This window comes from Schistocerca piceifrons, chromosome 1 (genome assembly GCF_021461385.2).
Source record: "Schistocerca piceifrons isolate TAMUIC-IGC-003096 chromosome 1, iqSchPice1.1, whole genome shotgun sequence".
In the NCBI taxonomy this organism is placed as follows: domain Eukaryota; kingdom Metazoa; phylum Arthropoda; class Insecta; order Orthoptera; family Acrididae; genus Schistocerca; species Schistocerca piceifrons.
In genome coordinates, this window is record NC_060138.1 from 854,928,371 (window position 1) to 855,072,549 (window position 144,179).

At 41.3% G+C, this 144,179-nt stretch overlaps 1 non-coding gene across 1 annotated transcript; it reads left to right on the plus strand.

The window, feature by feature from the left end:
* Positions 1 to 51,933: 51,933 nt before the first annotated feature.
* Positions 51,934 to 52,008, plus strand: Trnap-cgg. Its single transcript has one exon. It is a non-coding gene; the product is annotated as a tRNA-Pro (tRNA).
* Positions 52,009 to 144,179: the final 92,171 nt, after the last annotated feature.

A 144,179-nucleotide genomic window follows, 5' to 3' on the forward strand; every position in this document is an offset into this window, starting at 1 on the left:
CTAGGGAGCCACTTACCTCTTCGAGAAATATGGGGGAGACGATTGAAAATACCAACACGTGGTACACACCATTTTAAGTAAAACTGGGGAAGCCTCACAGTCTGTCCAACCGATTCTGTTCACACGCAAATTATTTTTGTAATACATTGATTGAACCAGATTAACATTCATACAAGTGGTTCTCTTTTCTCCAAAGGTCTCTTTAATTGTCCTGTAGGCAGTATCTATCTTACCCCTAGTGAGATAAGCCTCTACATCCTTACATTGGTCCTCTAGCCATGCCTGCTTAGCCATTTTGCACTTCCTGTCGATTTCATTTTTGAGACGTTTGTATTACTTTTTGCCTGCTTCATTTACTGATTTTTATATTTTCTACTTTCGTCAATATAATTCAATATTTCTTCTATCACCCAAGGATTTCTGTTAGCCCTCGTCTTCTTACCTACTTGATCCTCTGCTGCCTTCACTACTTCATCTCTCAAATCTACCCATTCTTCTTCTACTGTATTTCTTTTCCCCATTCCTGTCAATTGTTCCCTTATGCTCTCCCTGAAACTCTGTGCAACCTCTGGTTTAGTCAGTTTAACCATGTCCCATCTCCTTAAATTCCCACATTTTTGCAGTTTCTTCAGTTTTTGTCTACAGTTCATAACCAATAGATTGTGGTCAGAGTCCACATCTGCCCCTGGAAATGTCTTACAATTTAAAACTTGGTTCCTAAATCTCTGTCTTACCATTATATAATCTATCTGAAACCTGTCCAGGCTTCTCCCATGTATACAGTCTTCTTTTATGATTCTTGAACCAGGTGTTAGCTATGATTAAGTTGTGCTCTGTGCAAAATTATATCAGGCGGCTTCCTTTTTCATTTCTTAGCCCCAATCCATATTCACCTACTACGTTTCCTTCTCTCCCTTTTCCTACTACCGAATTCCAGTCACCCATGATTATTAAATTTTCGTCTCCCTTCACTATCTGAATAATTTCTTTTGTCCCATCATACATTTCTTGAATTTCTTCGTCAGCTGCAGAGCTAGTTGGCATATAAACTTGTACTACTGTAGTAGGCATGGGCTTCGTGTCTGTCTTGGCCATAATAATACGTTCACTATGCTGTTTGTAGTAGCTTACCCGCACTCCTATTGTTTTATTCATTATTAAACCGACTCTTGCATTATCCCTATTTGATTTTGTATTTATAACCCTGTATTCGCCTGACCAAAAGTCTTGTTCCTCCTGCCACCGAACTTCACTAATTTCTACTATATCTAACTTTAACCTATCCATTTCCCTTTTTAAATTTTCTAACCCACCTGCCCGATTAAGGGATCTGACATTCCACGCTCCGATCCGCAGAACGCCAGTTTCCTTTCTCCTGATAACGACGTCCTCGTGAGTAGTTCCCGCCCGGAGATCCGAATGGCGGACTATTTTACCTCCGGAATATTTTACCCAAGAGGGCGCCATCATCATTTAACCATTCAGTAAAGCTGCATGCCCTCGGGAAAAATTACGGCTTTAGTTTCCCCTTGCTTTCAGCCGTTCGCAGTACCAGGACAGCAAGGCCGTTTTGGTTAGTGTTACAAGGCCAGATCAGTCAATCATCCAGACTGTTGCCCCTGCAACTACTGAAAAGGCTGCTACCCTCTTCAGGAACCACACGTTTGTCTGGCCTCTCAACAGATATCCCTCTGTTGTGGTTGCACCTACGGTACGGCTATCTGTATCGCTGAGGCACGCAAGCCTCCACACCAACGGCAAGGTCCATGGTTCTTGGGGGAAAATCTGGTGTAAAGAAACACAAACGCGATGATTGGTCAGAAGCCGTAGCAAACGTACACTGGTGTTGTTACACTCTTGGATGTAGGTCCTACTTATGTACTAGATATCTTATTACTAAGTAACGTTAAATGAAACTTAAAGATATTCAAATGTACGAGGGCAGTTCAATAAGTAATGCAACACATTTTTTTTCTCGGCCAATTTTGGTTGAAAAACCGGAAATTTCTTATAGGCGCTTGCAGAATGTCTACGGTGATCTGGCAGTGGACAAAAGCACGGTGAGTCGTTGGGCAAAGCGCGTGTCATCATCGCCGCAAGGTCAAGCAAGACTGTCTGATCTCCCGCGTGCGGGCCGGCCGTGCACAGCTGTGACTCCTGCAATGGCGGAGCGTGCGAACACACTCGTTCGAGATGATCGACGGATCACCATCAAACAACTCAGTGCTCAACTTGACATCTCTGTTGGTAGTGCTGTCACAATTGTTCACCAGTTGGGATATTCAAAGGTTTGTTCCCGCTGGGTCCCTCGTTGTCTAACCGAACACCATAAAGAGCAAAGGAGAACCATCTGTGCGGAATTGCTTGCTCGTCATGTGGCTGAGGGTGACAATTTCTTGTCAAAGATTGTTACAGGCGATGAAACATGGGTTCATCACTTCGAACCTGAAACAAAACGGCAATCAATGGAGTGGCGCCACACCCACTCCCCTACCAAGAAAAAGTTTAAAGCCATACCCTCAGCCGGTAAAGTCATGGTTACAGTCTTCTGGGACGCTGAAGGGGTTATTCTGTTCGATGTCCTTCCCCATGGTCAAACGATCAACTCTGAAGTGTATTGTGCTACTCTTCAGAAATTGAATAAACGACTTCAGCGTGTTCGTAGGCACAAAAATCTGAACGAACTTCTCCTTCTTCATGACAACGCAAGACCTCACACAAGTCTTCGCAAACGAGAGGAGCTCACAAAACTTCAGTGGACTGTTCTTCCTCATGCACCCTACAGCCCCGATCTCGCACCGTCGGATTTCCATATGTTTGGCCCAATGAAGGACGCAATCCGTGGGAGGCACTACGCGGATGATGAAGAAGTTATTGATGCAGTACGACGTTGGCTCCGACATCGACCAGTGGAATGGTACCGTGCAGGCATACAGGCCCTCATTTCAAGGTGGCGTAAGGCCGTAGCATTGAATGGAGATTACGTTGAAAAATAGTGTTGTGTAGCTAAAAGATTGGGGAGTAACCTGGTGTATTTCAATGCTGAATAAAACAACCCCTGTTTCAGAAAAAAAATGTGTTGCATTACTTATTGAACTGCCCTCGTATTAACAGCCATCAACGTTTTTCTTAATCACACTTTAGCTACATAGTTTTTATTTCAAACATTGTGTACAGTCACAGCCTCTGTAGCTGATAATGCACACTATGAAAGTGGTTGAGGTTGCCTTCTGTTCCGCAGTGAAACACGTGACTGGAAAACAGTTAAAAAGTGCCGAGAAACAGGACATTGTTAATGTTTTTCATCAATTGTACGAAGATAATCGGCTTTGAAGTTTTCCCAAGTGCTGTATGTAATGCTGGTGAATAGCAAAACCACCTTGAAAGTGTAGCACAGTAGGTAGCGTAATGGCGTATGAACCAAATGTGGTTGTTCGCGCTGTGGTTCAAACTATCATTTTTTTTCTCGTTCAATTTGAAATACCTACATCTCGTAATTATAAAACTCATCACCATTTTTTATGAATTATGCACGACTTCTTGTTTCTAATTACATATTGGAAGCGAAATTCCTGTTTCCGTTTCCAATACAAATTCTTAATTATCGATGTTTTATGAAAGATTGTTCATAAAAGTTGTTGAAATTAAGAAAACATAACAATTTAATTTTTAAAGCGAAAATTAAATAAACCAACTCCTGTGTATCTGGACTGTGCCCATCGATTTACACCACGTATCGTAGAAACATGAAAAACAATCATTTTCACAGCATCGAATACATCGTACAAACGCTGCATTTTTACATTTGCTACTGCACCATTACAATATGATCCCAACAGAACTGACCTGGAGCCAAACTGCGGGACTGGGCCCGAGCAGTAACAAGACTGTTAAGCTGCCAGACGTACTGGAACTAAAGCACCCAGCTTTTTCACACGTCACTGCCGATTGCTGGCGGGATATAGAACAGCTCATCATAAAAGAAGAAAAGAAAATGCTGCGCCTGGTTGGCTTCGTGGATTCTGTTGTTGATAAACTCTTTAACAACGTAGCAAGTGACACTTGCAAACTGAAATGTATTTCTTTGTTTCGGATAAGGAAGGAGCTAAGGGATCACCAGACGACAGACTGTAAATAATACCTTCAGTGGCTTGAATATTTAACTGTACGGTGAAATCTCTTACGTTACCTACAGCTTATGCAGAAAAATTACCCTGTAGTTAAGTCAGGAATTTTCGTTATTCTTGTTTTAAATACAACAGTATGTTAGCTAAAAACGATAACGTGTTGCGATTTTCGTCTAGTCGTCTAAGGAGCGTTTTGTGGGTGATTTGCAGTGTATTATTTCATTCCGCTTAAAAATTAAATGACATTCGAAGCTGTATTTCTCCTCTGCGCCTCTCTTTTTACACGTGAACTGCAGCTGGCCACATCACTGCAGGCTAGCTGTACCAGCTGAACGGCCAGTGCTGTCCAACTTAAATGCGCCAGTATTATCGCTAAGTCAATGTGCGAGTAAAGCAGAGCACAAAACGTACCTTATTATCGTACTTGACAGTACTCGAGACAGCTTGTCTATAGTCCCACGTGAAATGCAAATACAATGAGGTTCCAGCAAATGCGCAAGAATACATAATGCAATGTTTACATCAGGTTTATTCTTATACTGAATGCACTATAGCTCTGGTATCTTTTGATCCGACCTTTACACGGAACAAAATTTTCACCCGTATTACTTTCTGCCAGATCGAATGAATAGGCTGCAGTAATATTTGATGCCCCATAGCAAAGACACATTCATCGTGATTAGCAATTCCGTAATTCATTCCGAGACTACCAAGACTTACACATATAAAAGCACAAAGAACGAACAACAACATATTGTGAAGATAACCATAATTAAGTTATTGAACAGCATAACGCCTTTCAAGAACACTGAAGGCTTTCCCGAGATTCCCCAGTCATATACCTGAGTGTTGCTTTGTGTAAACAATACATAGCACACAGCAGCACGGAAGCTGAGTGACTCACCGCCCATGCCGACTAAATTTGAACTTGTCTGGTTTCCACTTAGACTGTGAGACAGAGCTAGCTAATTTACGGTGTTTCAGAGTGCATATTTTTCACTTATAACTCAAATAGACGAATAACGACAGAGTACAGTAGCTTTAAACATTATCGCATCAGGATTGAGCAGCTCCGTCTGTAAAAAGCAGCACAACAATAGAACAAGCATCTTCCGCCTTCCACGACGAATCTTGCGCTGTTTTGAAGACTTTCTTCTTGGAATACTAATCAAGCACGGTGTGCAGGATAGCTTATGTGGTATTTGTAGGCTAGGAGACAGATACAATGGGGAAGAAAGGTGTGTGTGTGGCGGGGGGGGGGGGGAGGGGGGGAGGGAAGTTTCAAATATTTCAAATGGCTCTGAGCACTATGGGACTTAACTTCTCAGGTCATCAGTCCCCTAGAACTTAGAACTACTTAAACCTAACTAACCTAAGGACATCACACACATCCATGCGCGAGCAGGATTCGAACCTGCGACCGTAGCGGTGGCGCGTTTCCAGAGTGTAGCGCCTAGAACCGCTCGGCCACCCCGGCCGGCGGGGAGGGAAGGAGTCGTGAATTTATTGACATAACAAATTCCGTCTGGCAGTAACATACGGAGGCCCGGCCGGTTGGCCGTGCGGTCTAACGCACGGCTTCCCGGTCGGAAAGGAGCGCCGGTCTCCGGCACGAATCCGCCCGGCGGATTTGTGTCGAGGTACGGTGAGCTGGCCAGTCTATGGATGGTTTGTAGACGGTTTTCCATCTGCCTCAGCAAATGCGGGCTGGTTCCTCTTATTCCGCCTCAGCTACACTATGTCGGCGATTGCTGCGCAAATAAGTTCTCCACGTACGCGTACACTACCATTACTCTACCACGCAAACATAGGGGTTACACTCGGCTGGTGCAAAACTTTCTCTGGGGGTTCACCGGGAGCCGAACCGCACAATAACCCTGGGTTCAGTGTGGGGCGGCGGAGGGGTGAAGTGAACTGCGCTATTCGTCGTGGGGTTGTGGACCACTGCGGCTGCGGCGTGGACGGAGCCTCTCCGTCGTTTCTAGGTCCCCGGTTAACATAACATAACATACGGAACGTCAGAGGACAATTATTTGCGTGTGATTCTCGAGGCAGGTTAAGAACTGTAAGTGATGATGAAGAGTTCGGATTCTAGGTACTGAGATAATACGATGAAGAACTTGAATACAAGTTAGCAAGACAAATACTTGATGGAACACATTAATCGGGACAATCCTGTAAAGTTACAAAGAAAATAGGTTAAAATGCAGTTTATTTTGAGCCTACGTATTAGGTTACAAATGATACCTGTTATCGTGAGAGTGAGGAACATGATGTGCTTCATATTTTATGTTTATTTTACTGTGGGTGAAGTTACATTAACAAAAATTTGGACAAATCACTTTCATCTATAACAGATTCGAATAATTAATTCATACCGTCAACATAACTGTCACATGTCCACTTTCTTATAATACACATGAAATTCTTATTCTAGGAAATATATAAGGTGCCTGTAAAAGTTTACCCTGACAGCAAAACTGTGTAGCTCAATATTGGATACAGTAAATGAAACATGGGTTATACCACGTATGCCTTTCAAGACACTGAGGTGACAAAATTCATGGGATGCCTCCTAATATCGTGTCGGACGTGGCTGGGAATCACCATGTCGTTGGAAGTACCCCACAGAAAAACTGAACCATGCTGCCTCTACAACCGTTAATACTTGCGAAAGTATTGCGTTGCAGGATTTTGTAAACGAGATGACCCTCTATTAAGTCCCATAAATGTTCGATGGGATTTGTGTCGGGCGATTTGGGTGGCCATATCATTCGCTCGAATTGTCCTTAATATTCTTCAAACCAACTACGAAAAATTCGGCCCGGTGAAATGGCACATTGTCATTCATACAAATTCCATTTTTGTCTGCGAACATGTAGACTATAAATGGCTGAAAATGGCTTTCAGATAACCGAACATCATCATTTCCAGTCAATGATCAGTTCAGTTGAACCAGAGGACCCAGTTCATTACATCTACATCTACGAATATACTCCGCTATCCACCAAGCGGTGTGTGGAGGAGGGCACAATTCACGCCAAAGTCAAATTCCCCCCCCCCCCTCCCCCCTCTGTTCCACTCGCGGATCGCGCGAACGAAAAACGACTGTCTGAACGCCTCAGTACGAGCTCTTATTTCCCTTATCTTTGAATGGTGATCATTGCGCGATTTGAAAGCTGGTGGTAATAATATATGCTCTACATCCTCGGTGAAGATCGGATTTCGGAATTTAGTGAGCAGCCCCTTCCGTTTAGCGCGCCGTCTATATGCAAGTGTGTTCCACTTCAAACTTTCTATGTGATCTGTAACGCTCCCGCAATGGCTAAATGTACCAGTCACGAATCTTGCCGCTCTTCTTTAGACCTTCTCAATCTCTTGAATCTGACCCAACTGGTAAGGGTCCCATACAGACGAACAATATTCTAAGACTGGACGAACTAACGTACTGGAAGCTATTTCCTTTGTTGAAGGACTGCATCACTTCAGGATTCTACCAATAAACCGCAAGCTAGAGTTTGCCTTACCCGTTACCTTTGTAATCTGATCATTCCATTTGAGATCATTTCGAATAGTCACACCTAGATACTTCGCGGATGTTACCGCTTCCAGAGACCGGGCATTTATTTTGTACTCGTACATTAACGGGGATTTTCGCCTTGTTATACGCAGTAGGTTACACTTAATAATATTGAGAGATAACTGCCAGTCATTACGAGGTGCACTCAAGTTCTAAGGCCTCCGATTTTTTTTCTCCGGACTGGAAAGAGATAGAAACATGCGCATTGTCTTAAAATGAGGCCGCGTTCATTGTCAATACGTCCCAGAGATGTCAGCACCGTATGGCAGATGGAATTTTACTGCCAGCGGCGAGAATGAGAACTGTTTTAAATACTTAAAATGGCGACGTTTTTCCTTACTTGAACAGCGTGCAATCATTCGTTTTCTGAATTTGCGTGGTGTGAAACCAATTGAAATTCATCAACAGTTGAAGGAGACATGTGGTGATGGAGTTATGGATGTGTCGAAAGTGCGTTCGTGGGTGCGACAGTTTAATGAAGGCAAACATCGTGTGACAACAAACCGAAACAACCTCGGGCTCGCACAAGCCGGTCTGACAACACGATCGAGAAAGTTGAGAGAATTGTTTTGGGGGATCGCCGAATGACTGTTGAGCAGATCGCCTCCAGAGTTGGCATTTCTGTGGGTTCTGTGCACATAATCCTGCATGATGACCTGAAAATGCGAAAAGTGTCAGCCAGGTGGGTGCCACGAATGCTGACGGACGACCACATGGCTGCCCGTGTGGCATGTTGCCAAGAAATGTTGACGCGCAACGACAGCATGAATGGGACTTTCTTTTCGTCGGTTGTGACAATGGATGAGACGTGGATGCCATTTTTCAATCCAGAAACAAAGCGCCAGTCAGCTCAATGGAAGCACACAGATTCACTGCCACCAAAAAAATTTCGGGTAACCGCCAGTGCTGAAAAAATGATGGTGTCCATGTTCTGGGACAGCGAGGGCGTAATCCTTACCCATTGCATTCCAAAGGGCACTACGGTAACAGGTGCATCCTACGAAAATGTTTTGAAGAACAAATTCCTTCCTGCACTGCAACAAAAACGTCCGGGAAGGGCTGCGCGTGTGCTGTTTCACCAAAACAACGCACCAGCACATCGAGCTAACGTTACGCAACAGTTTCTTCGTGATAACAACTTTGAAGTGATCCCTCATGCTCCCTACTCACCTGACCTGGCTCCTAGTGACTTTTGGCTTTTTCCAACAATGAAAGACACTCTCCGTGGCCGCACATTCACCAGCCGTGCTGCTATTGCCTCAGCGATTTTCCAGTGGTCAAAACAGACTCCTAAAGAAGCCTTCGCCGCTGCCATGGAATCATGGCGTCAGCGTTGTGAAAAATGTGTACGTCTGCAGGGCGATTACGTCGAGAAGTAACGCCAGTTTCATAGATTTCGGGTGAGAAGTTAATTAGGAAAAAAATCGGAGGCCTTAGAACTTGAATGCACCTCGTACACCACTCATTAATTATATGTAAATACAACACACACAATTATGCAGCCACTACTAGCTTGCACAGTGCCCTGTTGACAACTTGACCCCATGGCTTCGTGGGGCCTGCCCCTCACTCCATCCCTACCTCTGATTTTTACTAACTTAAAGCCAGCCATAGTGGCCGAGAGGTTCTAGGCGCTACAGTCTGGAACCACGCGACCGCTACGGTCGCAGGTTCGAATCCTGCCTCGGGCATGGATGTGTGTGATGTCCTTAGGTTAGTTAGGTTTAAGTATTTCTAAGTTCTAGGGGGCTAATGACCTCAGAAGTTAGGTCCCATAGTGCTCAGAGCCATTTGAACCATCTGAACTAACTGAAAGCGCAGGCTATGTCATGCTGTTAGCTAGGACACTCGCGTCGCTCGTCTGCTGCCCTAGTCCATTAACGCCAAATTTCGCCGCACTGTCCTAGCGGATACGTTCGTAGCATGTCCCGCTTTGATTTCTGCGGTTATTTCGCGAGCGTTGCTTGTCTGTTAGCACTGACAATTCTCTACAAACGCCGCTGCCCTCGGTCGTTAAGTGTGGTCCGAGGTAATGCCTGAAATTTGGTATTCTCGGAACCCTCTTGACACTGGGGACCTCGGAATATTGAATTCCCAACGTTTTCCGGAATGGAATGGTCCGTCTGTCTAACTATAACTACCATTTCGCGTTGAAAGTCCGATAATTCCCGTCTTGTGGCCAAACTCACGCCGAATATCTTTTCAGAAAATGGTTCAAATGACTCTGAGCACTATGGGACTCAACTTCTGAGGTCATTAGTCTCCTAGAACTTAGAACTAGTTGAACCTAACTAACCTAAGGACATCACACACATCCATGGCCGAGGCAGGATTCGAAGGACATCTTTTCACATGAATCACGTGAGTACAAATAACAACTCTGCCAACGCAGTGCCCATTTATACCTTGTGTACGCGACACTGCCGCTATGTGTATTTGTGAATATCTATCCCACGACTTTTGTCACTTCAGTGTGTTACTGCTGAGTTCAAGTTTCAGTGCCATAGAGTGGGAACACAGTGCTGACTTGAAAGTAGTCAAGTAGAACTTATTTCGTGAAGTGCTAATACATGAGTGTGCTGAACCCTGTGAGGTTTCCTAGGCCCCCGGTAATTTTGTTCTCAGCTGTGCTCAGTTTCTAGGAAACGCACATGTCAACAACGTTTAACACAGTTCCGCGAATAGCCAGGGTTATCGGCTGCTGAACTCAGACTCCCGGAATGCTAAATAACGGCGCGACCCTCGACAGCTGCGACTCTGTGACTCACTTGGGCAACGCTGCTGACCTCCGGACCCGCGTTGCATCTGAGTCTGCGTGCACAACAGCCACAGCTGCCGAACCTAGTATTCCCCTTGTGCCTCTGCCAAAATACGAAATGGCTCTATCACAGTCAGTGAATACAACATGGCCGGCCGGAGCGGCCGAGCGGTTCTAGGCGCTACAGTCTGGAACCGCGCCACCGCTACGGTCGCAGGTCCGAATCCTGCCTCGGGCATGGATGTGGGTGATATCCTTAGGTTAGTTAGGTTTAAGTAGTTCTAAGTTCTAGGGGACTGATGACCACAGCAGTTAAGTCCCATAGTGCTCAGAGTCATTTGAAACATTTGAATACAACATGTGATCGCGAGAATAGTAGATTTTCAAGTAACATTAAAAACACAAAGTCTGTGTTATGCTCTTTTATTTCGACCTAACGAACGCTATCTCACCCGTTCTATTTGAGTAAATATTTCACAATTATCTTTGGAGTTACGTACCTGTATTCTGTAATTTAAAATGGAGTTGGAGTGTTGGCGGGAAGAGACCAAAGCCGGCCGCGGTGGCCGAGCGGTTCTAGGCACTTCAGCCCAGAACCGCGCGACTGCTACGGTCGCATGTTCGAATCCTGCCTCGGGCATGGATGAGGGTGATGTCCTTAGGTTAGTTAGGTTTAAGTAGTTCTAAGTTCTAGGGAACTGATGACCTCAGATGTTAAGTCCCATAGTGCTCAGAGCCATTTGAACCATTTTTTTGAAGAGACCAAACAGTGAGATCATCGGTCTCATCAGATTAGTGAACGACGGGGAAGGAAGTCGGCCGTGACCTTTCAAAGGAACCATTCCGGCATTTGCCTGGAGCGATTTAGCGCCGGACGTGGGATTGAACCGTCGTCCTCCCGAATGCGAGTCCAGTGTGTTAAACACTGCGCCAGTTCGCTCGGTATATTTAATATGTATGTGGTAACAGATGTACCATCAAAAAATCTAGGAATGTGTGAGAGGTACCTCTGTCCTAAGTCAGAAGAAAAAACGTCTTTGATTAGTCCGTCTGTACAGTCTTAAATTATATTGTCATGTTAAAGAAAAACCGGCCACGGCCCTATCGAAGACAGCATTGCTTTGCATTCCTCCCATCGTAAACCGGCGTACGCAGTTACTTTAACGTGGAACTCACAGCGCGGAGGAACATGACGTTTCTCGTGTACGCGAGGGGCGTTCAATATGTAATGCAATACTTTTTTTCTCGGCCGATTTCGGTCGAAAAAATGTGGAATTTGTTGTGGGACATCGTGGAATGTTTTAACTTCAGCCCATATTGTTTCATGAAGTTCCAATGGGTGGTGGCGCAACACGGATCCTTCAAAATGGCCTCTTAACGGATGTGCGTTCCAAGAAAACAGCTGTCATTAAATTTCTTTTGAAGGGAAAACCAGAGAGACCATCGCGGGTATTCAAAGGCACTTGTAGAATTCTACGAAGATCTATCAGTGAATACATGCACGGTGAGTCGCTTTTCATCATCACAACAAGGTCGCGCACAACTGTCTTAATGTTCCGCGTGGCGGCCGCTCACAGCTGTGAGTCCTGCAATGTTGGAACGTGCGGACACTCTCACTTCAGATGACAGAGAGATGCAAACGAACTTCTTCTTCTCCATGACAACGCAAGGACTCACGCGAGCCTGCATATCTGAGAGGAGCTCAAAAAACTTCATTGGACTGTTCTTCCCCCTCCACACTACAAACTGGATCCAGGACAAAACAAAATGAAACTAAGAACTCCAAAGGGTTGTAGAGAATGCCTAGAAGAATAAATTGAGGACAGAAACCCACGTCCTGAAACGTCAGCCAATAACGCTCCAGTGCGACGGGATAGTGAGAGGACTAACACCTACCACTAGGCCACCCGTTTGGCTTCTAATGTGTGTGTGTCTGGTGACTGTCCACAGATGTTGGGGGGACCGGAAAGTAATGTCGTTTTTATGAAGTTCCAACATGATGTAGGAGCGAGGTGCAGCAACTTGGATTACTAAATTTTATTGTTCCAGTTCCTGCCAATATATATTGAATTTTTTTTGAAAATACTCTGTATGCAATTGTGACAGAAACTGTAAAGAAAATAGACGTAATTTTTTACCTTAAATTCAAAAGGACAAATTATATTTAACTAACGATCTAATCATCTTACTCATCAACAATGTTTTGCAATGTAGTGTTCAAAAATGGTTCAAATGGCTCTGAGCACTATGGGACTTAACAGCTGTGGTCATCAGTCCCCTAGAACATAGAAATACTTAAACCTAACTAACCTAAGGACATCACACACATCCATGCCCGAGGCAGGATTCGAACCTGCGACCGTAGCAGTCGCGCGGTACCGGACTGCGCGCCTAGAACCGCGAGACCACCGCGGCCGGCTGTAGTGTTCAAATTTCCGATGCCAGATCGATAAAAATCAGTTGGTTCTGGAGCAAATTATCTAGAGATGGCATTTCGCACATCATCCACATTTTCACATTTTTTGCCAGGAAGATAATGTTCTAGCACCGGAAATTAACGGAAATCCGATGGTGCAATACATGACAAGTATGATGGGTGAGGCAATATCGCTCACCACAATTCGTTAAGTTTTTCCACGGCTGGTCTTCCGCATTGCGATCTTCCATCCTCCTGTTGCAGAATAACGGTTTTTCTGCTGACAATCGCTGGGCACTTTTCAATTAAAGATTGTTTTACTCGTTCCAGCTGTTCACAGTAGAGGTCTGGATTCTCAGTTTGTCCAGGTTTCAGTAATTCAAAATGAAAGACCCCGCGAACACTGCAATAAACACACAAAAGCGACTTTTTGGCGTGTAGACCTGGCTTAGCTGCACTTTGTGGCGAGCCATTCTGAGAAAGCCGCTGCCTTTCGCGTTTTGGCCCATTGTACATCTCCGGTGATCAAGCCATCAAAAAACGCTTCTGTATTGTGCTGCTGAAGCAATAAGTTGCATATGGTGGATCGGTTAGCTTTCTTTGTCTTTACTAATCTACTGCAAATGCGCTTGGATGGCCGCCCCTAATATGTCATTGTGTAAAGTCGTTGATATTTCTGAACGACAAGAGTCATAAAGATCAAAAGAACCATATTTGAACTTAGAAAACCATCTGCGGTGTTTACGAAGGTCTGATTCATTTGGATAAACATCGCCAATGTTTTTGATAGCAACTGTTGCGTTACGAACCCTGTGAAACTCATTACCGTACAATGCGTGTTTAACTGTCTCGTAAGTGCGGTGCTCTGTAGCTTCCAATATACACTTGGATCTGAAAGCACATCGCCACTGACTGTAATACATCATCCAAATTTAGATACTTGTCTTGTACACTAAGGTGACAAGTGTCATGGGATAGCTATAAGTACAAACACAGATGACTGTGATATCGTGCACACAAGGTATAAAAGGAGCAGTCATTTGTATCAGCTGATTTATGTGAAAAAGTTTCTGACGTTATTCTGGCCACACGATGGGAATTGAAAGCCTTTCAACGCGGAATGGTAGTTGGAGCTAGACGCATGAGATATTCCGTTTCAGAAATCGTTAGGGAATTCAGTATTCCGAGATCCACAATATCAAAAATGTGCCGAGAATACCAAATGTCAAGCATTACTTCTCACCACGGCCCTAATCTCTTGTTACTGCCGTCTAGTTTCTGTACAAGTTGTAAATAGACTTTCGCTCCCTATATTTTACTCCTGCCACCTTCAGAATTTCAAAGAGAGTATCCTAGTCAACATTGTCAAAAGCTTTAACTACATCTACAAATGCTATAAATGTAACTCTGCCTTTCCTTAACCTATCTTTTAAGATAAGTCTTAGGGTCTATACTGCCTCACGAGTTCCTACATGTTTCCAGACTCCAACTGATCTTCCCCGACGTCGGCTCCTATCAGTTTTTCCATTCTTCTATAAAAAATTGTTGTGAGTATCTTGCAACTATGACTTATGAAACTGATAGTTCGGTAATTTCCACAGTTGTCAGAAACTACCTTTCTTTGGAATTTCAATCACCACATTCTTCTTGAAGTTTGAGAGTATTTAGCCTGTCTGATAAATCTTGCGCACCAATGGAAGAATTTTGCCATGGCTGGCTCTCCCAAAGCTATCAGTAGTTCTGACGGAATACCGACTACTCCCGGGGTCTTGTTTCAACTTAGTTCTTTCAGAGATTTGTCAACTTCTCACAGTATCATATCTCCATCTCATCTTCACATATCTCCTCTTCCAGTTATATAATACTGCCTTTAGTTTCATCTCCCTTGTAGAGACCCTCTATATACCCCTCCCACCTTTCAGCTTTTCTTTCTTTGCTTAGGACTGGTTTCCCATTTGAGCTCCTGGTATTCATAGAGCTGCCCCTCTTTTCTCCAAAGGCCTCTTTAATTTTCCTGCAGGCGATATCTGTTTTTCCCCTAATGAAATATACTTCTAAATCATTACATTTGCCCTCTAGCCATTCCTGCTTAGCCATTTTGCACTTCCTGTCGATCTCATTTTTTCGACGTTCGTATTCCCTTTCGCCTGCTTTATTTATTGCATTTTTATATCTTGTCTTTTTGTCAGTTAAATTCAGTATCTCTTGTGTTATCCAATGATTCCTAGTAGACCTTGTCTTTTTACCTATTTGATCCTCTGCTGCCTTCACTATTTCATCTCTTAAAGCTGATTCGTTTTCAACTGTATTCCTTTCCCCTATTCTAGTCATCCATGGCCTAATTCTCCCTCTGACACTCTCAGAACCCTCTCGTTCTTTCAACTTATCCAGGTACCACCTTCTTAATTTCCTACCTTTTCCTATTTCTTCAGTTTTAATGTACAGAGTGGTCAGAGTCCATATCGGCCCCTGGAAATATCGTACAATTTAAAACCTGGTTTCTAAATCTTTGTATTAAAATTATATAGTCAGTTTGAAACCTTCCAATGTCTCCAAGTGTTTTCCATACACACAACATTCTTTCATGATGTTAGCAATGAAGAAATTATGCTCTGTGCAAAATTCTACTACCGAGCTTCCTCTTTAATTCCTTTCCCCTTGGCCTACTATTGAATTCCAGTACCCCTTCACTATTATATTTTCGTCTCCCTTAACTACCTGAATAATTTCTTTTATCTTGTCATATATTACTTCAATCTCTTCATGATCTGTGGAGCTTGATGGTCTTGCTGACAATCTTGTAAATCGTGACGACTTTCAACTGGATAAAAACTGGAATTCTATAATTAAAATTATCCAGTCACAGTGGAATCGATGGGGTCATTCGATACTCAATGATTAGAGCATCTCTTACTTCCACTGCTGAGGGCACCACACACAACTCAGCAGTCCTGTGCATGTTGTCACCTGATGCATGTGCCAAAAGACACTGGCACTATGCATGCACATGATTTGGGATAAACACTGTGAATGCACCTGGGACCCTATTCTATATCTTTCCGCCATTTTGACGGTCGGTTCGGTACTCTACCGCACCAAGCGGTCTTATTCTGTAAGCATTTCAGAAGCGATGCCGAACGGTCCTAGCGAACCAAAACGCTGTTGTCAGTTCTCCCCGGGCCAACCAATCAAAAGCAATCTGCCTCAGACACACGCATGCGCACTGCAGCGCCACAGCAGCATGACCCCCAAAGTGGCTAGCAGCCGACACAGGCATGCTATTCTTCACAGTGCTGAAAAGTATGGTTAGTGTACGCAATATTGTTCAACTTTTGCTGACCAATTGCTTCCGTGAATGTATGACAACGATAGAATATTGACTGTGTTCTGTAAGCTGTCATGAATGTCACATTATGTCATTTTATTCTCATTCACATCAACATCTTGTTTTGGATTTTGCGTTTCGGAATATGACTTAGGAATCCTCTGTTATGCCAGTGTTACCTGATCTCTGGATGTCCACCCCCTCTACCCCCCCCCCCCCCCGCTTTTATAAGGCCTTCCAAATCTACGTAGAACGCCACGCACTCCATCTTGCCTTCCGTATCCACCTTCTTTCCCCCACACAACTCCTGTATGACCTCATTTCCATTCACCACCTCCTCCTTTTGCTCCAATATATTCACATCCTGTACACTGTCCGCAGGCTTGATCACCCCTACCCCCTGGTGTCCTCCTTTCTTTCCACCTGCCGCCCCATTGCTGCCCCTCTGTATCCCTCCCTCTCTCCACCTCCATCTCCACACCCTCCATCTCCTTCATCAGGGCAATTTCCAGCACCTCCCCCTCCAGATGTTGAACTTTGTTGTGACATCTACCAGTCCTACCAACTGTAGCCTGGCCTTCTTCCCCTCACCCTACCCAGGGCCCCCCCATTTTCCTCTCCCCTCCTTCTCCCAGAGTGAATTTTCCTCCTTCAAACCCTGAGACTCTGCACCCCATCCTCGGCTGTTTCCCTTCCCCGTCCTTCCCTCCCTGGCCCCCTTCGGCACGCCCCCCACCTGTCTCCCTCTCTCTCCCACCCCTCTAGCACCGTCCCTCCTCCTTTCTTCCCTTCTCCTTTGTCTTTGTACCCCTGGCAGATCCTCTCGGTCTGTTCATCATCGGCGATGTGCTACGTCAGTGTAGTGTTTGGTGCTGTTCTCCCCTGACGTCAAGATGTGTGACTTTAATCTGTGCTGGACTTATCCATAGTGTTCCTGTCAGTGATTGTTCTGTGCTTCGCTGCCCATCGCAACTTTTATACTCCGGCTGTACTTCGCCTTGTGTTTCTTTTAATCACCACAGTGTGTGGCTTTTGTGTACAGTTTTTAGATTTTTATCACCCCATATTTACAGTCACCCTCTTTTTACGCTATCTTCCATTATGTGTCTCCTTTTATGTCTGTTTCGCCGTATTTGCTCCTTTACGTTGTTTTAACTGTCTCCACCGGCTGGGGTGGCCAAGCGGTTGTAGTCGCTTCAGTCTGGAAGCGCGGCGACCCCAACGGTCGCAGGTTCGAATCCTGCCTCGGGCATGAATGTGTGTGATGTCCTTAGGTTAGCTAGGTTTAAGTAGTTCTAAGTTCTACGAGACTGATGACCTCAGCAATTAAGTCCCATAGTGCTCATAGCCACTTGTTTAACTGTTTCCCTGTTATGTACTGTCTCTTGGCTGCAGAGCAGTGCCTATGCTGCTGCCAGCCCACCTCATATGTGGCATTGAAATACAATAAAAGAAAAAAAAAATTTCTCTGTTTTCCGTCGTTCCTTAGCTGCTTCAAAAATTCATAGAGGTACTTTCCGTCTATGCAACTAATTGATGGCAGTTTGTTTATTGCCATACCCGTTTCGCTTCTTTTATTTGTGAAGTTGCTTCACAAATAAAAGAAGCGAAACGTAAATGGCAACAAACGAACTGCCTTCAATTAGTTGCATAGACGGGACACAACCCTGTGAACCTGAAAAATTGTTTAAGAGAGTGTCAAAGAATAAGAACATGCATAGAATGTGGTTGTAACTCCTCCTAGAGATCTAAATCATAAAGCAGCCCACTTCCCTATATGAAATACCAATAATTTGGTTCATAAAAACAATTTTAAAAAAAAACTCCTTTTCGAGAGCGTGTAGCGAGTGCAGCTATAGACGCTCGTTGTAGTTTATAACATGCATCTGATGAATCAAAATGTTTCATATATGGTGGTAGGGCCTAAAAATATTGTGGTGGGAGTCTTTCATCTCTGTCTATTGTTGATCGGTGGGAGGCGGGGTGGAGGGGTTCCTTGGGGGGCAACGGGGTGGCGACAGGAATGGCATCCGGGCACCATCTGACACTAACATTGCCAAATCTATAGTAACAAGGCTGACCCCGCGTTGAAGTGGGACAAAGGCCCAAAGCAAATGATGCCCAACAATTTCATCAACATTTCTCAAACATACGGAAGTCACGAAATCGAAGATACTCATTATTGAGAAAGCGCGCTCTTATGTGTAAATAACAACGAATATCAGAAGAATGCTTAACTTTGACGTTTAACGAAGTCTCAGAATGTTTTACAAACACGAAGAGGAAAAAAAAAATATTTTGATAGCAGTGTGCGAACCTTTGATCTTTGGCACGGTAGATCGTTGACTTAGCCCCTGTGCTACTACAAGTAAATGGCTACTAGTTCTTTATGCCGTATAATTCCAGTCGAGAGAGACGCAAGCTGTAATAGTTGCCAAATGATGTGGGCGTAAGCCGTAAATGCGTCAAATTTAGGAAGGTTTGCTCTATCAGGCTTCGCAAAATTCCTTTGAATTGTTACTTAAAAGTTTTAAACACGTTTCGATAGTTAATAAGTAAACCATCTGAAAAAAAAATAAATGTACGCAAAGACACTAGCAATTTTAGCTCACACTCATGTGATATACATAAGCAGAGCCGATCTTTTGAAATTTAATGATTTTTTAAACTCTTAATTACTTAAAAACATCAGGTATTTTGCGAGAATATAATCATTCAGTAACAACAATACAAACTATATTTCTAACAAAGGAAAGCGGTTATTATGCCTCAGATGTTACGTCTCATAGTGCTCAGAGCCATTTGAACCATTTTTTTTTTTTGGTCTATGATGAACTCACTTTCCACCCAGGCGCGTCCTGGTGATTCTTCAGTAACACAATCACTAAATTCGAAGCTAAAACCGCTCAATATGTTTGAAATAACAATTTCTAGGTGTAAATAAACCACACCGAACTGAACGAGAGGGCCATACCGAAATCCAAAAGCTCTCGGTACAGTTGTCGAAAAATCGGAGGAGGACCGATAGATAACAGGTTTCAGAAGCTTTCAGAATAGTAACTTCGGACAAAGAACTGAAAATGACGTCACTACCAATGCACCAATCGGTATGAACGATACAGAATAGGATCCCTGGTCTCTTCGGTAGTTGCCACTCATCTGAAGAGGGCCGGACGCCTCAGGGACGAAATATCGTGCCAGAATGTCAATGCGATCCGGCTGCACACTTGAAAATTATTAGAAGAAGAAATACGCTGGGAAAATTTCAGAAGTTACAGTGAATATAATGCTTATACAATCTTCGGTGTGTTTAATCCATACTTCCGCCTCATTTGTTAAATAATGTACGCGATGTTTAACGAATAGCCACTTCAGCAGCACGATGCATAGGTACGTGATCCAGCCCATTCCCGTCTGTAAGCACTGCTCTTCAGCAGCGCTGCGCATGCTGAGGCATTGTGTGGATCCCGACTACCAAAAATTATGCGCCCGAGGGACGCGCATTTTTTTAATAATTTATTTATTTATGAATATAACATCGTTATAACAATACATGAACAGAAAAAATGTAATTGTGAATAGCTGGTCAATATTTCACATAGTCGAAATCCTGTAAGGACAGAACTAAATAAGAACAATTGAAACGTGTGACAAGTTATTCACAGAGAGCTTTTGCTAACAATTCTAAAAAAAAAATCAGTATGAGTTGTGAAATGTATACAAAAATTGAAATAAGTGTATCAAGTAAGAAACTAAGAGAAAATGGGTAACTCAAATGAGAAAGGAGAAACAAGGGCCAGCTTGGAAGGGGGGAGAAAAGCGCACACATCACGAGCTATGCTTACCCGAGTGGGCAGACAAGTAAGGGCACCTGATGTTATTGTACATACAGTAGCTTATTTACTCACCGTCACTCATCATAAGAAAACTAATGATATGGAAGCACAGCTGCGGGTAAGAGCTAATAAAAAAAATAAAGAATAGTAGGATTGTGGAGGTAGACTATCGTAACTAAGTCAAATGGATGTAAGATGCAGTGGTTATGTGAAGATGAAGAGTCTTTCACAGGATAGACTGCATCCAACCAGTCTTTGGAATAAAGTTCATAACAACAACAACAACATTCTTAGTCCCTTCAGTAGGTACATTTCTGTGGTAATGGAGCACATCGCAACTTCAGCAGTGGATACTAAGACCCATTTCTTATGGGCTGTGTGGCGAGTGTTTTTTGCACTAAAACGACACAATGTATTTTAAGCCCGACGTTGGAGTCTTCTGATACCTATTCTCTACAAGATTATACTACCAGCGTCTTCTTTTTTTAATTTCTTTATTCAATTATTATATTTATACATGTTAACCCACTACCTAAATGCATTATTGGGTCCTAATTTCATACTTTACATTTTTGCAGCTGTTATTTCTGCACTGCAGGTAAGTACTTAATTACTCTACCACTACAGGGATCTCTAGTCTTCTAGTTTTTAGTTTCTACTTATGTCTGAATTTTGGTTATTATTATATATCTTTCTCTAAATTCTGTTAGTATTAAGATACATCTACTTTATGCTACTAGCCTATGCTACCTGTAGCGTTACAGGTGTGCCAGTGATCTATAAACCCAATTGTTGTTGGCCTTGCCCACCGAGCTAATCCCCATGGCTGTGCCCCTGGCACTGGGCTGGCCGATAACTTCGTATCGTTCCAGCCTGTACTAAGAAGCGTCATCTTATCTTTCTACATTCTAACCTATTTCTTATATCTAGTGTCTCGATTGGTGCGTGTCTTATTCGGTGGTGATGCACACCCTCCCCCCTAATCCAAAGCAAGGCGGATCCCAACCATGAAGCAGCTGCCAAGTCCAGGAGCCCTACTCTGTATCTTTCCGCCATTGTGCCGATCGTTTCGGTACTCAAGAGTATCTTTATTCAGTATGCATTTCGGTAGCGATACCGTTCGGGTCTAGAGAACTGAAGCGTTGTTGTCGGTTCGCGTGGCGCAAGCCAATCAAAAGCAAGCGGCCGCACATCGCGCATGCACACTGCAGAGCGCAGAGCCCCACAAACACAAAGCGGCTAGCAGACGACACAGGCACGCTATTCTTCGCAGTACCGAACTTGCGTTTTCGCAGTACGAAGTGTTGCTAAAATACCAGCCGAAATGTTGGATGAAAATGAGGTTAGTAGGTTCACAGTTCAGTGACACTGAAAGAGTGTTTAGGATTGCTATTGTGATTGTCGTTTATGGGTATTTTATTTGAAACAAAAACAGCAACCCTTGGTATGGAGAGGCACTTATGACTAAACAATTTTGGCCAGTATTTATAGCCTGTGCTAAAAGAATAAGAAGATAAACAGAATGTGTTTATAACTCGCTCTTAGAGATCCAAATGATTAAGTAGCCCATTTCCCTATATGATACGTCAAAGATTTCCGTCTTAAAAATAAAATTGAAAAAACGCGTTTTCTTGAGCTCCTGCAGTTCGTCGAAGTTTATAACATGCATCTCATGAATGAAAATGTTTCGTATATGGTGCTACAGTCTAAAAATATTACGGTGGAGGTGTTTCATCTCTGTCTACTGTTGTTGAGGATTCGATTGCAGATAAAGACTTGTGACAAGCACGATTATGAAGATGACTGCTGCTAGTTACATTCCCAGTAATTTAAGTTGTGCTCTTAGATTCCTGTCTAACCGCATACTCGGAAATCACTACATATTCGGAAAAAATGGTGAATTATTTCTGACAAGAAAAACTATAAAGGTCACTATCGGTTGTTTCACTCACAGCAATTTCATCTCCAACAATTTCATATTTCGTATTTTAAACACACAGAAATCACGAAATCATTACTGAGGAAGTGCGCTCTTACATGTAAGTAATATTGCAGAAAAATCTTAACTTAAACGAATGACAATGTCTCAGAACGTGTTGCATATATGAAGAGGAAAAAAAAAATTTTTGCTCCCATCCGTGGGTGAACCTGTGTCCTTTCATACAGCAATCCCGCGCATTAACCATTTGGCTACGCTAAACAACTACACGTGGCTGAATTCTTGTACTAGTGCGTAGGAACGTAGGCTGACCTCATTGCCAAACGATGCTGCCTAAGTCAGAAATGCGTAATAGTTTGGAAGAGTTCTAGTATCAGGCTTCACATAATTGCTTTTCATTGTTACTTGAAAGTTGTAGAAACGTTTCGATAATTACTAACTAAACCATTTGTGGGAAAAAGTACACAAAGTCACTAGTAACGTCAGTTCACACTCATGTAATATACGTAAGTGGAGCCGATGTCTTGCTATTTAATGATCTTTAAACACTTATGTGCATTAAAATAACACGTATTTAGAGAGAATATTGACCGACAACGTTTTCTGTTTGGATGTAATCATTCACAGTAACAACCTAACCATATTTCTAACATAGGAAAATAGTCTATTGTGAATTTACTTTCCTACTGGATGCGTCCTCTGGTGATCCTTTAGTAACGCAATCACTAAATCCAAAGCTAAAACCGCTAAATATGTTTAAAATAACAAATTATAGGTGTACATAAACCAGAGCTCACCGATCGACAGGGCCAGACCGAAATACAAAACCTCTCGGTACAATTGTCGTAAAATCTGTGGGACGACCGTTCATTAACAAGTCCCAAAGCTTACTGAATAGGATATTTCGATAAAGAACCGAAAATGACGTCACTACCGAGCCTAACCTACTACACCGATTGGTATGAACGATACAGAAAAGGGCCCCAAGCCCGGCGGAACAGGAAAGGTGCACGGAGTTGATTGTTCCTCAGAAATTCCCTAAGGACCTTTTCTGAGATCTCATCTGAAAGCTTCTTTTCAACAATAAACAACAGAGCCGCTCAGCTTTACTTCACATCATGACTCAGCTGCTGCGAGCGTGGCCAGCTAGCAGTGGTGCCCGCGGCCAAAATGCGGCAGCGGCGACCCACTTGGCAGCTTCCGCTAGCATGCCACGCCACGCCATCCCATGCCATGCCGTGTACCCGTGCTGGGGCGTCTGCCACCAGCGGGGAGCGCCCAGGGGTGACACACCGTGAGGGCACGTCCCGCGCTCTGCAACGAGACAGACGTAGAGCTGGTCGCCGGCAAGGCGGCTCCGCGCCAGTGTTGGGCAGGCCGAGTGTTCACTACTCGACAGTCGTCGACTCTCTCGTTAGAAGTCCTCGGTTCACGACTACCCAGTGTCTCCTACTGCAATCAACGGTTCCTCAGGAAAATCCTTCCACATGAAAGTCGGATTGGTTTTCGACTACACTGGATTGGTTTTTACGCCAGTTTAACCCAATTGTTAAAACTGCTCAGAATAAACGGTTTCTGAAATAAATGATTTTCGGTTTTTTTCTATTATTCCCTGCAATAAACGTAGAAATCGAAAAAAAAGGTTCAAATGGCTCCGAGCACAGTGAGACTTAACTTCTAAGGTCATCTGTCCCCTAGAATTTAGAACTACTTAAACCTAACTAACCTAAGGACATCACACACATCCATGCCCGAGGCAGGATTCGAACCTGCGACCGTAGCAGTGGCGCGGTTCCAGACTATAGCGCCTAGAACCGCTCGGCCACCTCATCCGGCAAATCGAAAAAAGATTGTAAAATCTTGACTCTCTCAGTTTAAAGACACAGACAATCATAACATTTATTAAAATAGGTACTTAAAAGAAAACTGATTTCATAATGAGACATTGCCTGCAGCGTCTCTCCTGGGCTTGTTACCCTATCGGTTGGAACCTAGACGACTGGAAAAATGTGGCCAGGTCAGATGAGTATCGATATCAGTTGGTAAGAGCTGACCGTAGGATTCAAGTGTGGCGCGAAGCCATAAACAAAGCCGGCCGGGGTGGCCAAGCGGTTAAAGGCGCTACAGTCTGGAACCGCGCGGCCGCTACGGACGCAGGTTCGAATCCTGCCTCGGGCATGGATGTGTGTGATGTCCTTAGGTTAGTTAGGTTTAAGTAGTTCTAAGTTCTAGGGAACTGATGACCTTAGAAGTTTGTAAGGAGTATGCTTCGCCGGCGATGGGCGAAGCATGACAGAATCTCTGACCAGAGAGTAGTTTATTGTTAGTTGTGGCTTGTCGCGAGTCTGCGCTAGTCTGCGCGAGTCGATAGTAGTAGTCAGTCGGATACAGTAGTAGTCGGTCGGCTTTAGTAGCGAGTGGACGGTTGTAGTGTGCGGGAGTCGGCATGCGTCGGCTGTGTGCTCTGCTCGCGACTCTGGTCAGGACTCTGGACGATGAGTATTGTTGTAGAAGGTAAAGAAGCAGCATTGCGCATATCTTATAATGTATGTTAATTGTAATTAATTTGTTCAAAAAATGCCTCAATAATATTTTTTTTTTATAAAGTAACTCTTTTAAAGAAAAACATTCACTTCAATTTAAAGAACATTTCCTATGCATTCCCTCCAAGAATCAAAAAAAAATATATATATATATACGCCAGAATTGCATGAAGCTGTGTCGAAGAATGTATAATTAAGAGCAGATATAGATGCAGTTTTTATTGAGGTAAGAATTTTTTGCTTTTTTATTCAGAATACAGAGCCGAAGGTCAGCGCTGCTGCCCTTATAAAATTTACCAGATATTATTATTTCTGTTGAGAAGTTACATTTGGTTCATGGTTCATTATTTAATTAATATTATTGTGTGGTTTATGGTCAATTACCATTCCTTTTAATTCTGTGGGGAGTTTACGCTTGGCTCCATTTTGCATTATTGTTAAACATAATTATTGCTGGGAGGTTACACTTGGCGACATCCGGCCAGGATCGTATTTCTTTGTGAATCTTCTGAGAAGTAGTCATATATCTGCTCTTATTTACTTAAATGTAATTAGCATTTGGCGCAACGCATTTTCTAATTTGTCATTCTTTCTTCCTCAGATCATCGGCAATTTGTTGCTATTTGTTGTTATAGTTGTTTGTTGCATTTTTGCATTGTGTTTGTTTCATTTGTGAATAATTTTGATTTGTATAAAAATGCCGCGAAAAACTGTTAACAGTACATCGCGATGTACAATGAGTGAAATAGCCGACTCAAATAATTTGACCGATAGTACTTGCAACACGCAGTGTAATGATGACAATCCTCCATTTACAGACAATCCGTGCGTACCGACCACTTGTAATAATTTTGATCCTAATGATGAGCAAATAAATTCAATTGTGGTCTCTGTTAATTTGACGACAATTGATGACGCGGGAAGTTCTGTTATAATGAACGCTGCCCAGCTTGATACACCCGGTTTGCAAAATTTACGTAATGAACAGACAAATTTTTTTAACGAAAATGAACAGTGTAATAAGAGTACGACAGTTTTATTTAATTCCGAGGTAGTGACTAACAGTGCACATCCGATTGGCAAACATTTTCAAGAATCACAGAATAACCAAATGGTTACACAAAACGTGACAATTGCAGGTACGTCATCAAACAGCACAGAGAATAGTGCCGGTAGTATTGGCTTGGATCAAATTATGGCAATATTGCTACAACAAAACGAAGATTCCAAACAACAGAAAAAAGAACAAGACTACAATCACAAACAACTTAATGAAAAATTAGACAACAATTCCAGACAACTTAGTGAACAGATCAAACAACATAATGAAAAACATGACAACCTTAATGAAAAATTAGACAACAATTTCAGACAGCTTAGTGAACAGATTACAGCCGTTGCCGCGCAATGTCATGATACTAAAGAACAATTACGTGAGGAAATTGAGGCTTGTGCTAGGAAAAGTAGCGAAGAAATTAGATCTGTTGCGCAAGAATTAAGGGATATGCAAACAGCTGCACTTAGAGACGAAATTAGTGCAGTCGGTAAACAATGCTCTGAAAAAGCAACACAGTTACGCGACGAGTTTAAATTAATGACAGCAGAACTGGATGCAAAAGTAGACGCGAAATTCGACCAACAGAACAGTCAAATTGACGAACGTTTTAATTACCACCTACAAAACGGTGACAGGCGTTTCCGTAAATTTATACAGGAACAAAATAAAGTAAAACGACAAGTCATGGAAACAATTACTGCACAGAGACAGGAAGATAAACGTAAATTGTTTGCGAAAGCAAAAACATACGTAGACAACAATATTGCTACAGTATCGGACGAAATTAATACTATCAAACAGTTAAACACCGAATTACGTGATGAAATTTCCGATCTTAAATCAAAAACAGATACACACACAGTAGATTTTCAAACAGTGACCGACAGACTCGAACAATTAGAACTAACACAGGATTCCGATGTCATCAAAGCTGACGTTAAAAAATTGAACGAAACCACACGTAAAATACAAAAACAAATTAATGCTTCCGACACTAAAAACGATGATCAGGTAAAAATACTGACTGAAAAATATGATGAATTGGCCAGTCGTATTGACGTTATTGAAAGTAATAATGACAGCAAATCAGATGATACTTCACCGATTTCGTTTAATCAAGCACCTGAATTCCAAAATTTACAGCAGACGATCAGTGAGACAGATTCGTCTAATAATACATTATGTAGAAAATTGTCAACTTTACAGCAAGAGGTAACAGAGATGAAAAATGTTGCAGCATTTAATACATCACAGCAGATGCCACTTTGCGAACTTTTGTCAGACATACCGAGACGATAATTTTGATTACAAACATTTTCTATCAGTGAGAAAATTTAAAGTATTTAAAAATGACAGAACACAGATTCACCCCTTGGATTGGATACAACAATTTACCTTTGCTTTTCCACCGACTTGGCCCGTAACATATAAACTTGAATTTATTTGCAGTTATTTGGAAGGCGAACCGGCAACTCGTATGAGACCGATCGCGAGACAATGCTACTTGGTAGAAGAATTTCAGAACGCTTTTCTGGCAGCGTATTGGTCGAAGACGACACAGCGCGGAATTAAAGATCAACTAATTAGTTTACCGAATTATGAGAATTCAAATTTTCCCAGTGTCACGCAATTTTTTGAACACATGGTCCAACAAAACCAGTACTTAAGTGAACCATACAGTGAATCTGCACTTATTCAATTATGCATTTCTAAATTACCACGATCATGAAGAGTGTCACTTTTAACGGGCCAGTAAAAAGAAAATATTTCGGCATTCAGAGATCTGTTGCAGCTTTTAGAAGTGCAGCAATCGGATTATTCCTTTATAAACAAAAATTTTTCATATAATAACCAAGGTCAACAAACATACAGCAATTACGATCAGCCACGCAATTTCAATAGCAAAGCTAATAGACGCTTCAGGAACGACAACCACCAGAACTTTAATAACAGACAAAATTTTAATTATCAGTATCGACAAAATTATCAGCAAGAGGTACCACATTTTGGTAACAATAGACGTTTTTCCCAACAACAGCAACAAAACCAACCGGTTAGCATACCTAACCAACAATTTAATGCACAAGGTCAAAGAAGCTTTAATGTTTCGCCGCGTACGCGTATAGCGTCGCCCCCAACAAATAGTAACACACAGCAACAAGGAAATCAGTACGTACAGAAAACACACTATTTCAATTCGTATCGCAATGCACCGTATAGAAATGACTATCATGACAGACGTAAAAATAATGAGCATAATTTTCAGCGTACATTTAATAACAGTCGGTCTTATCAGCAGCATGAATGAACCAGACAGTAGGTATCATCCAGAACGTAATACGTCTGGAAGAAATAACAGAACAGTTCAAATAGTCGAAATGCCACAGCATCCTCCTGAAAATAGTAACACGTCAGATAGAATTTGACTAGATACTGTACAGATCGCATCTTCCAGCAACACAAGCACTACTTTTGACACGCAGAATGTTGTTCATGAAAATGTTATTACTTTTGACGACATCCGAGACACTCTTTTGCAGGAAAGACCAGTTGTTCAAAAAACTATTTCACACCCGGTCATCGAAGTTAAAATTGGATCATCGAAATTTTCAGCAGTAATCGATTCTGGATCACCTATGTCAGTTATAAATGAAAAAACTTTCAACGAGTGTAGCAAAGAGAATACCTATCCTGCGTTACCATTAGGCAAAACTAAAGTGAAAGGAGCAGTATCTAGTAAAGGAGTAGATGTAAAATTACAGACACATTTATCATTTTGTATTGCAGGTCATACGTTTCACTCAAATTTTTGGATTATTCCGTTATTGACGCCAGACATTATTTTAGGTACGAATTTTCTGGTACAACACGATGCCATTATTGACTTTCAAAATTCCTATTTAATGTTAAAGGGTGAAAATGTACAACTAGCTTTAGAATTTCAGCACTCTTTATCTGCAGAAGAACAAACAATTAATCGGACAGAGGTCATTTTTGCATCACGTAACATAGACTGTAATACCATATTGTTCACAGATACGTACGTACACAACTATAATACTCCAGACGAAACCGACTATGACGTTATACAGACGATTTCTGATAAAGTTAAACAGAGCAGTGCAACTACAGACGACGAATGCACACAACTACGCAAAATTCTTTTACAGCAAGCTCCAGTTTTTGACAATGTTCCTGGTACTATGTCCGGCTTTATGTATGAATTTCAAGTTAAACAGCACGACACATTTAAAGCCAAGCATTATACCATTCCGTATATTCATAGAGAACAAGTTAAGAAAGAATTGCAAGCTATGCTTGACCAAGGAATTATTGAACCGGCAGTTAGTCCGTATATAAACCCGCTCCATATTGTTAAGAAAAAAGATGGTTCACTTCGCCTCGTACTTGATTCGCGTCACATCAATGACATCATTATTAATGAAACAGATCGCCCACAGACACTAGAAGAACTTCTACAGAAATTTCATGGTACTGCTATTTATTCCACATTAGATTTGAAATCGGGATTTTGGCAAATTCAGCTCCATCAGAACTGCAGAAAGTACACAGCATTTCTCTGTTTTGGTGACTGTTATCAATTTTGTAAATTACCGTTCGGTTTAACTATTTCTTCAGCAGCCTTTATTCGCGGTTTGAATACAATACTTCCGACAGAACTTAAAGACAGAATCACAACGTACGTAGACGACATTCTTATTGCAGAAGCTAACTGGTCTGAACACAATCTGATTCTTGAACAACTGTTGCAAACTTTTCGTGCACAAGGACTCACAGTTAATCTCAGTAAATCGCACTTTGGCAAAACTTCTATAAAATTTCTTGGACATGTAATTTCAGCAAAGGACATTACGCCTGACCCAGAAAACTTCAAGCTTTACGTGACATTACTGTTCCTACGACGAAGAAACAACTACGCAGTTTTTTGGGCTTAATTAACTTTTTTCGTAAATTTATTCATTACTCTTGCTTTAGACACTCCTAGATTATGTCAATTGACAGGTAAAAACACTATTTGGTCCTGGGATAGGCAAGCACATTCTGAATTTGTGAACCTGAAAGAAGCCTTGTTGAATTCACCACTTTTATCGCACCCAGATCTTACCAGAAATTTTCCCATTGCCACCGACAGTTCTAACACCGCTTTAGGCGTACACATTTTTCAGGAAATTGAAGAAGATGGTTGTACAGTGATTAAAAACATCGCTTTTGCAAGTCGCATTATGTCACCTGCTGAACGTAATTATTCTGTTACAGAACTTGAAACATTATGTGTTGTATGGGCTTTTACCAGATTTAGGCATTTTCTTTATGGAAGACACACTACCGTTTATACAGACCACAGAGCGATACAGTTTTTACTTTCGGCTAAATTTACACACGACAGATTAAGTAGATGGAAACTTTATTTGCAGGAATTTAATTTTGCAATTGTTCACATTCCCGGCACACAAAATATTGTAGCAGACGCACTATCCCGTTCTCTTAACAACAATCAGCAAGACTTCGCAACCAACTTCTGCAAAGCAAATTTCAGCGTCATGTACATTCAGCAAGTTGCATTTGAAAATTTCATTTCGTCGTCATTACAAGACATAGCACAAGAGCAGAGTAAAGACAACGTGTGGAAAGAAATTAAACACCTTTGGCAAGATAGGAATATGTTACCATTAGAAACCATTACACTATACGCAATGACATTCTGTTTCGCCGCTCTCATCCTGACAGCAACAATTGGTTATTATGCATTCCTGACGAACTTGTTAACAAATTAATCTGATATACTCATTTAAGTTACGCACATTACGGAGCCAGAAAATGTTTCCTTATATTGAGACAGAACTGTTATTTTGCCAACATGGATAAACGTATTCGACGAGTTTTAGCGTCATGTAAAATCTGCCAGAAAGCTAAATCAGATACGACTTCACATATTCCTCCATTACATCCCATTGTACCTGTTAAATAAAGACACATGGCTGCTGTAGACATTTTTGGTCCGATTCCCAGAACTAATAGAGGTTTTTGCTACATCTTTGTCGCTGTTGAACTCACTTCAAAATTTGTTACCTTCACTCCGTTACGCAAAGCTACTGCTAAAACTGTTTCGAAAGCATTTGTAAAACATTTTCTATTTCATGTAGGGTATGTGTTGAAAGTAATTTCCGACAATGGATCATAGTTTCGATCTGCTATATGGACACGTATGTTACGAGCTAGAAACATTTCGCCGGTCTATATATCCAGGTACCATGCTTCTTCGAACCCTTGTGAACGATTAATGAAAGAAATTGGTAAACTGTGTAGAATTTACTGCCATAAAAAACATATTGATTGGGACACACACATACTCTCATTCCAAGATGTAATTAATTCCATACCGAATGAATCTACTATGCTATTTCCGTCTATTATACTGAAAAATGTTGAACCTCCTAACAAAATTAGAGAATTAGTAACCTTTCCTACATCTCGTCGACTTCGACACCATGAAATAATTGACATTGCGCTGAACAACATCAAACGTGCCGCAGAGCGCCGGAGAAGACAGCAAAAACAGGTTTGTACACGCCGTGACTTTCACATTGGACAGAAGATATTAGTACGTACACACTATTTATCCAACAAAGGAAAGAGTAGATGCAGTAAGTTTGAGCTTCTATACGCAGGTCCATATCGGATTCGCAGCATTCCTCACCCCAATGTAGTACACGTCGAAACTTTGAGAACCAGAAAAACCAAAGGGAACCACCACGTGTCGAACGTCAAACCTTTTATTGAATGAAGATACTTTATGATTTATCACACTGTAATGCTATTTCCTAATTTTTTATGACGGCTTATGCAATTATATTCACGTGAACACCTACTGATGATTATCGTAATTTTTTCTTGGCAAGTGCCCGGCAAGGTAAGGTTAGCAGGTCGCTCTTCTTGTCGTTACACATCAGACCGTGCATATTTTTCCAGATGAACTTATACATTTTATGACCACTTATGCAATTGTATTTATGTGACTACTTACTGATGATTGTCGTATTTTTTCTTGGCAAGTGCCCGGCAAGGTAAGGTTAGCAGGTCGGTTTTTTGTCGTTACACATCAGACAGTGCACATTTTCCAGATAAAATTACGTATCTTACGAATAAGGCAAATCTACGTTTCTAGCATTTGTAGACTTAGAGAAAGCTTTTGACAATGTTGACTGGAATACTCTCTTTCAAATTCTAAAGGTGGCAGGGGTAAAATACAGGGAGCGAAAGGCTATTTACAATTTGTACAGAAACCAGATGGCAGTTATAAGAGTCGAGGGACATGAAAGGGAAGCAGTGGTTGGGAAGGGAGTAAGACAGGGTTGTAGCCTCTCCCCGATGTTGTTCAATCTGTATATTGAGCAAGCAGTAAAGGAAACAAAAGAAAAATTCGGAGTAGGTATTAAAATCCATGGAGAAGAAATAAAAACCTTGAGGTTCGCCGATGACATTGTAATTCTGTCACAGACAGCAAAGGACTTGGAAGTGCAGTTGAACGGAATGGACAGTGTCTTGAAAGGAGGATAAAAGATGAATATCAACAAAAGCAAAACAAGGATAATGGAATGTAGTCTAATTAAGTCCGGTGATGCTGAGGGAATTAGATTAGGAAATGAGGCACTTAAAGTAGTAAAGGAGTTTTGCTATTTGGGGAGCAAAATAACTGATGATGGTCGAAGTAGAGAGGATATAAAATGTAGGCTGGCAATGGCAAGGAAAGCGCTTCTGAAGAAGAGAAATTTGTTAACATCCTGTACTGATTTAAGTGTCAGGAAGTCATTTCTGAAAGTATTCGTATGGAGTGTAGCCATGTATGGAAGTGAAACATGGACGATAAATAGTTTGGACAAGAAGAGAATAGAAGCTTTCGAAATGTGGTGCTACAGAAGAATGCTGAAGATTAGATGGGTAGATCACATAACTAATGAGGAAGTATTGAATAGGATTGGGGAGAAGAGAAGTTTGTGGCACAACTTGACCAGAAGAAGGGATCGGTTGGTAGGACATGTTCTGAGGCATCAAGGGATCACCAATTTAGTATTGGAGGGCAGCGTGGAGGGTAAAAATCGTAGAGGGAGACCAAGAGATGAATACACTAAGCAGATTCAGAAGGATGTAGGTTGCAGTAGGTACTGGGAGATGAAAAATTTGCACAGGATAGAGTAGCATGGAGAGCTGCATCAAACCAGTCTCAGGACTGAAGACCACAACAACAACAACACGAATAATTATGCAATTCTATCTAGTGATATATTAATTTTATCAAATTTTCTCTCCATTAAAGTCTTCAATTCTTGCCTCTATTAACTACACAACATACAAGCTGTACACAAAGAAGATCATATTTCTTGTCGTTATATATCCTAGACCGTGCATATTTTCCCTTTTTCATGTATGTATGATTGTTTTCCTGTTTTGTTTGTATGCGCTATGAAATAATTAAGATGTAACAAACACCAGTTGACTTTGACATTTTTGCCTTATCATATCTCAATATCGTGACTACTTTACCTTTTTTTTTTTTTTTGCTGCTACATTGTGATACACTGCGTACATTTTTGCTTCTGAACACTGTCGATGTTTTTGACATACTACGTTTTCTGTCATGCTATGCTGTATGCTCAATTATGTTACTATAAACCAGTTTTTATCTAATGGGTATATGAATTAAATGCAAGACATTAATACTTGTTCATCATTTTCAGAAAGAAATAACGTGTAATCGAAATAAATTAAACAGAAATGGGAATTTCACCTTCGGAATGAACGAAAGAGGATGCAATACTTCGTGACGAAGCGTAAATGGATCAGAATTAACAAGCATTAACAAGAATATACTATACACATCGTATGATAGCAGTCTTAACTAATTTTTTCTTTCAGAATACGAGGCGATTGATGCAGGCTGTCAGACAGAACTACAAATCTTAGTTTTAGTGATGAAATATGCTAGAAATAAGGAATAGTTGTATAATGAATAATGAAGTGATTTTTTTTTCTGATGATAATGAATGGTGATGAATAATGATGAAGAACATGCTAATATGGATAATGAAGTTTTCTTTACAGGTGATGATAGTAATGGAGTTATGATAATATGGATAATGAAGTTTTTCTTTGCAGATGAAAATAATGATGAAGTTTATGTATTTACTGTTAGTTAAGAGATGCTATGTAGTTATTTAAGTATTTGTTGCAGTTTGTTTTGACAGTATGTCTTATATCGCGTGGTATGATGACTGAAGGTTTTGGAAAGGACAGCTAGAGAACATATATATTTTTATACACATTTCACTACCTGTTAATTCGAAGTTCACTACTTTTCAGCATACTATGCGTTTCTTCTTTCAGTTTCATAATCCATTTGGTATATTTTGCAGGAGAAATTATTCATGAAATTAATGTGGTATAAATAGTTGTTTATTAAACCTATGTCGTTTATGAATGTGATCACATATACTCTACTTGTTTCATAACCTTGCTACAGCTGACTCATGACGAATGACGTTACACATCTTCATTTACAGCAATAACTCAAAAGCAAAGAAAGTAATTACCAGTCCCAAATAATGCTACTAGTTTAAGAGAGTTCTGAGTAATACTGATCAGCTCTGAATAGTATGTCACTTCAATAATGACTTCTGAATAATACATACAAAAAAATGTTTTGTAACTGGCCAATGAATGCCACTGATTACTGTAATAAGATGACCTATGATGCCAATGATTACTATAATTAAGTGAATTATGTTAATACTATGCCATTCATTAGCTTCTGTTTTGAATGATGACTTCTGATGGTTTGTAACTGGGCAATGAGTGCCGATAATTACTATATTCCGATAATTTATGAACATTATTCTGTAATACTACAGACATGGTACAGAAATGTTCAATAACTGGGCGATGAGTGCCACCAATTACTCAAATCAGTTGTTAGACTAGTGTAATTCTCAATGAAGACTACTATGTGACTTAATGTCCTTCACCTTCTGAACTAATTACCAGAAATTACGGCAATATCCATTTGTCCTGTCTATCCTCATGATCATGGAGCACTATATTTGGTTTTTGCACTAATTCTACGTTGGTCTACTTTACAAGAACATGGTGTTGACACGACATGCTGTCCACCACCTTGAGCGATGGAGATGTTATTATGGTCCCACTGTTTGGTGTATCTAGTGTACTACCAAAATGATAGCATGGAATATTATTACGACATTTCAGTGTCTTGGCTACACTGATTAATACTTCAAGGAAAAGAGCTTCAGATTGTCTCACTTGGTGTTGTGCTTCTGTAGAAAGGTATGGACTTTCAGTGCAGCTGCGTGCAACCTAAAGTGCTGCAACCATGACGCAATCCTTCCCATTCCTTTCCTAATTCTTGTAAAATGATAAAGACATATACAGTGCGTGTGCACTCTATGCCATTTGTTAATATGATTTGTACTCATTATGTTTATTTGTTGTAAAAATATTAGAGAGTTTTACAGTGCGTGTGCACTTTATGCCATTTGTACTCATTACGTATACATTTTTTTTGTGATTCCCAGATATGCTCTGTATTACAGTGCGTGTGCACTTTCGTCATTTTGTTAACATGATTTGTATTCATTGTATATACATTTTGTGATTTGCTGATATATTCTGAACTACAGTGCGTGTGCACTTTATGTCATTTCATTTGTATTCATTGTGTATACATTTTGTCATTGCTTGATATGTCTGTACTCAGTGCATGTGCACTATATTTTATTTCATGTTCTGCACCTATATATATATATATATATATATATATATATATTCTGTGATTGTAATGTTAATTAATTATGAAAAATTTGTTGCTCATGACAAGTCCAATTGACTCACCATCGCTGCCAAATTTTTGTCCCCGCAGTGGAGGGTTATGTAAGGAGTATGCTTCGCCGGCGATGGGCGAAGCATGACAGAATCTCTGACCAGAGAGTAGTTTATTGTTAGTTGTTGCTTGTCGCGAGTCTGCGCTAGTCTGCGCGAGTCGATAGTAGTAGTCAGTCGGATACAGTAGTAGTCGGTCGGCTTTAGTAGCGAGTGGACGGTTGTAGTGTGCGGGAGTCGGCATGCGTCGGCTGTGTGCTCTGCTCGCGACTCTGGTCAGGACTCTGGACGATGAGTATTGTTGTAGAAGGTAAAGAAGCAGCATTGCGCATATCTAATAATGTATGTTAATTGTAATTAATTTGTTCAAAAAATGCCTCAATAATAATTTTTTTTTATAAAGTAACTCTTTTAAAGAAAAACATTCACTTCAATTTAAAGAACATTTCCTATGCATTCCCTCCAAGAATCAAAAACAAATATATATATATACGCCAGCATTGCACGAAGCTGTGTCGAAGAATGTATAATTAAGAGCAGATATAGATGCAGTTTTTATTGAGGTAAGAATTTTTTGCTTTTTTATTCAGAATACAGAGCCGAAGGTCAGCGCTGCTGCCCTTATAAAATTTACCAGATATTATTATTTCTGTTGAGAGGTTACATTTGGTTCATGGTTCATTATTTAATTAATATTATTGTGTGGTTTATGGTCAATTACCATTCCTTTTAATTCTGTGGGGAGTTTACGCTTGGCTCCATTTTGCATTATTATTAAACATAATTATTGTTGGGAGGTTACAAGTTAAGTCCCATAGTGCTCAGAGCCATTTGAACTATAAACAAAAGTTACCAACAAGGCACTGTGCAAGCTGATGGTGGCTCCGCAATGGTATGGACTGTGTTTACATAGGATGGACTGTGTCGTCTGGTCCAACTCAACCGATCATTGACTGGATATGTTTGGCTACTTGGAGACCATTTGAAACGATTCATGGACTTCTAACAACGATGGAATTTTTATGGATGACAATGCGCCATGTCACCGGGCTACAACTTTTCGCGATTAGCTTGAAAAACTTTCTGGACAATTCAAGTAAATTTTTTGGCCATCCAGATCACCCGACATGAACGCCATCTAAAATTTATTGGACATAATCGAGAGGCCAGTCGGTACACAAAATCCTGTATCGCAGAAACTATCGCAGTTATGGGCGGTTTTAGAGGTAGCATGGCTTAATATTTCCGCAGGGGACTCTCATCGATTTTTTGAGTCCATGCCGTGTCGAGTTGCTGCACTTCGTCGGGCAAAAGATGGTCTGACACGATCATAGGAGATATCCTATTCCTTTTGCCTCCTCAGTGTATACCACTCTGCATCTTCATCCGACTGACTCCCATATACAGATAATAAAATATGCCCCGATACTTATCATCTTTGTATACTCGATGTGACATTAGGAATTTTGAAAGTCTAAGAATGTAAAAAGCAAATAACTATTCAAATACTACACCATCCATTCATTGTCCCTGCATAGTGCAACATGATGGATCCATATGCGAATGTAGGCTTTCCCGGTGTATACCGCTCATTAAATCTTCTCGGGCTTCCATCCGGGTAGCTGCATCGAAACGTTGCGCATTTTCGACGCTGCTACCCGGATGGAAGCCCGAGAAGATTTCATCGTCATGGATCCATTCTGCACCAAACTAGAATAATTGTCTTCCAGCATTAGGGAAGTGACCATCCACAGTCGTGCATTAAGTGCTCGGATACATAGCATGAAACAGATATTTACGCTCTTGATAGATCGTTCGCATTGGATCTTCTTGTATATAGGGACGATAACTCTCCATTAATAGTATGCAACTTATGAGTTCGTTAAAATTTTCAAGAATTATAATCTCAGTTTGCACAACCGCTTATAAGAACTTTTGGTAGTGTCTCCTAAATAGGACATAATGCCTGGAGCCTGTTTTTAACATTCACGTTAGTTTCTCTGCGGCAAAGGATTGAGAGCATCTGTCGATTACGTCCTCATCTTGAAGACATGCTGATACAATCGAGCACGACATGTCGGTATATGTTTAGCAGTAGTAACCGTGACGGAGTAAGGCTTTTGATAATGCTGGGCTGTGTATTATTTAATTGCCTTTTGATGTCATGAATTTAGCCCTCCAACTCCTTCAAGCATATGAGTTTAACTGTTATATGACTGTGGTTTCATTAAATTCTAACGCTGTATCTGGCTATATAATTCTGTAACCATTAGTGGCTATACTATTAAGACAGAGAATCTTAGCCTCATTTTGTCCGTTTAGTGATAGGTTCAGTAGTAGATGACCTGAATTTTCGCATAATTTTTGGGGTGCTGTAAAACAATACTGTTGAGTGAATTGTCTCGATTGTGTCTTCATTCCACATATAAAGCCTTAAAAATGAGCGATTTTTCGAATTGGTGCAATTGAGCAACTTGTCAGTTCTGCTGGAAGGAGAGACGCATTTGTTCCGAAAAGAAACCATCGCGTATTGCAGCTCCCGTCTGTGAAGCAGATTATGTCGAGGCGTCACATACTTCCCGCTCTGCAAATGCACTCACGCGTATGACACCTCAGGAAATGGTAGGCAGAGTGATCCAAGAAACTAAGCGGTAGTATTTCGCGAATAACTATATCCGGAATGCCTTTGCATGTGAACATATACCCGATAGGACGGCTGACAGCTGTATCTGTGACGGAGGTGATCTCTGACTATCGTGGGTTCCCTTTGCGACACACAACTGCCAACTGTAGCTTGCTCCTCATTCGATGCATTTCTACCCAATAATTAAAATAGGGTTTTGGGCTTGTTATTCGATCCCGTGATTAAAATCACCCACTACTATGGTATATGTTCCGAAATCGTTGAGAAGCTGGGTGAGTTGTACTGAAAAGAATTCTTTAATGGCCGACCGAAGTGGCCGTGCGGTTAAAGGCGCTGCAGTCTGGAACTGCAAGACCGCTACGGTCGCAGGTTCGAATCCCGCCTCGGGCATGGATGTTTGTGATGTCCTTAGGTTAGTTAGGTTTAACTAGTTCTAAGTTCTAGGGGACTAATGACCTCAGCAGTTGAGTCCCATAGTGCTCAGAGCCATTTGAACCATTTGAATTCTTTAATGTCACTTTACAATAATTTTTTAGGATGGTTGTGGTGAGTGTCACTGTTTGTTCGTTGCGAATGAGTTTCGGTAACGAATTTCAGTCTCGCTTTAGCACGATCAGAGTGTTCCTCATTCGTGTGAAATGCAAAGTGTGCAGGCTATGTTTTGTACACCTTCTGTTGAGCTTAATTTTTCGATACCTACACTAGATACACAATAAACAGGTAAACTGAAATCGTGGGTCGTGTTCTTGCTACAGCTACGAGGGTTGTCCAGAAAGTAAGTTCCGATCGGTCGCGAAATGGAAACCACAGTGAAAACCAGAAACGTTTTATTTGCAACAGTTAGGTACACCTTCCATCTACTTCTCTACATAGTCGCCGCTCCAACTTCGTGTTTTGTCTTAGTGTTGTATCAGCTTTCCAATATCCTCGTCATAGAAAGCAGCCGCCTGTCCTTTCGGTCAGTTATCTGCACTGGTGTGCAGCCTGTTGTCTGTGGAAAAATTTTGTCTTCATAGCCAGAAGTTCTTGTGAGCCGAGATGAGACTCAGGGGGAGCCAATTTCGGACTGTATTGCTGGTGATCAAACACTTCTCACCGGAAACGATGCAGGAGCGTCTTCATTACCCTGAAATGTGCGGCCGAGAATTTGCACGAAGAAGATACTGCTCGACAGTTGTGTTATGTGGGCTGCATGATACAGGCGAAATCTTTAACCAGGCCCTCATACTTGGCGGGAGTCGCTATTCCCTACGCATCTTTACGTGTTCACTGTTCACTCAAAACTGAAAAGAGTGACACGACACGATCGACGGGCATACTAGAGACACTGCGCAACTCATCTGTGCAAAGCTTTACCGGATTTTCCCAGTAGTTTCCATTTCGAGACCGATAGGAACTTACTTTCTGGATAGCCCTCGTATTATCCGCGAATGTGTGTCAATACGTGAACTACACGATAAAAAAACGACGAAAGACGACATATAATATTCATATAAGAGAGTGAACTGCGTTTGATCTGATGAATCTCATGCAGTTAGATTTACCTGCAGGTTCTCAAATGGCCTGCGAAGTGCCACGATTTGACTCCTATCGATTTCTTTCTTTGGGCAGCACTCAAGGATGCAGTCTAAGACGAAGCCCCGACTACGAACGGCGATACGTGTCGTCGTATCGCCAGTGCATGCTCTAACATATCATCCACAGTAATTACATCTGTTCATTGTTCTTTCGAACGGCGATTGTAAATGTGCCTTTCAGTCCACGGTCAACAGTTTGAACACATACGTAAATAAGGCATAGGTTTGTTGCTTTTTTTCTTTTTTTTTAAGACGAAGTTTGTGTTATGTGATTTGGGTGGTTACCAAAACATTATTAGTAAATTGTTTATTTCATTTACGTGTGTGCGAAGTTGCAATGCAATGTCAAGCAAGTCGACAGCGCGTATTGCAGGTAGCTGGAAACACTGTCATTACGCGCTAACGTTCAGCATGGAACGACGTTTCGTTAAGAAGAATATTTAATGTACGGTGTACTGGTGGTCACCAGAGCATTTTGAATAATGAATGTATCCCACATGATATATTTTAGAGAAGTGTCGGAAGAGACAGCTGTCCGACAGCATGTATTTTACCTCTTAGGAGCACACAGCCACGTGCAGGAAAAGAGAGGTGAAATCTTCCTTCTAAAATTTAGATAAAACAGTAATTACGTTTTCCAGCGTATAAGACCTCTTTATTTTTGAAGACTGAGCAGTTGATTTCTTTGTTTCAGCTCACGTAAATCTGGGAGGATACACAAATGTGTAGTAGTTTTACTAAGCCCTTTGTGATACGCTAGGCTATAGCCTATGTCATATTTCCATATACAACATTCGTAGGTGAGCCTGCATCTAGGTCGTGAGTAGGTTTAAGGGGAAATAAAGCTTTATTCTCGTAGCGCAGGCCTGCTCTACGGTTTACAATTACGCAGCCTGGTCCGAGACGCGTGCTTGGTCATGTTTGCACCGTAAATGGGGGCTCTCACATTCTAGGACATTTCTCAAATTTTGTACGACAAGTTTCAATGTCAACATTCACAAACGCTATATCACTGCAATTGTCTTCTCAAGAGCTATCGAATGTAGTTATAAAAAGAATATGATTATATTTACAAAAAACGTACTTGCCTCAATATCTCCGTCGATAACAGCGCAAAAAACATTAATCAAACAAAAACATACGTGCCCCTCGAAACTTTTACATTTGCCGAGAACCGCGTTTCGATATTAGTAAACGTTCAAGAAATAAGTGATGTTACGTCTTATGTGACTCACTCTGTATATATAAAACTTTTTCAAAATGTTAAACCTTTGAGTGAGGTAGTTAGTTAGTTGGTCGTGTGTTCCATTGATCAATCGCACGGTACGGTAGCCGTTATGATGTGGAACGTGTCAAGTCCACAAGAAATGCACATATCAAATTACAATACAGAGTTAAAGATTAATATTTCTATTATTTACCCCATTCCGTTAAATGGTACAAAACGCATATACTACATTTATAGATTTATTTATTCCTATGGTATAGAAGGAGTTGTCAAGGAGGTACGATTTCAATTTATTTTTGAAGCTATTTCATCCGGTAATTTGTCGAAAATTTTTATAGCAGCATATTTTACCTCTTTCTGTGCCAAAGAAAGGTTGAGTAAAGGATAGTGTAAGTCTTTCTTTTTTCCGGTATTATAATCATGAATTTCACTGTAGCTTTTAAAAAAATGGTTCAAATGGCTCTGAGCACTATAGGACTTAACATCTGAGGTCATCAGTCCCCTAGAACAGAACTACTTAAACCTAACTAACCTAAGGACATCACACACATCCATGCCCGAGGCACGATTCGAACCTGCGACCGTAGCGGTCTCGCGGTTCCAGACTGTAATGCCTAGAACCGCTCGGCCACCACGGCCAGCTGTTGCTTTTAAACTGATCCATGTTGTTGAGAGCAAATTTCATTAGTTAGTAAATGTACTGTGAGGCTGTTGTAAGAATTCCCAATCTTTTAAAAAGATGCCTACAAGATGTGCGACTATGAACCCCACACATTATTCTAACCACTCTCTTTTGAGCAGTGAATATTTTTTGTCTAAATGTTGAGTTACCCCAAAATATTATTCTGTATACATCAGAGAGTGAAAGTATGCAACGTATGTTAGCTTACTAAATTATATATCCTCAAAATTGTCAATTATTCTGATTGCAAAAGTTGCTGAACCCAGTCGGTTTAGAAGATCCAAAATATGTATTTTCCAATTAAGAGTGTCATCTATGTGTACACCCAAAAACTTAGTATACTCTACTCTGTCTACCGATTTCTGTTGATGTTTTATAATTATTGAAGGAACTGTACCTTTTGCAGCAGAAAATTGGACGTACCGTGATTTTTTCAAAGTTAGAGCAAGCCCATTTGCAGAAAACCAATTAATGACTTTTCCAAAGACCATATTTGTATCATTTTCAATTGGAGTTTCTTTTACTGGATTAATAATGATGCTTGTATCATCAGCAAACAGTGTCAGTTCAGCTTCCTGTTTCAGATAGGAAGAGAGGTCATTCACATATATCAAGAATAGAAGGGGACCCATGATTGAATCCTGTGAAACACCTAATGCAATTTCACCCCGGTTAGATGAAGTGGCAAACTTATTTAAATCACTTGACCCATCTAAGGAAACTTTTTGCTTCCTGTTCTGTAGGCACGACTTAAACCAATCATATTCTATTCCATTTATACCATGGAACTGTAAACTCTGTAACATAATGTCATGGTTCACACAATCAAATGTTTTGGACAAGTCACAGAAAATTCCTATTGGTGGCATTTTACAATTTAAAGACTGTTATATGGAAAGTGGAATTGCATATTGCTGTCTGAGTGGAACTAAATAGCGGTTTTATGTGCTGCGAACCCGCCGCCCTCCTCCCTCAACCCTGTGAGGAATTAAAATAATACACGGGCCACTCACAGTAATGTGACCAACGCCTATATTTGACGTCACCGTGCAAGACCCATTCACAGACGGCAGAGGGCAGCGTGTCCGGGGGTCGTGGAAGGCAGTATCGTCGTTATTGTAATGCGGAAACTGTGCGCTTTATCTGACGTCCAAAAGGGCACGATCATTGCCTTTCGGATCAATGGTGGAAGCGTTTTCTAAACTGCTAAGTCTGTAAATTGTTCGTGTACCGCCAAGGTTGAAGTATACCGTGCATGGCAAAATAGCGATGTCCAAAACTGGCACAGAGGGAACTGTGGTGCAACACGGGCCATAGATGACAGGGTAAACGACGGTTGTGGAGATGTGTACAAGCGAATAAATGTGCAACTGTTGAGCAAGTGACCGTCCACATGGACCAAGGGACTACAAACAATGTCTCCTCAACGACGGTTCACCGAACGTTGCGTAAGTAGGCTGTTTAGGTTATTATGTTGGTAACGCCACGTAGCGCTCTGTATGAAAATCACTGGCTGTGCTGTGTGCAGTCTGTGGCTGGTTGGACTCATTGTTGGAATATTCGCTTGTGTAGTTTTGGGCAGTTGGATGTGAACAGCACGTAGCGATGGGCAGTTGGAGGTGAGCCGCCAGCAGTGGTGGATGTGGGGAGAGAAATACCAGAGTTTTGAGAGGTTGCTATAAGCGGACGATGTGGACGTGTGTCCGCCAGAAAAAGGAAATCTGCAAAGATGGATTTCATGAATTGCTTTTGAACATTGTTAAGGTAAATACATTGTTTGTTCTCTATCAAAATCTTTCATTTGCTAACTATGCCTATCAGTAGTTAGTGCCTTCAGTAGTTAGAATCTTTTATTTAGCTGGCAGTATTGGCGCTCGCTTCATTGCAGTAGTTCAGGTAACGAAGATTTTTGTGAGGTAAGTGATTGTGGGGATTATTGAAAGTCAGATTGCGTTGCGCTAAAAATATTGTGTATCAGTTTAGTGATGATCAGAATAAGTAAAGAGAGAACTGTCTGAGTACGTTCAGTTTAACTCAGCTGTCTTTGTATCAAATAACGTAGAAGTTTATCAACACAGTAATTATAATTTTCCAAAGGGGACGTTTCATAGTTGCTGCGTATGGGCCACCGCAAAAGGCGTATGGTTCATGCACCCATGCTGACTTCTGTTCACCAGCGACAAAGGTTAGAATTTGCACGCTAATACCGCAACTGCAAATCCACTGAGTGCAGGTGGTCTTTTCAGATGAATCACGTTTCATGCTCCGTCAGCGTGAAACATATTGAAAGCAAACATCCTGCAACAATCATCTGAAGAGTCCAGGCAAGACGAGGGAGCGTTATGGTACGGAGAATGTTTTCGTGGCATTCCCTGGGTGATCTCGTCATTCTGTAAGGCACAATGAACCATGTACGTCCCTACATGCAGTTTGTTTCTTCTCGGCTCGATGGCATCTACCAGCAGAGTAACGCAACGTGTCACACAGCTCGCAGAATTCGTGCTTGGTTCGAAGAGCAAAATGACGAGTTTACCGTACTTTCCTGGCCACCAAACTCCCCAGATTAAAACCCAATCGAGAATCTGTATGACCACCTCCATCGGGCTCTTCACGCCATCGATCCTCATCCGGGAAACCCAGCGCACTTGGCCACACCCCTGTCGGTTCCTTACAGAACGTCACTCACTCTCTTCCCGCACGTCTCTCAGCGGTTCGCGCTGCAGTAGGTGATTATTCAGTCTTTTGATAGCTGGCCAAATTAAAGAGACAGGACAGTTTAAAAACTAGCCCTAGTCAGTCTAGTAGTAGTAGGCTCACTGACGTGTTGACTCTATTGATGTTCTGAAGCAGCTATTGACCACGAAATATTAATGGTGTCACTTTCAAATTTTATGTAGAGTCGTTAACATTCTTTTTTTCTTTCTTACTTTGTTGGGGTAATATCTCCACATGCAGTCTATAGTACACTACTGGCCATTAAAATTGTTACACCACGAAGATGACGTGCTACAGGCGCGAAATTTAACCGACAGGAAGCAGATGCTGTGATTTGCAAATGATTAGCTTTTCAGAGCATTCACACAAGATTGGCGCCGGTGGCGACACCTACAACGTGCTCACATGAGGAAAGTTTCCAACCGATTTCTCATACACAAACAGCAGTTGACCGGCGATGCCTGTTGAAACGTTGTTGGATGCCTCGTGTAAGGAGGAGAAATGCGTATCATCACGTTTCCGATTTTGATAAAGGTCGGATTGTAGCCCATCGGGATTGCGGTTTGTCGTATCGCGAGATTGCTGCTCGTGTTGGTCGAGATCCAATGACTGTTAGCAGAATATGGAACCGGTGGGTTCAGGAGGGTAATACGGAACGCCGTGCTGGATCCCAACGACCTCGTACCACTAGCAGTCGAGATAACAGGCATCTTATCCGCATGACTGTAACGGATCGTGCAGCCACGTCTCGATTCCTGAGTGAACAGATGGGGACGTTTGCCAGACAACAACCATCTGCATGATCAGTTCGACGGCGTTTGCAGCAGCGTGGACTATCAGCTCGGAGACCATGGCCGCAGTTACCCTTGACGCTGCATCACAGACAGGAGCCCCTGCACTCAACGACGAACCTGGGTGCACGAATGGCAAAACGTCATTTTTTTCGGATGAATCCAGGTTCTGTTTACAGCATAATGATTGTCGCATCCGTGTTTGGCAACATCGCAGTGAACGCACATTGGAAGTGTGTATTCGTCATCGCCATACTGGCGTATCACCCGGCGTGATGGTATGGGGTTCCATTGGTTACACTTCTCGGTCACCTCTTGTTCGCACTGACGGCACTTTGAACTGTCGACGCTACATTTCAGACCGCATGTTGCAGGTCCTGTACGGGCCTTACTGGATGCAGAAAATGTTCGACTACTGCCCTTGCCAGCATATTCTCTAGATCTGTCACCAATTGAAAACGTCTGGTCAATGGTGGCCGAGCAACTGGCTCGTCACAATACGTCAGTCACTACTCTTGATGAACTGTGGTATCGTGTTGAAGCTGCATGTGCAGCTGTACCTGTACACGCCATTCAAGCTCTGTTTGACTCAATGCCCAGGCGTATCAAGGCCGTTATTACGGCCAGAGATGGTTGTTCTGGGTACTCATTTCTCAGCATCTATGCACCCAAATTGGGTGAAAATGTAATCACATGTCAGTTCCAGTATAACATATTTGTCCAATGAATACCCCTGTATCATCTGGATTTCTTCTTGGTGTATCAATTTTAATGGCCAGTAGTGTATTGCATTTTTCACCATTTTACCATCTAAATTTTTTTAATAATATCATTTACATAATCGTGTCTCTGATTACAAGTGTATTTTGAGACACCTGTGATGTGTTTAATCATTGATTCCCCACAAACATACTCAAATAAAACGTGGTAAAGAAGTCTTGTTCCAAACCATGTTTTCATCTTTTCATACACTGAATAAGGAACGATAAAGGGTAAAGAAATAAGCGTAATAATTTGTCGACTGAAACTCTCTTATTTTTAATCTCCCTTCAAGAAACGCATCGACTTTTCCTTGACCATTTGACGTTTCCCTTTGAAGTCGTTATTGTTGTAATGTCGTAGTTAAACTGAATATTTCAGTTACTGGCATCCATCTCAAAACTGGGAGAGCCCTTTTTAAACAATTATATTTAAGTAGTTTTTTTTTCAAAGGATTTGAGTTAAGGAAGATCAACGGCTCTCGGGAAGAACGAAGGACACGCTCTCTAGCACAGGTCCTACTCGTCTAGAAAACGAATGTTCCATAAGTTAGTGTCTTTAGTTTCTGTGTGGATCACCACCAAATGGGTTCTGCTCCCACTCACCAGTCTTAGCCGGACAGAGAATGAACTGCGTCTGCTCGCTAGCGCACCTGGTGACCTCAATCACAGCGCTTGGCCGCCGCCTACGGAAGCGGCTACTTAAGATGCAGCATTGTAGTTCTCTAGCTGAGAAAACGGTTACTGTGCAGCGGCAGTGACACTGTCTGTTTGGCTTTGTGGCCGTAATTTCATTAACCATCTGCAGTGGTTAGAAGAGCTCAACGTTGGAAATGTTGATAGCAAGATACTATATTATCAATCTTTTTTGAGTCATCAGGCTTCTGACCGGTTTTATGTAGGCCGCCATGAATTCCTCTCCAGTGCCAACCTCATCAGCCCTTGCAACCTACGGCCTCAACTATTTGCTGGATGTATTCCAATATCGGTCTTCCTCTACAGTTTCTACCTTCTATAGCTCCCTCTAGTACAATGGAAATTATTCCCTGATGTCTTAACAGGTGTCCAATCATGCTGTCCCTTCTTCTTGTCAGTGTTTTCCACGTATTCCTTTCGTCTCCGATTCTGCGCAGAACCTTCTTACTCCTTTCCTGATTTGTCTACCTAATTTTCAACATTCTTCTGTAGCACCACATCGCGAATGCTTCGCTTCTTTTCTGTTCCGGTTTCACTACCATAAGCTGCTGTGCTCCAAACGCACAGTCTCAGAAATTTCTACCTCAAAGTGTAGCCTATGTTTGATACTAGTAGACTTTCTTAACCAGGAATGCCCTTTTTGCCAGTGCTAGTTTGTTTTTGATGTTCTCCTTGCTCCGTCCATCATTGGTTATTTTACTGCCTAGGTAGCTGAATTCCTTAACTTCATCTACTTTGCGACCGTCAATCCTCATGTTAAGTTTCTGACTGTTCTCATTTCTGCTACTTGTCATTACTTTCGTCTTTCTTCGATTCACTCTCAATCCATATTCTGTACTCATTAGACTGTTCATTCCATTCAGAGGATCATGCAATTCTTTTTCACTGTCACTCAGGATAGCAATGTCGTCAGCGAATCATATCATTAATATTATTTCACCTTGAACTTTCATCCCACTCCTGAACCTTTCTTTTACTTCCGTCATTGCTTCTTCGACGTGCTGATTGAACAGTAGCGGCGAAAGACTACATCCCTGTATTACATCCTTTTTAATCAGTGCACTTCGTTATTGGTCGTCCACTCTTATTATTCCCTCTTGCATCTTGTTCATATTGTATATTACCCGTTTCTCCCTATAGCTTACCCCTCTTTTTCTAAGAAGTTCGAACATCTTGCACGATTTTGCATTGTCGACCGCTCTTTCCAGGTCGACAAATCCTATGAACGTGTACTAATTTTTCTTTAGTCTTGCATCCATTATCAACCTCAACGTCAGAATTGCCTCTCTGCTGCCTTTACCTTTCCTATAGCCAAACTGATCGACATCTAACCCATTTCAATTTTCTTTTCCATTCTTCTGTACATTATTCATGTAAGTAGTTAGGATACATGAGCTGTTAAGCTGATTGTGCGACAGTTCTCGCACTTGTCAGCTGTAGCAGTCTTTGGAATAGTGTGGATGATATTTTTCCAAAAATCAGATGGTATGTAGCCAGACTCATACATCCTACACATCAACGTGAATAGTCATTTCGTTGCCACTCTCCCCAATGATATCAGAAATTTTTCTGGAATGTTATCTATCCCTTTTGCCTTATTTGATCTTTAGTCCTCCAAAGCTCTTCCTGATCTCTTCTAAATCGACTCCTGTTATTTTTTCTGTCACATGAGACATATCTTCACCCTCACGAGGCTTGCCAGACTGTAACCGCAAAAGTGTCAACGATATGCTCATACAACTCCTGTAAGCAGACACTACATGAGAGGCGTTGTGCAGCACGGTGTGGTTTACTGTCGAAGCTCCAAGGGTGTAAGTCCCAAGAAGGGTCAACCAAAAAATAATTTTCTTTTACCTACACCTCTTGAAAACTACTATGAAGGTAAAATTGCGGAGATTCGATGTCAGGCGGAGAGATAGCAACAGCTGTTCTTCCCGCACAAGCACACGAAGTAAATGGATATGTTACTAGGCAATAGCTCTTCACCAATCAACCAGTCATCGACAGTGTGTGCTGGAAGACAATTCGAACTATTTGTCGCGAATGCCCTGCCCGCTTTGTTCGACAGTGGATACATAGAGCGACGTGTGGACAACGAAATTAAATACAACCGCTCGCTCATAGAAAGATCCGTACCTAAAAACTGGAAAATTTCTCAAGTCACATCAATACCCAAAAAGGGATGTAGGAGTAATCCGCTGAATTACAGGCCTATATCACTAACGTCGATTTGCAGAAGGGTTTTGGAACATATACTGTATTCGATCATTATGAAGTACTTCGAAGAAAACGATTTACTGACACACAGTCAGCACGGTTTCAGAAAATATCGTTCTTGTGAAACACAACTAGCTCTTTGTACTCATGAAGTAATAAGTGCTATCGACAGAGGATGTCAGATTGATACCATATTTTTAGATTTTCAGAAGGCTTTCGACACCGTTCCTCACAAGCGTCTTCTAACCAAACTACGTGCCTGTGGAATATCGCCTCAGCTGTGCGACTGGATTCGTGATTTCCTGTCAGAAAGGCCACAGTTCGTAGTAATAGACAGAAAGTCATCGAGTAAAACAGAAGTAATATCCGGCGTGTTATAGGCCCTTTATTGTTCCTGATCTGTAGGAGGCAATGTGAGTAGCTCTCTTATATTGTTTGCAGATGATGCTGTCATTTACCATCCTGTAATATGATCAGGTGACCAAAACGAATTGTAAAATGATTCAGATACGATATCTGTATAGTGCGAAAAGTGGCAACTGGCCGTGAATAAAGAAAAGTGTGAAGTTATCCCCATGAGTACTAAAGAAATCCGCTAAATTTTGATCACGCGATAAGTCACACAAATCTGAAAGCTGTAATTTCAACTAGCTACTTAGGGATCACAACTACAAATAACCTAAATTGGAATGATCACATAGATAATGTTGTGGATAGAGCAAACCAAAGACTGCGATTCATTGGCAGAACACTTAGAAGGTGCAACAGATTTACTAAAAAGACTGGTTACACCATGCTTGTCCGCCCTATTCTGGAGTATTGCTGTGCGGTGTGGGATCCGCATCAGGTGGGACTGACGGATGACACCGAAAAAGTACAAAGAAGGGTAGCTCGTTTTGTATTATCGCGAAGTAGGAGAGATAATGCCACAGACATGATGCGTGAATTGGAGTGGCAGTCAGTAAAACAAAGGCGTTTTTCGTTGCGACAGGATCTTCTCATGAAATTTCAACCACCAGTTTTCTCCTCCGATTGCGAAAAAATTCTGTTGGCACCCTCCTACATAGGGAGAAATGATCATCACGATAAAATAAGAGAAATCAGGGCTCGCACAGATAAATTTTATTGCTCGTCTTTCCCGCGAGCCGTTCGAGAGTGGAAAGGTAGAGAGACAGCTTGAAGGTGGTTCACTGAACCCTCTGCCAGGAACTTTATTGTGAACAGCAGTGATCACGCAGATGTAGATGTAGATGTACACGAGTGGGCCATCGGCTCCGAAAGCCCATATTGATTATGTTCCGTGGAATGATTCGCACGCTGATACTTATTGACGGTTCAGCATTGAAATCTGCAGCAATTTTAGGAAAGGTTACACTTCTGTCACGTTGAACGATTCTCTCAGTTGGTCCCGTTCTTGTAGGACTTTTTTCCCGGCCGCAGCGATGTCGGCTAGTTGATGTTTCGCCGGATTCCTGTTATGTTGTCAAAGAGGTGAATGGGGATATAATATGTGTGTGAAACCTAGATGACTGCGCCACACGATACAGAATCGGCAGTACATCAGCTGTAAGTAGGCACAGCATCCAGTTCCACCTTATCGACGGTGACGAGGAGTAGCGCGTCAGAGCGCAGTACAATACGGTAAACGGTCCAGATGTTTCCGAGACTGTTTCCAAACACAAAAATAAAAATAATAAATCTAATTGTTACGACGGTAACGGTAACGTGCCCTGACACCATTCCAGAGCAAACACACATTTACAAACTAATGCACTCATATCTTCACAGTGTGGTAGTATTCATTCAAAGATGAATTTGACCACACCATGTACAAAAACATCTGTGAAGTGTTTACAAACACGTATATGAAAACTTGCCTCTTGAATTAAGTTACATGTGCGAAAACGACGGAGAAATGAATGTTTGCAGGTACTAAAACGATAACACCGCGTTTGTTGCATTATGTGGTAAGTTTATCTTTTTCATTATTCATCTTTTTCACTATTTCTCACGTATTTTCCGCGTTTGACTTACGAAATTCATAACCTAATATCAAACCTTTTCGTGAGAGGAATATGCACCTCTCCTCATTCAAGAGAAAAAATAAAGCATGTATTAAGACCACATTACACCAGATTATGGACCCACAGGGTCCGAAATGCATCGTGTACTTAATAAAGCATTTTTTAATTCATACCTCCAGTGTATTGAATACAGGCACGTTTTAAGCTGCAAAATATGGATAAAATTAAAATGGCTTTTATATTCAAATAATGTCTGCCTAGTAATCAATCTTTGTAAACTTTCATTTTCTTTATTTTTAACTAATTCATATCCCTGTAGTCTCTCATTTGCATTGTCCAGTCTCATTACTGTGACCACCATCACGTGCAATAACCACTCACGGAGGGCAGGTGGCACCACTAGCAGTGGAGGCTTGATATGTGGTCTTGGCTTTGCAGTGAACTTTCGTTTCACACAACAGAGTGCTTGAAATTAATTTCTAAAATCAGCAAATTACTCATTTTTCCAACTGTAAATGTAACCGAACTTTAATGGAATGAAATTTTCACTCTACAGTGGAGTGTGCGCTGATATGAAACTTCCTGGCAGATTAAAACTGTGTGCCGGACCGAGACTTGAACTCGGGACCTTTGCCTTTCGCGGGCAAGTGCTCTACCAACTGAGCTACCCAAGCACGACTCACGCCCCGTCCTCACAGCTTTACTTCTGCCAGAACCTCGTCTCCTACCTTCCAAACTTTACAGAAGCTCACCTGCGAAACTTGCAGAACTAGCACTCCTGAAAGAAAGGATATTGCGGAGACATGGCTTAGCCACAGCCTGGGGGATGTTTCCAGAATGAGATTTTCACTCTGCAGCGGAGTGTGCGCTGATATGAAACTTCCTGGCAGATTAAAACACAGTTTTAATCTGCCAGTTTTAATCTGCTTTAGAGTGAAAATTTCATTCTAGAAACATCCCCCAGGCTGTGGCTAAGCCATGTCTCCGCAATATCCTTTCTTTCAGGAGTGCTAGTTCTGCAAGGTTCGCAGGAGAGCTTCTGTAAAGTTTGGAAGGTAGGAGACGAGGTACTGGCAGAAGTAAAGCTGTGAGGACGGGGCGTGAGTCGTGCTTGGGTAGCTCAGTTGGTAGAGCACTTGCCCGCGGAAGGCAAAGGTCCCGAGTTCGAGTCTCGGTCCGGCACACAGTTTTAATCTGCAAGGAAGTTTCGAACTTTTTGTGCTTTGATTAACTGGCTTATTTTCCTCCTACTGTAATGTCACATATTCTAGGTTTAATTACTACTCAGTATTTCAGAGCTTAGTCACCGGATTTCAAGTACGAATGTACTGGCTCTTAGTTGAAGAAATATCTCTTGAGGCACCCGCAACATCTCGCTAAGAGACCTAAGACACACCGCCATGCCCCATTTCCAGTGTGTAAAAAAACTCTTGAAACCGTCTTCAAGCCTGTGTGACTTGATACAATTAATGTCTTGAGTGATTAAATCAAGAATAACCAGTTATTTATTCAGTCATGGAACAAAGGGGACGCCGTTGGATCACAGACGCACATCTTTTTTGGCAAACTTGTTAGACACGTCCTATTGTTATATATATACACATCAAGAAAATTTTTGCATCACCACAGTTCCCAGAACTACTGACGATAGACGTTGACCGTGGATATTGTATCACAGGCATAGTCCGTCTGACTATCCAGAGATGTCACTAAACCCACCCAAAAATGTAAACAACCATGCATCAGCAGCGCCTATTAGACGGAGGGGGTCCGGCAGCCAATCAGTTCCAGTCATTCCACCAGGAAGGAGGAACAAGGCTCGTGTTGTCTGTAGTTCAACCATGCCTAGACGGTCAATACCGAGGTACAATCGCTTCCGCATTGTTACTTTATGCCAGGAAGGGCTCTGAACAAGGATCTGGAACCGCGCGACCGCTACGGTCGCAGGTTCGAATCCTGCCTCGGGCACGAATGTGTGTGATGTCCTTAGGTCAGTTAGGTTTAAGTAGTTCTAAGTTCTAGGGGACTGATGACCTCAGCGTTAAGTCCCATAGTGCTCAGAGCCATTTGAACCATTTTTTTGCTCTGAACAAGGGAAGTGTCCAGGTGTCTCTGAGTGAACCAAAGCGTTGTTATGCGGACATGGAGGAGATACAGAGAGACATGAACTGTCGATAGCATGCGTCGCTCAGGCCGCCAAGGGCTACTACTGCAGTGGATGACAGGTACCTTCGGATTATGGCTCGGGGGAACCCTGACAGCAACGCCACCATGTTGAATAATGCTTTTCGTGCAGCCACAGGATGTCGTGTTACGACTCAAACTGTGCGCAGTATGCTGCATGATGCGCAACGTCACTCCCGACGTCCATGGCGAGGTCCATCTTAGCAACCACGACACCATGCAGCTTGGTACAGATGGACTCAACAACATGGCGAATGGACCGCTCAGAACTGGCATCACGTTCTCTTCACAGATGAGTGTCGCATGTGCCTTCAACCAGACAATCGTCGGAGACGTGTTTGGAGGCAACCCGGTCAGGCTGAACGCCTTAGACACACTGTCCAGCGAATGCAGCAAGGTGGAGGTTCCCTGCTGTTTTGGGGTGGCATTATGTGGGGCCGAGGTACGCCGCTGGTGGTCAAGGAAGGCGCCGTAACGGCTGTGCGATCCATGAATGCCATCCTCCGACCGATATTGCAACCGTACCGGAAGCATATTGGCGAGACATTCGTCTTCATGGACGACAGTTCGCGCCCTCATCGTGCACATCTTGTGAATGAGTTCCTTCAGGATAACGACATCGCTCGACTAGAGTGGCCAGCATGCCTCCAGTCACGAATCCTACCGAACATGCCTGGGATAGATTGAAAAGGGTTGTTTATGGACGACATGACCCACTAACCACACTGAGGTATCTACGCCGAATCGCCGCTGAGGAGTGGGACAATCTGGTCAAACTGTGCCTTGATGAACTTGTGGATAGTATGCCACGACGAATACAGGCATGCTTCAATGCAAGAGGACGGGCCACTGGCTATTAGAGGTACCGGCGTGTACAGCAGTCTGGACCACCACCTCTGAAGGTCTCGCTGTATGGTGGTACAACACGCAATGTGTGGTTTTCATGAGCAATGAAAAGGACGGAAATGATTTTTATGTTGATCTCTATTCCAATTTTCTGTACAGGTTCCGGAACTCTCGGAACAGAGGTGATACAGAACTTTATTTGATGTGTTTGTATACGCTGCCGGGAAAAAATAGTACACCCTTTTGGAGATTACCAATTCACTCAAGATTTCTTGTTGCAACAGTGCATATGGAGTACATGAAATGACTACATTTACACACCAATAGCAGAAGCGGTTCTGAGATACCAGATATCACCCATTCTGAAACACCCATATTAGTACGTTGTGTAGCCTCCAGGGGCGGCGTTGCGGGCACTGACTGTGGCACCCAGTCGATCGTACGGATGACGATATTGTCCTGGGATACATTGTTCCACGCCTACTCAACCTGTTGAAGCAGTTCTGAAGAAGTTTTTGGTTGACGAGTCGCACGGTCGCTGCTTGTCCCGTCACATAACAGACACGATCGACTAGAGACAGGTCCGGAGAACATGTTGGCCAGGCAAGCTGCTGCACGCCTTACAGAGCACGTTGAGTTTCAAGGGAGCATTATCCTGTTGGAACAATACTTAACCTTCTTGTTGCAAGAACGGCAAAAGAAAGGATCTAACGACTTTCTGCACGTACCGAGGGCTGATTAGCGTTCCCTGGAGAAACGCCAAAGGTGAACGAGAATTGTAGCTTATCGCACCACAGACCATAAGGCATGGGATGCGGCCGCGTGTCTTGGAGGAATGCAGTCTACAAGACAGCGTTCACCTGATCTGCGTTGTATGCGCTAACGACCATCACTTGCGTGCAGACGTAATCTGCTTTTATCGCTGAAAACCACGGCGCGCCTTTCCATCTTCCAACTTATCCTCTGACGGCACCAGTCGAACCGTGCACCTTGATGCTGTGGCGTGAATAGAAGACGGGCTAGAGGTGTGTGTGGCCGCAATCCCGCTGCTAATATTTGGTTCGCAACGGTTCGTGTGGACACGGCTGGACTCACAAGCCCTCTCATCTATGCTGTGGTAGCCGAACGATCTGCCACTGGTGCGCTTACAGTACGACGATCCTAACGGGCCTCTTGCTGTGTGGACATCCAGAATGATTATAATTTTACAGTTCAATATCAGGTCCCATAGGTGGTTCGAATCTTCGTACTGGAAGATAGTTTGCCAGTAGCATTCGACCTGAAGTGCAACGAGACGGTTGCTACAGCAGACCGTGTCTCCAATGTCAGGAGATAAATTACCAACTTCTTTGCAGTGTTTCGGAGGCTGATGGCATGTGGGACATATCGACCAATGTTGCTACGCAGAAGAATTGAGCAATGTACTCGAATCGGGTTTCACGTTCTCGATTCAACTCTGATCATCTTCAGGAGTGCGAACACAACACTAAACTGTTACGGTTAACAAACAAATGCAGGCTCCGCGAAGGGAAGACGTCTATGTGCGTTAGTAAATATATCTATTTGATTATGTAATTGATGACCCTACATCACTCGTTTTCCGGCGACCAAGCTAAGAAACTCTTCTGTTTTGTGTAGCTAACACGTGAGAGCTTCATTTAGACTACGCCAGTGAGCAGATATTTGTTTCTGCAGTAGAAGCTCTTCCACACAAGATACGCAAAACAACTTTCCGTATCAGCGGATAAATATATTGATGAACAAAAACATTGTGACCACCTGTTTAATAGTGTGTTGGGCCACATTTGGAATGGAATACAGAAGTGACTATGCGTGGCATTGATCCAAAAAGTCTTTGATGACTTTCCGAGGTATGTGGCACTAGATGTTTACACACAGGTCAAGCAGTTCCTGTAAATTACGGGCTGGTGGTTTGTAGTCGCGGAACTGCCTCTCGACAGCGTCCCAGACGTGTTCCATCGGGCACAGATTAGGCAAATTTGGGGCCAAGACATCACGTGAGTTCACTATCATGCTCCTCAAACCACTGTAGCGTGATTCTGGTCTAGTGACATGGACAATGACATCTGGAAGATTCCAGCGCCATCTAAGAAGATATCAGGCATGAAGGGATGCAAATGGTCCGCAGTACTGTACGTGTAGCCCACAGCGGTCATGGTGTATTCGGTTGCTACCACAGCTCCCAAGGAACTCAGCTGAATATCCACCACAGTACGATACCGCCCACACCACTTCACGTCCACGGTGCGGTGCGTACTTTGCCTGGATATCGGCGTATGCGGACCCGACCGTTGACCTGGTATAACAATGAACGTGTTTAACCGACCACATGACGTGTTTGCATTGATGCACAAGCCAATCTTAACGACCCTGTACCAACTGCAATCATAATAGATGATGAAGTGGGGTCAACATGGGAACACGTACGGCTCGTCTTCTGCCGAGTCCCACGCTGAACAATGTATGCTGAACAGTGAGTTCGCAAACATTGGTGCTACACCAGCGCTGTACCCTGCCGTCAGACCTGCCTGTCCCACATTACAGATCGACCACGCCACCGACCTCCTCGCTCTATGCTGAGGTGTGGGTGTCCAAAATCTCGTTGTCTGCTCGTGATTTCACTGTCCTTCAACGACTTTCCACAGATTTTAAATGATCCATCATTGAAGCGGATGTGGGACCGCGGCTTTCCATAAACTTGTAGAAATTAACAATACCAGCAGCCGTCCTTCTTTGTAAAATATATTAATTACGCGGCCAGTTTTAAGACTACTTTATTGTCATATTCCGGCTCCTATACAAACTGAATGGTGATATCCATCCTTCGGTGCATTAGGACAGGTACTATATATGTTCACTAGTCCCACGGATTTCTGAAGAAGACACTAATATAGTGTTCAAATGTTGAAATGTGTGTGAATTCCTAAGGGACCAAACTGCTGAGGTCATCGGTCCCCAGACTTACACATAAATTAAACTAACTTATGCTAAGAACAACACACACACACACCCATGCCCGAGGGAGGACTCGAACCTCCGGCGGGAGGTGCCGCGCAGTCCGTGGCCTCAAACAGCTCGGCCACTCCACGCGGCAATGTAGTGTCGAAACTGGTCACGTAATTAATATATTTTACAAACAGCACGGCTGTTTGTATTCCTTATTTCTACAACTTTTCATAGATGCTCTCGACTCCAGCACTCAAACAACCGGCCAGTTCCATGTCAGGCCAATTTCCCTGTGTCGATATATTGCTTCGCAGGCGCAGGTTCATAACAATCCGCCGCTTGTCAGCGTCGCTTATGTCAATGGACAACCCCGTTCGAGGCCCTTGTTGTCGATAGATTGATTCCCAATTAATGTCTCCTGCGCTCATGTACTTTCTTTACTGTGTCACGCGACCACATCGCCACCGGGTGGCACACAGTCTCGTGATGTGTGTGTGTGTGTGTGTGTGTGTGTGTGTGTGTGTGTGTTATGTCTCTGAGAGAGAGAGAGAGAGAGAGAGAGAGAGAGAGAGAGAGAGAGAGACAGAGAGAGAGCGGAGAGGGAGGAAAGAGAGGGAGAGAGGGGGTAGGGGCGAAGGGACCTAAGTTAGAGCGAGTGGGGAGGGGTGAGTGGAGAGTTGCGGAAGAGAGAGTCGGCGGGTGTAGGCAGAGTGAGTAGAGAGGAACGTGGGTGGAAGAGCGAAGAATGAGTAGGAGATGGGTAGAGAAGCGAACCTGATCTAGAAAAGGAGTGAAAGAAAGTGTGGAGTGATTTACTCATAAGTCAATGCGCCATCCATCTGTAACTTATCTTACATCATTTTTGTTTGAACTGGTTGTCGTCGCATTCTTTACATTTTTTGCGCTTCACTATCCCCTAGCAAAACAAAGGCAACCTTGCAAACTTGCTTTAGTTATGGACACCAGCGTACATCTGAGCTTCCCAAGGCATGGTACTGTGTGTTTCGTAGAAGGTGGGTAAGTGTTCCAGTATGATGCTTACCAATCCTGTCCCTGTCTCAAATAGTGTGCAACTGTCCCTATGCTTCCGTCTAGTGTCATATTTTTACGAACCCGGCCATTATAAATGAGGTAAGTGGAAGAACTAAATACTGAGATAAATAATAAAAAGCCTGCCACAAGCCACATGGTTCTGAAGAGCGTCATGCTACAATTTCAGTTACAGGCTTTCACTCAACTTCACGTACAGTTTATACTAAAATTTTAACATGAAGATAAAACAAAACTAGCGAAAACTTCCACATTTTATGTGCAGCACTGTAATTGGAAAGCTGTATACTCTCCATAGCACCTACAAAGAAGAAGCTGTAGCACGACATGCATGAAAATTTTGAAAATAAATTGTGTTTCAATGTGCGATAAAGATTCCTGGAATCACAACTGGACATCGACGTATGTTAAAGACAACTTTTACCCACACAACTTTCTGCAAATTTTCACAAATTTCGGCACCCCTTACGATTTCGTCTGGTCCTCTCTTCACATATGCGTCGCTAAGAGCTATGTCTTGTTGTAATAAGCCTTTGTGACCTATACTACTAACACCGAAAAAGTAATGGAAATTTTGCACCTATTCTTATTCTTTATGTTATGTTAATATTGCTATCCTTGTAGTAAGAAATCGAATTCGATCACAAATGGTAATGCTTAGTGACAATATCTCGTTCCATTCTTTATTTGTCGTGTTTCTTGTATTTATTGCTGTTTTTCCTGTTCCAGCTGCTGCTGCCACACCTTCAGAAACTCAGGTTCCGTCATAAACCCTGGGTAGTTACACAGTGAGAAACGTCTTCGTCATCATTCCTCTATACTACTCGAACGCAGGTAGGAAAAAAGTTTGTGAGCGCTCGCACGGACGATGACACAAAGATCGATGGAACAAACAGGCTTCCTGTGTGGTCAGTAACGACAGGGTTCACTTAGCGAAGTGACCAGAAGCGAAGTTCAGTCTACAGCGAAGGTTGCTGTAGAGTGTTATAAATGCGTCCAGAATGTTATCCAAAACGAGAAACGTAACGGGCAAGGTTAAGCTCGAATAATGCTCTGGCACGTAGACTAAACGACAGTAACTGACAAGCGGCCTGTCGCAGTGTTTACAGCTTCAGTGGCCACGCCCCCTTCATATGCCAGCACCAGCGCCCTCTATAGTTTATGCTTAGGTTTCATGCCAGCGCAACTTCGAAGCGATACGCACGAAATGGCTCAGGCAGGAGAATGTTGTGAGTCCTGTGTTTGAGAACAGCATCACAGTCAGCAGATTAAACTCTCAAAATGTCATTACAAAAATCGTCCTTCAAGTCTTCTAACGCAAATGAGTTATTTGCGTGCATTTTCCCCTTTAGACTACTCCACTCTTAAAAGTCACAGGCGGCTAGCTCCGGCGAACGCGGTGACATTGTCCTTTGCTGACAGTTCTTTCACCCGTGAAACTTTCATGACTTCGTGAGATTGACTCGCGTGAATTGTGACAGGTCGCCCTATCCTGTTGAAAGACAGCATAGGTACGATCATGAGCGGTCAACTGTCTGTAAAATTTCTCGAAGATTCGCATATACACAAAGTTTACTGATTTTTCAAAAGATATGGGACTCGCAATCCGACTTGCTGACACAGCAGACCACGCTCCGATTTTTTCAACGTGAAGAGGTTTCTTATTAATCGTATAGAGATTGTTTATTGACCAGTATCTGGTGTTCATGGAGTTACCATGTCAAGCCAGATTGAATCAGGTTTCTCTTAAAATGCCGGCCACGGTGGCCGTGCGGTTCTAGGCGCTGCAGTCCGGAACCGCAGGACTGCTACGGTCGCAGGTTCGAATCCTGCCTCGGGCATGGATGTGTGTGATGTCCTTAGGTTAGTTAGGTTTAAGTAGTTCTAAGTTCTAGGGGACTGATGACCTAAGATGTTAAGTCCCATAGTGCTCAGAGCCATTTGAACCATTTTTGATATCCAATGTTAACAGATTTTTCTTCTTCAGAAACGCTTTCCTTGCCATAGCCAGTCTACATTTTATATCCTCCCTACTTCGACAGTCATCAATTATTTTGCTTCCCAAATGGCAAAACTCATTTACTACTTTAAGTGTCTCATTTCCTAATCTAATTCCCTCAGCATCACCCGACTTAATTCGACTACATTCCATTATCCTCGTTTTGCTTTTGTTGACGCTCATCATATATCCTTCTTTCAAGACACTGTATATTCCGTTCAGCTGCGCTTCCAGGTCCTTTGCTGTCTCTGACAGAATTACAATGTCGTCGGTAAACCTCAAAGTTTTTATTTCTTCTCCATGAATTTTAATTCGTACTATAATTTTTTTGTGTTTCCTTTAGTGCTTGCTCAATCTACAGATTAAATAACATCGGTGATAGCCTACAACACTGTCTCACTCCTTTCACAACCACTGCTTCCCTTTCATGCCCCTCGACTCTTGTAACTGCCATGTGGTTTCTGCAGAAATTGCAAACAGCCTTAGGCTCCCTGTGTGCTAGCCCTGCCACCTTCAGAAATTGAAAGAGTGTATTCCAGTCAACAATGTCAAAAGCTTTCTATAAGTCTACAAATGCTACAAACTCATGTTTGCCTTTCCTTGACCTATCTTCTAAGATAAGTCGTCAGTATTGTCTCGCGGGTTCCAACATTTCTACGGAATCGAAACTGATCTTCCCCGAGGTCGGATTCTCCTAGTTTTTTCCATTTGTTCATAAAGAATTCGCGTTAGTATTTTGCAACCATGACTAATTAAACTGATAGTTCGGTAATTTTCACACCTGTCAGCCCTTCTGTCTTTGGAATTGGAATAATTACATTCCTCTTGAAGTCTGAGGGTATTTCGTCTGTCTCATACATCTTGTCCACCAGATGGAAGAGTTTGCTAATGGCTGACTCTCCCGAGGCTATTAATAGTTCTAACGGAATGTTGTGTACTCCCAGGGTCTTGTTTCTACTTAGGTCTTTCAGTGCTCTGTCAGATTCTTCGCTCAGTATCATATCTCCCATCTCATCTTCATCCCCTTGCATTTCCGTAATATTGCCCTCAAGTACATCGCTCTTGTATACACCTTCTATATACTCCTTCCACCTTCCTGCTTTCCCTTCTATGCTTTGGACTGGTTTTCCATCTGAACTCTTGATATTCATACAGGTGTTTCTCTTTTCTCCAAAGGTCTCTTTAACTTTCCTGTAGGCAGTATCTATCTTACCCCTAGTGATACATTTTTCTACATCCTTACATTTGTTCTCTAGCCATCCCTGCTTAGCCATTTTGCACTTATTGTCGATCTCATTTTTGAGACGTTTGTATTCGTTTTTGCCTGCTTTATTTACTGCGTTTTTATATTTTCTCCTTTCATCAATTAAATGCAATATCTCTTCTGTTACCCTTCGATTTCTAAAGGCCCTCGTCTTTCTACCTACTTGATCCTCTGCTTTCTTCACTATTTCATCTCTCAAAGCTACCCGTTCTTCTTCTACTGTATCTCTTTCCCCTGTTATTGTCAATCGTTCCTAAAGCTCTCTCTGAAACTCTCTACAGCCTCTGGTTCTTTCAGTTTATCCAGAGCCCATTTCCTTAAATTCCTACCTTTTTGCAGTTTCTTCAGATTCTTAAGCAAAGTGTTAGCTATGATTAGGTTATGCTCTGTGCAAAATTCTACTAGGCGGCTTTCTCTTTCATTTCTTACCCCTTGTACATATTCACCTACTACTTTTCCTTTTCTTCCGTTTCCTACAATCGAATTCCAGTCCCCCATGACTATTAAATTTTCGTCTCCCTTAAGTATCTGAATAATTTCTTTTATCGCATCATACATTTCTTCAATCTCTTCATCATCTGTGGAGCTAGCTGGCATATAAACTTGAATTACTGTGGTAGGCGTGGGCTTCGTATCTATCTTGGCTGCAATAATGCATTCACTATGCTGTTCGTAGTAGCTTACCCGCGTTCCTGCCTTTTTATTCATTATTAAACCTGCTCCTGCATTACTGTTATTTGATTTTATATTTATAACTCTGTATTCACCTGACCAGAAGTCTTGTTGCTGCTGCCACCGAACGTCGCTAATTCCCACTATGTCTAACTTTAACCAATCTATTTCTCTTTTTAAATTTTCTAACCTATCTGCCCGATTACGGGATCTGACATTCCACGCTCCGATCCGCAGGATGCCAGTTTTGTTTCTGCTGATAACGACGTCCTCCTGAGTAGTCCCCTCCCGATGATCCGAATGGGGGACTATTTTACCTCCGGAATATTTTAACCAAGAGGACGCCATCTTCATTTAACCATACAGTAAAGTTGCATGTCCTCTGGAAAAATTACGGCTGTCGATCACTCAGTCACCCAGACTGTTACCCCTGAAACTACTGAAAAGGCTGCTACCCCTTTTCAGGAGTCACACGTTTGTCTGACATCTCAACAGATACCCCTCCGTTGTGGTTGTACCTACGGTACGGCTATCTGTATCGCTGAGGCACGCAAGCCTCCCCACCAACGGCAAGGTCCATGGATCATAGGGGGAAGGGGGGGGGGGGGGTTCATAGCTGCATAAAAACTGTTTCCCAAAGGTATGTGACATTTTACGATTATATATCGATGCAAAAACACAAGCATAATGTTGTTTCCTTAAGAAGCTCTGAACAAATTGATCTTATAGACTTGTGTATCCAAAGACGTACAAGTGCGTATGTGCTCAGACTATGTTATATGGCCAAACTGGTTAATTTGGTGAACACGGTGAGAAAAAGGGGAGGGGGTGAGGCGGGGGAGAAAGGAGTCTATGGAATGTGGGTGCGGAGCAGCTATAACAAGTTTGTTATATAATGGTGAGAAAAATGTTAACTAATGCTGCTGTTTCTTTAGTAAGAGTGAATAACGAAACTGTGTTTGGTCATTAAGGACCAGATCAGAATCTTTGATTGGTGTTTATTAATTGCCAGAATTTCGAGTGGGGTTAGTGTTCTGCTTTTAATACCTCTCTGGAGAACACAACATTTAATACAATAGGGATGTCATCCACTCAGAGAATGTTCAGCAAAGGCGAACTATTTCATTTTCGATCTCCAAATACTTTCATGCTCAGTCAGTCTATTAGTTATAGCCGTACCTGATTGACATACATATAATTTGCCACGCAGATCGCAGGAAACTCTATAAATGCCACTCTGTTTTAGAGGTGGAATCTTGTCTTTGCTGTTGAACAGAATGTGGGGACAGTGTTCCTCGTATAAAACGCTGGTCTATACTTACTGGATGATTTTAAATGTCTGGCAAGTAGCCGTGAAGTCTTACCCAAATTTAGTATGTGGATCTCATTGTTAGCAGTGTGGTTTAGTGTATTCTGACAAGAACATACGTTATCAGTGTGGTTTAGTGCTTTCTGGAGCGAACACAGAAGTGATGTTATCTTCTGTCTCTTTCTCTACAGCCTATGTTGTCGATTAGGGTAAGACTATAATCATTTGCTGTGTGCTATTTCCTTTATTATTTTCAATTCATTTTCAAAATCTCGTTTGATTTGTCGCACAGGTGTTTGTCGAAGTTATTTTCCCACATATATTAAATAAATGTTGCTGCTTACTAATGTCAATGGTAAGTTCTAAAAAGTTGATAGACTCCTTACTTCTCTGCTGTAAACTTAATTTTATTGCGCTGTGAAGATAACAAGTAGGAAGGAAACTTGCTGAAACGTTGCCGCGGAACGACATCTTGACTCGGCTCATAACCCGAAAATAATTCATCATTTATTTAACTGTCTGGTGGTACCTGTCCACAAGCACAGTACATCATCCACATACCTAGTTCAGATTTGTATTTTAGAACTTAGGGGTTCTTTGTCTAAAAATGCTTGTTGAAAACTATTCATAAACGTTTCGGCTAGTAAGGAGCTGCTTGGAGACCACATTGCTAACTCATCCGACTCTTGAGACTATAATATTAGCAACTGAGGCATGCTTAAAGCAAAGCTGTTTCCAATTTCAGCAGACTGTACAGTCAGTCAGCTAGGTTAGCAATGGGGTCACCACAGAATTCCTTATTAGTTGAAATGTTTATACGCTCATGCTCATAAATTAAGCATGATAGCAAAATGTGGTGCCACACAACGTGGCAGTACACAAAACTCGCGCTAATAGCATAGGCACATAGGGAACACACACGACACAGATCTGTTAAGTCCACAGTAATGGTGATAAGTTGAGAAAACCGTCCCGAAACACATTTGCTACAAAACGCCACTGTTTGCTGTGCATGTACCCCGACATCAATATGGGATATCATCACCATGCACACGTACACAGGTCGCACAACGGGTTGGCATACTCTGGATCAGCTGGTCGAGCAGCTGCTGGCGTACAGCCTCCCATTCTCGCACCAGTGCCTGTCGGAGCTCCTGAAGTGTCGTTGGGGTTTGAAGACGTGCAGCGATACGTCGACCAAGAGCATCCCGGACGTGCTCGATGGGGTTTAGGTCTGGAGAACAGGCAGGCCACTACAATCGCCTGATATCTTCTGTTTCAAGGTACTCCTCCACGATGGGAGCTCGGTGGGGCCGTACGTTATCATCCATTAGGTGGAAGGTGGGACCCACTGCACCCCTGAAAAGGCGGACATACTGGTGCAAAATGACGTACAGATACATCTGAACTGTTACAGTTCCTCTGTCAAAGACATGCAGGGGTGTACGTGCACCAATCATAATCCCACCCCACACCATCAAATCACGACCTCCATACGGGTCCCTTTCAAGGACATTAAGGGGTTGGTGTCTGGTTCCTGGTTCACACCAGATGAAAACCCGGCGAGAATCACTGTTCAGACTATACCTAGACTCGTCCGTGAACATAACGTGGGACCACTGCTCCAATTACCATGTACTGTGTTCTTGACGCCAGGCTTTACGGGTTCTCCTGCGCCCAGGGGTCATTGGAATGCACCTAGTAGGTCTCCGGGCGAATAAACCGTGTCTGCTCAGTCGTCTGTAGATTGTGTGTCTGGAGACAACTGTTCCAGTGGCTGCGGTAAGGTCCCGAGCGAGGCTACCTGCAGTACTCCGTGGCCGTCTACGGGCACTCATGGTGAGATATCGGTCTGGCTCTGAGCACTATGGTCATCAGTCCCCTAGAACTTACAACTACTTAAACCTAAGTAACCTAAGGACATCACACAACACCCAGTCATCATGAGATATCGGTCTTCTAGTGGTGTTGTACACTGTGGACGTCCCGTTCTGTAGCACCTGGACACGTTTCCTGTCTGCTTGAATCGTTGCCATAATCTTGAGATCACACTTTGTGGCACACAGAGGCCCCGTGCTATGACCTGCTGTGTTTGACCGGCCTCCAGTCGCCCTAGTATTCTACCCCTCATAACGTTATCAGTATATGTTCTTTGAGCCATTTTCAACACACAGTCACTATTAACACGTATGAAAACGTCTGCACACTTACTCTCTGCGCCGTACTCTGACATGCACCAACACACCTCTGCGTATGTGGACTGCTGCCAGCGCCACCGTGCGATGACCGCAGGTCAAATGCACCGCATGGTCATACCCCAAGGTGATTTAAGCCCGCAAACCGCACACCAGATCGTTGTTTCACCATGCATCAGCATTATCCTTAATTTATGAGCATGAGCGTAGATAATTTTGAACAAACATTTTTTGATGAAGAGCTCCTAAGTTGTAAAATACAATACTGGAGTAGGCATGTGGATGATGTATTGTGCTTGTTTGCCTGGCAGGCAAACTGCTGACACTGAACCCAGCACACCACGCGAACTATGACCTACTGCATCACAGAGGACATCAGCCTTCTGTCTCTTCTTTGTCTGTACGCGACACGAATAAGACTTTCTTAACTAATTAACATTTTTCTTCAACCTGTATTTATTTTTGAGGTACCTGATTCACATAGACTCGAAAAATGAATGTAAAATAAAAAAAAGAAATATCCGTGAAGTAAACGCTATTTCTGAGTCGATCCCAAAATGGGGATCATAGCAGTTAATGGGTTAATGCGTTAACCAGGGATATTTTTACTGAGGGTCCGCCATACAGTTCGTAATGTCACAATTTAATATGAACAATTTTATTAGTAAAATGATCGTTCGACACTGTGTAATGTATGTAAGAATCAAAGACGCTTCAATCTTGCAGAGAGATATGAACAATACTACCATCTCTGATTTATATATAATTTTTGTTGTTGTCTGTGGTGTTAATTATTCTATTGTTCTTCAGACTATTCTTCTCGTTAAGATTATCTTGAAACCACTACAGCTATATGTATTAAATGAGAAGAAATAAAAACAGCTCACCTCAACTGATTAATAGGTGAGACTCGAAATTAATTATTCTTCTGCAATTGCAATATAATAAATATCTACAGAGTTCCAGATATCTACGTTGACGTGCATTTTGAGAGACACTGGAAACGTGGTGAACGAACCTGCAACCGCAAGCGATTCTTTATAGACTTAACAACTCGCAATTAAACAGCGTTAACAGAGCTTTACCAAAAAATTTCGTCACTCAACATATTCCGCAAACGACAAGTTTAGTTAACAGCACATCACTTGTAAGCCAACAGCACAAACCAAAATCTCGCCCAAATAATGTTCCAATAGAACATAAAACACCACAACAAAGAAAATTAGTGTGACAATTGTCACCCACAGGTAGGACACACCTTGAGTCTTCACAGAAACACGAACATTATAACGTACTGCATTTTACAAATATTGTATGTACTACTGTTATAAGGAACTAATATTGCGTTTCTTTTTCATGTAAGATTGCTCGAGTACTGTTGACGGGGAGGTGTACACGATAGCAAGTTGAATAGCAAAGAATTGTAAAAGCAGTCCACTACGCAGCAGTCTACGAAAAGTAGGTGCACATTTTCATCTCTATCTCTGATGACTTTTCTGTGGGTGTTGTAGGGAATAATTAGTGGTAGATGGCCATTTTCCTGCTTGTAGATTTGACATGGTTAGTACCAAAGTGTTTGTGTCAACTGTCTGTGCGACATTATCGCTACGTAAGCGATATTACATTGTTTCTGGCGTGCTGTTGCGTAACAGCCAAACACGTTTTTGCAGCATAGTATTGTAGAGGATCCAACTACAATCAATTTAAGCCATAAACTGTGTCACACGGTCTGTGTAAGGTATTAATAATGTTATGCTCATAACAAGGTAGCAAGCTAAAATGGCAGAACAGAACGAACAAAATGTTCGATAGGCGAATGTGTAAAAGGTTGCTGATACGATTAAGATACTGTTAGCGCGTATTTAACAAATGTCAACAGAATTAAAAACTAAATTAAGAACTGAATTGCAGAACAGTCATGCAACGTTAAAAACTGAGTTTAAAACACAATTTCAAAACTGGCGTACTGAATTAAAAACTGAATTTCAGGCAACTGAAAGTGCATTGCAGAGTCAAGTGGTAGAGTCGTAAGCTGTACTCAACAGTGCAATTCAATATATTTTTAATGTATTAAAAGGGTTTAACCATTGAATTTGTTCAGTTCCTAGATGAACATCAATATCTGCCAGACGCATTTAATACTTGAAATTTAAAAATGTGAAATCAGGCCAAGATGAGATGTCGAATATGCTGCTGAGCTGTCACAAACAGTGGATAATGTGACTCGGGGTCGGCGAGACATTATAAAAGCGTAACTCACGCAGCAAACGTAACAATTTACATATCTTTCTCAGCAGTGGTTAGGTGAGCAAGATACACAGTTGTACTTATACTGTTGAACAAAAAGTTCAGTGTGTAGAAAAGGATGTCATGTCAGACAGAGACTTAGCAAATCAGGAATTAGCTAGAAGTTTGCAAGCAAGTCGAAGATGTGAGCAAGTAAGCAAATAATTTACGTCACGCTTGCCTGGATAATTATTCTGTTGTCGCGGACAATGAAACTGTGAACGAAAGATCTAGTCCACACATAACGCAGCAAGCTTTTAGATCTAATAAACTGGTCCATACACAAACTTTTCACATGTGAACGTAATGAAAAATCATAATAGCGATTACGCGGCGTTACACATGGAGGAGAAATTAATTAAATACAGGCAGACTCCATCTTATAATCTGGAATAGAAGATAAGATCTTTCAAAGGAGTTTTACCGAGAATATGGACGGAAAACCAGAAGATTATTTATGGGAGTGGGCATATTTTAAGAGATGGAGTCCTATGGGCAGTTGAGGCAGCAGAAACCTGCAACACTATGCTGAGTTTGAACATGCATTTATTGCGAAATATTCGTCTTGTGCGTTAAAAGAGAGGATACGTAAGCAGATATAGAGCCCCAAACCTTATAATTCACGATTAGGCACACTATGCAGATATTTTGAGAGGTATCAAAATAAGACTAAATCTTTGACAGAACCAACATCTGTCAAAGACCTGATATGAATATGGAAAGCAAAATTGCCACTGGATATACAAAGTAATTTTTTTGCATGTCAGTGAAACTAATTTTGATGAGTTTTTGACTGCAGTATATGCAGTAGATATGTTAATGGAAGTCACCAGAACCAAAGGAAACAATGGCAATGAACATAACGGGTCAGAGAGAAAGAATTGTGGAAACGGACATACGAACAACTATCAGCAATATGGTAATGGTGATGCAAACCAACAAACAGGTTCGCTCAACCCAGGATTTAACAATGCCAATAATCAAAGAAATAGAAAAGGCAATAACCATGGATGCAAACCCAGCAAGAAAGATGATAGGCGATTTGATCCCGGCTACCAACAGAATCCAGGAACGTCACACTGGAATCAGAGAAGTAATATCTCGCCAAATCAAAATGAAACCAGTAATGATTGACGGAATCAATCACCAATTATTACTGACATTAGAGATGAACAAGCATCACTGAACCATAAACAGCAGGAAAACTATAGAGAACTAACTTTAGCCCCAAAAGGCTATTTGGAGTTAATGAATGGGGATGCCACAGTAATACTAAGATAAGGCACAACCATGGTGCTGACATTATGGACGAATAAACCCTGTAACTTTAAACTGAAAAGCATGGCACAATCAGCTATTAATGTGAACATTGATGGGTTTGATGTTATAGCAAACTTAGACATGGCGGCAAATGTAAATGCTGTCTCCATGGCTCTTATGAAGATTTTACAGGAACAAGCAAATTTCCCGACCTAGGCCTACCTGTGGCGAACTGCAAAATACTTAGTGCTGTAGGATGACTATCTCATTCTGCAAACAAGAATCAAAGTGGGCCTTGGTCATGGAGCTATAGATTGCATGTGCCTAGTGGTATCTAATATTGTTGTAGATTTAATTTTGGGGCATGAATTACTAAGAGAGATGAAAGAAATAGTAGACTTTACCTCCAGTAAATTAATGTCAACTATAGAAGGAGTACCTCCGACAGTCAATCTGGTACAGAAGTAAGAACTGCATGGGCGCTATTGTTAAAAGAGTGCAACAAAATTCATCACTTGGGATAATAACAGGAAGATCACCAACACAATGTCTACTGATTCTAGTCTAAGCATATTAGAGCAGATTTACACAAAAGAAACTGAATCTACTGCCCTAATTCCTCAGCTAAAACATGAAGTAAAACAATTATTACAGGATTATCCTTTGGTTTTGAAAAGAAACCAGGCATTATAAAATGATATGTCTGTCATTTAAACAGGACAGCAAATAAAACATAATATCACAGTTATTACTGCATTCCTTGGGTACTAAGATCTGCCACCAAGCGAGAAACAAAGCAAATGCTTAGCTTGGTCATTATTGAGATATCCAATAGTCATTATTGTAGTCCTTTACGTGTGGTACCCATGTCAGGTGGGAGTGTTTGCTTGGTTTTGGATGCCACAGAAAAAAATAAAATAATTCTTCCAGTAAGAACACATCCTCCTAATACAGAATAATTAATTCTTTTCACATTAATTATCTTCACATTAGATTGAAGATCCTCAGATTGGCAAGTCCCATTAGATTTGGAATAAAGTCTTTACTTGGGGTGCAGTTACCAATTTACTGTATGAGAATGCACCATCACCACATAATAGAACTCAATTGAAGGCAGTCTTAGGGTTAGCTTCATTTTGTCATCATTTCACACCAAATCAAGTCTTAAATTCAGAATCACTGATGTCTTTATAAAAGAATAACGTGTCATGCCAATGGGCTCATGAGTGTGAAATAGCATTTAACAATATTAAAACCACTCTTTTCAATGCACCTATCTTACATCATACAGACATGACATTAGATTTTGGGTTGATGGCAGGTGCCGCATCACATGGATTAGGAGCTCGCCTCTTTCAGATCCAGTTAGTTGATGTTGTACATACCTTTTGTGCCACATCTTTTGCAAGTCTAATGTTCGCTAACTGTGAAAGAGCTTATTAAACCACAGATTTGAAAGCATTGGCAGTTATATGAGCATTTCCAAATTTCATTATTATTTAGCAGGATCATATTCTGGAGTATAATGTGATCACCAGGTACTAAGCTTTCTGAATAATTGAAAGCTTTTACGTACACGATTAGCTAGATTGACAATTATTCTACAAGAATACTCTTCTGAAACTGTATATGTCCATGGTGGAGAGGACAGTGCTGCAGATTGTGAGGAGTCCACTTGTACGTGGAGCTCGATTTTGTAATATAATTCATGAAAAATTACGTGAAACAGTTATCATATATAGAAGAGATTGTATGTTTTGACACCACAGAACCAAAGATGTTGCCTGAATGGCAGAATCGATTGTAAGTAGGGGCACATGGAGCGCAGTAGCAGTTGCCATTGCACTCTGTTATAGGCAGGATGTAAGATTTAAGGCTATTGGATAGCTGTGAGACTTCAGTTGTTGGTCTATGGACGCAACATAGTACAGTTTTTATAAAATGAAGTGATGAATGATATTGTTTGTGCTCACACAGAGCCAGTAAATGTTAGGTTGTAGTTATTTCTATAAAAGTGCAAAGTGTGTATTTTTGAGACTATAAGATTATCAAGAATTGAAATGATACTGATCATTAACAAATACTGACCACTGTCTATGGCAATTAGATAAGAGTAATGAATTGATACTGTAACTCAGTGGGAAAGCAACTGGAACAAATTTGTAAGGTGATGAAATTTTGTATATTTAGCTTTAAGTATGCAGCCACGTGATATATGGATTTCGCTCAATTTTACAATACTAACCCTTGAATGTAGGAACCGAGTATTTTCCATCAGATTTAATGTATAGTTTGCTTAGGTATATCCGATTTGTAATATTTTGTGCCTTTTGTAACCTGGCTGGACAGTGAAGGGGGAGGCGTGTTTATAGCGATAAGAATTGCAATAGCATCGAAGGAAATTGACGGAGATCCGAAATGTGAAATAATTTGGGTGAAGGTCGCGGTTAAAGCAGGCTCAGACATGTTAACTGGATGTCTCTATAGGCCCCCTGGCTCAGCAGCTGTTGTGGTTGAGCACCTGAAGGATAATTTGGAAAATATTTTGATTTCCCCACCATGTTATAGTTCTGGGTGGAGATTTTAATTTGCCGGATATAGACTGGGAGACTCAAACGTTCATAACGCATGGCAGGGACAAACAATCCAGTGAAATTTTCTTAACTGCTTTATCTGAAAACTATCTTGAGCAGTTAAACAGAGAACCGACAAAAAGCAGATTACAGAGTTCCTGATGGCTCAACACAAAAGTTTTGTCTCAAGTACAGATAGTGTTGAGGATCAGTGGACAAAGTTCAAAACCATCGTACAATATGCGTCAGATGAGTATGTGCCAAGCAACATCGTAAGAGGTGGAAAAGGGACACCGTGGTACAACAACCGAGTTAGAAAACTGCTGCGGAAGCAAAGGGAACTTCACAGCAAACATAAACATAGCCAAAGCCTTGCAGACAAACAAAAATTATGCGAAGCGAAATGTAGTGTGAGGAGGGCTATGCGAGAGGCGTTCAATGAATTCGAAAGTAAAGTTCTACGTACTGACTTGGCAGAAAATCCTAAGAAATTTTGGTCTTATGTCAAAGCGGTAGGTGGATTAAAACAAAATGTCCAGACACTCTGTGACCAAAATGCTACTGAAACAGAGGATGACAGACTAAAGGTCGAAATACTAAATGTCTTTTTTCCAAAGCTGTTTCACAGAGGAAGGCTGCACTGTAGTTCCTTCTTTAGATTGTCGCACAGATTACAAAATGGTAGATATCGAAATAGACGACAGAGGGATAGAGAAACAATTAAAATCGCTCAAAAGAGGAAAGGCCGCTGGACCTGATAGGATACCACGTCGAATTTTACACAGATTACGCGAAGGATCTTGCCCCCCTTCTTGCAGCGGTGTACCGTAGGTCTCTAGAAGAGCGTAACCTCCCAAAGGATTGGAAAAGGGCACATGTCATCCCCGTTTTCAAGAAGGGACGTCGAACAGACGTGCAGAACTATAGACCTATATCTCCAACGTCGATCAGTTGTAGAATTTTGGAACACGTATTATGTTCGAGTATAATGACTTTTCTGGAGACTAGAAATCTACTCTGTAGGAATCAGCATGGGTTTCGAAAAAGACTATCGTGTGAAACCCAGCTCGCGCTATTCGTCCACGAGACTCAGAGGGCCATAGACACGGGTTCCCAGGTAGATGCCGTGTTTCTTGACTTCCGCAAGGAGTTCGATACAGTTCCCCACAGTCGTTTAATGAACAAAGTAAGAGCATATGGACTATCAGACCAATTGTGTGATTGGATTGAAGAGTTCCTAGGTAGCAAAATGCAGCATGTCATTCTCAATGGAGAGAAGTCTTCCGAAGTAAGAGTGATTTCAGGTGTGCCACAGGGGAGTGTCGTAGGACCATTGCTATTCACAATATACATAAATGACCTTGTGGATAACATCGGAAGTTCACTGAGGCTTTTTGCGGCTGATGCTGTGGTATATCGAGAGGTTGTAACAATGGAAAATTGTACTGAAATGCAGGATGATCTGCAGCGAATTGACGCATGGTGAAGGGAATGGCAATTGAATCTCAATGTAGACAAGTGTAATGTGCTGCGAATACATAGAAAGATAGATCCCTTATCATTTAGCTACAAAATAACAGGTCAGCAACTGGAAGCAGTTAATTCCATAAATTACCTGGGAGTACGCATTAGGAGTGATTTAAAATGGAATGATCATATAAAGTTATTCGTTGGTAAAGCAGATGCCAGACTGAGATTCATTGGAAGAATCCTAAGGAAATGCAATCCGAAAACAAAGGAAGTAGGTTACAGTACGCTTGTTCACCCACTGCTTGAATACTGCTCAGCAGTGTGGGATCCGTACCAGATAGGGTTGATAGAAGAGATATTGATGATCCAACGGAGAGCAGCGCACTTCGTTACAGGATCATTTAGTAATCGCGAAAGCGTTACGGAGATGATAGACAAACTCCAGTGGAAGACTCTGCAGGAGAGACGCTCAGTAGCTCGGTATGGGCTTTTGTTGAAGTTTCGAGAACATACCTTTACCGAAGAGTCAAGCAGTATATTGCTCCCTCCTACGTATATCTCGCGAAGAGACCATGAGGATAAAATCAGAGAGATTAGAGCCCACACAGAAGCATACCGACAATTCTTCTTTCCACGAACAATACGAGACTGGAACAGGTGGCTTGCGGAGTACGGATGTAGATGTAGATGTAGATCCTGATACAGAGAAATTAAATGTTGGAATCTATTTTTTAATTATGACAGAACGTAAGAATTGTACAACAGTTAAGAAGTTCACCGATTTTTAAGTTAATGTTAAATGTTTCATATCGTATTTTGTGAAGGTGAAACTTTATTTTGAATACAATTTCAGACTAAAGCATTCGGTCCACAAACACTGTAATTAAAAACATTACATTTGGCGATAGCTCTGCCAGTCGTTCACTTTTAGACTTTTCTTTGATATTATCATAGGCAGGTATATATAATCTGTTCTCTCAACCACTCTGTAGCGATAATAGTAGTAAAATTTGTTTTGGTGCAACGCAGTTTACTAACTTGTACAAACATTTTTCACAGTTCATCTGCATTCTTATGCTCCGCCTTGTTTTCCATTGATTTGATTGTTCAGTATTTTGGTCTTTTGCTTGTACTCTGTGTGTGATTTGCGATTCCTCACACAAGTGTCACAAGTGTCACACTGACAATTAGAGATACCGAAATAGACGATTTTCCGATTATTGACAACAATGTTGAGAATGATGTAACCACTTTTCAGTGCAAACAGTTGCAAAGCACCACAGAAAACTTGAGTTCCGTTTCCCAGTGTAATGTACAGTTTACAGACAGTATTATTTCTCCTAATTTGCCATCTATTCAGATTGTCGATTCCAGTATAGTGGACGATGTTGAGGTAGATTTTGCTAACACACAGGTGCCAGAACATGATTTTTTACCGAACCAGGTCAATGAATTTCCCAATTCTTCTGCAGTCAATTAGAATGCCAATAGCGTGTCAGAGAACACATTAGTACAATGAACTCAGTCTGTTTTAAAAATCTATCAGGTTCCGTAAACGGAAATTATGCAGATAATGCGACAGACGAGACGTTCATGGTTGTAAATGATGTCTCCACAGCACAAAGCACAACACAGGTGACACCCGACGCATCAATTCCAAGTAATATGGAAGCAATGCTTCAAAATCTCATGCACATGTTAATGAACGATTTAATAAGATTGATGAAATAATGGTTGAACGAAATACTCTGTTCAATGAATGATTTAATAAAATAGATGAACAGTTCGACAGCGTAATAAAAAAACAAGTTGACACCACCACTCAGTTACGAGAAATACGAGGAAATCCAGAGGCCTTCATCGTTGAGTTAAATGAATCGTTTACTCAGCTCAATGAACAATTTTCCATCGTATGTGACGAACGTAAATCGCACACAGAAACGACTGATAACCATTTCAAACAGGTTGATGCAGATATTAACGACATTTAAAATAATTCCGTAGAGTTCGTTACAGACGTTGTTACATCGCAAACCTCATATCCTATTAAAAAGCCCTTCGACAATACGGAGCAAAATTTTACAGATGTCGATACTCCGACCCCGCACAGTTATCATATACAAACAGAAAACAGATCTAATAACGCTGAGATTTCTCACATGTTACAAATTAGTCAAGGTCAAGGGCAATGGGTAGTACAGCCTATAGGAAGCATGGAGGTCATATACAAATAAAGTGTCATATCTGCAACAGGTAAGAGCCATACCGTCCTTGAAACCAGCAGCGGCGCTGTCAACAGTACCGTCGGGCCGGACAACGGCACACCACAGCTTACTTCAAAGCAACGTACCACCACGCCAGCTATAACAAAACTCTCCTCCACATACATCAAGCCCACCGACGTCAAAGTTACTTCCTTTTATTTGCAATGCACATGTGGTTTAACAGCAGTGCACAGATCCTATGAAATTAATCGCAAAGTCATCAGTACCAAATCAGTCAACAATAACATAACCAGGGCTCAATATCACTAGCGCCAAACTGTCTATCATGTTTATTTGAAAACATCGATTTCCAAAACTAATCACATCTACATTCATCTCAAAAATATTATGCTAAGCGAAACACAGAGCTGGATCAATTATATTGCCCTAAGTAAATACAACATAGCAGGTTCTGCCATCACGTAAATTACTTTTTATAAGATTTTGCTTTTCCGGACTGCGACGTTACACCGATTTTGACACTGACACGCTGAATTTGTTCATTTTTTCACGTCTTTTGTAGCAGTGCAACACCTGAATGATATGTACTGAATTTCAATTTCTATCGTGTAGCAATAATGAGAAATTACTGGAATACCAATAAGGTACGTTTTAGCGCCAAGAATACAGCTGCGATTATGAACGAAGTTATATGCACGCTTATTTCAATTGCAAGAATTTGAAAAGAAAATTTTACGACATTTATTCTACGAAATTACTGTGCAACCAGCTACTTAATGAACACTACTGATACGCACCAATTTTGACAACACAAAATTATTCCTTCAGTTCGACGTCTTGCAGTCTGAAGACGTCACACTACTGCTATATATTTAACACTTTTCAGCTTTGTATAAATTTTTTTGCTGCTTTTCAGGAAATATGATATTTGGCATTTGTCTTGCAGAAGTCGTTATTTTCGTAACTAGTTCATCTCAATTTATGCTTATTTTAGTTCTACGTGCGAGTCCACATGCCTACTAAACACACCAGACCTCTTACTTGACACATTTCCCATGCTTATACAAATTCTGTTGGTGCCTTGTTTTCATGATCCCTTGATTATTCAGCATCATATTAGGTGGTGACATGCCTGGTAGGGAGGATCTTCAGGTCAGTTCTCTTACCGTAAGTCTAGACATTGAACTTTTTTCTGTTTTCATATGCGTGTGTATGAAAACAACAACTGAAAGAGACACCATTTTTTTATTTTTATTTTTTATTTTTTTATTTTTTTTATTTTTTAATTTTATTTATTTACTTTTTGGTATGTGTCCAGCGGATCACATCCCTTGGGTGATCTAACCACTGGAAATGGTAATTCAAATGTTTTTTGTCAAAATAAGAATCTGTGTCCATTTATATACAGCCTCTATATATCTCATGTTTATTTATTTCTGATGCTATTTTGTCTTTACTGATACCATGTAATGTGCTGTTTCTTTTACGATGCTATGCTACTCCACTTTGTTATACTATTACTACTGAAATTTATGCTATTGATTGATGAATTATTATTACACTTTTTTTGTTAGGTTAGTCACTCTCTGTACTTTATGGTGTTGCTATGTTTCATTTATGCCCAGTCTTGTGCACTAATTTGCTATATATCTCTCTCACTGTTTCCTGGCAAGCCTTTATAAACTTTTCCTGTTAGTGTACTCGGTAAATTAGGCAGATTACCTATAAATATACAGGATGAAGGATATTTTTTCTTTGCATTTTGAGTAATGTATCAGAGTATTGTTACAATATTTAATGAGCTTTCATGCCCTAAGCTGCATTCCAATAATGAGGATTATATTGTTATATTGATGATTTTTCTATAATAATATCATCTGATGTTAATATGTATTTTATGTATGTTGTGTCCTTTCTAGGAAAATCTGTCTTACCTTATGCCACATGATTGAAGGTGTTTGTGGGAGACTGTCACAGAAGCATTCCACCTAAAAACATTTCTTCACCATTGGATATGAGGCATAACTGCCTTTTTTTCCAGGTTAATTATCAAATTTCCAGGTTCCACTATTTCTGCAACTCACCTTCATTTCTATATATTCATCTCATGATTTACTGTGATATGTTACATCCATCTAGTCAGTGGTGCTATATTGCACTTAGTACTCCTGTCATTATTCTTGCATATACTATAATCACATTTCTTCTTTCCTTTGGCCATAGTAGTTCTTGACTCAAGACAAATGACGATTGACTGTTAATCATTTTCTTTACAGATAAAGTGCACTGCCCTTATGAATCTTTCCCATATCCTTCCCTGTATATATGCACATTGTTAGACTGAAAATCTACAAAGCCCCGAGGGTGCTATACAACCTACAAACATTGTGCCATACTCTGATTTTAGGATGCTATTTGTCTAATATGTTCTCATACAGTCCATACAGTGTCATACTTTCATTTAATACTGCCATTTATGCACTTTGTCCTTGTAAAAGCCATATCGAGTTACATATTCTCATTATGAATTACAGATAGGCTTCTGAATGCTATATAAAATTATAGGTAATTGATATTTTATGATACTTTCTAAGCCTTGATGTTTATGCCATGTTAAACTGGGCCACATTCAACCACAAAGATAATTTCAGTCGCAATTTTAGCTATTAAGGTCAGCATTGAAATTTGTATATGACATGACCAGACTTTAAATTGACTGCTTATGCACTAGGGCACCAGTTTCCTGAAGAGCTCATTGATTTGTACTGTCTTTAGGATTACATTGTAATGATTATTTAATACTAGTTATTCATATGGTAAATACTGATGTAAAAATTTACCCTACATTTGGTGTCTAATGCACATCCAAACCATATGGCAGATTTAACAAAACCTGCTGGAGGGTTGTCTGAGGGGTCCACTTATACATGGAGTCTGATTTCGTAATATAATTCATGAAAAATCACCTGAAACGGTTATCATATGTAGAAGAGATTGTATCTTTGACACCACAGAACCAAAGATGTTGCCCAAGTGGCAGAATCGATTGTAAGTAGGAGCACATGGAGCACTGTAGCAGTTGCCGTTGCACTCTATGTTATAGGTAAGATGTAAGACTTAAAGCTAGTGGCTAACTGTGAGTATTTCGTTGTTTGTCTATGGACACAGCATAATACAGTTTTTATAAAATGAAGTGATGAATGATGGTGTTTGAGCTCACACAGAGCCAGTAAATGTTAGGTTGTAGTTATTTCTATAAAAGTGCAAAGTGTTTATTTGTGAGACTATAAGATTATCAAGAATTGTAATGATACTGATCATTAACAAATACTGGCCACTGACCATGGCATTTAGAGAATAGTAATGAATTGATACTGTAACTCAATGGGAAAGCAAATGGACCAAATTTGTAAGGTAATGAAATTTTTTATATTTAGTTTTAAGTATGCAGCCACGCGATATATGGATTTCGCTCAATTTTACAATACTGATCCTTTAATGTAGGAACCAGGTATTTTCCATCAGATTTAATGTAGAGGTTGATTAGCTACATCCGATTTGGTGAGACAGTAGCTCAGCTGACTGAGGGTAAAGCAGATTTGCATAAGCAAGTGAGTGCTTTGACAGAAGACAGTACGTGAATTCCACATGAGTTAGAGGAAGTAAAGGAGAGCAAAAGCTTTTTCCAGTGTAATCACCCCTTCGTTGAATTCGACTGCAAGTAGTCTGATTATACCTTTGTCGGGCAAGACAACCGAGGATGTGTCAGCGTCCATAGATAATTGGAAGCTGCTGTGAATCTGGGGGTCTGGACATACAGAGTACTGACGCAGATAGCCACATTATGCTTAGTGGGCAAGGTAAAAACGTATGTAATGTACCATAAGGAGTTGAATAAAGCAGCTAAATTTTTGATATCTGAAGAAGGAAATCCACAGCACTACTGCAGACAGAACAGTACTTAATGGAGGCAGCCAGAGTTATCCTATGAGAGGCTGAACATAGAGTAGAAGAATTTTTTTTTTTTTTAGGAGGCTTCCACCCAGTATGTTGAGAATGGTATGGATGGAATACCCAAAAATTTGGCTGCTGCCATCATAGTAGCTACACCTTTGGACATAGATACAGCAATGCGAGTGAAAGTGTTGTTCCATATACGTAGTCTTAAGCATATTGGCATGTAGTCCACATTCGGAAGCAGATCCGCCACCCACAATGACACGAGTACAGAGTGGTGGAACTCCACCCACAGTATTGTAGGAATAAGAGACAAAACGGATAAGGGCATGGGAAAAGCTCGTTAAACACCAACGGGGATTCCAAACCCGCTGTACGTCATTACTGATAGAATTCAGTGCTACATACACATATGCAGAAGTGGTATGTTCCTTGTTGGACTAATAAAAGTATGGAATGAAACATAAGTTTTCAGTGTCTATGGAGCTCATACGGCTTTGGAGAGCCTGCAACTCTAGAATAGGAGGAGACTGAATTCTCCAAGTTATCGGTTGCATAGAGTAAGGGACAGTGATGTGACATCACTAGGTTCAATGCACTTCAGTTTTTGCACTGGAGCAAAGTACAGTATTTTCAAGAAAGTACCTGGGGCTGAATTTCTTATCTAAACATCAAGCAATATTTAATCATTCGCAGCACAGTATCATCTTGTTCCAGTTGGGAGTGGCCATTAAAAATGATACATGCAAGGTATTTCTGTCATGAGGCTAGAACTGAGTAAGCTGGGTACACAGTCATTATGGCTGAATTTGGATGACAGATTGCTGAAAGACATAGGGCAACTACTCTGGGTGTGTGTCAATACCGACCTACCAAATAAGATTTTGTATGTGGTAGAGTAATTGGTAGATAATTATGAAGTAGATATATTGCATTTTGTATATGTAGGAACATGGATAGAGAACACATGGTTCTAGTTAGTGTCGACAATTTCGACACCAACAAGCTGGTTTTGGCAAAAGAGCTATTATTTGCCAAGTTGGACATTCTGGATGCGAACAATTTGGGCAGGTCGGGAGAGGACCTCTGCCAGAAGCGAACCATCAATACTGCATTTGAAAGGATAGGATAGTTATCGAGAAACTATTGTTAAGGTTTGAGGAATTTTTCATCCCTAGTGAACCACTACCAGTGACACCTATTACACAGCAGAGAAACTCATTGCAGCACAAATCCCCAACTTATAAGAAATCATATAGAACACCTCACCATTTTCAACCAGTAACGGAGGAATTTATCAATCAACAGTTGAATGATAGAGTTGTTGAACAGATCAATAGCCCTTGATGAACATATGCTGTCATTGTGCTCAAAAAATCGTTCGACAGATGCATATCCTATACCACAAAATTGCAGAAAGATTGGGTAAGCTGGGTCAATGAAATTGCTTTTCAACAATTGATCTAAAAGATTGTTACCACCTAGAAGTAGTGCTGGAGGATAGGCCAATTACTTCATTTACCAACACCTGTGCATTAGCAATACTGGGTGATGCCTTTTACGACGAATGTTAGATGGGGTGTTGAATAGGTTGAAACCATGTCAGCGTAGGGTCTACTTAGATGATATTATTGTTTTCTCCAAAGTATCTAAAGGAGCACACGTAGGGACTACAAGAACTGTTTGAAAGTTTGCGTGTAGCAAGCTTAATGTTCATTATCGAGAAATGTCACTTTGTGTTGATGGTAATATACTATGTAGGCTACATGATTAGCCATGATAAAGACCGATCCGAGACAGATACATGTCGCTCGCTATTTCCCACCACCACAAACTATGAAGCAGATACAGTCATTTTTGAGACTATGCAGTTCTTGTTGAAAATTTGTCAAGGGAGTTAGTGGCATTGCCAAACCACTGAGACATTTATTAAAGAACGGAGTAAAATTCCATTAGATTAGATTAGATTTACTTTCATTCCAATTGATCCATAGTGAGGTCCTCCAGGATGTGGAACATATCAGAAAAACAACAATACATGACAAATATTTACAACTAAAACAAATAAGCTAATGTACCATTCCACAGGTCCCAAGTGGAATGATCCTCATTTTTTAATTAACACTAAGAGTCATTTTACAAATACTAATGCACTGAATTTAAAATAAAAAAGTTTTTTTATTTATTTATAAGGTAATAAACAAATAATACAACTACTGTAATACTTATTTACAATGAACACATTACTGCACTGAAATGGTGCAGAAGTTATGTTGTACGTATATACAAATCAGTTGGTTTTACTAAGAAATTCATCAATGGAGTAGAAGGAGTTGGCCACCAATAAATCCTTTAGGCTTCTCTTAAACTGAATTTCATTGGTTGTTAAGCTTTTTATGGCTGCTGGCAAGTTATTGAAAATGTGTATTCCTGAATAATGCACACCTTTTTGTACAAGACTAAGTGACTTTAAATCCTTGTGAAGATTATTCTTATTTCTAGTATTGATTCCATGAATTGCGCTGTTAGTTTGAAAAAGTGATATATTTTTAATGACAACTTTCATTAAGGAATAAATATATTGGGAAGCAGTAGTTAGTATCCCTAGTTCCCTAAACAGGCTTCTGCAGGATGTTCTTGAGTTCACACCACATATAACTCTTACTGCACGTTTTTGTGCCCGGAAAACTTTAGCTTGGCTTGATGAATTACCCCAAAAAATAATCCCATATGACATTATGGAATGAAAGTAAGCATAGTATGCCAGCTTTTTCATTTTTATATCCCCTATGTCTGACAAAATTCGCATTGCAAACAGAGATTTGTTAAGACGCTTCAGCAGTTCTGTGGTGTGCTCCTCCCAGTTGAATTTATTATCAAGCTGTAATCCCAAGAATTTAGCACTATCCACTTCTTCTATCTTCTTGTCATCGTATGTTAGACATATACTCTTGGGACACCCCTTACAAGTTCTGAACTGCATGTAGTGTGTTTTTTCAAAGTTTAGTGACAAAGAATTGGCTTGGAACCAGTGATTAATGTCCACAAATATTTTATTGGCTGATCTTTCTAAGACTACACTTGATTTGCTATTTATTGCAATGTTTGTATCATCGGCAAACAAAACAAACTTGGCATCTGGTAATGTTACTGATGAAAGGTCATTGATATACACAAGAAAAAGTAAGGGCCCCAAAATGGAACCTTGTGGGACCCCACATGTAATTAGTTCCCAGTTGGATGATGCCTGATAGCTTGATACATGTCTCTTTCCTAATAACACCCTTTGTTTCCTGCCAGAGATATAAGATTTTTAACCATTTTGCAGCATTTCCTGTTACACTATAATATTCTAGTTTACTTAAAAGGATATTGTGATTTACACAGTCAAATGCCTTTGACAGATCATAAAATATACCAGTTGCCTGCAATTTTTTGTCTAATGAATTAAGCACATTTTCACTGTAAGTGTAGATAGCCTTCTCAATATCAGAACCTTTTAGAAATCCAAACTGTGACTTTGACAGTGTGTTATTTGAGATAAGATGGTTATAAAGACGACTGTACATTACTTTTTCGAAAATTTTTGAGAATGCTGGCAGCAGTGAAATTGGACGGAAATTTGATGCTATTTCTTTATCTCCCTTCTTAAACAGTGGCTTAACTTCAGCATGTTTCAGCCATTCAGGAAATATTCCACTGATAAACGACTGGTTACGCAGATAGCTTAATATGTTACTTAGCTCAGAATCACATTCTTTAGTTAACTTTGTTGATATTTCATCATACCCACTAGATGTTTTTGATTTTAAAGATTTTATGATGGACATTATTTCTGTTGGGGTAGTGAGGGTCAAATTCATATTATGGAAGTTACTTGAAAAGTCTGGTCTAAGGTAATCCATAGCAGCATCTACCGAACCTGACAACCCCATCTCTTCAGTAACAGTTATAAAATGTTTGTTAAAATGTTCTGCAACACTATACACATCTTTCACCAATGTATCATTTACTCTTAATGCTATTTGTTCCTCTTCATGTCTGGTTCTACCGGTCTCCTCCTTCACTATGTCCCATATTGTCTTTATTTTGTTATCTGATATGACTATCTTTTCCTTGTAATATATTTGCTTTGACATCTGTATTACAGTCTTTAATATTTTGCAGTATTTCTTATAATGTGCTATAGCATCAACATTGGAAATGTTTCGGATTGACAGATACAGTTTTCTTTTTGTTTTACAAGATACTATTCCTCGAGTAATCCATGGCTTCTTTGTAGACTTTGCTCTAACCTTGGTAAGTTTTGGGGGAAAGCAGTGTTCGAATAAGGTAAGCACTTTATTAGCAAAAATGTTATATTTTTCATTCATACCATGAGCGCTGTAAACATCAGTCCAGTGAATGTCTCTGAGGAATGTCCTAAAATAATCAATTTTTGGCTTACTGATTACCCTCTTGAGCTCAGATTTAACAGATTTTATATCCTGTTCAGTATTAACATTTAACAGAAGGAACTGCATGTCATGGCCTGAGGGGCCATTGACTATTGGTTTTGTAATATAATTCTGTTCATTGGACTTTCTATAAAGATATTATCAATGGCTGTTTGTGAGCAAGAGGCTATCCTAGTGGGGAACTTTACAGTGGGAATTAAGTTGAATGATAGTGTTACTAACTCAAATAAGTTCTTATTGGGAGAATCTGTAAGGAAATCTACATTGAAATCACCAGCAACCACTATTTCTTTGATTTTGGTTGTTAAATGGGCCAGTACAGCTTCAAGGTGGTTTACAAACAGATTAAAGTTACCTGCTGGTGCTCGATATACACTTAATATTATGAAGGATTTTTTGTGAAATTCTAATTCTGTTGCACATGCCTCCATATGCTGTTCTAGGCAAAATTTATGAATGTCTATGTTCTTAAATTTATGACAGTTCCTGATTAATGTGGCAACTCCTCCTTTCTCCATTTCTGATCTACAAAAGTGAGATGCTAATCTAAACCCTGTAACACTTAAAAGTTCTATACCAGTGGTCACATGATGTTCAGAGAGGCAGATTATGTCAGCTGGGTTTGAAGACTAATTCACCTATGCAGATAGTTAATTCATTAATTTTGTTTCTCAGTCCTCGAATATTTTGATGCAATAAAGATAGCTGACATTTCACATTGACTGAGTTAAAATTGGGTGGAGTTAAAATATCTGCTGACAGTTGAAAATTCTTAACCAATGGCTGTTTATGCTGATGTAATAAGCTGGAATTATGTTTTTTGATTTCTTTCTCAAACTGAAGGTTTGTCTCAGTTCTAACCTCTCTTAAAATTTGCTTTCTTTCTGTCCTCCCTACCCTAAAAAAGGGTCTTTTCTGAATCCTATAACCACTGGTATTTTACCACTCATGACAGTGTCTCCCCCCTTTAACTTTCCTGCTATTTCCCCAGCCAATTTACCTCTCCCCTTCCTGTTGAGGTGAATAAGCAAGGCGTGCAACTAGCCCTATATTCATAATACCAAGCTTTATACTGTTCTGTGATGTGAGCACCCAAGCAACACGATGAGTTTTAAGTCAGGAAGTAAATGGGAAAGGGCGTCTAGCAGTGTATGCATCAAGACAAACAAAACCGAGAAAAAGTACTCTGTTACAGAGAAGAAAATGCTGAGTTAAATATCTGATGTCACTAACTTGTGGCATTACTTATATGGCAGAAAATTCAGATTTGCAACTGATTACATGGCATTGAAGAGGCTGTTACGGTTGAAAGATCCTTCAAGAAGGTTGACTTGATGGGCACTGCAATTAAATGAATTCGATTTTGAGATGGCTCGCAAACTAGGAAAGAAGCTTGGTAATGCAGATGGGCAGAGAAAAAAAAATTTGGTACCCAAAGCCTTGCTTAATGGTAGAAGGTGCAGACCTCTGACACAGACTGTCAGCTATTCAAAATACAGCTGCAATTCAATATACATCATGGACTATCATGTAGGATGATGAAGTTGGGACCATGCATTGTGGTACCTGGAGCACTAAAAGAAGTACTGGGTGGTTATAACTAAACTGACGGTGTTCCGAGTGCTGCAGAGGGTGCTGTATACATCGCAGGACGCTGAAGCACTGCGTGTATGTTCGTTAATCGGTGCGCCCTCGGAGAAAATTGAAAAAAATAATATTTGCATTTTCATTGCGGGAATATCATCGACAGAAACAGCTTCGAAGATGCCCCATGTCCATGAATGGCCTAAGGAATATGAACCTGAAATTTGAAGAAACAAGGGAATTAGGTGGTCCAGCAGCCATTCCCATGACAGGTGTTGATGAAGTTGCTGTACCTATAACGACCATGCAGCACATGCCTTGAATTTTGCAGCCAGTGCTCGAACTCAGTCGGGGAATGGTCTTTGCTGTGGTCAACAGTTCAAAAATTTTGCGGCGCATTTTACTCTGGTATTCCTACAAGGTTCAGTGTGTGCACCTTATGAAGCCCTAAGATAGCTACAACATTGCCCTTCGTTTTATGACACACATGGAAATGGATGACATGTGACATATTTTAGTCTGCACAATGCCATGGATGCACAGAACTGACACGTATGGGTCTATACTCCATCACACGTTGTGCAGGAATATCCATTCCACTCAGCTTATACGACTGTATGGTGTCGTTTCATATCATTCTCGGCCCATTTTTCTTTGAGGAGATGACACCTCTCATGCGTCTTAGGTGTACAGTGACACCTGCATGTTATAAGGATCTTCTTGTGCAACAAGTGATTCCAGCTTTGCAAGAATGCAGCCGTGTCTACACCACTATTTTCATGCAAGGAGGCATAACACCACAAGTCTCTTGCCAGATGTAAGATTTGCTTCGAGACACCTTCGGTAACGACCACATCATCTCTAGGCAATTTCAAGATCCTCCGACCTAAATCCAAGTGACTTCCGGTTGTGGGTATTCTGAAAATTGTGTCATCAGGGACGTATCTGCACCCTTCCTGATCTGAACGATACCATAAGACGACATATCGTTCTGATTGCACCGGATATGCTGTTCACAACTGTCGCCAATACCACGTTATGGATGCAGCATGTTGCTGAGTCGGGAGACTATACTGAATGTATGTTGTAACTTGTGACATCACCAGTAAACTTAAAGTTACAGTTGCCAACATTAGCCATCGTTGTGCACGCGGGGTGCATTAAACTTTTTAAGGATGCTTCGGATGCCCTACGATAGGTACCAGCGCTGTTACGTACGAAAAAGCTGACGTCAAGAAGCTCAGAAGGAAGCAAAAGCTCGTGCATAGGATGCGCACGAGGTGCCCTAAGCTCTCAAATCCCGCCAATAAGTGCCGGGGCTCTCACGATGTATGAAGAAACGTTGTAGTAAATTGTGTCATGCTCTTACCATTGTCTTATTTTTATGGGGATATTATGTTAAGTTAGTATAGGAAGATTTGTGTTTTATTTTGTTGGTATGTTTTCTGGTACTGAGATTTGTGGATACTGTAATGGTGATGGAGCTTGTGAGTGCAGTCTTTTGAGAGGGGGATGCAGAGGTGCAGATTACTTTACCCCAAGTGACGTTACCACTGACGACGACCATGACTTGTGTGGTAATTCTGGTGATGCTACAACCCTTAGGTGGACACATGGTGGGCACAGTGTGGACTCAGAAACTCGAAGGAATGTTGGTCTCGAAATAGGAGGATGTCGTACTAAATAGCCACCATTGGATGTTGAGGTTATCTTACAGTGTGTGATAAGTAAGGAATGAGGTACGAAGTCTGGAAGAAACTTTCGACGGATTAAATGTCAAGGCCAGATGGAATAGAACGTTAGAAGAGATGGCTACGAGAATAGCTACACCAAATGATGGGTACCACACGCATTGTGGCGTCAAAAAACAGGGTGTGTAGACACGGAAAATTACTGTGTTAAAGACAGTATTTGCGGCGGTAGATGCCGAAGATATTCGGAAATTGGATAACACATTGGGACAAGTTCAAAAAGCAGCAAACAACAATGGAGCAACAATGGAGTGGCATGCCACTCAGTTGATGAACGCGAACCGTAAGGGAGTTGACCACAGAACTAACAAGGTATATGAAAATAAATCATTGGCGCAGACCATTAGAATTTAAACATGATGCAGACTCGAATAAACCTACTGGAAGTTAGAACAGCAGCACCAAGACTTCTAAAATCATCAGTGGATTGCGTAAGGGATACAAGAGTGGAAGTGACAGCCTTACAGGAAGCAATACACCGAAAACATCTTAATGTGAGGAAGTCTTAACAAGGTCTGAATTGTCAGCCTTGGAAAAGATACATGACACCATTCCATGTTCAGATTTTCATTTCCGAGTCATAATGATAATTCCGTGAGTCACCTCCTGTCACCACATTGGACTGACTTCTATTGAAGCAGATTGGAGTAAATGTCCGTCCCCCACCGGAAATCAGTCGATGATATAACCACTGGCGCACACATTCCAGTACCGCGCGCCTTGCATCATATTCAGCACGGTATCGTTCCACTGTGCAGCAAGCTCGTGAGCTGGGCCACGCCTGTACGTGGTATCAACGCTAGCACTCGCTGATGTTACGTGCCAGCAGTTCCAGTAACGCTCCTTCGTTACACCTAGTCAGCAGTCTCACATGGTCATACGTCACGTAGCCTTCTGCTTTCGCGGCATCAAAGATGAACAACTACTCATAGCTCTTGAGGTATGAGTTTCAAGAGTCCACGGGTATTAGACTTTTCTGCTTCGAATGGTAATTCCTCTCATGTTGCTCAGTATTTATCAGTCCTCCTACAGCACCTTTGAAAGGTTTCTATAAGGAGAAACCCACCAACTTTGTATGATATGGGAACATTATATGGATCAATTTGACTTGCATTATAGAAGAATATTAGAGACACACATTTTCTGCCACTAACATCATAAAGAAATTTTATTTATAAAATATAGTTTGTCGACTGTATTTGTAACGTATCGACTCACTGTAATGTACTGATTTACCGAGACATAATTTTCCACAGCAAGAGTTTTTCAGTCATTTGTGCAACGCATCGATTGGAAAGACTTTCACTTCCACAGATACATTTGTAAAACTTGTACACATGAAAGGGAACATTGTCTTTGAGTATTTAGAAAATCATTTTTGATTAAAACAGCGCGCAGTAGACAGAACAGCGGTAGCGTGGAGAGCCAGTCGTAGTCGAGTCTTGGACGAGGAGTAACGATGATCGGTTGCTTAGCTGAGGAACTGTGGGTCAGAGCAGGTGGCTGTTTTGTTAAGATGATAAATTCTGAGAAGTGGAGAATAGCTAAGAATTGAATATTATTGAAGGAAACATTTTTGGAATTTTATTTTGACGCAGAAACGACTGATAGTCTAAAGGTATTTGCCGCATTTCTTTGCGTGGGTTTAGTGATTACTGTAGTTTGCTAATTTTCATTGCTCAGTGATTTCAAGTGTTAGGTAGAGTAGATGATTTATCAGTGATCTCTCAATGGTGTTAGCAAGTTCCATCTACTTCTGTTAGCTAAAGGGAAATTATGATTCAATAATATAAAAGTAAAACTGATAGCAGTTTAATACTTCAGTAATGCTTGATTTCTGTGATAAGGTTAAAAAGTGAGTAATTTTTTAAAAGGGGTTTAAATGTTAGATTTAAGATTTTGGGAAAACTAAATAATTTCTGATTTCCTTTTATTTTTCATTTATAATCATCCTCTCCCTTGTCTTATAGATTTTGAATACATTTCGGATGCAATGAGTACCAAGAGCATTGTTAGCAAACGAACAGAAGGAGGAATGGCAATGTTGCCAAATCAGCTTTTTAGAATTATTTCTGGCTTCTTTTTAACACCGTTTAGCTGACAAATGAGTGTGAAATGTGTATTCTTATAGGACAACTATCCAAGGAGTTCCACCCAATAATATCCAAACAGCAGACCCTGTACACAATTTATTAAATTGCCCAAACTAAACTCTTTTAAATAACAACAAATTCATATAACTTACAAAACTTAACAAATGGTTAAAGAGTGAGCTTTAAAAACAACGACGGCTTGCCACCATAAAATCAAGAACCTTTTACAATAGTGCTTTTAGAGTTTACCCAAAAGACAAAATCTAATAATAAGTTAACTTGGCATTACAATTTAAAATGATTTATATAAAAAACTTTGAGAAAGATAATGGCGCTTGGCACCATAAAATGAAAGAAGCGCAACACACAAGCAATAAATATAACAAAATAATACTTTGATACGACCACAGGGCGAGAGCAACTCCCAACACAATCACAGACGAGCGAGCTCTTCAACACTTCGGAGCCTATCCCACTAGAAACGGTCCCCGAACTAAACCGCTGAGAGCTCCCCGACATGCCTCCCACAACTGCCCATCACTCACGCACCTAGTTTATGTCCTGTAACACACGACAGATAATATCAACACAAGATAATGCTCAAAAATACAGTATAACATCCCGACAGCACAAGATAACCACGGTGCCGTTAACTCGGGCGCTCTTAATAAGTGCCGGAAGCCAACACACACAAATCTCAAACAATTCTCGCTTCTTAAAACGAAACAATAAAAGCCAAGCGCACATGAATAGTCAAACCACAGTCTTAAAAGTGTCTTAACGACACCAAACGCGACTGTTCCACGAACTTAATGACAACACAGTTAAAAAAAAAAAAAATACAGAACATATCACTAAATGCTGTTACACAACCAAATTGACGAGATCGTGTTGCTCAGGTCCCAGAAGACCACAATACCAAGCAGCAGTAATTCACTATGCATATACTGTACAAAACCGCCCTTCTTAGGCAGACTTTACCTAACACATCGACTGCCAAATGTACCATACATGAACGCAACTCCGGGCAGGACTCCAGTTGAGCAAATAAATTAGTACCAACAAATATCGTAACGAGCCACACACACAGCAAAAAGTTCCAACAACACCGTCCCACATCAGAAAAGTTCAGAAACCGCTGCTGGAGCTTCCAGGGAAAATCTGAAGAACCAACCGAGCCCATACCCTAACCTGGCAGACGACTCCAAAATTCAGCAACTAGTTGTCTCCGAGCTAGAGTATCACAGGACCCCACCGGACCTCCCCGTAAGACAGGCAGGAAGAACAAGTACGCCGACTCAAATTAATCACCACCGCATGGCCAGCACAGCGGCGAGTCGCCTCCGCCCCAGACCACTCTGCTCATATTTGACTATGCGAAAGCAATAAAATCCATGTTGATTAAAGAAAAATTATTTGCGTTGAACTAATATTCCAAAACACGCTTCAGTATTCCACGAAAATGATTACTAGATTGAATTAAAAAGCACAAAAAACAATCTGAAGCTGTGTTGATTTGCTTTTCGGTCTTGTCAGCATACACATACACAAGACCAAAAACAAAACTACGAAATATAAACAGTTGAGAGTCTTGCTGGATATGCTGTTGCAGCGTACCTGACATCAGCAGAGCATCAGAACTTCACAATAATGAAGGAAGCTGTTCTAAGCAAAGCAGATTGTGATTTATGCAGTATGAACCAGATGTCATATCTCACAGCTGCAATAAACAAAATGCCATCGACTGAATTGAGTAGAAGAACAGCGAACACATATTCAGTGCGGCAGTTTGCTAAGTGTAAGTAATAATGTAATATTACACTATAGATATTGTAAAATTTGTCTTATAAATACTTAACAGAAACATTATTTGTATTTTGTAAGTAGGCTGTTTAGGTTTTTTTGTTGGTAACGCCACGTAGCGCTCTGTATGAAAATCACTGACTGTGCTGTGTGCAGTCTGTGGCTGATTTGCATTGTTGGAATATTTGCTATTGTAGTGTTGGCGAGTTGGATGTGAACAGCACGTAGTGTTGCGCAGTTGGAGGTGAGCCGCCATCAGTGGTGGATGTGGGGAGAGAGATGGCAGAGTTTTGAGAGCGGACGATCTGGACGTGTGTCGTCAGGAAAACGAAATTTGTAAGACTGGATGACATGAACTTTCATTTCCTATGCCTATCAGTAGTTAGTGCCTTCAGTAGTTAGAATCTTTTATTTAGCTGGCAGTATTGGCGCACGCTGTATTGCAGTAGTTTGAGTAACGAAGATTTTTATGAGGTAAGTGATTCGTGAAAAGTATAGGTTGTTAGTCAGGGCCATTCTTTTGTAGGGATTATTGAAAGACAGATTGCGTTGCGCTAAAAATATTGTGTGTCAGTTTACTGTTGATCAGAATAAGTAAAGAGAGAAATCTCTGAGTACGTTCGGTTTTGCTCAGCTGTTTGAAAATCAAATAACGTAAGAGGTTTACCATCACTGTCATTTATAAATTTTTCTAAGAGGATGAATCAATTTTTATTGTGAGAAAAAAAGGAAGTTATGCAAAAGAAACTGACATGACGCTGTTTATTTAAGCACATATCGAAGTTTTCAAAATGGTCTGATATTTTACATGAATATTGTAAAAATAATATCTCAAATTGTTATATCTGCATTTGAAGTACATGTGTATCCAGAAATCATTCCTTAATGTGATGCGTAGGGCATGCCTCTTAATTTTTACTTTTTGTGCTATCTGGGAGCCTTTCCATTTTGAATATCTATGGTGTACTTTTTCTCTACCCTACTAAAGCCATTAAAATTTTATGTTGTACACCCATTTAAGACAGGATGCTATATCATGTAGAACTGTTATTTTCTGAAGTTGTTTTAAACTCAATTGCGTACCTAGCATGAGTAAATTATTTTTCAAAAACTGGATTCCAAAGTGAAAAACAAGTCGGCATTGATTACATTTGGGCATGTCTGTGTACAAAATTTGATCAAATTCTTTTTCATACAGTTGGAGTTATCTAGCAATACATACCGTACTCCATTTTCGTATACGTCGCTTCCCTCCCATAATAGCTCACATAGTATAATTATTGCAAAAATAAAACCGCACCATGATACGCCGTCTTTTATTCATAGCTTTTTATAGTTTTTTTGTACACACACTTCGCTTATTTCGTTTTGAAGAGTTGGCAACACTGACAAGTGGGTGGGGTGTTATCTTTCTTGACAAGTGATGACATATGTTGCAGCGCTTTTCCGTTTCACCTTATTATGTCGCAGCAGCATTGTCTTTGACAGGTACGCTGGCACAGAACAGAACCGAGCGCCCGTTGCAGTAACACGTTATCAGGGCCGAAGTACGTAACTCATCTGGAGGGAGAATTCCTTGTTGCCTGGAGAGAAATAAAGTAGACGTGAACACATTCTCGTCACGTAACATATAGCCATTGTAACTGAGCATTTCCGCGACAAGGTTAGTTTCATTTAATACTGTCAATGTTTCAAGTTCCTTTCATTAGGAATTCCCAAATTAAATAATTTTCAGTTTACTAGATACTTTCCGCAATTACCCATCATTAAATATTTTTAGTTAGATACTTTCACTCTGTAGAAATCGTAATTGATGTTTTTTCAGTTTCAGTTTCTTTCCACGAATTTTTGACCTGTTATCTGGAAACTCTAAATGGGTCGTACATATTCAATAATCAGGATGTATACAATGATTTATATTTTGTGCATAGTGATATTTTATGTTAACAGTAACCATTGATAATATTAAAGTAGAATTAAAACTAAAAATTGAAAATAAGAATCAATTAAAGAAACATAAAATAAAGGCAATTAACTCAAGTTGCAACTGAATACACACACACATATACCCGTACACGTCCTTCCGCTCGATACAATTTGAAACGAGGCTCGTCAGACTAGGCAACGTCTCGAGTCATCAACAGTCCAATGTCGGTGTTGACGCGCCTAGGCGAGGTGTAAAACTTTGTGTCGCACAGTCACCAAGTGTGCATGAGTGAGTCTTCGGGTCCGAAAGCCCGTATCGACGATGTTTCGTTGAACTGCTCGCCCAGCATTGAAACTTGCAGCAATTTGCGGAAGTGTTGAACTTCTTTCACGTTGAACGGTTCTCTTCAGTCATCGCTGATCCCGTTCTTGCAGGATCTAATCCTGGTCGCAGCGATATCGGAGATTTGATGTTTTACCGGATTTCTGATATTCACGGTACACTCGTGCAATGGTCATATGGTCATATAACACCACGTTCAACTTCACGTTAATCTTGATAACGTGCCATTGTAGCAGCAGTAACCGGTTTAAAAACTGTGCCAGACGCTTGTTTTTTATATATATATATATATTACTATGCCAGGAGAGTTGGTACATGATGGAAAAAACGAACCTATATGAAACAAAAAAGGTACTTTGTTATAGAGACCGATGTGTTTAATACGCACTGTATCATCAGTCACAGTTACATTATGCATGATTTCCTCCTGGCGCCCTCTACTGGTATTGTAATTGGTCTATTGTGTCCGATTCACTTCTCTTGCCGACTCCCTGCGATAAAGCGTTGTACACAATGGTTCCCTATTGGAATCAAGATTTTGCCAATATACTCGTAGTGTTTACTTACGAAAAGGCAAGTGGCAACGGGCGGCGGGGAGCAAGGTTGTACCAGGAGACACATCCCCATCGTCAACAAACATAACATTCAATGTTTACAACAGTGTTCCGCCGTTTGTCTGGCATTTCAGGAAGCAGGCAATCATGAAGGAAGTACCAGAAATGTTCGGACGCTAGATTTGGAGGAAAATGTGATTAACACTGTGTAAAGCGACCGCTGTGTCAGTACCAGGCAGTTCGCCAGTCAGTACTGGGTGGAACATTCTCCATGACAATTGTTACTACCCTTATCTCTTAAAGCGTGTGCAGGGCTTTTTAGCAACAGGCTTTGTACATTGGGAGCAGTTATGTCACTGGTTGCTTTGCAAGGCAACCACGATTCCGAGAGTTGTGTCATCCATCCTATTGACAGATGAGGCCACCTTCATCTTTCCTTCAGCTTTCGTAAGAGTCATCTAGGGGATAGAATGCAGAACCCCCCTGGTGTGGTGACAGCAAATCAGCATCAGTGCAGCCGGAATGTGTGGGCCGGTACAATTGGGGCCCATATTTTGGGAGCAGTCTTCCTCCCACGTCGCCTAACAGGCCGAAACTGTTGGCGTTTTTCAAAATGGTTCGGATGGCTCTGAGCACTATGGGACTTAACTGCTGAGGTCATCAGTCCCCTAGAACTTAGAACTACTTAAACCTAACGAACCTAAGGACGTCACACACATCCATGCCCGAGGCAGGGTTCGAACCTGCGACCGTAGCGGTCGCGCGGTTCCAGACTGAAGCGCCTAGAACCGCTCGGCCACTTCGGCCGGCTATTGGCGTTTTTCTTGAGGGTGTGTTTGCCTCCCCTGCTGGAAGAAGTGGCATTGACTATTCTAAGGGTTGCGTGGCTGCTACATGATGGTGCTCCAGCCCACGTCACCATTAACGTCCGGACGCATCTCAGTCATGTCTTCCCTGGTCGATGGATCGGACGAGGAGGTCCAGTTGCATGCCCTGCTCGTTCACCGCATCTCACCCCTTCGATTTCTGGTTATGGGACCATCGTGTATGCAGAGACCATTCCAGATGTGGAGAGACAGGAGCAGCGTATTCATGCTGCCCTTGACATTCTTCGGATGCAGCCTGGCCGATGTTAACATGTGAGACAGAACATGCTATGGCATGTACACGCATGCGTTGAAGCACATGGAAATCATTTTCAACACATACTGTAACTGTGGCTGCATGGTACATCGCGTATTAGACTTCAGTCTGTAACAATGTATGACTAAATAAATGGTTTCTGGAATGGAAACCACGCATTTCCGGACATAACTTCATTAGACCTTTTTTGTACCGTATCCTCTCATCGATCAGTCCCTAGAGCTTGTACACAGTGGAAAAAAGAATTAAATTTAGATGTGCCTGTCATTCTTTGTAATGGAGGAAACGCTTCGTGTGATCTGTTGACGGTATTTTGATATTCAGAGCGTTCACTCGATCTTACAGATTGGAAGTTAAGCAGCTGCCTCGTAGAAATTCTTTGTAGAAGAAACGGCTAGACGCACGCTTTCCCGTTTCGGCACGCCGCGAGCCGGCAGGCACGTGCGCGCAACGGCGGCAGCAGCAGCGGCAGAGCCGGCCGGCGCTGGCCAGGTCGCCGACCCCTGAGAGGCGGCGCCGTCCTTGCTGCCTCGCGGCGCGGCGCGGCGTGCGCTAGGTCAGGATCTGGGCCGCACGGCGACACACTTGCGGCGCAGCCGGAACTCGGCCGGCCTTGCCGCCCTGCCGCCACCGCCTCGGCGCGTGCCTCCTGCCGCACACGCGTCCCACACCCTCAGCCCTGCGGTGCCTGCGATACGCTTAGCCCGGAGAAGGGCGGCCAGGCAGATCCGCGGCGTCACTTCGCCAACTTCGTGTCTCTGCTTTAATTAGTCACCCTGTGAGCACACACAATCACCTGTTTTCAAGAGGCTTCGTTGACAGATACAGTGAACTATAGGTCTTCATCGCTGACGTCGTTCTGTTGCGGAATTTTGGAACATATTTTATGCTCATGTATCATGACATTTCTGGAGAACGAAAATCTTTGAGCCGTGCGCGGCTCGTGTTCATGCCGTTTCTTGTTTGACAGCTTCTCTTTACGGAACTCTCGCCTCGTTTCTTATACGATTTACTGGTGTCACTAAGTTGCTGGCTTGCCTGCCCGTGAGTAGCAGCAGCAGCGCGTATCGATAAGACCACTGTCGTATTATCTTTGTAGCTACAGCTAGTATTTCCGGCTCGTCGTGTGTCGACGGTTCACTCAGGACGGAGCGCCGGTGAGGTCCTGACAACCAGTACTCGCCGACCGCTGGCGACACACATGCACTGTTCGACGGAAGGAGACTGGAGCGGGAACGACCGTTGGTTGGTCGTTTTTATTTTTTATTTAGTTATTGTTTAGTGGGACCAAATTAAGGAGAAGTCCCCATGGTCATGGAACGAGTCAATACATGAAATTATAACACGATAGTAGAAACAGATAAAATGAAATATAAGAAACATATTCAGGCGATAAGTCTTAAGTTTAAATAAAGAAAATCAACAGTGTAACACTGGAATTTGCTTAATTTTTTAGCTCTTCCAGGAGCTGCTCGACAGGATAGAAGGAGTGAGCCATGAGGAAACTCTTCAGTTTACACTTAAAAGTGTGTGGGCTACTGCTAAGATTTTTGAGTTCTTGTCCTAGCTTATTGAATATGGATGCAGCAGAATATTGCACTCCTTTCTGCACAAGAGTCAAGGAAGTGCATTCCACATGCAGATTTGATTTCTGCCTAGTATTAACTGAGTGAAAGCTGCTAACTCTTGGGAATAAGCTAACAAACGACATTAAAGAATATATATACTGTGACGGCAATGTCAGAATTCCCAGACTATTGAATAGGGGTCGACAAGAGGTTCTCGAACTTACACCACATATAGTTCGAACAGCCCGTTTTTCAGCCAAAAATACCCTTTTTCAATCAGAAGAATTACCCCAAAAAATAATACAATACGACATAAGGGTATGAAAATATGCAAAGTAGACTACTTTTCGTGTTGAACTGTCACTTATTTCAGATACTGTTCTAATGGTAAATAAAGCAGCATTTAGTTTCTGAATAGGATCCTGAACATGGGCTTTCCACAACAGCTTACTATCTATCCGAACGCCTAGGAACTTGAACTGTTCCGTCTCGCTTATAATATGCCCATTCTGTCTCATCAAAATATCGGTTCTCGTTGAATTAGAAACTGTAAAAGCTGAGTCTTACTGTGATTTAGCATCAAATTATTTTCCACAAGCCACGAACGTATTTCATGAACAACATTATTATTCGGTCAGTCGTCTGATCGGGCGACGTGTATTTGGTCTTTTGACCGTTTCTGGGCCTCGTCAGTTGGTCATCTTGCCGGACGTGGGTCGGTTCCTTCCTTGTACAGAGATGTCGGGTGGCCAATGGGCAAGTGTTCCCTCTGCATGGTTGGATCCGAGCCAGTGTGCCCGGGTCGCCGTGTCTCCGAGTTCCGAACGGATATCAAGCGAGTCGGGATGACTCGCCCGACCGTTGCCGACACACATAACTTGCGTGGGGACGATCTTGGTGTTCGGTTGGTCGTCGCATCGGACGACGTGTATTTGGTCGCCGACGCTTATGGAAACTCTGTGTGTATCGGCTTGTGATTTCTGCTTGTTGTTCCACAGTGATTGGTTTTAGGTTTGTCAGAGTTCTTGGTGCAAGTGTTTACGTGGAACTGTGTGTAGCTTCTGTGATTTGCACTGAGCAGTTATGAATGCTGTCTGCGTACTGGAGTAGGCAGTCGGTCAGTTGGAACAGAGCAGCGAGTGTGTGTTTCCTCGCCGCGTTGATGCTGTCCGGCACGGCGTTTAGTTCGACAGCCTTAGGTGTTCTTCATATTTTTCAGTGGTTATTGTGTCTTGACTGTATTTAGACGCCAATTTTCAAGACTGCTGGTATCTTTCTCCTCGCTGATATTTTCGGCTGTCGTGCCGTAGGTCGGGTGGAAGGGAATTGGTTAGGATGTTGGTTGGTTCTTCAGCCGTCCCTAGGTCGTGTTGCCATCCGATTATTTAGTGTTACGCTTGGCTGCCTTTCTCACGTAAACTTATGTTGGAGTTTCCTCACCAGGCCGGCCCTTGGAACACTTCTGAACACCACTGTTCTGATGTTTTGGAATGAGGTTTTCTTTTAGTCTCACGTACTGTGCGAGGCTTTCAGCCGTGTATTAATAATAATTTGTTTTAATGTTCACTACGTGACCTTCAGCCGAACTTCTACGTGAAATATTTTAAAATAAGGCCTTCAGCCGTCTTAAATTAAAATTTGAAAAATCATTTAAAAATTTGAGAATTTTCCTTTCCATCATAATTTTCTTATCGACGCCTTAAGCCTTGAGTTGTTCTATGCTCAGTATATGGTTTTCAGCCGAACTTTATGTGAAATATTTTAAGATACGGCCTTCAGCCGTCTTAAATTAAAATTTGAAACGTCATTTGTTTAAAACCTTTTAAAATTTCTTACTGAAATTCTTGTTATCCAGGCCTTAAGCCCTCAGTTCTTCTATTTTGTAACTAAGGCCTTCAGCCGTGTGTATTCCTTAAGGCAATTTTAATAATCGTGTTCGGCCTTCATCCGGATTGTTTCTGAATTCTTTTAAGGGCATGTGTGATTAAGTGTTTTAGTAAAATAAAGTTCGTATGTTTGTGCAACTAACAGCAACTGATTTGGGCCCTATTCCACAACCTGATCCGCTCTGTCCTGCGAAACCAGATTTCTGTCTTCTCTGTAGGAAAGAATATCGATTTCGGAAACAACGATTCCGTGAAACCTACCTCGCTCTGTTTGTCCACGATACCCAGAAATAAGTAGATACCGGCGTCTGGGTTTATGCCGAATTCATTGACTTCCAGAAGGCGTTCGATACACTTCCACTCTGCCGCCTAATGAACAATATAAGAGCACACGAAATATCAGACCAGTTGGATGATTGGATTCAACACTTCCATCTACCATCTACATCTATATCATACTCCAAAACCCATCACATGGTACTTCTGGTACCGCTAAATGATCGCCGCTTCCCGTTTCACTCGCGTGTGGCATGAGGAAACAATGGTTGTCCGTAAGCCTCTCCATTGGCTCCAGTTTCTCGTAGTTTTCATCGTTGGCATTACGCGAGATGTATATGGGAGGAGGTAATGTGTTGTCCGACTGTTCCTGGAAAATGTACTTCCGAAATTTCAATAGTAAAACCGTGATGCACAAAGCCTCTATTGCAACGTCCGCCGCTCTCGCTTCGACTAAACGATCACATGACGATACGCACCGCTCTTTGTTGGACCTTCTCTATCTCTTCTTTCACTCCTACCTGATAGGGATGCTATATCGATGAACAATACTCAAGAATCGGTCAAACAAGCGTCTTGTAAGCCACTTCCTTCGTCGACAAGTCACATTTCCTTAAGATTCTTCTACTTTCCTCGCAATTTGTTCTATGTGGTCATTCCACTTCATGTCACTCTGGATTGCTATTCCTAGATATTTAACTATTTCCAGCAGTTTCTCATCAGTAGTGTAGTTGTACAGTAGTGGCTTTCTTTTATTTCGTATGCGCAATATTTTACATTTATTTTCGTTCAGGTCGACTGCCACGACATCCACCATTCATCAATCCTCTACAAAATATTTATATACAGGGTAAATAATACACAAAGGTGGCATATGAATGAAAAGACCTACCAATGAGTTATACCAACACACTGACAGACTCACAGACATGATCAGAAAACGCAGACTAAATTTCTACGGACACATACAGAGAATGGACAACGCCAGACTTACAAAGAGAATCTTTGATGTAGTAAAACATTCAATCCTTAAAACAAATTGGTATCGTGAAATAGAGGAAGACATAAGGCAGCTGGGGATCAACAAACAAACGATAAAAGACCGAAAAGAATTCAGGAACAAAGTTAGGAACGCAAAATTTATGGTAAATGAGAAGAGGAAGACGGGAGCATTATGGACGGAACGAAGGAAACAAGAGCATAGTCAAAGGATGAAGAGATTTTGCAAAGAGAAAAGGAAGAAAGGAAAGAAGTGAAAATTGTGTCATCATTAGATATTTGAGTTCAAACACTGTCCATAAGGGCAAAAATTATATGAATGAATGAATGAATGAATGTATATATAACGGTCCTATCACACTTCCTTGGGGTACGCCGAAAATTACCTTTACATCTGTTGATTTTGTTCTGCTACGAGCGACGTGTTGAATTCTATGTGAAATAAAATCTTGAATCCAGTCGAAAATCTGATTGTACGCTCTATAAGCCCGTATTTTTTTTTTTCACTAAACGGCACGGTGTCAAATCACCACATGAAGTCGGGGAACACAGCATCAACCTGAGCGCCGTCGCCTACAGCGCTATGAATCTCATGGAGGAACATTCCAAACTGAGTTTCGCTAGATCTCTGTTTTCCAAATCCAGGTTGATTTTTATAGAGGACACCTTCTGTCTCGAAAAACTTCATAAATCTTTAGCATAAAACATGCTGCATAATGCAACAACAGATTTACTTCAACGATATAGGTCTATGATTAAGTGCATCTGCCCTACGATCTTTCTTGAAAACTGGAATGCCCTGCGCTTTTTTCCGGTCACTAGGTACCTTTCGTTGCTCCAGTGGTCTACGATAAACTGCTGCCGCAAGGAGAGCAAGTTCTTTAACGTAATCTTTGCCGTATGTTATAGGTATCTCATCTGGTCCTCACGCCTTTCCACTTCTAAGCGGCTGTAGTTGCTCTTCTGTTCCGCGATCGGTTGTCTCAATATCTGTCGTTTCGACGTTTGTACGATGATTCTAAGGAGGGACCATGTTACTATCTTACGCGATGAAACAATTTCGGAAGACCGAATTCAGTATTTCGGCCTTCTCTCTGATATCTTCCGTTTCGATGCCAGTAAGGTCAGTGAATGAATGGACAGAGGGTTTCCAGGTGCTTAGTGATTTTACGTAAGACCAAAACCTCTAAGAGTTTTTACTCAGGTCGGTTGACAAAGTTTTACTTTCGAAGTCACTGGACGCTTCTCTCATTGCTCTCCTTGCGTTCGTTTTCGCGTCGTTCAGCTTTGTTTGTCAGCTAGGTTTTAATTTGAACCTGAGATGAAACCTTTGTTTGAGCATTTTGCTAATGCGGCTATTAAACCACGGTGAATTTTTCTCATACCTTAAATCTTGCTCGGAACCTTATCACGTCCTTTCGTACCCAAGTAGCTCTTGATTAGTTTCCATGTCTCATCCTGAATTTGATTAAGTCTCAGTTGTCTACAGATTCTCGCCATTTCTTTGTCCTCTTTAATCCCTTGAATGATCCTGAAATTCCTATTACCTTGAATATTCTCATTACCTAGGTTACCTCCTACTGGTAATCTAGACAGAGCATCAGCAACTACATTCTGATCACCACTAATGTACTGTACTGAATAGCCAAATGGTTCTAAGAAAACTGCACACCTGGTAACCCTTCTGTGATATAGTTTGCACTCCTGAATGTAGCACAAAGCTTTATGTTATTTATATACAATAACTTTGTGTCAAACTAAATAAATTTGAAATTTTTAAAACCCTCAAACAATGGCTAAAAGTTCCTTCTCGGTGACTGTATAATTTTTTTCATGCTTTTGTAAACTTCTACTGGCACAACTAATAGCGCAGTGCACGGTCTCTCCCTCAACTTTCTTCTGCTAAAATAAACAAACTCCTAAGTGATAATCACACTCGTCTGTCGTAATATAAAATGGTAAAGTTAAGTCTGGTCTATGTAAGATTTCACTATTGACAGGCTGTCTCTTAATCTCATCGAAAGCTGCTTGATATTCGTCAGACCATTCCCAAATACTGTCCTTTTTCAAAAGCACGAAAAGACATGGAGCTTTAAAGCTTGTGTCCTTGTATATTTCCTATAGAAATTGATAAACCACAAAATGACCTAAGTTCCTTCTTTGATCTCGGTTTGAGGAAATCTGCAATGGCCAACAATTTGCCTTTATCAGGCAGAATTCCTTCCTTATTAATAGTGTGCCCAAGAAATTTCACCTCTTTTACTACAAATTACATTTTCCCAATTGTAATGTCATACCCCCTGCCTAAATTTTATTGCAATTGCTTTCAGCTTTTCCATGCGTTCATCCCAAGTTTCACTGACTACCAGTATGTTGTCCAAATAAACGATTAATTTTGAAAGTAAGTCACTTCCCAAAACAAACTCCAAAGCACTGATAAATTCAGGAACTGGTAAGCTTAATCCAAAAGGTACTACACGGTACTGAAAACGTTTCCCATTATACAAAGTAAACTGATGAAATCCTGATGTCAAATTCAAACTTGTAAAATAATTTGCATCATTAAATTTGTACAACAATTCCTCCACTGAGTCTGGGTGGCCAGTTTCCTTTTCCAATAATTTATTTAAATATCGAGAGTTAAGTACTATTCTAGCCCCACCATCTTTCTTAGCTACTACAACCATAGGATTATTTTACTGACTGCTACTCCTTTCTATTATCCCACAACTCTGCAATTTCTCCAACTCCTTTTCAACAACTTTCCCCTTACAAATAGGTACTCCATATGGCTTAAAGAAAAATGGTTCGTGTGCTCTCAATTTTAACTTACACATGTAATCTTTTACCCTGCCTGGCTTGTCACTGAAAACGCTATTATATTCCCACAGTAATCCCTCCAAGTCACTCTTTTCATCACTACTTAAATTGTCTGCTGAGTTAATTTTGTCTAATACTAATTGAGAAATATCTTCACTAACCACCTGGTTACAAAATACTCATTATCTTCATCTAAGTAATTTCTGTCGCCAAATACTTCCACTCCCCTTAAATTATTGCTACAATTCTCATCAAACATTAGTTTCACCTTGAACACCAGATTTTGGATCAATAAAATCTAACTTCATACTCAACCAACCAAACCTAGCACCAACTTTCAGTATCCAGTCCATCATTAACAACGTGTATTCATTCAGGTCAGTTATTACCAGACATCCCTGTTCAAATACAACATTACTGACAGTAAATAAAATTAATGCTTGCCTAATGATTAATTTACTAAGTTTATCAGTGGCTCCTTTTATTTTAACATCAGTAATTGGGAATACTGTATACTGTTCAGTGTTCTTTACTCTATGTGTTAATTTACCAGACACACCACTTACCAGGCTACCAATGTCCAATAGACAAACTCTCTTACAGTTGCCCATAGATATTTCAGTATAGGAACCTATGGAGTATATTATGCTTATTACTTCCATCCTCTTCTGCCAATAAATCATCTTCAATATCCCTACAATTTAAATCAGCATTTGCTTGAACCTTATTTCCTAATTTATGTTGTAAAGTACTTAAATGTAACTTACAACTAGAGTGCATGTGTTTAATGCTACCACAGTAATCACCTTTTCCTACAGCCTCCTCATTCTCTTGCAATACTTTCAGTATCTTATCACTAATGAGCTAATATTGATCCTCCTTACTGTAACAACTATGTAATATCTCACTGACCTCAATGGGTATCAACTGATTTTCATGTACCCGATTTTCCGATTCCAAATCAGCATATCCTACCATTCCATTACCCATATCATTGTCTAGTACTTCTACATAAACCATACCATCTAATTCATCATAAAATACATCATCAGCATCAACAGTCTCAAAATACTCGTTAGCAACATTATCTGCACCTGCATGAACCTCAGCTTCATCTACATGCGTCTCCACATCACAGTCACTATCAAACGTACTAGAAATTGTTCCAGCAGCCACATAAACATAATTCAAATTAGGTACCGGTATATGATACTTGCTTTCCTCCACATCTTTTTCAGACAATATTGAAAATTCATTATCACAAAATAAGCTAACTAAACCATACTCATCAGCATCGTCATAAGTGTTACTATAACTAAACACACAACTCTCATCAAATAAGTTAGTGAAATCATCTGTACTAAGTACTGTGTCTATTGTGATGTGTGTGACCTGAATTTCGCCTTCCTCTCCTTCCTCTAGCCTAATTTCTGTAACGGTTTTTCACCTCAAACTGACAGGCTCACAATGAGGTGCTTACCCGTTTTCCTGATTGTTATTTTCATAAGATCTGTTAGCATTCCTCCTAAAGATCTGATACCATTTCTCCTTCAGTTACCTCCCCCCTGCTCATTCCTAGTATTATTATTATTATTATTATTATTATTATTATTATTATTATTATTATTACTCTGGTTGTGATAGTTGTTACCAAAATTATTACTACTTCTATTGCCATCATAAATGTTATTATTGTTCCTGTTATCGTTATTCTGGTGGTGTTGTGACGATCCCCCCCATTCTGAAAATTGTTCTCCCAAGCACAGTATAATTTATCTACGTATTTCAGAAATTCCTCAATAGTATTGTGTGGTTCGTAAACAGGGCTCCACTGAACACAGCCAGGTTAACGCCGTTTCTGCGCGTCAATTTGGATTAATTTGTCAAGTGTTGTATCTAAGTGTGCTAAAGTCCTAAGCTGCTTTTCACAAAATTCTCGCATTCTCATCTCTAATTCGCGAAATCTACTTCCATTCAAAAATCGTGATTTCATTCGGACCTGCTTACTTTCTGACCAAAATTTGTTTAAAAATAATTTTTCAAACTCCGCAAATGTCATTTCTGGTTTAACATGCTGGTCAGCCCAGGATAAAGCTTCTCCACCTAAACATCGTTTAGCAAATTTCACTTTCATATTTTCTGGTATGCCTGGTGCGAAGCTGTCATTGCACTGGTACAAGTAATGGACAGGGAGTAGTTTAAAATCACCAGGAAAATTTTCATAATAACGTTAATGCAATTGTTTTCACTATATATACTACTAAACATATTAATCTCTAGATTTTCAACTATAGAGATGAGTGTTTGAAAATTATTTAATACTTTATTCACTTTATTGTTAACTGAAGAAATTTGTCCTGAAACAAGTATAGAATTTTATTTTAGTTTCTCGTCAGTGAAATTATTTTCGGTTTAAGTATATGTCTGTATGTTATGCAACTCTGATTTTCGTCTGTCGAGTTCGTCAATGACAGTGTTTTCTATGCTTTTTATTCGTTCATCGATTACACGTTCATTAACTAGCTGTAATTCAGTAACAGCAAAGTTCTTCAAACAATCCACCTCAGATTCTACTTTGTCTACTCTTTCATTAACACTGTTTGTCTATTTGCCTTATTAACATCTTCTCTAATTGCTTCTAGTTTCTAATCCATTTTACGAGAGTATTGTCTATTTTTCTGAAATGAATTTTGGATAGTGTACTATCTAGTTTACTATCTAGTAACTTAGAAAATTTTTGTAGTATTTCTTCTGATGGTTGAAATCCATTGAAAGGTGAAATCATACTACTTGATGAATTCTCATGGCTTTCTGTGTTTAGATTCGGTGTCGATCCATGTAACTGCTTACCCAGTCTTGTTCTGATTCCGTCTTCGTCACGTACAGAAAATATATTGCTTCTAATCATTTTGACTATTTTGCTAAACTTGACGAGATGATATAAAATACACTTCCGAAAACTATCTTTCTTATAATATTTTCAAAGTATGTCACACACAATTATTTTTGCCTGACTTAAGCATGCACTTTCACTTCCTAATAGTTAACTGTTTCACTACTCTGTTATGTAAATAATGTTTTGGTACTCATCAAACAATCCATGCTGCTGGCTGTTGATGTTTGTCCATTCTTATTCTCACACGTACACTTTTCCCATACAGGTCCTTGTTTCCAAAAAAAATTGTTCAAATGGCTCTGAGCACTATGGGACTCAACTGCCGTGGTCATTAGTCCCCTAGAACTTAGAACTACTTAAACCTAACTAACCTAAGGACATCACACACATCCATGCCCGAGGCAGGATTCGAACCTGCGACCGTAACATTCGCACGGTTCCGGACTGCGCGCCTATAACCGCGAGACCACCGCGGCCGGCTCCTTGTTTCCATTCACACCCCAATATTGGTATATGGCACAGTATATAGTAAATTATTATTTCATCTGAAACTTAATAACCATTAGCATACGATGCAGTTTAATACAAGTCCCAGCTCCTCTCACCACGTTGTTATATAACATGGCGAAAATCTTTTTGTAGGTGAAGCTTGGATATGTATCGTTGAGTAACACAAGAAAAATAACGATTAATGTACCAAGTTTTGTTACAGATATCCTCCACCAATAAAATAATACGTATCTTGTGTATTCAGCGGTTCTGCTTCCTGATGCTGCCGTAAGTTCATCTTGATGTTATTGTATCGCCACACAGGAATCATGCAATGGTAGAAATAATTTTCAGTTCTCCTTGTTCACAGAGAGTTTTATCTCGCACACTAGATGTTCCGTGGCGAATGTACAAAGTCAGACTTTGTTGAAACAAAATTCGGTCCAACACTGACTAGAGACTGACCTAAGACTGACCTGTGGTGGCATACAAATCACTTCTATTTATATGGTTTTAAACAGTTACTGTCATTGCTACATATTGAATTTTGGATTTGTTGTTGTTGTGGTCTTCCGTCCTGAACTGGTTTCATGCAGCTCTCCACGCTACTCTATCCTGTGCAAGCTTCTTCATCTCCCAGTACTTACTGCAGCCTACATCCTTCTGAATCTGCTTAGTGTATTCATCTCTTGGTCTCCCTCTACGATTTTTAGCTTCCACGCTGCCCTCCAATACTAAATTTGTGATCCCTTGATGCCTCAGAACATGTCCTATCAACTGAACCCTTCTTCTAGTCAAGTTGTGCCACAAACTCTTCTCCCCAATCCTATTCAGTACCTCCTCATTAGTTATGTGATCTACCCATCTAATCTTCAGCATTCTTCTGTAGCACCACATTTCGAAAGCTTCTATTCTCTTCTTGTCCAAACTAGTTATCGTCCATGTTTCACTTCCATACATCGCTACACTCCATAAAATACTTTCAGATACTTCTGCTTCGGAAACGCTTTCCTTGCCATTGCCAGTCTACATTTTATATCCTCTCTACTTCGACCATCATCCGTTATTTTGCTCCCCAAACAGCAAAATTCATTTACTACTTTAAGTGTCTCATTTCCTAATCTGATTCCCTCAGCATCTCCCGACTTAATTCGATTACATTCCATTATCCTCGTTTTGTTTTGTTGATGTTCATCTTATATCCTCCTTTTAAGACTGTCCATTCCGTTCAACTGCTCTTCCAAATCCTTTGCTGTCTTTGACAGAATTACAATGTCATCGGCGAAACTTAAAGTTTTTATTTCTTCTCCATGGATTTTAATACCTACTCCGAATTTTTCTTTTGTTTCCTTTACTGCTTGCTCAATATACAGATTGAACAACATCAGGGACAGGCTACAACCCTGTCTCACTCCCTCCCCAACCACTGCTTCCCTTTCATGTCCCTCGACTCATATAACTGCCATCTGGTTTCTGTACAAATTGTAAATAGCCTTTCGCTCCCTATATTTTACTCCTGCCACCTTCAGAATTCGAAAGAGTGTATTCCAATCAACATTGTCAAAAGCTCTTTAAGTCTACAAATGCTAGAAACGTAGGTTTGCCTTTCCTTAATCTATTTTCAAAGATAAGTCGTAGGGTCAGTATTGCCTCACGTGCTCCAGCATTTCTATGGAATCAAAACTGATTTTCCTCGAGGTCGGCTTCTACCAGTTTTTCCATTCGTCTGTAAAGAATTCGCGTTAGAATTTTGCAGCCGTGACTTGTTAAACTGATAGTTCGGTAATTTTCACATCTGTCAACGCCTGCTTTCTTTGGGATTGGAATTATTATATTCTTCTTGAAGTCTGAGGGTATTTCGCCTGTCTCATACATCTTGCTCACCAGATGGTAGAGTTTTGTCAGGACTGGCTCTCCCGAGGCTGTCAGTAGTTCTAATGGAATGTTGTCTACTCCCGGGGCCTTGTTTCGACTCAGGTCTCTCAGTTCTCTGTCAAACTCTTCACGCAGTATCGTATCTCCCATTTCATCTTCATCTACATCCTCTTTCATTTCTATAATATTGTCCTCATGTACATCGCCCTTGTATAGACCCTCTATATACTCCTTCCACCTTTCTTCTTTCCCTTCTTTGCTTAGAACTGGGTTTCCTTCTGAGCTCTTGATATTCATACAACTCGTTCTCTTTTCTCCAAAGGTCTCTTTAATTTTCCTGTAGGCAATATCTATCTTACCTCTAGTGAGATAAGCCTCTACATCCTTACATTTGTCCTCTAGCCATGCCTGCTTAGCCATTTTGCACATTCTGTCGATCTCATTTTTGAGACGTTTGTATTCCTTTTTGCCTGCTTCATTTACTGCATTTTTACATTTTCTCCTTTCGTCAATTAAATTCAATATTTCTTCTGTCACCCAAGGATTTCTATTAGCCCTCGTCTTTTTACCTACTTGATCCTCTGCTGCCTTCACTACTTCATCCCTCTAAGCTACCCATTCTTCTTCTACTGTATTTCTTTCCCCCATTCTTTTCAATCGTTCCCTAATACTTCCCTTAAGCTCTCTACAACCTCTGGTTCTTTCAGTTTATCCAGGTCCCACCTCCTCAAATTCCCACCTTTTTGAAGTTTCTTCAGTTTTAATCTACAGTTCATAACCAATAGATTGTGGTCAGAGTCCACATCTGCCCCTGGAAATATCTTACAATTTAAAACCTGGTTTCTAAATCTGTCTTACCATTGTATAATCTATCTGAAACCTGTCAGTATCTCCAGGCTTCTTCCATGTATACAACCTTCTTTAAGATTCTTGAACCAAGTGTTAGGTATGATTAAGTTGTGCTCTGTGAAAAATTCCACCAGGCGGCTTCCTCTTTCATTTCTTACCCTCAATCCATATTCACCTACTACGTTTACTTCTCTCCCTTTTCCTACTACCGAATTCCAGTCACCCATGATTATTAAATTTTCGTCTCCCTTCACTATCTGAATAATTTCTTTTATTGCATCATATATTTCTTCAATTTCTTCGTCATCTGCAGAGCTAGTTGGCATATAGACTTGTACTACTGTCGTAGGCGTGGGCTTCGTGTCTATCTTGGCCACAACAATGCGTTCGCTGTGCTGTTTGTAGTAGCTTATCCGCATTCCTATTGTTGTATTCATTATTAAACCCCCATTACCCCTATTTGATTTTGTATTTATAACCCTGTATTCACCTGACCAAAAGTCTTGTTCCTCCTGTCACCGAACTTCACTAATTCCCACTATATCCAACTTTAACCTATCCATTTCCATTTTTAAATTTTCTAACCTACCTGCCCGATAAAGGGATCTGACATTCCACGCTCCGATCCGTAGAACGCCAGTTTTCTTTCTCCTGATAACGACGGCCTCTTGAGTAGTCCCCGCCCGCAGATCCTAATGGGGGACTATTTTACCTCCGGAATATTTTACCCAGGAGGACGCCATCATCATTTAACCATACAGTAAAGCTGCATGCCCTCAGGAAAAATTGCAGCTGTAGATTCCCCTTGCTTTCAGCCGTTCGCAGTACCAGCACAGCAAGGCCGTTTTGGTTAGTGTTACGAGGCCAGATCAGTCAATCATCCAGACTGTTGCCCCTGCAACTACTGAAAAGGCTGCTGCCCCTCTTCAGGAGCCATACGTTTGTCTGGCCTCTCAACAGATATCCCTCCGTTGTGGTTGCACCTACGGTACAGCTATCTGTATCGCTGAGGCACGCAAGCCTCCCCACCAACGGCAAGGTCTACGGTTCATGGGGGGGGGGGGGGGGCGGCATTTTGGATTTATACAACTAAAATTTTTACATACATCTTCCCAAATTACATAGAAATTTACATCAAATTTTTCTGTGAAATTATTCTGTGAACTTCGTAAGCTTGTTCTTATGAATATCACTACCTTTTTTATCTAAAATATGTGTAGGCCTACAATAGTGACATTTAACGAACTTATGACACAAATATTTTGTGGCTACTGTACAGCAGTTTGCTGCGAACGGTACGGCTGTTAACAAGATGACTCTAGTATATACGAAATTTTAAAATTTTATGTACGTGTGGCGATACTGAGCTGATTTTGTGCTTATGTATTGGCGATGCAGGGGACTGATGACCTCAGATGTTAAGTCCCATAGTGCTTAGAGCCTTTTTTTTGGGGGGGGGGGGCGATGCCACTATGGCTCCATTACACTACGACAGGTTTTTAAACAGATATACCTCGTCATATTTAAAGCACGTAATTTTCACGTGAATGTCACTAATACATACCTATTTATTGTTTTAAGCTATAGACAACCCACTAGTGGTATTTGTGTTCACATTTCTTGCTGCAATTCTGAAGATGGTCATTGCTGACCGAAACTGGTAGTCTGAGGAACTAACAAGTTTGTGATCATAGACGAAAATAAAGAAAATTATTTCATCTTCGATTTCTGTGCCGTTATGGTCACAAACGGTCTGGACTCATGGCTTCGATCTATTTACTGATTTAAGATAGGATCAGAACTTACTAGGATTTTCGGTCAATTTGTTAGATAAAGTTTTACTTCAATAACTGAATATTTCTCGCCAGTCTGGGATTCGCATGAGATCGAATAATAGAGGAAACAGAGAAGATCAAAGGAAAAGCAGTCTGCTTCATTCAAGGTTCATTAAGTAAGTAATAAGTTTCCTATCTGTTTTGAAAATTTTGAGAACTCTGAGAGATATACATCCTGTGCCTCTCTGAGCACCACATAACAGCAGGGTTAGACAAGCTACATGTAAAAGATTACACTACTGCAGCTTAATCATGCAGAAATAACATCGGAAAAATGAAGTTGTCACTTACAGAAGTTCAAAAACATTGAGACAAGTAGATATTGGAGTGATCAGCACGAATAAGTATGCACTTGTGAATTAATGCTGAAAAATAGTTCATTTTTAATTGTAACTGTATGTAGATCCTCAAAGGGAAATTTTGAACCATTTATTAGGAATCTGGTTTCCTTGCTGTGCTGTCTGTCAGACAACAGCCAGCAGTTAATATTATGTAGTGACTTCAATGTAAATTTGCTAAAGTATTCTGATAGTAAAAATGAATTGGAAACCTCATTTGGATCCTACAATTTGGTCTCAGTAATTAACTTTCCAACACAGTTTAAAGATAGTAGGGTCCTAATTGATAATGTTTTCTTCGATGAATCTCAGAATAAGAAAATAACTTTATCCAGTAACAAATGCTCTCTATGATCATGATGCGTAGATAGGATAAATAACATAGTCCATTAAAGTGTGGATACACCTCAACGGAAAGCAGGTAGAGTAATCAATGATTCCAGGACAAATGTTTTTTAAGAACAATTTACAGGAGATGACATGGGATGTAATTTATAATGAAAAAAATGCTAACATAAAATTTAATATGTTACATGATAAATTCATATTATTAGTTGAAAATAGCTTTCCGCTAAATAGCTAAACATCCATGCAAAAAAAAAACATGGATCACTAGAGGGATTAAAGTATCTTGTAAGAGGAAAATAGAAATGTGTCTTTTGAAAAGAACAAATAGGGATCCTACAGTAGTTGCACGCTACAAAAACTACTGAAAATTACTAACAAAAGTTATTAAAAAAGCAATGAACCTGTACATAATGTCAAAACTCAGTATTTCCGTCAACAGGCTTAAGACTATATGGAATTTAGTGAAACGAGAGACAGAACAACCAGCCACAGAACAAGACAACATCAATATTGAACTGAAAGGAAGGGCTATAAATGACGAGTAACTAGTAGCAAATGCATTTAATAATCATTCCTTAAATATAGTAGAAAAGGTAGGGACAAACAGCTTTAGAGCGAAATCACAGTAGTGTGTTGAAAATGTAACTTCCATAAAATTCAGTTATATGAATGTATCACCAACTTCTCCTTCCAAAATTAAGAAAATTATATATTCTCTCAAAAATAAAAGCTCATCTGGTTTTGATGGTGTTCCCATTACAGTGCTAAAAATTTGTTGCCATTTAATAAGCCCAGTCTTATCTGAAATATGTAATACATTACTAACTCAAGACATTTTTCCAGAGAGACTGAAATATACTGTAGTTATGCCCTTCCTTAGAAAAGGTGATAAGAAAGATGTCAATAATTACCGACCTGTTTCATAGCTGACATCATTCTCCAAAATTTTTGAGAAATGTATTCCAGAATAGTATCTCCATTAGCAACACTAGTATGCTTAACAAATCACAGTTTGAGTTTCAGAAGGGCTGCTCTCTTGAGAATGTGATTTACACGTTCTCTCACCAGATTTTACAAGCAATAAATAATAAAATAGCGTCTGTTGGTATTTTCTGCGACCTCTCTAAGGCATCTGACTGTGTGAATCACAGCATTCTCCTAGATAAATTGACGTTTTATAGGATAGTCAACCAATGGATAATGTCATATCTGAGCAAAATAATGCAGAAAGTTGTACTTAATAACTGAAGCAATATAGTCCAAGGACATAATTTTGACTGGATAGAAATCGCATATGGGGTTCCCCAAGATTCAGTCTTAGGTCCAATACTGTTCCTCGTGTATGTAAACGATATTCTGTCTAGTATGCAACAGGCAGAATTAGTTATTTTTGCAGATGACACTAGTATTGTAATCAGTCCAAGATTACGTGCAGGAACAGAAGAAATGGTAACCAAAGTTCTTCAAAGCATTGTTGACTGATTTTCTGCAAATGGTCTCACCCTCAATTTTAAAAAGTCACTACATATCCAATTGTGCACATCGAGAGATATTACATCAATAAGTGTAACATATTATTTATTTATCTCTAAACATGATAATAAAAATTCGTTGTTATGTACACTCTAAGACGAAAAATACGACACACCACGCATGAATAATCCGAATTGTTGGATGTCATCCTGAGGGATAGCGTGCCAAATTCCGCCGTTTCTCCAGACGCGTCTTCGGCCTGGAATCGCGTTGACTCGAGTAGAATTGTCTTCAGTGATGGGCCCCTCTCGGACGGAGCCCCTATGAGCAGCAAAGACGCGTCTGGAGACACCCGTCGCAGCGGCGAGATAACAGCCTGAGTCGTTCGCCATACGGCCCGACATCCAGGAACAGTGGGATGCCAGTTCATTTCGTAGCAGGACCCCTTCGGTTGTCATTGGCGCCATCCTTGCAGCACAGAGGTTCGTCGACGATATCCTGTTCCCCATTCTGCTGCCCCTCATGGCAAGCCATCCTGGGCTTACATTGCAGCAAGATAATACCCGCCCACACGGCGGAAGTTTCCACTGCTTATCTTTGACTTGCCAAACCCTATTTTGGAGAACAAGGTCGCTGGATCTCTCCCCGACTGAGAACATTTGACGCATTATTGGCAAGGCCCTCAGACTAGCAAGGGATTTTGAACATCTAACGCACCGTTTTGGCATAATTTTTCACGATATCCGTCAGGAGGACATCTAACAGTTCTAACAACCAATGCCAAAACGAATAACTACTTGCATAAATGCCACAGATGGACCAACGCGTTATTGACTCGCTCTATTTCTGAAGTTTTCTTAAATTGTAATCATTTGTTTGTCTACAAATGTATATCACATATACCGAATTCCGTCCCATTCGGATAATTCCTCCGCAGTGCGTCTTTTTTTTTGTCTTATGGTGTGCACACATGGTGGACCACAATTAACTGCGAATACTGACACATGTGGAAGTATACGATAAAAAAAGCAAAAACGTTCGAGTGTCCGAAAACGAGACATTGGCGAGAAAATTTCCAGTAACTTGTTAGGCGCTGCTACTGACTTCAATACGAACTATTGTCCTAGTTAGTACAAATATGCTTCAAATGCAAACTTTTCGGCCGTAACGCTACAACTGGGCTCAACGTTGGGGAATGAGGTAAAGGCATGACAAGGCAGAGACTCGTGTTGCTGCTGGTACACGAGGACATCTGACACGTTAGTCCAAGATGAATGGGTTGAGTACAGCCGCAAAGGTCACCTGACCTCAGTCCTCTAGATTTCCGTCTGAGACCATCTCAAAGTGACGTGTACTGCACTCTCGTAGACAGAGCTGAAGAACTCTATCGGTGGACTCAACTGTCTTGTCAAGATTTTCGACATGACGCGGGGCTGTTTGAAAGCTTTCCCAACTCACCGCAGAGTGCAGTGACGCCTCCAAATGTCCTGGCGACCATAACAGAAGGTATGAATTTTGCATTTCAGTTCTCCAGAATATGGCAAAGGACATTTTTTCCGCCGGTCGATGTGGCCGAGCGGTTCAAGACGCTTCGGTCTGCAACCGTACGACCGCTACGGTCGCAGGTTCAAATCCTGCCTCAGGCATGGATGTGTGTGATGTCCTTAGATTAGTTAGGTTTAAGTAGTTCTAAGTCCTAGGGGACTGATGACCTCAGATGTTAAGTCCCATAGCGCTCAGAGCCATATGAAACATTTGAACACTTTTTCCGAATCTTCGGGGGGGATTGTGGAATCCAAACGTTCACAAAGTTTATGGACCTTTATTTTTGCGGAGGAAACAATGACAGGAATGTTATACCGGGACATGCTGCAAAATCGATTGTTTCCATAACTTCTCGACGATTCTGATGATGTCATTTTTCTATATGATGGCGTCCCGTCTCACTTTCACCCTGAGGTGCGGTGTTATCTTTGCAGCCCCAGCCCTCAAGTTTGGATTGGAGGAGGTCGACAACAAGATCTTGTTCACTGCTTTTTGACTCGGAGGTCACCAGATCTCACACCCTGCGATTTTTTTCTGTGGAGATACACAAAAGACAGAGTCTTCGTACCACCTATGGTACCTACTCTTCAAGAGCTGAGAAACAGACTCGCTGAAGCTGTCGATTCAATAAACGGAGTTGTTGATTGGTGTGTGGAATGAAATGGACTACCTTTTAGATGTTTTTCGAACAACACATGACGCTCATTCTGAGTGTATGGCATAGTACCTGTGCAAACATAAGACTTTGAACCTTCCTCTATCCAGTGACATGCGCAATGCGCTTCCTCTCTCATAGTTTTTCTGTAATAAACAACTTAAATCTGTTATTTCTTTTTGAATCACCCTGTATTTCTTGTTTAGGTGGGCCTTGGGTGAAATTTGAGCCCAGTTAGTAGAGGACTTAACCAAAAGGTTTGCATGTCAAAAACGTTTATACTAACTAGGACACTATTGTTACTGAAATCAGTGGCGGTTCGTAACCACACGTTCGAAATTATCGAGCATTTTCCATTCTTTTATCACCCGTGTCAATTTCTGCCGATAACCGTGAAACACGCTGTATACAAATTATACACTTGGACGCCTCTAGCTCCCATTTCAGCATGGAGCCCAAACTGGCCACTTCTCTTCCTTGGGCCTTAAATCGGCCCTGTGTGTGACTCAACGGTTACTGCTACCGTGAAACAAAGCATTCAGCGAACCTACTACTAGCACAACGTGTCCAAGGAGGAATTATCGTTATGTGACAGGAACGATCATTTGAAGAAAAAACTTCATGTGGAGATACATCCTACTCCGAAGCAGAACACATGTAATGTACATTGTTATTTGTTTTCTGTATTATTCAGTACATTGTCAGGTTTACACGTGTACCACAGTTAGTGAACATTACAACAAGCATTCTACAGAGTATCAACTGGAAAAAAGAGGCATAACTGGAAGTAAATAGCATTTTGGGAAAAACTCATAAAACATTTTTGAAGATTTTTGGAAGGTTACTGACAACAGCCGCTAAGTAATGTATAAAATGCATATTTGAACCATCAGCTGTTTTTATTTTACACCTAAACATCTACCAGTTTCGGTCTTGGACCATCTTCACTGCTATCCAAAGACACAATCTATTCAGGAACCGTTAACAGTTCTTTGCAAAGAAGCGCAAAATAACACAGTTTGTTACCGTTATTTTGCACTTCTTTGTAAAAAAAACTGTTAACATTTCCTGTATACTACATATAATTTTTTGTATCTTTGGATAGCGTCCGTGAAGATGGTCCCAGACCGAAACCGGTAGATGTTTGGGTGTAAAGTAAAAACTGCTGATGCGTCAAATATGCCTTTTTTACATATTTTTTAAAATGAAATTTTATTTTTGCAAGAAACAGCATTTCTAAAACAATTTTTTTGCATAGCTGCTACCATTTTTCAGACTTTCGTCAATGCAGGAAACGAGCGTTTCTATGCCCTCTTCATACAAAGATGTTGGCTGTAAAGACTGCCATTGTTGAACGCCGCTTTTTGCGTCGTCCGAGAGCCTTCCTGCAAAATCACGGGACTGATGACCTCAGATGTTAAGTCCCATAGTGCTGAGAGCCATTTGAGCCAAAATCACGCATCAAGTTCAAGAGCAAGTAGTTTTCAGAAGATGCGTGATCGGGATGTACGGTGGGTGATCGACGTGCTCCCAACTGAATTGATGGATAAGATTTTGAGTGACTCCAGCAGAAAGTGGACACACAGTGTCACCAAGCAGCGCAATGCCTTGCCTGAGCATTCCACGCATTTTCTCAGTGAGTCTCGCACCGCACTGAGCGTTTCACCTCCGGGAAGGAGCTCAACAAACAGAACGTCCTGCCTGTCCCAGAACACAGTGCACATGATTTTTTTGTGCTGACAATGTTATTATGAATTTTTGGTTTTTTGGGGATGATGAGTGCCGTCAATGCCGCACGGAGCTGTGAAATATTGAGAAAACTTCTGCACGCAATTCAGAAAAAGGCGTAGAACGCTCAGTGAAACCATTGTGTTGCTTCATGAGGATGCAATTTGTGATGGTGCCAAGAGTACACAGACTAGAGCAGTGAGGAGTGGAGTCGCCTGATCTTCTCGAATGAGAGCAGATTAATATGAGTAGTGATCCTCGACGTAGCCTTATATGGAGAGAGGTGGGAACACGTAATGTAACCAGCAACATTGTCGAACATTTTCGTTTTGGTGGCCCAGGTGTTTTCTTCTGTAGAGGCAGGATGTTGTAGGGTCGTATTGACCTGTTGTTGTTGTGGTCAACAGCCCAGAGACTGGATTGATGCAGCTCTCCATGCTACTCTATCCTGTGCAAGCCTATTCATCTCCCAGTACCTACTGCAACCTACATCCTTCTGAATCTGTTTGGTGTATACATCTCTTGGTCTCTCTCTACGATTTTTACCCTCCACACTGCCCTCCAATAATAAATCCCTTGATGCCTCAGAATATGCCCTACCAACCAATCTCTTCCTCTAGACAGGTTGTGCCACAAATTTCTCTTCTCTCCAATTCTATTCAATACCTGCTCATTAGTTATATGATCTACCCACCTAATCATCGGCACTCTTCTGTAGCACCACATTCGAAAGCTTCTATTCTCTTCTTGTCCAAACTATTTATCACCCGCGTTTCACTTCCATACATGGCTACACTCCATACAAATACTTTCAGAAGCGACTTCCTGACACTTAAATCTATACTCGATGTTAACAAATTTCTCTGCTTCAGAAACGCTTTCCTTGCCATTGCCAGTCTACATTTTACATCCTCTCTACTTCGACCATCATCAGTTATTTTGCTCCACAAATAGCTAAACTCATTTACTACTTTAAGTGTCTCATTTCCTAATCTAATTCCCTCAGCATCACCTGACTTAATTCGATTACATTCCATTATCCTCGTTTTGTTTTGTTGATGTTCATCTTATACCCTCCTTTCAAGACACTGTCCATTCCGTTCAACTGCTCTTCCAAGTCCTTTGCTGTCGCTGACAGAATTACAATGTCATCGGCGAACCTCAAAGTTTTTATTTCTTCTCCGTGGATTTTAATACCTACTCCGAACTTTTCTTTTGTTTCCTTTATTGCTTGCTCAATATACAGATTGAATAACATCGGGGATATGCTACAGCCCTGTCTCATTCCCTTCCCAACCACTGCTTCCCTTTCATACCCGTCGACTCTTGTAACTGTCGTCCGCTTTCTGTACAAATTGTAAATAGCCTTTCGCTCCCTGTATTTTACCCCTGCCACCTTCAGAATTTGAAAGAGAGTATTCCAATCAACATTGTCAAAAGCTTTCTCTAAGTCTACAAATGCTAGAAACGTAGGTTTGCCTTTCCTTAATCTATTTTCTAAGATAAGTCGTGGGATCAGTATTGCCTCACGTGTTCCAACATTTCTACGTAATCCAAACTGATCTTCCCCGAGGTCGGCTTCTACCAGTTTTCCCATTCGTCTGTAAAGAATTCGCGTTAGCATTTTGCAGCCGTGACTTGTTAAACTGATAGTTCGGTAATTTTCACATCTGTCAACGCCTGCTTTCTTTGGGATTGGAATTATTATATTCTTCTTGAAGTCTGAGGGTATTTCGCCTGTCTCATACATCTTGCTCACCAGATGGTAGAGTTCCGTCAGGGCTGGCTCTCCCAAGGCTATCAGTAGTTCTAATGGAATGTTGCCTGCTCCCGGGACCTTGTTCTGACTTAGATCTTTCAGTGCTCTGTCACGCAGTATCGTATCTCCTATTTCATCTTCATCTACATCCTCTTCCATTTCCATAATATTGTCCTCAAGTACATCGCCCTTGTATAGACCGTCTATATACTCCTTCCACCTTTCTGCTTTCCCTTATTTACTTAGAACTGGGTTTCCATCTGAGCTCTTGATATTCATGCAAGTGGTTCTCTTTTCGCAAAGGTCTCTTTAGCTTTCATGTAGGCACTATCTATCTATCTTACCCCTAGTGATATGCGCCTCTACATCCTTATATTTGTCCTCTAGCCATCCCTGCTTAGCCATTTTGCACTTCCTGTCGATATCATTTTTAAGACGTTTGTATTCCTTTCTGCCTGCTTCATTTACTGCATTTTGGTATTTTCTCCTTTCATCAATTAAATTCAATATCTCTTCTGTTAGCCAAGGATTCCTATTAGCTCTCGTCTTTTTACCCACTTGATCCTCTCCTATCTTCAGTATTTCATCTCTCAAAGTTACCCATTCTTCTTCTACTGTATTTCTTTCCCCCATTCTTTTCAATCGTTCCCTAATATTTCCCTTAAGCTCTCTACAACCTCTGGTTCTTTCAGTTTATCCAGGTCCCATCTCCTCAAATTCCCACCTTTTTGAAGTTTCCTCAGTTTTAATCTACAGTTCATAACCAATAGATTGTGGTCCGAGTCCCCATCTGCCCCTCGCTGGAAATGTCTTACAATTTAAAACCTGGTTCCTGAATCTCTGTCTTACCATTATATAATCTATCTGAGACCTTCCAGTACCTCCAGGCTGCTTCCATGTATACAACCTTCTTTCATGATTCTTGAAGGAAGTGTTAGCTATGATTAAGTTATGCTCTGTATAAAATTCTACCAGGCGGCTTCCTCTATCATTCCTTACTCCCATTCCATATTCACGTACTGCGTTTCCTTCTCTTCTTTATCCTACTATCGAGTTCCAGTCACTCACGACAAATTTTCGTCTCCCTTCACTGTCTGAATTATTTCTTTTATCTCATCATACATTGATGTATTGAAAATACATACATGTATTGACCTACAAATCCTTAACACGGTACACCCACCGGTCAACTTGACACTGTACACCTTCGCCATGTGCGTCTTTTCGAAGGTGCATTCGGCCCTGTCTTCATTCTTATAGAGTGTATCAAATGCGGCAAGTAGAGGAGCTCTTCAGGCGAGAGGATAATCTGAAAATGGACTGGTCTGCCCGTTCCCTCGACTTAAATCTCATCACTCCAATGTGGGATGAGTTGGGAAGACGTATCGCAGTACTTCAACACTTCAAAATGCATAAACGACCAGTGAACAGTTGCAACCGCGCTGTTGTAGGAATGGAACGCCCTACCACAAGTTCTCCTTAACAGCCTTATGGCCAGCATCGGAACACATTTCAGGGCATACATGCCGTCCGTGGAGATGAAACGCTCTATTAAGAATCAATCCCCGCCTCTTGTAATGTTCAGAGGACCACCATGAATCGCGGTGACTTGAGTGTAATCACTGACTCTGAATAAGAGCGTCATTTCTGTTCGTCTCACTGCGTATTTCTTTCGTGTTATGTAACAGTTCTTTCTATGTACGGTCCTAGTTTGACTGAGCGTCGTTACTTGATAGTGACACGTCATTAGGAAGCTACTCTCGTCCTTAAGTTTTGCACATCAGTGTATATGTGATCAGAGTATGTGTGACATTGGCCTCTCAATACTGTCGTTTCTTGTTAACTATGTTAGCTTATTCCCAAGATTAAGCAGCTTTCACTCGGTTAATACTCGGCTGAAATCAAACCTGCATTTGGATCGGAATTCCTTAACTCTTGTGCAAGAAGGTGTGCAGTATACTGCTACATCCATTTTCAATAAGCTATCACTCGAATTCACAAATCTTAGCAGTAATCCACGCGCTTTCAAATCGAAACTGAAGAGTTTCCTCGTGGGTCACTCCTCCTATTCTGTCAAGGAGCTCCTTGAAAAATTAAGCTGATTGTTATTGTATTGTAGATTGCGTTTACTTAAACTTATAGACTGACTTTTTTCGGGTTCATGAACATTTATTTTTATCTGTTATTACTTTTACGTTGTAATTTCATGTACTGACACGTTCCATGACCTTGGAAATTTGCTCCTCAATTTGGTCCCACAGAACTTGACGTGTAAATGAATAAAATAAAGTACGGTCATTTATGACTAAAACGCTTAATTTGAAAGCGGCCTTGATTATAGACTTCTGGTCTTCATTTCATTTCTCATATTGCCTCACGATCCTGAGCGAAGTGTCTTCCAGACCTGAGAGAGCGAGTGAAATTGGGATATAGCAGTCGGTACCGAGCGTCTCGATGCATTGGACTATGATGGCGGCAGAACAAACAGTGCGATATTGCAGTGCCTGTTGTGCAGAAGTACGATGCAGTGTTCGTTCGGACATTGGGACTAACCTGGATTTCTCCCTTGTCGCGAGAGGTCACCTTACAGTCAGGCTCCAGGGCTGGACCCAAACATCCGTTTGCTGTCAATAAGCATGCACGTCGGAAGGATCCTTGCGTCGAATTTCTGAACAGAACAGGCACTGCAGTATCGTACACATCTGCCGACTCCATGTACGTGAATACAGAGGGGTCCAAAAAAATGTATCCACTGTTTAAAATTCCGTAACTAGCAAACTAATTGACGGAGTTGTCTCATCTTTGGTAGTGTAATACTTTGTAGTTCCGACAATCGCCACGCAAGCGTTGTATTGCGTTGTTTTGTTTTGTCAGATGACAGTCGCCAATAGTCAGTGTTTTGTTCTTAGTTGCACCTAGTTACTCGAGTAAACATTTCTGGCGCAAGGCTTACATTCGATGAAAGGAAGTCAGTTTTGAAGTGGTATTTTAAGTACGAAAACATTAATGAGGTTCAACGGCAATGGCGAAATGACTATCAAACAGAGCCACCGACACGTTTAACGATTCGTCGCATTCGAGACAAATTTGAAGCCGAAGGCTGTGTTAAAGATGTACACAAACAACGATCTGGACGACCTGTAACAGTAACAAGTCCAGCTAACTCCCGTCTTGTGTTACAACAATTCACTCACTCACCACAGAAGTCTGTTAGACAGTGTGTCGGTGAAACTGGAATGAGTCGCTCAAGTGTTCGACGAATTTTAAAGACAGCAAAGTGGAAGTGCTACAACCCACAGTTGCTACACTCAATAAACGAGGACGACCCACATCGTCGAATGGAGTACTGCGAGTGGTTTACTAACATGGTGCGCAACGATGAAGAGTTTGCAGAGATAATTGTGTGGTCTGATGAGGCACAGTTCAAACTTAGTGGTACAGTAAATCGCCACAGTTGCATCTACTGGGCCGCCGAAAATCAGAACGTCCATGTAGACAAAGCCTTGAATTTGCAAGGAGTAAATGTGCGGTGTGGGTTGTCTTACCGGGTCTTGATTGGCCATTCTTCTTTGACGGCACGGTTACCGCAGAGGTGTATCTTCAGAAGCTTCAGACATCCATTTTACCTGCCATCTGAGACTTGTATGGAGACGGAAGAGCTTACTTTCAACAAGATGGTGCCCCAACCCACTACCAAAATCGTGTTAGGGCGTATGTCGACGAAAATCTACCAGGAAGATGGACAGGTCCTAGAGGTGCTGTGGAGTATCCACCACGTTCCCCAGACCTAACTCCTCTGGACTTCTACCTGCGGACGTCGTTTATCGACAAAAGCCACGCACGTTGGATGAACTTCGAGAATCCATCGTACATTCATGTGCAAATATCCTACTGAACACGTTGCAGTCATAGTTTGTGCTGCAGTACGGCGGCATCGTTTGTGTGTGGATGTTAATGGTGACCATTTCGAACACCTACAGTGATATCTTTAAGCTACACTTTCACCAAAAATGGGACAACTCAGTCAATTAGTTTGCAACTTATGGACTTTTAAACAGTAGATACATTTTTTTCGACCCCTCTGTATACGTAATGAATATACGAGTGCAGGTTGTAGATACATGACTGACGACATACAGAAGTCTAGGTCTGGCCGTGGTGCGTGCTCAGATAGCCTAATGGTTGGGGTTGGGTTGGGGTTGTTTGGGGGAAGAGACCAAACAGCGAGGTCATCGGTCTCATCGGATTAGGGAAGGATGAGGAAGGAAGTCGGCCGTGCCCTTTCAAAGGAACCATCTTGGCATTTGCCTGGAGCGATTTAGGGAAATCACGGAAAACCTAAATCAGGATGGCTGGACGCGGGATTGAACCGTCGTCCTCCCGACTGCCAGTCCATTGTGCTAACCACTGCGAAACCTCGCTCGGTCCTAATGGTAAGGCGACCGCTCGCAATAAATGAAGAATACGGGTTCGTGTCCCGGTTCATCAAAAATTTTCATTGTCGTCGTTCCATTATACAGCTGAGGGAATGCGCATACATTTCATGGACAGCCAGTGATCCAGCGTGGGGACTGCTCACGGATCGAGTGTCACTGCCCACCGATAAGAAGCAGCGTCCTCCGAGATCAGCGGCTGGTGACGTAGAGCCGCACCGCTGGATGTCGGCCGCGAGAAACGGCCATCCGCGAGAGTGAGCGGCATACTTTCACGCGGCGGGCGGGCTTTCCACGCTCAGCCGCATCCGGCTGGCGGGGGTGGCGGCTCGTCGCGCTGGCTGCCGCCACTCCTGGCGTCACACACACGAGAAAGTGGCGTCGCAGCGGCCGCATCTGTCTCACAATTCCTGCACATCTGGTCGACTCACTCCCTAACCGTGGCCCGAAATTGCTCTTCTGGCTGGAGTGACTCCTACTGTGCGTAAGTCATGACGTACACCGTCCATCCAAAAAGTTCCCACACTGATTTTATTCGTGGTGCATAAGCGACATCAGCGCACTACGGTGGCAGCTTGAACTAACAACTGTAAACAACAGATGTGCCGTATAGCAGTCAGTTGTGTGCAGGCAGTTCTACAAGGTGCATTCGAGTTTTGACGTCTAAGATTTTTTTATCAGGACTGGAAACAGACAAAAACATGCGGTTTGTTTCAAAATGCGCGTGTCTTGTTGTGAATGCTTGGCAGAGATGTCAGCACTGTACGGCAGACAGAACCAGCAGCAACGGCAAGAACGAACACCCCTTTCACTGCGCATTATTATTATTTTTGTAGGCCTCCTTCCTCCCCTATAGCCCTACCTTTTCCTCTCCAAAAATGCCTCTAGTGTCGACGCAGCACACAAAGCAGGGTGCTGTTAGTAGCAAGACTTATTGCCAGTAACCGAAAATAAAAGCGGAATTTGTTCTGAGCAGCAGCCTGCCAAGTGCTCGTAATTTTCAAGTGGTGCGTTTTTATACGCCTATAGCCGTCTATCGTTATTATCGAACAAAAAAATTAAGACGCAAAATGCAGTATTATCGTGTCAAATTGTTTCTCTTTTTAATCTATATAGAGAAATACTATTTTTTCTTAAAGTATAACAAGGGTTGGGAAAACACCTGGAAGGTGTACCCACATATTTAGTCATTTGTTGTTTCATGGAATACATTTTATTGCTTCATGACAATTATAATAAATACAGTTTAAGCCTAGTTAAAAGAATAACAACGCTCACAATAATTTAAATAACTTGAACAGTATCAATACATTCATAACAAACTTTAACAGTTTATATCATTAAGAACAGGAATATATATATATATATATATATATATATATATATATATATATATATATATATATATATATATAGTCCTCAAATACAAGTAAGAAGTTACACCTATTTGTGTTTGCAAGCGGGTTCAACAAGCTGAGTTTTATCAGAAAAATGAATTACAAACGACTGCCGCTAAATGTACAAACAATTCCCAAGCATGAGTAACATCTTAAACAAATGGATAATGCCCATCCAAAATACAGGAAGGATAACAAGTCACGCCACTGATTATGGCTGTTGGAAAGCTTTTAATAAGCCTTAATAAAATCCCTTAAGCAATAAAATACACAGCCCCCAAAATACAAGCAAAGCTGAGAAGGCATACAATTTAAATGTGACTCCCAGTTGCTACACACCAACATAAACATTGAGAACGACCCTTAAGTATAAAATCCCCAAAAATAAAACATGAGGTGGTAAATACTGCAGGCAGCTAACACAGCCAACAGGTAAGAAGCAGGCAAGTTTTACAGTGATTGTGAATAAACGGAAAAGTTCAACAGTTGATATTAATAAGCAAAATGCCTTAAAACTTAACATACTCCAGAAGTAGCAGTAAAGCTGCAACGTTTAAAGGAGTAGTTAAAGAGCAGGTATAGTGAGGAGGAACTGTGAGCTTCCAGAACACGCATCAAAGCTTTTAGCGACACTCCACCGTGTCACGTATCAAACGATCAACTTTACTTGAGTCAACACGATGCGGCTGGAACAGGCACCACATTGCGAACCAACCAAGACATCGCGCGACGACGGAAGTATCGCCACAGCAGAAAGAAAACACGTCTCCACTCCGAGCCCAGGAAACAGGAACGCGTCACCCGGTCTCAAAACTATCCTGGCAACACACATCGGAAGGGAACAGTAATATCCACTTATAAGGCTATAGATGAGAATGCCTAGGCTGTAGCCAATATTAACTTTTTGCGGAAGCGACTACATACACTCCTTAAAATTACTTAAAAATTAAAAGGGTGAAATATCAGTGCCTGCTTGTGCAATGAATAGGCCATACTCATCTGCAAAGGGGCCTTTGCTTCGACACAAGCTATGTCACAATTTCAATTTGATCACCTCGATTTATAACCGAGAATCCTTATGTACTTGCACGGAATATGGCCTGGAATAATAAATTACCATCAGTTACACCGACCGATGACGATACACCCAATCACTCGGGGACACGTTAATGTGAGAGGTCTTATTCCATATTAACACCGACGTGGCCTTACGACAGCAAGCACCAATAACAAAAACTACGCTTAACTCCAGTCAGGTGTGAAGGAGCCGTTACTTCCAGGATTCCAAGCTGGGGTGTTACTGCCTCCTCCGGCCGGGGTGGCCGAGCGGTTCCAGGCGCTACAGTCTGGAACCGCGCGACCGCTACGGTCGCAGGTTCGAATCCTGCCTCGGGCATGGGTGTGTGTGATGTCCTTAGGTTAGTTAGGTCTAAGTAGTTCTAAGTTCTAGGGTACTGATGACCACAGCAGTTAAGTCCCATAGTGCTCAGAGCCATTTTTTTTGTTACTGCCTCCAATCCGTTCAGGAGGTCTTCGAGGTGCCGCAAAATTTAAGCTTGCAGAGTAGGCCGAGAACTTACTGACCAGCTTGCACGTGGCGTTCACTGCTCTTCCCGCAACTCGCCGTTATGAGTACTTAATCCAGCCGGAAAGGCTTGCCTCCAACCGATTTAACCACTCGTAGCTTCTCGAGGCCCGTACCGGACAGCAGGAGTCCCCCAAAACCAACTTGTCAGCCAAATGCCCTCCAGCCAACTGTTCATACCAGGACCCGCCAAATCAACAACACACGCCTCGACCAAAGATCCTAGCTCCCGACATTGATCAGGTCGATACCGACAGCCAATGTCGTTCGTGGCGCCAGCGGAGGGCCATGCCTGCCAAAATTAAAACTGCCACGACTCAGGAGAAAAATACATAAGTTATCTCATTAACAAAGTATGAAATCTCTCGAAACAAAAATTCAAACGTAAAGGTACATTACATTTTATACAAATGTAAGTAATATCACTAAGTTTATCATATTTCGCAAATACAGCACACCTTCTGTGGGCGGCCTTCTTTTTTAATGACCCTGGGTTATCGAGATGAAGAGGTGCTCGGTTATTCATACGGGATTATCACCACCAACCCATCTCCTTCCACGACGGTCCTCTGGCTGTGGTCAGTGGTGAATTCTTTAGGATCTCCATGATGGGTTCCCTCTGAAAATCAGGTATTAAAATATTTCTTCCCTTTTCAGTTTTATATAATGCATGCGCGTTCAGCAAGACAAACCCACCAAATGAAAAAATACTGTTTTATACCATTTTACATTTCTTCGTATGCATTCTGTTGAATTTAACTTCACGTCACTGCTGATGATGGCCCCCACATTTCCATTGCAGCTTACCATGCAAGTTGGTTTGCTTTTTGCTTCACTTTTGCTCTGTCAGTTTTGTCAGTTGCTAAAATTTCGCTTTTATGAAGAGCTGAAAGCATATTCACTTACCGCTACCTTGCACAAACATTGGAATAGACAGTAACGGATCGGTGGTCCAATAACCGTTTATTTCATTTTTTTCCCATTCGAGCCATCTGAAAATTCATGGCAATAAAACAGTAAATTTCATCACTCTTTGTGTTTTTCCAAAGTCGAAGTCTAGATTTTTCACTGCGGAAGTGCTCACAATATAAATTACTTTGCTCAGCTTTGTAGTTTACAATTTCTTCAAAAAATGTTCAGATGTCTGTGAAATCTTATGGGACTTAACTGCTAAGGTCATCAGTCCCTAAGCTTACACGCTACTTAACCTAAATTATCCTAAGGACAAACACACACACCTATGCCCGAGGGGGGACTCGAACCTCCGCCGGGATCAGCCGCACAGTCCATGACTGCACCGCCCTAGACCACTAGGCTAATCCCGCGCGGCTACAATTTCTTGGCTCAAAAAAACTTGGAAGTAGTCATACACAGGAGATGAATTATCTGAATAAACGAGTTTTCAGCTGAATTGACTGTTATCAGAATTATCCACTTTGGAATCCAAATCAGAGTGTTTTCACATGAAATCGTATTTTTTATGTCTTTTAGCAGATTTGTCAGGCATATCCTCAGGCTCTTCTTCGGAATTGGAGGAAGAAGCGAAGGTAACGTCAAAATCTATATCTACATTTATTGGTTCAGCATTTGCTGGTTCACTAATATTTTGAATGTTTGTGGTGACGGATTCACCTACTGGCTCATCGGCATCGCTCTCTGTCCAACCATAATCAGCTGAGCCGCCCGCTGTCAACGAGCGGTTCTAGGTACTTCAGTCCGAATCAGCGCTGCTGCTATGGTCGCAGGTTCGAATCCTGCCTCGGGCATGGATGTGTGTGATGTCCTTAGGTTACTTAGGTTTAAGTAGTTCTAAGTCTAGGAGACTGATGGCCTCACATGTTAAGTCCCATAGTGGTTAGAGCCATTTAAACCACAATCAGCTGAACTGATAATTATGAAGTCCTCGTCGTCAATTGGATTTAGAAGACTCAGGAGCTCATCTTCTATAAATAGACTATAAAGTCGTGTCACTTTATTCGGTAACACGGAAAGTGCAGTTCACAAACTAGGTACTGTTATGACACCAATGACCTTTAAAAAAAATTCAGCGTACAATAATTCATTTGTGTAGCTCCCAGAAATCCAACAATTAGACCGCATACTTTTGCAACAATCGCGTCCAGTTCGCTGGGCAGGTAGTAGACGTTGTGCGTATCTATACGATTGTAAGAGGGAACGCTGTATATATTTTTCAGAGCAAGTCGTATGTGTGCGTCTGGAGTATTGAAACAGTCAGAACGTATAAAAGTCTAGAGTAGAGGAAGGGTTGAAATGGCAGCGTTTTCGCTACAAGAATAGTGTGTAGTCATTAGGGAGCGAAAGGCAATTTATAATTTGTACAGAAACCAGATGGCAGTTGTAAGAGTCGAAGGACACGAAAGGGAAGCAGTGGTTGGGAAGGGAGTGAGACATGGTTGTAGCCTATCCCCGATGTTATTCAATCTGTATATTGAGCAAGCAGTAAAGGAAACAAAAGAAAAATTTGGAGTAGGTATTAAAATCCAGGGGGAAGAAATAAAAACTTTGAGGTTCGCCGATGACATTGTAATTCTGTCAGAGACAGCAAAGGACTTGGAAGAGCAGTTGAACGGAATGGACAGTGTCTTGAAAGGAGGATATAAGATGAACATCAACAAAAGCAAAACGAGCATAATGGAATGTAGTCGAATTAAATAGGGTGATGCTGAGGGAATTAGATTAGGAAATGAGACACTTAAAGTAGTAAATGAGTTTTGCTATTTGGGGAGCAAAATAACTGATGATGGTCGAAGTAGAGAAGATATAAAATGTAGACTGGCAATGGCAAGGAAAGCGTTTCTGAAGCAGAGAAATTTGTTAACATCGAGTATAGATTTAAGTGTCAGGAAGTCGCTTCTGAAAGTATTGGTATGGTGTGTTGCCATATATGGAAGTGAAACGCGGGCGATAAACAGTTTGGACAAGAAGAGAATAGAAGCTTCCGAAATGTGGTGCTACAGAAGAATGCTGAAGATTAGATGGGTAGATCACATATCTAATGAGGAGATATTGAATAGGATCGGGGAGAAGAGAAGTTTGTGGCACAACTTGACTAGAAGAAGGGACCAGTTGGTAGGACATGTTCTGAGGCATCAGCGGATCACAAATTTAGCATTGTAGGGCAGCGTGGAGGGGTAAAAATCGTAGAGGGAGACCAAGAGATGAATACACTAAGCAGATTCAGAAGGATGTAGGTTGCAGTAGGTAGTGGGAGATGAAGAAGCTTGCACAGGATAGAGTAGCATGGAGAGCTGCATCAAACCAGTCTCAGGGCTGAAGACCACAACAACAACAACAACAACAACATTCGTTTTCTCCACTTGCATGTTGTGACACCCATTGCAATTCAAAAAAATGGTTCAAATGGCTCTGAGGAGATCTTAGGTCATCAGCCCCCTAGAACTCAGAACTACTTAAACCTAACTAACCTAAGGACGTCACACACATCCATGCCCGAGGCAGGATTCGAACCTGCGATTGTAGCGGTCGCGCGGTTCCAGACTGAAGCGCCTAGAACCGCTCGGTCACCAGCGGCCGGCCATTGCAATTCATCACCAGTTGGGTGAGACATGTGTCATGAATGTGTCTAACTTCCATTCTTGGGTTTGACGGTCCAAAGAAAGTAGAACATCGTGTGACAGCAAACCAAGACAATCTCGGCCACGCACAAGCCGATCCGGTGACATGATCGAGCGAGTGGAGGAAGTTGTTTTGGGAGAACGCCTAATGAACTTGCGACACATCGCCACGAAATATGGCATTTCCCTGGCATCTGTGCACCATAGCCGTACATCGAGTCATATTTACCCGCCCGAGCCCGACTGCTGCCGACCACTCCGTCCCGTTGGCCACACCGCAGGTAGTCGTGCTCAACTGTACCGGCAAGTGAGTGCGCGAGCCGCGATGTGCCGTCAACGTCCGCGGCTCGTCGGGTACCCGGCCGAGCCCGGGAGTCAACAAGGCTCGCTGCAACCGGGATACAGGAAGCGCTGGGAAGGCGGGATTGTCTGGCCACGCATGTGCGGAATGCTGAAAAATGGCTCTGAGCACTATGGGGCTTAACATCTGAGGTCATCAATCCCCTACAACTTAGCACTACTGAAACCTAACTAACCTAAGGACATCACACACATCCATGCCCGAGGCAGGATTCGAACGTGCGACCGTAGTGGTCGCGAGGGTCCAGACTGAAGCGCCTAGAACCGCTCGGCCACACTGGCCGGCGGAATGCTGAATTACTTTCTGAATCGTTTGCACTCCTTTGAGAAGCGTGAAGATTTGATTTGCTAGGAACAGGGCGTTCTTAATCCTTTACAAAGAAAAATGAAGCGTTATGTAAAATGACAGGCATAACACGAAAAAGTACGCCGGCCGTGTGGCGGAGCGGTTCTAGGCGCTTCAGTCCGGAACCGCGCTGCTGCTATGGTCGCAGGTTCGAATCCTGCCTCGGGCATGGATGTGTGTGATATCCTTAGGTTGGTTAGGTTTAAGTGGTTCTAAGTTGTAGGGGTCTGATGGCCTCAGATGTTAAGTCCCATAGTACTCAGAACCATTTGAAACATTTATTTGATAGCAGTGGAAACTCCGTCTTTAAACTTAAGCAGATACTTATCAGTGACAAAGATTTGTTTTCTGTAACTTAGTCATTGGAAGTTTCGTGTAGCTACTGGTTTTAATTTACACTTCATATGGATTCCAAAATTATTGCCTTTTCCAAGCAATTGCGAATCCAGGTATTAATACTAGATAGAGCGGGTAAATACTGTTTGAAATTTTTCCAAAGCTATTCAAATGTTCCTTAATTTTATTCTTGACATTTTCGTCCGAAGGAAAATGAATTTCTACTAGGGAAGCGCGAAGGATATCGAAGCACTCATTTTGATTGGAATTTAGACAGATTTCGCAAACTGTAAGGCTTTTAATGAACGATTCATACGGTCTTTCAATTTTCACAGGTTTGTGTTTGGCCTGTGAAGCAATAAAGTTCAACTATTGATTTTTTTACAAAATTTCTGTCAAATAAACTGCAGTCGGATGCCAGACTTTGCCTAGGAAAAGATGAACCTGGTGAGTAAAAGATCAACGTCATATAATATGAGAGAAGTTCTGCTGTGATATAACTATCTCCATCTGTGTTAATCAATGAAAAATTCCATATACTTATGTTATTATTACAAAAATTCTCTAGTTAGTAGGCTGGTAGGATGAACATTAATAGAATTAACTATTTTCACTGTAACGTTGGGTACAGAGGTTTTCCACGTGCGCCTTACAATAAGTTGATTTAATAATTACAAGCAGTGCTGAAGATTTGAGTAACCATCTTGTTGCTGATGTTAGGGCCATCAGTTATTTTAATATAAAACCAGACGTGAATCAGTGTGTCGGTAAATTCAGTGCAAAGTAAAAAACTGCTTTCAAGCGGGCCAGCGATATTTCGTTTCGTGCCCGCAACTGTGTGATGCCTGGGCTGGCGCGAAAACTTGACGAGCAGCCGAGCTGTACGGGCGCGCAGGACGACTCTGCTTCTGGCGGGGCGCCGCACGTCCCTCCGGAGCCCGATGCGACTCGACCGGCTGACGGGCAGCGCGAGTCGACGCTCGTCAGGGGCCCTATTCTGTATCGTTCATACCGATCGGTGTAGTAGGTTAGTCTCGGTAGTGACGTCATTTTCGGTTCTTTATCGAAATATGCTATTCAGTAAGCTTCTGAGACTTGTTACCGAACGGTTCTCCCACCGATTTTACGACAATTGTACCTAGAGGTTTTGGATTTCGATCTGGCCCTGTCGAGGGTGAGCTGTGGTTTATGTACACCTATAATTTGTTATTTTAAACATATTTAGCGGTTTTGGCTTTGGATTTAGTGATTGTGTTACTAAAGAATCACCAGAGGATGCATCCGGTTGGAAAGTGAGTTCATAATAGACTGTTTTCCTTTGTTAGAAATATAGTAGGTTAGGTTGTTACTGTGGATGATTACATCCACACAAAAACGTTTTCGGTCAATATTCTCTCAAAATACCTGTTATTTTTATGCAAATAAGAGCTTAAAAATCATTAAATATCTAGACATCGGCTCTGCTTACGTATATTACATGAATGTGAACTGATGTTACTAATGGCTTTCTGTACTTTTTCCCACACATGGTTTAGTTAGTAACTATCGAAACGTTTTTACAACTTTCAAGTAACAATGGAAAGCAACTATGTGAAGCCTGATATTGGAAACCTTCCAAACTATCACGCATTTATGACTTGCGCAGCACCATTTGGCAACGAAATCAGCCTATGTTCCTCTACACGATACTACAAGAATTGAGCACTGCATGTGTATTGTTTAGCGTGGCCAAGTGGTCAGCGCGCGGGAATGCGACACGAAAGGACACGGATTCGAGCATGGATGGATTAAAGAAGTTTTTTTTTTCCTCTTCATATAAGCAACACGTTCTGAGACATTGTTATTCATGGAAGTTAAGATTTTTCTGCAATATTCGTTATTACTTACATGTAAGGGCGCACTTCCTCAGTAATGATTTCGTGATTTCTGTGTGTTTAAAATACGAAATATGAAATTCTTGGAGATGTAACTGCTATGAGTGAAACAATCGTCAGTGACATTTATATTTTTTCTTGTCAGAAATAATTCACCATTTTTTCCGAATATGTAGCGATTTCCGAGTATGCGGTTAGACAGGAATCTAAGAGCACAACTTAAATTACTGGGAATGTAACTAGCAGCAGTCATCTTCATAATCTTGCTTGTCACAAGTATTTATCTGCGATCGAATCCTTAACCACAGTAGACAGAGATGAAAGATCTCTGCCATAATATTTTTAGAGTGTAGCACCATATACGAAACATTTTCATTCATGAGATGCATGTTATGAACTTCGACGAACTGTAGGAGCTCTCGAAAATGCGTTTTTTCATTTTTGTTTTTAAGACCCTAATCGTTGACTTATCATATAGATCTCTAGGAGGAGTTATAACCACATTCTGTTTATCTTCTTATTCTTCGATACTATCAGAATCAATTTTACGGGTATTTTTATAGATGTATTGGTACAATGTGGTACTACACACTATTCCTAACTCATTTTCCGAAACGTAAAATCCAAAACACGATGTCAGTGTGAATGAGAATAAGATGATATAATGCGTCATTTACGACAATCTGCAGAAGACACTCAAATATGTTATCGTTATTATGCATGCATGGAAACATGCAGTCAGGGAAACTATAAATTTCTATGCATTTCAGCTGAGAATTATGGAAGTTGATATACTGTGCCTGATACTGTTAAGGAGGAGGCAAGAGCGATGAAAGCAGGCACGTCAGCTCGATGGAATGCGACATCATGCATTATGGCAACGTAAACGCAATTTTCGGTACTTGGAACAATAGCGCGCCTGTGTCGTCCGCTAGGCGCCTTGTGTACGAAGCGCTGTGCGCGCTGCAGTGTGCATGCGCAGATCTGTGGCCGCTTGCTTTTGATTGGCTTGCGCGACGTGAACCGATAACAGCGCTTCGGTTCTCTAGACCCGAACGGTATCGGTGCCGAAATGCATACTGAATAACGCAGGGACTCTAATTCGAGTACTAGATCGTTTGGTGCTCCTGAGTACCGAAACGATCGGCAGAATGGCGGAAAGATACAGAGCAGACACCCAGGCAGCCCATGCTACGGTCCCAGGCAGGCGGCACAGGCTCGGTGCACGCCTCTGCTGTGCACACAACCCAGAATGAAGACCTGAAAATGTCCTCCAGGTGGTTGCTGACCGAGTACCACAAGGCTACACAAGTGGCGTGTTGCCAGGCAGTGTTGACAGGTCATGATAACATCACTGGGACTTTCCTTGCATCAAAAATAGTTCAAATGGCTCTGAGCACTAAGGGACTTAACATCTATGGTCATCAGTCCCCTAGAACTTAGAACTACTTAAACCTAACTAACCGAAGGACATCACACAACACCCAGTCATCACGAGGCAGAGAAAATCCCTGACCCCACTGGGAATCTTTCCTTGCATCGACTGTGGCAACAGATGAAGGCATGGATGCCGTTTTTGAATCCTGAAACTGAGCACCAGTCAGCTCAATGGAAGCACACCCACTCACCGCCATACAAAAATTCGGGTGAGCACTATTGCTGAAAAAAAATAGTGGGCTTGCTCTGAGACAGTGGTAGCATAATGGTAAAACTAACGCCCAGATTTAGAAAGTGTGCAGTCTTTATTTTTGGCAGTAGGTGCTACCAGTTTTGCATCCTACCTTTCCGTCTTGATGTCAGTTCTGGAGTGTTCATCAGTGTTTTACACACAGTACTAGGTCCAGAACTGTTAGAAAGTGTAGCTCTGTATCTTGACGACATTCTCGTAGCAAAAAATACTTGGGAATAATACCTACACATTCCAGAAAGAACACTAGAAAAGTTTTAACAACCACAAGCAACAACAAATATACAAAATTTTAAGTTTGGACGAGAGGAGATCAAATTTTTAAGCCATATAATACTCTCACAGCAGATCATTATAAAATTATCTGCCCATATCAAAACACCAAGAAGCAGTTAAAAGCATTTCTCGGCTTCAGACCAAATACTAAATAGGCAGCATTACTAGGTTTACTTAAGAAGAACGCTTTCTGGCTTTGAACACAGGAATGCACCAGTTATTTTAACGCAATCAAAGAAGCATTTGTTAATTAAGATCTCTTGCGTCATTCTAATTTGAACAACAATTTTAATGTCACTTCACATACCTAATACACAGGTTTGGGCTAGTGTCTGTTTCAAATAGATCAAGAACAATGTAAGTGTGAAGTATAAATGGTTAGCTGTGCAAGTAGAATGCGAGCGTCCGTATTCACAGACAGAATTAGAAACGTTGACAGTTGTGCGGGTATTCAAAAAATTCAGTTATTACATTGGTGGTAGAAACATAAAGTTATGTACAGATCCCTAAGCTCTCAGTTTTTTGATGTCGTGCAGATTATTACGTCTGCACCTCGTGCAATTGGGCATTGTTCTTATAAGAGGAATCATCTGAAATAATTCAGGTAGCGGGAAAACAAAACATTATAGCTGACGCTTTGTCTACACTCCCAAAAGAGCCAATAAAAATGCAGAAGCAGTAGAACAAGTAACAGACTATCGTATCTTACTTATGAAAGACAAACAGTACCAACAATACTGTACTGATATCCGTACAAATATGAAAGAGCGACAACAAGCAGATCCGCATTGGCACAAAGTGAGAACAGAGCTGAAACAGGATAATTGAAGCAGCTGGGAACAATATTACACCCTGCACAATAATGTATTGTTTTACAGAAGCCCTTCCAACCCAAACTCTTGGTGTGTATGCACACCATCTAAAAGCATAGCTAAACTTATTTGGTATACACACCATGCATGGAGAAGGGGTCTTATGGTAAAGTGTGTAAGGAAACTTAACATATTTTGTTACTTTCTGAATATGCGACAAAAGTACATCGATTACTAAACACTTTTGTCATCTGTCATAAAGCATAACCCATAAACGAAACTAATGAGACAGAATTGCATTCTATTTTGCCTATCAAACCACCAGAAATCTTAACTGTTGATACTGCCAGAACGTACGTATCAGATACACTATTGCTTTATATGATATTTTTTCCTTGTAAAATTTAATGCTGCTAATTCCGCTACAGCTGCAGTAACGTCAAAAGAATTCCCACTGTAAGAAAACCCAAGACGCTGTTAACGGAAAATGCATTATACTTTACTGGCTCTAAATGGAGACAGTTTTTGCAAGATAATCGCATGCTAATAATTTTAATATCACACTTTAACCTGTAAGCAAATCTTCGTGAACAACTGCTCTGCGAATTAAACGGGCTCGTACACACTTATATACACAATCAGCACACTCGCTTGATGCAGTAACTTGATTTGTTTGAACAGGTAGTGACCCACTTCCTATTAATGATACGCAATACACTCCTGCAGACTCGATGTTGAATCTCAAAGAAAGGAACGAATGGGCAAACACTCTTCCGAAATTTCCAAGACAAACAGAATCCAATTAACAAAAGGTAAGATCCGTGTTAACTTCACTCACTCGTCCAGTGCATCTTAGAAAACCGCTGTATGACAAGAATCTCAGAAACACGCAAAATTATGAAGCAGTAACTTATGATTTACTCAGAACTCACCACAAATCTCCACAGTTCAAACGAAAAAAGCTGCAAGTGGGCGTTACTTTATGAAGGACCATATATCATTACACGCATTCCACACCCAGATTGTTATTTGCTCAGAAATCCTAGAACCAATAAGATTCAAACTTTTTATCCACAGAAAGATTGGAAGAAGTTTCAATGTACGTAAAACCAGGAAATTAAAATTATGGAAGGTAAGTACTAGCTATGAGAATATTCGCTGTACTGATAGCTGAATGAACTAAAATGCATGAAACAACACCTATCTTGACTTTGTTTTGGAATGAGCATCGTATTTGCAAGACACGTATGTACCAGTCTTAGGGGATCTACACTAGGTGGAATTGTGTTTATTCATTTGCATAACTACACATGTATTAGTTTGAAGATGTGCAGTAGCACCGGTTCAGTTTTATCTATGGTTTTTCTACGTTTATTATAAAAACAAGTAGTTACACCCATATAGATTTAAGGTTGTTTTCTGTGAACGCATATGTGTATCATAGACTTAAACATTGCTGAATACTACTACACTTAACGGATTTTGATACTAAGATATTTATTTTGTGGAGAGAGTAAAAGATGGACATGAACTGACAAAACTGAGTGAATAGTAAAATGCCAGAAAATGATGCCCTGTCAATAAATGGAATCATTTATACAGATGCATTGCACTATGTGCCATGTACCATCTAAGTACAACACGATCACACGCATGTATGTAATGTGCTAACCTCCTTACAAAATATAGATCACTACTATACTTACACAAAATACTACTAAGCAACATAAACGGTAGTCTACCGCTGACGCAAAACTTGTAATTACTGGTTTTTCCTCTGCTCCTTTTGGGTGAGCATTTCTTTGTTTTGTATTGAATCGTTTCTAATAGTAAACACTATGCCATTTTGCGCTCACGTATTTTAGGTAGTGATGTGTTGTAGAGTTTTTTCTCTGCCCTGACTTTTATGTGGACATGAGTAAATGAAATATAAACTTCATGCTATGTGAAACACAGACCTAGATTCTACAGCTTGTTTTAAAGGCTGATAATAGACTAAGTGAAATTTGTAAAAATATGTAACTCGTTAACAAAAAAATTTAGTATATAAAATGACTTCCACAGAGAATCTATATATATAAAGACCTATAGTAAATAAAAAAGCTCATATGAAAGTACCTAACCTTCTATTATAGTGAAACCAAACTAGTGGAGTGTATGTGGTAAAACAGAAACCAGTCGTGTGTTGAGGTAGAGAGTAATCCCGATCCCTGGTAGGGTGCTAAGACGACATTTGAACAACACAAGCAGCATTTCTGGGTAATACGAAGGTGCGCACTTACCTCGTGGGAAAACTGAAGCTATCTGCTCCAAGACGATGTGCTATTGAAGGGGTGTCGGTGGATTCTACTGCACAGGAAGTCAAATCACGTCCCAACATCAATTCTTGCCGAGAACATTTTATGTCACATAAGCACGATGTGCCATATCCAACGGTCCCTTGCCTTCAGTAGAATGTAATGGTCCCCGAACAGTTGTGAGATGCACATTCGGCATTCAAATGTACGTTCTAAACCGCATAAAGTGAACGAAACATGTTCACGAAAATCAACTTTTGACATTTGTAGATAATCAGCCCGCTATGACGATAAGAAAGGAAAAACGAAAATACGGTTTAGTCTGAATTAGGTTATGTCCAAGTCTCTCCAGTTAAGTAATAACAAATGAAAGTGAATAATTTCTATTGACGTAGTATGAATATTCTGAACACAAGTTACTATTTATGATTACCGATAAAATTCGAACCTTGTCCGTTGTATATGTGCTTATCTATGTACTTTAACTCTGCATGCACCTTCGTATTGTATCTGTTTCAGGGGTCTGATAGCGCAGTGCAAATGTTTAATGAATTCCGGAGCTTCGGCACTGCTGCACTTACATGAGCGGACACTGGGGCGAGAAACAATAAGACGGGTTTGTGTCCTTAGACCGCAAGGCACGCAGAGGAAGATCGCACCGGCCGGCCTGTCGCCACTCGGTGACGTCATGCAACCTACATCTGACGTCACTCGTTCACTGGACCTGTGCCCTAGATTGCGTCACGTACATAAAGCAACTAGTGCCTGAACAATACTCTCACCCACAGAATAATAGTGTTGTTCACAGTCACACTGACGTATACATATAGTCAATCCAGTGCCAGGAATTTGATGACTAATACATCATCCATTTATTTGAATGTTCTCGCTGAATATGTAAAAATGTATTTTTTTTCTTTTCTATGAGTTGAATGGCTACTCGGAGTAAGGCAACAAATTATTTCATAGTCATTCAGGTGGCATTGTAATATCACTTTCTAAAAATTGATTTTTGTGTGTAGGTATTTGTGTAACGATTCTGGACTAAAGAGTTCATATATTGACATTTACATTATCTGTACAAATAAACAGGAGCAGGGCCTTTAAATTTTCGAGGGCAGCTAGGAGTGCCTGCCTGTTCGCTTTTGTCTTTTGCCAACTCGATATTGTCACGTAAGCATCGCTCTCTGTGGCTATGATTAATTTATAACACATTAAGCTATTTTCAATCAAAAATGTGTTCGATTACTTCGTTGTCGTACTAGTCCAAATATTTATATTAACTAACATTTTTCAGCCCTTTGTGGGAGCGGCGCAACATTTCCATATGGCACCAATCCGCCGTTGGCGAGACATTGTTACAAATTTTCGATATATCTTTTTCGCTCATTGTACAACCTGAATCTACAGTCATTCGAAGAAGAAATATGAGAATTTGAACTAATTACACAGCATAGAGTGATAACCAAATCGTGATGTTCAATTTACGTTTGCCAGCCGTGGTGGTCTAGCGGTTCTAGGCGCGCAGTCCGGAACCACGCGACTGCTACGGTCGCAGGTTCGAATCCTGCCTCGGGCATGGATGTGTGTGATGTCCTTAGGTTAGTTAGGTTTAAGTCGTTCTAAGTTCTAGGGGACTGATGACCACAGATGTTAAGTCCCATAGTGCTCAGAGCCATTTGAACCATTAGCCAATTTACGTTTCAAAAATTCCAACGGTCTACATCTTTAGTTGCGCTGCTTCCAGCATCAACCTGGGACAATTACATCGTGCATTGTCAAACAGCTTCGGCACGTTTCTAGTAAACGAAGCTGAAAGCCAACACAGTACTATTTCTTGACCGTTCCACTTTCGAATAGCACGTGGGAGAAACGAACAACTAAATGTTTCCATGTGAGTTGTGATTTCCTCTATTTTATTACGATGGTCATTTCTCCCTATGTATTTGGTAGTCAATAAAATATACTGTAAGAGAAGAAAAAGATACATCAAGAAGAAACTATCCGAATGGAATGGAAATCAACAAATGTGGTGTACATGTACAGACAAACAAACGATTACATATTCAGAAAAATTGGATGGTTTATTCAATAGAAAGACCTTTACAAATTGATCAAATCAGTAACAACTTGGTCCACCCCTGGCCCTTATGTAAGCAGTTACTCGGGTTGGCAAAGATTGATAGAGTTTTTGTGTGTCCCCTGGGACACAGAGTCAAATTCCGTCCATTTTGGCGCATTAGATTCTCAAAATCTTGCGATGGTTGGACGGCCCTGCCGATAATACTCCAAACGTTCTCAATTGTGGAGAGATTCGCCGTCCTTGCTAAGCAAGATAGGGTTTGGCAGGCACGAAGACAAACAGTGTAAACTCTCGCTGTGTGTAGGCGGGAATTACCTTACTGAAATGTAAGCTCAGTTTGATTTGCATGACGGGTAACAAAACAAGGCGTAGAATATTGTCTACGTACCGTTGTGCTGTAACGTTGTCGCGGATGGCAACTGAAGGAGCTCTGCTTTGCAAAGAAATGTCACTCCAAACATCACTTCTAGTGTATGTTCGAGTATAATGACTTTTCTGGAGACTAGAAATCTACTCTGTAGGTATCAGCATGGGTTTGGAAAAGACGATCGTGTGAAACCCAGCTCGCGCTGTTCGTCCACGAGAGTCAGAGGGCCATAGACACGGGTTCACAGGTAGATGCCGTGTTTCTTGACTTCCGCAAGGCGTTTGATACAGTTCCCCACAGTCGTTTAATGAACAAAGTAAGAGCATATGGACCATCAGACCAATTGTGTATTTGGATTGAAGAGTTCCTAGATAACAGAACGGAGCATGTCATTCTCAATGAAGAGAAGTCTTCCGAAGTAAGAGCGATTTCAGGTGTGCAGCAGGGGAGTGTCGTAGGACCGTTGCTATTCACGATATACATAAATGACCTTGTGGATAACATCGGAAGTTCACTGAGGCTTTTTGCGGCTGATGCTGTGGTATATCGAGAGGTTGTAACAATGGAAAATTGTACTGAAATGCAGGAGGATCTGCAACGAATTGACTTATGGTGCAGGGAATGGCAAGTGAATCTCAGTGTAGACAAGTGTAATGTGCTGCGAATACGTAGAAAGAAATATCCTTTATCCTTTAGCTACAATATAGGTCAGCAACTGGAAGCATTTAATTCCATAAATTATCTGGGAGTAGGCACCAGAAGTGATTTAAAATGGAATGACCTTATGAAGTTGATCGTCGGTAAAGCAGATGCCAGACTGAGATTCATTGGATGAATCCTAAGGAAATGCAATCCGAAAACGAAGTAGGTTACAGTACACTTGATCGCCCACTGCTTGAATACCGCTCACCGGTGTGGGATCCGTACAAGATCGGGTTGATAGAAGAGATAGGGAAGGTCCAACGGAGAACAGCACGCTTCGTTACGGGATCATTTAGTAATAGCGAAAGCATTACGGAGATGATAGATAAACTCCAGTGGAAGACTCTGCAAGAGAGACGCTCAGTAGCTCGATACGGGCTTTTGTTGAAGTTTCGAAAAATGGTTCTAATGGCTCTGAGCACTATGAGACTTAAGTTCTGAGGTCATCAGTCCCCTAGAACTTAGAACTACTTAAAACTAACTAACCTAAGGACATCACACACATCCTTGCCCGAGGCAGGATTCGAACCTGCGACAGTAGCGGTCGCACGGTTCCAGAACGTAGCGCCTAGAACCGCTCGGCTACTCCAGCCGGCTTGAAGTTTTGAGAACATACCTTCACTGAGGAGTCAAGTAGTATATTGCTCCCTCCTACGTATATATCGCGAAGAGACAATGAGGATACAAGTGCTTTTATTTTACAAAGTGTGGAAAGATTCTTTTCCCTTTTCTTTAAGAATGTTATTTACTTGGCAGAATAGCTGAGAGCCACACCTACACAACGTGAATAACTTTTCTAGGTATGGTCAAGGCTGTTGTGTGAGAAGTGCAATGGAGTGTACTGTTAGGGAGGAAAGATGGGGCTCGCATACGCTGTAGTGCACAATACCGTGAGCTGCGACGACTGCTGCCTGTGTCGCTCGCTGCTGACAAATAACACAACTCTATCTTTCTGTCTGGATTGACCTTCACCAATCAAACTCTCCCTACACCATGATGAAGTCAAGGACTCCTAACTATTGGCATGGTACACCGGTCAGATAATCAGTTCACTGCGATGCCACTCAATATTCAAAAAAATGGTTCAAATGGCTCTGACCACTATGGGACTTAACATCTCAGGCCATCAGTCCCCTAGAACTTAGAACTACTTAAACCTAACTAACCTAAGGACATCACACACATCCATGCCCGAGGCAGGATTCGAACCTGCGACCATAGCGGTTGCGCGGTTCCAGACTGAAGCGCCTAGAACTGCTCGGCCACCAGTGGCCGGCACTCAATATTCACTCGCAGGTGTTTTACTAGTACTCTCTCCATGTTCACACCACACAACAAGTGTGGTGGCCAACACAGTGAACAACGCTTAAACGCGAGTGACTAAATATAGAGTATCACTCCGATTTCCTAATGACAGAGGTGTTCTCCCAGTGAAGTACTGAGGAGAGACTTTGTTCCTCGCTCTTTGCGTACACATACGAGCGCATTCACTCTCGTTACGTGTACCCACCCCAAGAGCGACAACAGAACAGCCCCTTTTTCTGGAAAAATTGCAAAGGTATATCATTCGCTGTCTTCCCTCACTCCTCTGGCTCTTTGCATCAGAAATATTGCACCAATCAGCGTTGCTCTTTTAAATGGGAGAATGACGTTTCGTTTAAGTCGACCAATGCAGAAATATGAAGCATCTCCGTTAGGTGTATACTGTCCTCCTGTGAGAACTCCATAACCATGCAGTCAGTCCGTCAAAAAATGCGTCTTCTGGGCGCTCCCACACAGTGTAGCGAAATCTGTTTTTAAGTAGAACATGGCGGTCGTTATCCCCTCGCTCTGGAAAAAGCAGTCATCTCTCTGGGCAGTCTCTCCAGCTGAAGTAGGTGTGTGTTGACTCACCCTTCTGAAGGGACGTGCCTCCCAGCGGGCTGGTTGCCTCTTTAGAACGAAAATTCCTGTGGCCGTCATGTTGTGCACGCCAGCCTTGACTTTTTCAACCTTGGTGAGCACATGCGGTTTACTTATTAGATTTGCATATCGCTTACATGAATTCATACAAAATTGACTCTACCTTATCGAGTTTGGGTTCGAATGAAGCGTCTTGATGTGCAGAATACGATTGTGAGGACGGAATATGTAAGAAATGAAGGTCAGGAGACCACGCCACCTTACAACATCTACTGATTTCCATCCCATGAAGATAAATCCTTCATGGTGGGTCTTTCTCTCTCCCTATTTTTTAATTTCTTAGAGTGTATTTTCACATTCGGAGGAGAAAAGTGATGACTGAAATTTTGTGAAAAGATCCCTCCACAACGGAAAACGCTTTTACGTTAATGACTGAAATCCCAGTTCGCGTATCATATCCGTTACCCTTTCTCCCCTGTATCGCTGTAATACATAATGAGCCACCATTGTTTGAACCTTTTCCATGTCCTCTGGCTAGCATATCTGGTAAGGATTCCATACCGCACAGCATTACTCTAGCGGAAGACGGACATGGCGTAGTGAAGGCAACTCTTTAGCAGACTTCTAAATGTTCTGCCAGTAAAGCGTAGTCTTTGGTTCGCTATCCGCACAGTATTTTGTATGTGATGGTTCCAATTTAAGTTGTGTTTAGCTGTAAACCCTAGACATTTAGCAGAATTGACAACTTTTAATTTATGTTTCTTATTTCGCCCGAAGTTTTCTTCTTAAAGCTTAAATGAAATAGTTGCATTGGTCTGTGACGTTCATGTATTTTCAACATTTGATACTGGTTCTACAGAGGGCTTTGGGTATCTACGTAACTTCGTCCAAAGAGGTATTTTCTAATTCTGGTATTCTGCTGTAGACCTCATTTCAACAGTATTTTTGTTACCATACCATAGACCTCCACAGACTTATCTTCAGATCCTTTTGTCATTTGCATTTAGTTTCATCGTCTTAATTTCTCTGCTCACTGAATAATAGTTAACTGTAACAAGAACAAGTTTTAACTATTATATAACGTTTGGAAGAAAAGGTCAACGTATTTATGGACATTTCATGTCTCGCTTTACACTAGGTTCCATGTCAGTCATGTAGTTTCTTACTCACTGCTGCATGTAGGCAACGTAACTTGTTTTTATCCTGCAGCATAATATAAAATACTACCAGGATATTTATGTTTCTGACCAGGCTGTACATGCATATGTCAATTTCTTTCCGAAACTGGTGACCTTTCTTGTGGAATTTATTTTAGAAAGAATGATTTACACTTGTGTCACGTTGAAACGTTCATGAAGTATTTCTTACTTTTTATAAAATGTTTGAAAAATTTTATTCTAGCGAAGACACTTGCGTATATACTCCTGAGATCAAGATGCTTCCAATTAGAGTTAGATGGAACCAGATGTAAGTACTGTGCGATGTGTGTTATTATTGGCGGCTTGTAGGTGTCTTGCTGCCTAAGCAGACAACATTAAATTCGTTGCGAATTAGTAACCTGTTCCAGTGTATGCTAGTCAACGGCAGAACCTCATTTCTGTCATTGGAAAACATGCACGAAGATTCCTGTCCAAGTATTCACGTAAACGTTTCTTACGATATCCCACAATAAAACAAATGCTTCGATATATTTTACAACAAAGACACGAATTATCATTGCGCTCTTGTCAATAGCGAGCTAGTTGCAAATAATTTTAGTCTATCACAAAAAGAGAAATTTTCTCGAAGCGTTTGGCACCAGAGAGCGTTGGTAGTACTCAGCAGATGAAATTAATGGGAAGACAGTGCCAGGAAAACACTCTTAGGAGGAGATAGCGAATTAGAATAGGTTTTAAGGTCAACACCAAGAAGTAATCTATCCATTCCGTAATTTTTTCTCCAGGTATAACGGACAAAAACAAGATCATTATTCATTTGAATTTTTCTGTCAACATGACAGTACACTGTGCGCAAGCTGAAGCTTTCCTTCAGTAACACCCACATGGTCAGTG